Source organism: Dendropsophus ebraccatus, chromosome 5 (genome assembly GCF_027789765.1).
Source record: "Dendropsophus ebraccatus isolate aDenEbr1 chromosome 5, aDenEbr1.pat, whole genome shotgun sequence".
NCBI classification, from domain to species: Eukaryota; Metazoa; Chordata; class Amphibia; order Anura; family Hylidae; genus Dendropsophus; species Dendropsophus ebraccatus.
In genome coordinates this window covers 14,793,668-14,937,846 of record NC_091458.1, presented here as the reverse complement: position 1 = coordinate 14,937,846, position 144,179 = coordinate 14,793,668, and the positions used below count along the sequence as shown (strand labels likewise).

General features: G+C 43.7%; 1 protein-coding gene across 3 annotated transcripts; it reads right to left on the bottom strand.

The window, feature by feature from the left end:
- Positions 1 to 69,401: 69,401 nt before the first annotated feature.
- Positions 69,402 to 137,657, bottom strand: WNT11 (Wnt family member 11). 3 transcript variants are annotated; one of them, XM_069971950.1, is made up of 6 exons: positions 136,926 to 137,657; positions 109,887 to 110,076; positions 98,409 to 98,644; positions 84,030 to 84,307; positions 83,375 to 83,667; positions 69,402 to 70,609 (listed from the first exon to the last, which is right to left on the bottom strand). In XM_069971950.1, the coding sequence occupies exons 2-6, from the start codon at positions 109,961 to 109,963 to the stop codon at positions 70,435 to 70,437; spliced, it is 1,059 nt and encodes a 352-aa protein (XP_069828051.1). In that variant the 5' UTR covers positions 109,964 to 110,076; positions 136,926 to 137,657; the 3' UTR covers positions 69,402 to 70,434. The 3 variants fall into 3 exon arrangements, with proteins under 3 accessions (XP_069828051.1, XP_069828052.1, XP_069828053.1); XM_069971951.1 differs by lacking the exon at positions 136,926 to 137,657 and adding an exon at positions 132,749 to 132,836; XM_069971952.1 differs by lacking the exon at positions 136,926 to 137,657 and adding an exon at positions 114,453 to 114,475.
- Between the last annotated feature and the right edge of the window lie 6,522 nt (positions 137,658 to 144,179).

Sequence of the window (144,179 nt, the reverse complement as noted above, 5' to 3'; positions counted from 1 at the left end):
TGGCTTTATACCCCATATATAGTGGGGGCCCATTTGGTTTTGGCTATATCCCCCTTATATAGTGGGGGCCCATTTGGTCTTGGCTATATACCCCTTATATAGTGGGGGCTCATTTGGTCTTCGCTATTTACCCTTTATATAGTGGGGGCCCATTGGGTTTTGGCTTTATACCCCATATATAGTGGGGGCCCATTTGGTTTTGGCTATATACCCCTTATATAGTGTAGGCCCATTGGGTTTTGCCTATATACCACTTTGAATGTAGTTCTAAATCTGTACTGTTTATATCTTGACCTCTGTGCATCAAACTTCGCTGGAATCACCTGTTGTTTATGATCTGATATTCCCACGTCCATTGAATACCTGACACGGCTATGACTGGAACGTAGGCAGTTACGATGACACTGAAATGACTCGCGCTGACTCACACTTCACGTCGTATAAACAAAGGGTGATCCATAATACCAGCATTTGTTGCAGAATCGCTCCGTTCCAGAGACACACTTTCCAGTTGGAGCACATCGTGTTTCGGAAGCCTGAACTTGCTTGTTACTTCTTAGTCAGAATAATACATGAATCTGATTCTTATCTGCATTTCTTGGCAGTTTCCATTTCCTTTATCTTTTACGGATCTTGTCCCGACTTGAGTGTTGTAACTGAAATCTCGAAAATATGTACGAAAAAACAAGGATTTTTGGAACTGTTCATTAATAACCTTGATGCAACTTTATTACCTCCTGCCAAATGTAGATTTCCTTTTGCATTTAATAAAATGTCATTATACCATAGATACCAAGGGTCCTATTACACAGGCCAAATACGGCCCGATCATTTTAGTAAACGAGCGCTAGATTGGCGCTTGTTTACTGGACCTATTACACGGCCTGATAATTGGGCAGTAAGGGCTGCATGGACATCTTGCATTCATGCAGCCCTTGCCCAAACACCTGATACCTTACCTCTCCCCGCTCCCGGTCTTCTCTCCTGTGCTCCATAGCTTCCTGGTCCTGGCGGCCGAAACCTCTGAGCAGCCTATCAGCTGACAGGCGGCTAAGCCAATCACAGGATGGGACCGCCGTGGCCTGTGATTGGCTGAGTGGCCTGTTAGCTGACAAGACGCTCAGATGCTGCAGCCGCCGGGAACGGGAAGCCGTGGAGCAGGGAGAGGTAAGGTATCAGTTGTTTGGCCAATCGTCAGCCATCAGTCGCACATTGCTATTACACGTAGCGATGCACAGTTGGCGCCCAATGATTTTAGGTCCAAACCTAATACAACGATCAGCCAATGATCGTTGTCTCTATTACACGGAGCGATAATCGGCTGATTCAGCCCAATTCGGCCGATTATTGCTTTGTGTAATAGGGCTCTTACAGTACATTAGAAACTGTACTTATTGATATGGTCCTATGTTTCCCTCGAGCTTTAATCAGTTCCAGGGTACTCAGCTGGCCCCAGACACTAGTTGCCTCTAGATCATGGGTGTCCAACCTTTGGCCCTCCTGCTGTTGCAAAACCACAATTCCCATCATGCTTGCACAGCCTGCTGTCCAGATACGATGGGAATTATAGTTTTAGAACAGCTGGAAGGCCAAAGGTTGGACACCACTGCACCGGATGGTCCAGCAACTGATTCCTTCGATGATGTCAAAACCAAATGGGAACAGTTGGAGAAAGGTTTTTTTATAGGCAATGACATGAGAAGAAGAGACTTCTGGAAAGGGCACCATGGAGAGATGGGGTTTTTGGAAATAGTCAAGCAATCCAGTAGTCAGGAACAGGGCTCTGACAGTAAGCCAAGTGAACCCAGCGTGAGAGTAGTCAACCGTCATCTAGGTAACCATGCTCAGGCAGAGAGTCAGAATAATGGTGACACTACAGAACAAGCCAAACTAGTGTGACACACACTTAGGGCCCTATTCCACCGGACGATTATCGTTCAGATTATCGTTAAATCGTTCGAATCTAAACGATAATCGTTCGGTTGAAATGCAGTAACGATTAACGACCGAACGAGAAATCGTTGATCGCTTTATAAGACCTGGACCTATTTTTATCGTTGCTCGTTCGCAAAACGTTCGCAAATCGTTCGCATTGAATAAGACATCGTTCGGTCGTTCGCAATAGATACGAACGCAATAGCGAAGAAATACGGAAGAAGAAACGATCGCAATTACGATCATAAGTAACGATTATCGTTCCATGGAAATGAGTGAACGTTTTCAGGTCTTTCGCAATAGCGGTCGTTTGAGATCGTTAATCGTTAACGATTATGCTAACGATAATCGTCCGGTGGAATAGGGCCCTTACACCTGCCACTGAGACTTGGTTACATCTGTAGACCTTCATTCTGACAAAGTGGCCATATTTTCTTTGCAAGAGCTTCAAGGAATCCCTGCTGAGCTGCAACGAAGGTCGGAAGAAAGACCACATGGCTGACTGTGCGAACTCTCAAATGATTAATAGCAGCAACCCAACCACATATGGGAGAACAGACATAGGCTCACTGACCCTGGCCAAGAAAAACAGGGGAAGGTATTTCCACCTTTGCTTCTTCTTTATCCACATTGTTGCATCTTCTTCTCCCTTTCTTACAATAAAGTGCCCTGACCTTAGCACTGTCTTGAGACAACGCACCATCCTGTTATTTATGGTCAAGTCTTAATAATACCAATTTTTTTTCTTGGATTTCCTTGACCTGAAACAGGATAACGCTCAGTGGTGGTCTCATCGATTCTGTATGAATGGACAGGAGGTCATCCCTTACATCCAGAAGAAAGAAGGTTACCAGCTTTGAAGGTGGCCATAAATGTGAATGCTAAGTAGAAGTCAGTAGAAGACTAAAAAGAAGCTGCATAAGGGGACCTTCAACAAAGACGTACAGGGGTCAATTGTGAACTTAAAAAAAAAAACTAGAATGTTTTATTGAGGAAATTTCAAATTTGTGCCAAAATTCTGCAATGAAACTGTTCAATAAACATAATTGTATCAAATATCTTAGGGAACATTCATAACCTAATAACCTATTCCTAAAGATCTTTGAAGTAGACTTATCTGGAGCACTAAGGTATCGTGTGCACAGTGTCTATAGGGCTCCATATTATCTGCAGAGCCATTCCATACTATGGAGTTGTGTGTAACAGACCTTCACACAGCAACGTATTCTGTTGCTCTGTAATGCTGAATGAGATGGCACACATTACACATTGTAATGTATTTATGAACTGAATGGATCTGTATGTCTCCATATAATTTCCTAAATTAACATAATAGAAAAACTTAATTTTCAAAATTTTTGGCCAATTTAAAATCGACACTTCTGTTGAGGCTTTGAATAAGCACAATAGCACAATATTCAAGGAAAAACTAACAAAGGGTTTTTGACTTAGACTCTAATAATGCTACGGCAACCACAACGAGTTATATCGCTTTTTAAAATACACTGTAACATCTTTCAACCCAATATTTTTGGATTATTATTTCACACACTCTAAGACTTTCCGGCAAACCAGACAAATCTTGGCAGATACTGAGACCAGGGGCGCTTAAGAACTATTACAATTTGTGGTAACATGCTCTACTCTTCTCAAACCAAAGATGTGGTTGACTTAAGGCCGGCTGTGACTTTCACCCAAGGACCAAAGGTGGATCTTTGAGCTGGATCTAGTTTCTAGATAGACAAATTGAGAGATATGCTTGAACTGCACCTGCAATCTCTGCAAGTAGTGGTAATATGCTCTACTCTTCTCAAACCAAAGATGTGGTTGACTTATGGCCAGCTGTGACTTTCACCCAAGAACCAAAGGTGGATCTTTGAGCTGGATCTAGTTTCTGGATAGACAAACAGAGATCTCCTTGAGCTTCACCCGCAATCTCTGCAAGTAATGGTAATATGCTCTACTCTTCTCAAACCAAAGATGTGGTTGACTTATAATCAGCTGTGACTTCCACCCAAGGACTCTCCAGAAAGGTGGATCTTTGAGCTGGAGCTAGTTTCCTTTTAGACAAACTGAGGAGTGAAATCTAAGGCATCTCCTTAGACTTTACCCTCAGTCTCTGTAAACAGGCAAGGAGTTCCTGAGTTGGAATCCCAGGTCACGGAGCTTAAGGTTGACTTTGAATGGTGGCAGGTGAGCAGTGGCATATTCTCCAAACGGTGGAAGGTTTTCCAAACCGTGGCAGGTTTGCTGCTCAGAATGTAGGCTAAATGAATGTGAAGGTGAGGGTTTAGCCCAACTAAACTAGTTTAGATAGAGCGCACCTTTTCACAAGCTGTAGCTTCTGCTTCCAACCTGTGGTTCAATGATGTCAACAGAGTGTTCATGGCCCATGGTTGTAGGCAGAACATCATGACCACAGGCAGAACCCATTGCTGGTGTGAGGTGACCACTGTTTGATACAGAACACCTTTTTGACAAGCAAGGATTGCCAGCCAGAGCTTCCATTTTAAACCTGTGGTTCTGTGACATCATCAGAGCATTGGAGAATGGAAATAACCAAAGCCAAGGTGAGTAACAGTCCCAAATACACCTGGATCCAACCCCTGTCTATCATTCCATAAAAACCTGAATCACAACTCCCCATGCATCTCCTGTACTGTCCCTCCCGATAAGAATGCCTGAGTGAATCGCAATCGTGACTCATTTGTCTTCAACTTTATATTATTTATATAAGCATAAAAACTAAAAACAGTCATCGCAGTCTGAACATATGTCTCCATTAGACGATGGACGTAGGGGTTGAAGATGAGGGCTGCCAAGACTAAGCTTCTGCTTCTATCCTCGCTACTTCGCCAGGATCAGACCTTTCATGGACATTTTTTTTTTCAAAAAATTCACCATGAAGAAGAAATAAAGAATTACAAAAAAAAAAAAAAAAATGTCAGCACAAGTATTAATTTCCAACTTACTTATGATATTGGCAAGAAGATCATTTAAGGGAATTGCTCCACATCCTAAATGTCTCTGCTTTTGTGATCCTTGATCTTCGCCTTAATAACTCACCGATACATTTACTGTATAAATATGCTATTCCTAGTAGCGAGGCATAAAAACTCCACATCCTGAAGAGACTTAAATACATTTTCTCCATCAAACTCCGGCTTGTCTTGGACACGTTCCAGCCCCTTAATAATGGCTCAGATACAGACAGCGCTTATATTTATTTTTTATTGTCCCAATATACGTGTTCTCCTTCAGACCTCGGGAGATTTATGGCCGTTCTTTATGACTTTTTATGTTGATTAGCTGATGTAACTTTTTTATTATGCCTCTTGCTTTTCAGCTGTACGTTGTATTTGTCTGTGCAAACTTTGCAAACTTCCCATGATCAACATGACAGGTCTTGCCGGAATTCTTCTGGTTATTGTTCGACGCTTTTTCTTTGCATTATAATTCTTCATTTTTGACTTTGCTGTTCAGGCTGTAAAGGAGATCTGCCATCGGGGTATTCATTTACTTGTATATATACAGATATGGAGCCCTCAGGCATTAGAAGCCAAATGCCATAGGCTTTAGCATGCAAACTAATTCTTGGATAGATCTCCAAGAAGTCCTCCAAGTCATATCTAGCTCCTACTCTATACCAGACTATCCTGATTTCTGCAAATTTTAGGCACTGAATTCAAAAATTTTTAACCTCTTCCCAACACGGCTAAATTGAAATTTTTTATTACATTTTTTTATTCCTCCTAACATTATACGAGCCATAAAGTTGTTTTATTTCCCCATTTTTGGATCCATGTGACCGGCCATGTTCCTCTATAGAGATCTGAATCCATGTGACCGGGTCATGTTTCTCTATAATAGAGATCTGGATCCATCTGACCGGCTATATTTCTCCACAGAGCTCTAGATCCCACTGACCGGCTGTTTCTCGTATAGATCAGTATCCCTCTGACCGACCACAGAGATCCAGATCCATATGACCGGCCTTGTTTCTCTATATAGAGATCCGGATCCATCTGACCGGCCATATTTCTCTATATAGAAATCTGGAACCATCTGACCACCCATATTTCTCCATAGAGATCTGGATCCATCTGACCGCCCATGTTTCTCCATAGAGATCTGGATCCATCTGACCGACTATGTTTCTCTTCAGAGATCTGGATCCATCTGGCTGCCAGGTTTCTCCATAGAGATCTGGATCTATCTGACCGGCCATGTTTCTCTATATAGAGGGGTAGATCCATCTGACCGCCATGTTTCTCCATAGAGATCTGGATCCATCTGACCAGCTATGTTTCTCCACCATGTGACTTCCTGTCTGCCTCAGTCCTGTCTTCCACCTTCAGGGGGACAGGATGTGTGTGTGTTCTCCCTCCTCTTCCTGGCTGTGTTCTATTGTCAAGTTCTCAAGATTTCCATCCTAACCACAAGATCTGGGTGCCATTCTTCAGTCATTCCTCTCATCATCTTCTCTAATCATCAACAGCAAGTATTCATCTCAGTTTCATTCCGCCCAGCATCTTATCCTCAGTATCACTACTACTCCCATCATTCAGTACGCTATCACCAAAGCCTATTGCAGCATCACCCATTACTCTGCCTTATTCAAGATTGTCTTATACCCGGTTGCATCCGGAGAGACTGTTGCTATTAGTTACCACTGTTATAATAAATACACAACTACCGTTGTTTCTGAACCTTGGCATTGGTGTAATTATTGGTGCCCTGACTAAGGACAACGAAGAATTGCTCGGGCTCTGCTTGGTCAGGTTCCCGGTCTACAGCTGCTATCCCTCGTGCCCATACCGTGACATACCATCAGGCAAGTGGCTAACCGGGTTCCTACCTGGTACCACCATCTACCACTACTCTCAGCGGAGTGCCCAGCGCAGATCCATCTGACCAGCTATTTTTCTCCACAGAGATCTGGATCCATCTGACCGGCCATGTTTCTCTATATAGAGGGGTGAATCCATCTGACCGCCATGTTTCTCCATAGAGATCTGGATCCATCTGACCAGCTATGTTTCTCCATAGAGATGTGGATCCATCTGACTGCCATGTTTGTCCATAGAGATCTGGATCCATCTGACGGGCCATGTTTCTCCATAGAGATCTGGATCCATCTGACCAGCCATGTTTCTCCACAGAGATCTGGATCCATCTGACTGGCCATGTTTCTCTATATAGAGGGGTGAATCCATCTGACCGGCCATGTTTGTCCATAGAGATCTGGATCCATCTGACGGGCCATGTTTCTCCATAGAGATCTGGATCCATCTGACCAGCCATGTTTCTCCACAGAGATCTGGATCCATCTGACTGGCCATGTTTCTCTATATAGAGGGGTGGATCCATCTGACCGCCATGTTTCTCCATAGAGATCTGGATCCATCTGACCGGCCATGTTTCTCTACTGCTCATTGATTTTTGCTCTTTTACCCGATGGAGTCTCACCTTACTGGCCGTGAGTTGTGCACTCGGACATACTAGTCAGACACTAGCGTTGTATTTGGCTGCAGTTTCCTGTCTGTGATCCTCCTGTTCCTCAAAACAATTCCAGACACATGATGTACAAACACACACACAGAGATGACAAGGATACACAAATATACAAACACTCAAACACACTGATTTACTATACACTGACTTACTATGCAGGAAGCTCCAGGGTCCACTAGTCTCCATCTTCACTTCTTCCCTGCAGCTTGCATCCCTCCCCCTTCTCCTGGGCACCGACAGCACAGAGCAGCAGGAGGGGGGAGACCACTGCAGTGGGAGGAGGGATGGAGGGGGGCCCTGCTGCTTCTCTGTGCTGCTTTCTGCCTCTTCCTGCTGCCACATGTGTGGGTTTGTTTACTGTGTGGGCAGAGGGAGCTTCTGAGTGACAGACAGGAAGAGCCACTCAGGAGCTGATGTGGACGGGACCGTTCCATTGACATTGCAGGGGGAGAGAGGGCCGTGATTTTGCAGTAGTGGAGTGAAAGAAGGGGCCCTGCTGCTGTTCTTTCATCACTAGAGCAGAGTGGATGGCAGTAGAGGGCCCCTTGATCTCCTGATTATAGGGAGATGCGAAACAGGAGGCCCACCACCACCTCAGGGCCCTTCAAAGGGGGGGGGGGGCCCGGTGGCCCAGTCCCAGCATGCACTCAGATGCCAGTCCAGGCCAGTGGGCCCCCTTAGTGCACAGGCCCTGTAGCAGTGGCGTGGTTTGCCTTTATGGTAGCTACGCCACAGGCCTAAATAGTTGATTTGTAGCTGTCTGTCAGAACAGACGAGCCATTGTACAGATCTATAGAAAGACATTTACCAGCTTAGATGTTTGCTGGAGATTCAAAAGTTTTATGCAGTGTGTGTAAAAAAGAAAAGAATCTCAGTGAGGACTATGTGGTTGTGAAGAGGTCGGTGGACTCCAACATCCAGGGGTCGAGTTTGTTCTCAGTCCGTCGCTTTGTGTACTTTTACATCTGTCGGGGGGGGGGGGGGTCGGAGGTTTCGCCAGTTCTTCTAGCAGATGCTACGGATTCTACCTCGGTAGCTGTACCCTTGACTTTTTGAAGCTTTGCTATTTTTGGACATGTGTTCTCCGCAGCTCTGTTGGAAGCCAAGAGACATTGCTACCACGTGATCTACAGTAATCCTTCTCTACATTATATTGGTTTCAATTAGGAGAGGCACACATAGGGCTTCCATGGCGGAGGGCGGGCGGCTGAAGCCCCTTCCAGGTGGAAGCCGTCCAGGCTAAAGTCCTGGAGATACACCAGTAAGATTAGGCCACGGCTCATAATTTGGGTCTTAGATTTAATAACTTCGAGAGGGAAGCGGTTCTGTTTAGCACATTTCCTTCTTTCTGTCAATACATTAATTAGGCATTTTATATTCGCTGCAAACAGTTTGGAGCTTTAGACTTGGCAGAACTTCATAAATCTATGCCCAAAATCTGTAAGAAAATTGTGTGGATTTTTTATCCATTAATAGCATCCATCATTTTTATTAGGTCCTGGATGACAGTGCCAAGTGCATGTTAAGCTTAAATTGTCTTCCTGCACTTATTCTTTTCCTCCTCTGGAATATCATAAAGGTTGAGGGATAAATTGAGTCATGGCACTCCGAGATGACTGCCCGTCATGGTAAGAAATGCCTTGGCTCGGATTGAGCGGCCTCCTGCTCGGGCAGGGAGAAGGATGCAAAAAGTTCTGCAATAAAAAGTCATGAATTTGAAGGGAAGTCCTTTATCCGTCACAGTGGTCGGCCGTGTGGTGGGCTATCAGCAGAAAGCTGGGCTAAGCCAATGGGAGACTAAGTGGAACAGCCAGTAATCAAATATTGATAACGTATCCAATTTTTTTTTTTTTTTTTCCGTTTAGGGTATACAGTAGTGATTAGCGAATACTATTCAATCGAATAGCTATTCGATCAAATAGTACGCTATTCTAGCTATTTGAACGCATTCGAATATTCGAACGCCAACGCAGTTAAAATTCGATTCGGTGCTTTTTTCCAGCCAATAAACATGCAGGGGGAGAGGCAGACAATAGGAATAGGCAGGACTTTAAAAAAAAACCTCTAACTGTGATTGGCTGGCTAAACCATGGGACCTCCTGAGTATACGAATAGGGGATTTCAGATTTGTGTCACTTGCTTTTTGGAACTAGAGAGGGACAGACTATACACCAGGGAGAGCTTTTAGGTGAAGTTAGGTAGGGAGGGACCCCAAAAGCCTTTGTTATGGCTTAAAGTATAAAAACCATATATTTAGAAGCTGTTGTGAGACAGGCAGTGTGTTCAGACATCTACTGATTGCGGAATAATAGCTGATTTGCACAGTCTGCATCCTGTAAAGGAGTTTATCAGCTCTTTAATTTTATTATTTTAAAACCAATTCTATATCCGGTATATGGCTGTATACTGTGATTGCGGGATAATACCTGTTCTTTTGCTACTACTGATTTGCACAGTCTGCATCCTGTAAAGGAGTTTATCAGCTCTTTAATTTTATTATTTTAAAACCAATTCTATATCCGGTATATGGCTGTATACTGTGATTGCGGGATAATACCTGTTCTCTTGATTCTCTACTGATTTGTAGTTATAGTTAATTTTCGTTATTACGTATTTTACACTGCACCTGTTATGTACACAAGTATATACTGCTAGACCGAAATGTACGCTTCTACTTTATGTTCATAAATTGTTCCTGAATCTTCGGCGTATACTTGGGAAAATTGGGATGTTCGCTCATCACTAGGGTTAGATGCAGCCAGACATGCTTCCCCTGCTGTCCCATATGCATCCAAAGGTGTTGGCATCATTTCCTGAGGTGTCATTGGGCACTTGGTGACCTCCTAGTGGTCGAATATTGATTTCCAGGTCCCAAGTATTTTTCTCCCATTGACTATAATGGGATTCGACATTCGTACAAATATACGAATATTGGGAGCTATTTGAATCAAATTTCAAATTATCGAATATTTCACTACTCTCTCATCTCTAGTATACAGCTTCAGGCTATGTTCACAGAACGTATTTTTTCGTATTTCTATGGCCATGGTTGCCAATTGCAACAACGGCCGTAGTTTATAGGAAAAAATACATTGGCTTGCTGTCTATGGGGTCCCGGCCGGAGAGTATACACATAGTATATGCTCCCCGCCGGGACCCCTAGTGGCGCTACAAACAACTGACATGTCGGTTTTCATTGAATAGCGGCCGCAGAAAGCTTAGTCAGTTATATCTATGAAGTGATTTTTAGATACGTAGTTGCTTAGTACTACAATTCCAGAATACATTTCTTTCCGTCGGCTCTCCATCACAGCGCTCCCATCCGGCTACTCCCCACCCCCAGCGTTCCTACCAATTCCCTGCTCAAAGCTGTTACAGAACATCTCATTTCACTGCAGACTAATGCACAATCAGTGAGATTGCAGCTCCTGCTGCATTTATTCCTGGTCTGCTCCATTTTCTGTGGCATTATTCAGCACAAGGCAGTATGCTGTAAACTCTACGCACTTTCCCTAAATTTCAGAAAAGAGGTATGTATATATATGGCAGGCAGATGTAGGCTGGAGGGGCTGGCCAGAGGTGATGACATCACGGAGGGGGCGGGGCTTTAGCTTAGAGGCAATATTCAGCCTAGCTTCCAGTTCTGGTGAGTGTGCATGTGTTTACAAAGCAGAGAAGACAGAAAGCCGCTGCCAGATGCTTCAGGTGGAGCGTTTGTTGGAGAAATTGTTGCAAGTTAAATCCAGAAACCCATTCTTTCCCTCCCAAACATTTGCCATACAGCGCCAGCCTACATTACATAGTCAGCTGATCCAAAAATGTTTTCAATATACTTGGATGACTTGATTTTGCTCATACCAGCAAAAAATTAATGTCACCCTTCATAGCACAAACCTGTCGACTGGTTCTATGTCCATAAAGATACTGTTCAATATCAAAGACAACACAACAGGGAAGACAAGAGGTTACGGAATGGGAAATAAAACTGAGGGTTAGGCTAAAAATCTATAATATTTCCTCAACGTCAGCATTTAAGAGCTCTTGGAACAGGTTCAGACTGAGGAGAGACTTTGATCAGGTCTTAAAAACATCACATAGATAGAACCCATCAGGTTAATGGGCGGTAAATAACCCTCCTCATATAAGATGGTGATTTATTTCTGTGGTTTATGATGAAAGAAGGAAATGAAAATCAAAGTCCTCAGGCCCCAAAATTGGTCTCTTTCAAGATACAAACTTTTATTGTGTGAGGGTAGTTTATAAAAACTGCTGTCATTCACATTATATACATACTTCTCTATCTGAGACCTCAGCAATGATTCATATTCTGAACTATTTTCTTTTTTATTCTGACATGTCACAGGAATATTATTACTACACTATAATACTTCTTACTATATACAAGAATATAACTACTATAATACTGCCCCTATATACAAGAATATCACTACTATAATACAGCCCCTATATACAAGAATATAACTACTATAATACTGCCCCTATATACAAGAATATTACTACTATAATACTGCTCCTATATACAAGAATATAACATCTATAATACTGCTCCTATATACAGGAATATAACTACTATAATGGAAACAATGAGACAGAGAATCTCGCACTCACCGACTTCACAGTGAAGTCGGTGAGTGTGAGATTCTCTGTCTCATTGTTTCCATTGTTTATTTGGCTTTCTCGTCTCTGCACCGCGACTTGTGTGGATAGGATACATCTGGGATAGTGGCGTTCTCCCGTCCTCTGTATACACGTACCGAAGTGCGCTTTATCGGTTGGTGCCGGTCGACTTTTTCTCTACCCTACCTACATAACTACTATAATACTGCTCCTATATACAAGAATATAACTACTATAATACTGCTCCTATATACAAGAATATAACTACTATAATACTGCTCCTATATACAAGAATATAACATCTATAATACTGTTCCTATATACAAGAATATAACTACTATAATACTGCTCCCTATATACCGGAATATAACTACTATAATACTGCTCCTATATACAAGAATATAACTACTATAATACTGCCCCCTATATACAAGAATATAACTACTATAATACTGCCCCTATATACAAGAATATAACTACTATAATACTGCCTCCTATATACAGGAATATAACTACTATAATACTACTGCTATATACAAGAATATAACTACTATAATACTGCTCCTATATACAGGAATATAACTACTATAATACTGCTCCCTATATACAAGAATATAACTACTATAATACTGCTGCCTATATACAGGAATATAACTACTATAATGTAAACAGTGAAGACAGAGGTCCGGGCACTCACCGATCTTCAGGAATCTTTATTCAGGCACAGTATACATCAGGGAAGGGAGGACAGGTGAAAGTGCGGGCGTACGCTACCCCAGGACAGCTGTTTCCCGGTTAATTGCCGCTTCCTCAAGATAGGGTATTTATATCGGTAACAATATGCCGTAACTGTATATGCCAGATGTATAAGAAGGGAATTAGTATAATCCTGCCTCTATCTGTAAGAATATAGCTACTATAATACTGCTCCTATATACAGGAATATAACTACTATAATACTGCTCCTATATAAAGGAATATAACTACTATAATACTGCTCCTATATACAGGAATATAACTACTATAATACTGCTCCTATATACAGGAATATAACTACTATAATACTGCTCCTATATACAAGAATATAACTACTATAATACTGCTCCTATATGCAGGAATATAACTACTATAATACTGCTCCTATATACAGGAAAATAAGTACTATAATACTGCTCCTATATACAGCAATATAACTACTATAATACTGCTCCTATGTACAAGAATATTACTACTATAATACTGCTCCTATATACAAGAATATAACTACTATAATACTGCCTCCTATATACAGGAATATTACTACTATAATACTGCTCCTATATACAAGAATATAACTACTATAATACTGCTCCCTATATACCAGAATATAACTACTATATAATATGTATATTCTATGACTTTCTCCTGACATTTTCCAGTCTTTGTATCTCACTGTTAGGCGGTATTATTTTTTGCTCTCCTCCTCCACCTGTAACCTGCAGCAGTAGATAACCCGATTTCTCTCACATGTATAAGGTTAATAGAATTAAGATGTAGCATTACTGCGGTAAATATTTAAGGGGTCATAGTTGATCTGCTTCCACAAGGAGAACTCTGCAGCCATTAATCCTTGAGCGCTCCATCTTCTCCTGCTCTGTTGGCCGTCGGCCCCGGCAATGAGTAGACATCAGTTCCAGTGTCGGACGGCGATGCCAGCGTATGCTTTCAATTATCATCCATGGAGCAGTGCTATCTGCTATGATACGAGGTCTGAGCTGGTACATCCCCGAACTATTTACTTGTGGTGGATTGGAACGTCTTGAGCAGAGCCTTGAACGTCTTCCAGACACATCATGGTTCAATAGAAAAGTATAAATATATAGTCAAGTACTAAACACAAAGGCATGGCTGTTTAGAACGTTTGCTCATCTCAGCCTAGCCAATGTTAGCATGCCGCTCATTTTCCGATACCGCAGCTAGCTAATGTTTATGGGAAGCATTACCCCGACGATTTTTTGGACGAACTAATTCTTGGAAGGTTGAGAAGTGAACGAGGAGCTTGTGACATTTCCCCATCTCTCTGTATAGAACATGATAGCAGGTAGGAAAAGCGATGGCTGCTCGGTGAGACCGCAGTGCCGGATGCCAGGTCTATATAACACGGGGCCATTGGGCAACCATCAAGGTAGACCGCTCCCTCTTTTTGCCCAAGGCAGAGGTTAGTGATTCACCCTTGGACCCTGGTTTGCTGTATATTACATAATATTATAATACCGCTATATAGTGTTAAGGAATTAAAGGGGTAGTTAAAAAAAATTCTTTAAAATCAACTGGTGCCAGAAAGTGGCAGAAATTTGTAATTTATTTCCATAAAAAAAAAATCTTGTCTTCCAGTACTTATCAGCTGCTGTATGTCCTGCAGGACGTGGTGTATTCTCTCCAGCCTGACACAGTGCGCTCTGCTGCCACATCTGTCCATGTCAGGAACTGTCCAGAGCAGCAGTAAATCCCCATAGAAAACCTCTACTGCTCTGGACAGTTCTTGACATGGACACAGGTGGCAGCAGAGAGCACTGTGTCAGACTGGAGAGAATACATCACTTCCTGCAGGACATACAGCAGCTAATAGGTACTTCTTTTTTTAAAGAAGTGTTACAAATCTCTGGCACTTTCTGGCTTCAGTTGATCTTTTTTGTTTGTGAACAAACCCTTTAAGTCTACATATACAGCCAGCAGAATACAGAATTATTTGTAGAGGATCAATGATAAATTATAGACCATTGGAACAATAAACACTAGGACCACCACTAGTGGATAGAACCAGAGTCGTCAATTTATTCATATAACTTGAGAAGAAACAAAAACAGCAGCTTAATAATGGGGGAGGGGGGCAGTGGTAAGATCCCCACCTTTTTAACATTTATCACCTATCTTGTGCTCTAAATACTGGTATAAATACTGGTATAAATATAATAGTTTATAGGGACTGGGCTCACCCTTAAAGTGACACTGTCACTTCCATTTTGCATTCTGACATCTCTACACAGGTGTAAAGGGCAAATTTAGCAGTTTTCATACCTTATTTTATATCATACGTCATGGTGCTTGTTGAAGTAAAAAGTGATCTTTTATCAACTGCAGATTGTGCTAAGTGGGCGGGGCCTCGCGGCATTAGCGCCACTTAGCCCCACCCACGACGCCACCGTTGCCCCCCCCCCCCCTCGCCGGCCATTGGAACAGGCTGGCCGAAAGGTCTAGACCCCACCCCCTTTACGTTGGCCAACCAATGGGTGTCAAGGGGGCGGGACCTACGGTCCCGTTGTGGGCGGGGCTAAGTGGCGCTAAGTGTCGGGTCCTCCAGGAGATAAACAGACACAATCTTAGTAGCTAATATGTGTTCTGGCTAATAGATGAGGGTCCTGAATAGGGAAGCCCACAAATAACTCTGAATTTACCAAATCTAATGGGTTTTCTAAGCCAAACACCCCCTTAAAGAGCCCGAGTCCAGTATGAGCAGTCCTCCGAAGCTTCTCCGTTACTAATACATGTTCCAGTAATGGACGACCAGAAGGAAATTAGTCCTGACAGTCACAATGACTGCAACTCCATACATGCTCCAAGCTAAGGACTGGGCAGACCACAAGAAACGCCATATTCCCAGAATTTATGCAAATTTTGTGGCAATTGCCCTAATTTGATTGCAAATTAGACTTTTTAGGTTGAAGACTGCAAAATTACATGGATGTGAATCAGGAATGATTGATGGTCCGACCTACTGACCTTCCAACCAATGGGCAGGATGAAGGGGCCATGGTATTTATGTTGTAGCTCCTTAGAGTTTACCTCTCATTTCAAAAGAATTTTTAAAATTGCCTGGTTTTGTTATTTTAAAGGACAACTCCAGCCAAAACTATTTTTTAATATGTTATTACTTATGGAAAGTTAGGCAAATTTCAAATGTACATTAACTATGGAAAATGCACATATAGGGCTATTTCCCTTAATTTAGTAGATCAGAGAGACTTCAGATTCTCTAAAAAAAAAAGTGACGTCACGAACTGGGGTGTAATTCCAATGGAGTGTCCGGCAGGGGCGCGCTATATATAGAAGTCAATGAGTACCATTGACTTCTATATATAGTGCGCCTTTGCTGGACACTCCATTGGAATTACAATGGATGTGTATGTAAATGTAATATACAGTATGTTTTTGATTGAATACATTTATGGAATACTTTGGGGAGCAAGTGTCCTTGCTCCCCAAAGTATTCCATAAATGTAATCAATCAATCAATACATTTGGATATCCATCACAGTAAGCCCGCCGAACCGCTGCTTGCCGCTGCGGCCGCTCTGGGCTACACTGAACTACTACTCCCATCACCTGCTCATAGCATGAGCAGGTGATGGGAGGTGTAGTAGCTTGGTTATCGCTATGAGATCGCCACCGCCGCTGATGCGGCCAGGCGCCGCTCATCACTGTGCAGCCATCATCCCCCTCCTCTCCCCCTTCCTGCTTCTTCCTGGATCCGGCAACTTTACACTTTAATCTGATGGCTGACACCCCGCCCGGCCGCCGCTCTCCGATCACACATACCGGCTCCCGATGCTTCCTGGTGTCCCCGTCCGGCACGTGTGATCAGAGAGTGGCGGCCGGAAGGGGAGTGTAAAGTGTAAAGAAGCAAGAAGAGGGAGCGGAGCGGGATGATGGCTGCACAGTGATGAGTGGCGCCCGGTAGCATCAGCGGCGGTGGCGATCTCATAGCGATAACCAAGCTACTACACCTCCCATCACCTGCTCATGCTATGAGCAGGTGATGGGAGTAGCAGTTCAGTGTAGTCCAGAGTGGCGGCAGCGGCAGGCGGTGGCGGTTCGGCGGGCTTACTGTGATGGATATCCAAATGTACTGATTAATTACATTTATGGAATACTTTGGGAGCAAGGACACTTGCTCCCCAAAGTATTTCATAAATGTATTCAATCAAAAACACTGTATATTACATTACATACACACATTCATTGTAATTCCAATGGAGTGTGCATCAGGGGCGCACTATATATAGAAGTCAATGGTACTCATTGACTTCTATATATAGCGCGCCCCTGCTGGACACTCCATTGTAATTACACCCCCAGTTCGTGACGTCACTTTTTTTTAGAGAATCTGAAGTTTCCCTGATCTACTAAATTAAGAGAAATAGCCCTATATGTGTATTTCCCATAATTAATGTACATTACAAATTTGTCTAACTTTCCGTAAGTAATAACATATTAATAAATAGTTTTGGCCGGACTTCTCCTTTAACCCATCAGAGAGATGACAGGTGATATTACTGATGTGACTGCTGGTATTGAGCTCCTGAGCGCCCCCTCCATGATGCACAGTTATATTATATTCTCTGGGCTGTCTGTCAGTAGTACACACACAGGGATGTCTTTGCCCTACTTCTCTGGCCAATCACATGCCATGACATAGTGCTGGTGAAAGTGCATGGAACAGGCTGGCACTGTGGATGGAGAAGGGATTAGTAATACTCTGGGTTTTCAGGGTGCTATGTGAGTGAAAACTACACTAACCACTAAACTACTTAGCACTGTGGATGTACAGTGTATGAGAGGGAAGCAAAGCCCTCATGTACAGTACCTTTAAGGAACATCTTCAGTAGGCAGACTGGCTAAGCTTGCAGGTACACAGCCCAGGCTTTCTTAGATTCTCTCTATCTAATTCACAGAGCACATGCTAAGCCAAGCCCCACTTTCCCTGTTCTGTCTTGATTTAGCAGTTACTAGAGACAGATTTCTGCTAACAACAAGCAGTGAACTGCAGAGAAGCAGAGAAGTTAGACTTACACACATGTGGGGAATCACATGGAGGAAAGTTGTTGAAACAAAAATGACCATTCAAATGATTTTCTAGGCACACTAGTTCCCCATCTACTACAATTAGAACTGAGTTTTGTAATCAAGAATAGATAGTAATATCTCAGTTCCAGGGCCGGTGTCAGCACCCGGCGTACTTGGGCAAGTGCTGGGGCCCCAGCTCCTCTGGGGGCCCCCTCGGCACTCGCCCGTCATGTCACAATCCAGGTCCAGCGTTTTTCTGGCACCCGGCCCGTGCCACTGTGCCAGGCTGCCGTCAGCACACGCCGTCAGCACAAACCCCCCCGCCCCGAGAATGGTCCGACCTGCTCACCTCTCGCGATCAAGCCTGGCGTCCCTAGCAACAGCTAGCAACAGCCTGAGCTCGCCGTAACATTTGGCTACGCTCCGGCGTGACGTCACAGGCTTCATCCGGCCGCAGCGGCGCGTAGTTGTTCCGCCTCCCGCCTCCAGCTTGCAAACAGGACAGAGCTTCGGCAGAGACTGTGGTGAGTATTCTTGAGGGAAGGGGGGGGGGGGGAGAGGAGTAGAGGGTTTTTAGAAGGAGTAGGGGGGGGGGGGGTTGGGTTTTTGTTAAGGGGGTCAGGACAGAGCAGGGGACATTACTATGGGGAGCAGGGGTCATTACTATGGGGAGTAGGGGGCATTACTATGGGGGCACCGCAGGGGGCATTACTATGGGGGCACCGCAGGGGGCATTACTATGGGGAGCAGGGGGCATTACTATGGGGGCACGGCAGGGGGCATTACTATGGGGAGCAGGGGACATTACTATGGGGAGCAGGGGGCATTACTATGGGGGCACGGCAGGGGGCATTACTATGGGGAGCAGGGGGCATTACTATGGGGTCACGGCAGGGGGCATTACTATGGGGAGCAGGGGCATTACTATGGGGAGCAAGGGGCATTACTATGGGGGCAAGGGACATTACTATGGGGAGAAGGGGACATTACTATGGGGGCAGGGGACATTACTATGGGGGCAGGGGACATTACTAGGGGGACAGAGCAGAGGGCATTACTATGGGGGCAGGGGACATTACTATGGGGAGCAGGGGATATTTCTATGGGGGCAGAGCAGGGGGCATTTACTATGGGGACATAGGGCATTTTTACAATATGGAGGGCACAACATGGGGGCATTATTACTATATGGGGGCACGAGACCTACAAACCTCCTTACTTTACTGCACATGACACCAAGCAGCAGAATTACTACTGTATAGGAGCCAATGGGTGGGAAAAAGGGAAGGAAGTTGCTGGAAATGTGTGGAGCCTAAGATGTTTGTCTGACAAGTCCTAAAGAGAAGAATTGTAGCTTGAAGAAATCATCATGGTGGTCTGGGCAAGACGGAGAGGAAACGGAGAGCGATCGCCTCAGATCAAAGAAGTCACATGTGAGTTACTGGATTACGTTCTTTTTCGGTATTTTGTCAAACTTTATTTGGTAGGTGTGCCCCGAGGTGTGCTATACAACGGGGCCCGCTGAGGCTCTCTCGACCAAGGGCCCACAAAAACCTGGAGCCGGCCCTGCTCAGTTCCCAAACACCTGGGTGTTCGAACATTTTGGTATTCGAACCACATGTCCCCCTGAAGTTTTGTTCAGTGCTCAAACATTGTTCAGTATCCAAACAAAATCAGGGGAGATGACTTTCTGCAGTTATTGAGGTGTTCAGGCACCGAGGTTACAGAAGCGGACAGTCCCGTCATAATGAACCAGTGGGTGCGTTAGGGAGAGGAGCTTGGAGCTCCTGCACAGTAATGTCCTCCCTCTCCAGGTGGCTGGTATGCCTAGCTGCATAGAAAACATGCCGTCCGTCTGGAGAGGGAGGACGTCACTGTGCAGCGAGCTCAGGTCATCCCCAATACACAAACAGCATCCACAAAGTCCTTCCCCCTTCATACTACTGTCTTGTGCAGGAGGAGAATGAGAGCAGCCCTGGAGCTTCTGCACGGTGATGTCCTTCCTCTCCAGGTGGCCGGCAAGTCTCCTATGCAGCTGAGTGTGCCGGCCGCTTAGACTGTTGGTAGTATGAAGGGGGATGCTGTTTGAGTATTGGGGGTGACCCGAGCTCCATGCACAGTGACGTCCTCCCTCCCCTCGCCGCTGGCATGTCTTCTATGCAGCTGAGCATGCCGGCCACCTGGAGAGGGAGGACATTACTGTGCAAAAATCCCGGGGGCCCCTCCTTGGCTGCCACTCACCAGTTTAGAACGGGGATTCCCGTCATTATGCTTGGACAGCCGGAGCTTTGAATGTTTCCCATCCCTGGTATATATAGAAGATGGGTGTTCCATGGCAAACATAAAATTTAGGGCCCTGCCAGCTGCTGCCTGACACCAACGTACTTCGACACACCGGAAGGGGGGGGGGGGCTAGTGTCTCCATCCTATTTCTATTACTTTAGTAGATCCTCCTTATTCTTATTTGCTAATACAGTAGACCCCATGGAGACCACATTCCTGTGCAGGTTCTCACCACCCAATAACATGAAGACCACACCAGGAATCCAGATCTGGCCACATCTTGAAGTAACCCTTAGCGGCCACATGGTCTGTAAGACTTACGCCCTTTACTGTAAAGACATTCAGCTCTGCTACATCCGCATTCCCCGCGCTCTTTACCTATAAATCTATCTTTGATGAACCTACGGAAAGATAATTCTCTAATGTTCTAGACACAAATTGGTGGCCATTATGGTAAATGGGTGGGATGGAACAGATTATAGTAATCATCTTCACTTTGTCCGGATGAAATGTGATCCGCATACCACACCAGTGACAATAGCGCTCTCATGAGGTCACCTAGCCCCTGCAAGGCGTCACATGACTGCAATCATAGCATAGTACAAAATCCTAATAAATAACAGCCACGCTATCAAGATGGCATCCCCGCGGGACCACGCAACCTTCAACTTCTCGGCCTGCACTAAATATGGCCGGATGCCCAGATTGGAAATGACACAGTGAAAGTGATTATTCCAATGGTTTGCACTTTGCTGCCTGATGAAGGGGGGGGGGGTAAATAATTCTTTGCATATTGAGGGAATAAATCAAGCTGCCTCTTTTTCTCATTACAGAGTAATCTATTTTTTCCTGCTTCGCTATCGGACGCCCTTGCGGATGACTTCACCGCCGATAGGTTGTTTTGCTCACCGGGAACCATCCAGTTCTTCATTAATACCACATGCCTCTGGTCGGGCGGCGGAGATTGGAATCTCTCGCTGTGTATACCTGAGCTATTACATACTAACTACAGGGCTTTGAAGAAGGTCTTCTAAATATGGAAGGTTTAGATGATGGCCCACAGCCCAGATGTTGGTCTTCACAATCCCAGGCTCATACTCATGAACTCATATCCTATGATGAATTCTCTGTGCAGTTTCTTGTGTGTGTAAAAAGAGGAAACTAGTTACTCACATTTAAAGGAGTATTCTGACTATAGGAGATTGGGGGTACCTTAAATCCCATAGACTGCAATGGAGGGAGCCACACTGATTCATATCTAGCTCTCTGTTGTGTCTCTATTGGTTGGAAGACTCCATCTGCCTCCTCACTAGTTGGGGTTCCAGAGGTGCCACCAGAGTTCTTATTAAAGGGATTTTCAAGGCAAAATTAATCGATGGCCTTTCCACAAGACTAATCATCAATCACTGATTGTCATGTGGGGGGGCACCCAACCGATTGGCTGTTTTACTCCCACACTAAACGGTGAACAGGATGGGAAGCAGTAAGCGCGGTTCACTGTGTATTGGCCAGACCTGGTTACTGCAGTTCAGCTACCGTGGATAGGACATTAGTCTATTTTTCACCCCCTTTCAAAGGTTAGACAACTCCTTTAAGATAGAAGCCACCGGTTCCAGTACCCCAGTAAACAGCTCATCTTTCTTCCCCATCCCTACATTACTGCAATCACTCGGCCCATAGAAGACAGCTCTATAGAGTCGCTCCTTAATGAGAATTTAACCAATTGTTTTAGTTGTAAGCTTAGTAAGCTTAAATAGTCATTGTTTTTTGAAACAATGTCCAACTATGTGATTCCTAACATGTTTATAATGGCGTCATTTATCAGAAATGGCTTCTGATCCCTGAAAAACATCTCTAAATTCTTGACCACCCTGTGCCTGCAATCTGCTATCTATGCCCTGTTGTTAGGTGGAATCTGTCTCTAGTAACAGTTTGAGCAGGACAAAACACAGGAATTGAGGCTATGTGCAAGAAAGAGGAGAGTCTGAGAAATTCAGGGCTGAAGATGATCCACGCTGTTCCTGAAAGGTAAATTAAGCCTAAACTTCAATCTCTCACCAGCCTAAAGATCAAGGCAGCAGAGTAATCTACCCCTCTTTTTATTTTTAGCTTGTCATCTGCAGTATCATTTCAGTTCTTAGTGTAAACCTTTACTTGTTTTAATGGTACAATTTCTTTTATTTCTGCTCACATAGCACCTTGCAAAGCCAGTGTATTGGTAACCCCTTCACCCTACCATATGTCATCTACAATACCGTACAGTGAAAACCATCCCCCAGTGCTGGCAAAGAGCTCAGCTCTGGTCCTGCAGCCTAAAGACTAGAGAATGATAAATAGTCGTGCACCATGGAGGGGGCTCTTAGGAGTACAACCAATGCTTTGTTGCCATGTGCGTCATTCTCTATGGGCATTGCCTGGAGCAGTCATTCTCTATGGGGGTCGGACTTATCTCTGGTGAGTGCGCGCACGGCTTCCGACAGGGATTTCTCGGTGGCGGGACGGGGTCCAGGACCGGGACTTCGAGGAAGGGGTAAGTATAATGGGCTCCACCGGGCGGCTGGGCGGGCTTCACCACAGCAGCTGGGGTGACAGGTTCCCTTTAAGTGTTTGTCTTGTCTCATCTCAGTGTGCAGTTTGGCATAGGAAAAAAACGTTGATCATTTGTGACCGACCATCTAGGGTTGGATGGGCAAGTAGGTAGGGACAGTTGGGGGGCCTAGCACTAGGGCTCATGGTCATGTCTTCCCTACCTATTCACCCTGGTCGTATGTTCCTAACATATGCTTTCTTATCATAGGATGAAGCCAATTGTTATAATCTTCTTTACCTCCTTTCATTTTCCCTCTATGTTCACAAACTTGCACAGCAACCTAAAAATCCATCTAGTGTAAAACAGTCATGGAGGAGGGGAGAGGAGGGGGATACAGCTGCAGTTTCTCTCTTCTTCTATGCCTGCATGCTGTGAGAGGGGAGGAGGAGATTCAGTGGAGAAACATCTGATTGGTTTAGGGACTCAGGAGAGCTCTGCCCACTCAGCGGACATGGAGACAAAGGGGGAATATGCAGCTACAAAAGCCAACAGAGAATATAAGAAAGGTCTCAGGTGCCTGAGGATGTATGGGATTTTTTGTGTATAGATAGGTTCTTCCTGGCTATTATCTGGAGGCTCACTCCCACGTTAGAGTCTCATCAGGATCTGCACTTTTTGGGTTGGAACAGCTCTTTATTAATAAAGATATAGAATATGTAATTTATAGAGGCCGGGGGGAGCCGCCACCTGCCGGGAGGACAGTCATACAACACACATATTGGCTTTTCGGGATCTGCTTTTCCTCTGACCATATTACTCGGTGACCCTTGTAGGGATGACAGGTTCACTTATTTTCCACATTGTTGTTTTGTCTGACTCTGATTCCTGAGCATCTGTTGTTCTCATTCCCCGTTTCATTAAAAGCAGCAGAATAGGAGATGGATGGGCCGAGGACTGACGGAGATTTCTGTTTATGGTGTTTAATGAATCACCTGGTAGATTGCCTCCAAAATAATAGAAAATGGAGCCTGAAATCGGGAAGGGAGCCATGACTCTAGCAGACATCATCGTTCTTCATTGTTCTGCTCGGGACTAACCCCTCGCGGTAACATTTTAGACTATATGGGGTAAGAGTAACTTACAAATACTGGCCGCCAAAATGTTCTCCCCCAATTTACAAGGTGTAACTGTGGTGTTCTCTAGTACTAGGTGGTTGACTTTCTACTGTACAGCTCAACCAAAGGTGATATTGTCGTGACGCCAGTGCTAGTACAGCACACAGGTGTGATATTGGTAGCTGCTTTGTGTTGTGGCTGGCTGTGCTCCCCAAATGGTTGTTGACCTGCTGGGTTGTGATGGGTCCCATGAGCTCTTGTCACGGTAGTCCTGAGTGGCAATTGACCCACCCACAGAAAGGGGAAAAATAACCCAAGGTGTGCGGCTAGTGTGTATGGTTACTGGTGCGGAGGAAAGGATGACAGAGTCCCTCTGGATAGTACTAAACACTTTAGCAGAAAATAGATAAATCCTTACACAGGCTGTAGTGCTTGAACTCATTTGTGCTGAGGAGATGCTTGAGGAAATAGAGTAGAGTAGAGGTAGTTGTAACAGTGCTTGAAGAGTTGGAAGCAGAGTAGAGTAGCGTAGAGGAGAGGAGTTTGTCAAGGGAACCCAGCCCAATGTAGCAATTGAGAGAATACTAGAGAGTAAGAAGTTGCTTGTATAGATTATAGTCTGACCACCCTCTGCCCTACAGTGTCGTGTGACTCGTCCTCCTAGGGTGATACAAGCCCCGGTCATGGTTACCTGGGTGAAGCTAAGTTCCCGGGCTGTCCCAGTTACCTGCACTGCGAGAAAGGATACATAGACCTTCTGGTTGCTTTGTCCTATCCAGGCTAGTTCCTTTTGTGTATCAGGATACTGCCCTGCACTTCTTAGACTGATTCACGGCGTGGGCTAAGATGTTTACAGACTGTTCTCCCTTTGTAGTGTTTAGCACTGCATAGTAGATATAGTATAAGTACTGAAAGTACTAGGTGTCTCTAGTTGCATCTGACCACACGTGTCTTAGGGCCCTATTCCACCGGACGATTATCGTTCAGATTATCGTTAAATCGTTCGAATCTAAATGATAATCGTTCGGTTGAAATGCAGTAACGATTAACGACCGAACGAGAAATCGTTGATCGCTTTATAAGACCTGGACCTATTTTTATCGTTGCTCGTTCGCAAAACGTTCGCAAATCGTTCGCAATGAATAAGACATCGTTCGGTCGTTCGCAATAGATACGAACGCAATAGCGAAGAAATACGGAAGAAGAAACGATCGCAATTACGATCATAAGTAACGATTATCGTTCCATGGAAATGAGTGAACGTTTTCAGGTCTTTCGCAATAGCGGTCGTTTGAGATCGTTAATCGTTAACGATTATGCTAACGATAATCGTCCGGTGGAATAGGGCCCTAAGGCCATGACGGGGAAATAAGCCAAGCCAGTTCTCTCTCCAGAAGGAAATGGCCTGTAAGTCTCCATACATCTTTATAGTGCTCTCCCCATGATGGTCTCTCTGCAGCCAGCTGTCACCCTACTCTATACTGACGAGGGGCAACTACCATGAAACAGCTGTCTACAGATGGGTAACCTCTGCCTCTGGAGAGATTTCTTTCTTGGCTTACATTCCCAGTCATCTTTTAAGCCTTCTAGTTGGATTGGAACACATAAAGGGAAAGCTCAACCCAGACTGAACTGTCTTGTCCCCGATGAGGATCCTGGCAGAGCCAGGCCCTGGCTTGGCTACAGCAGGGATGTCTGTTCTGTGTGTCCTTCTCCCATGAGAATCTGGGTAAGAACTGACACTACACCTCCTCCAACCAAGTAACCTCCTACAGGGGCTAAGTAAGGTACACTGTGAGTGGTGGAAAGGAATGTGTGCAAGAGAAAGAAAAGAAGACAGAGGCTAGAAGTAAAATGCCATCTCCTAATAGACAGCAAAAGCACATGGTACACATAAAAGAGTAACACATTCTTAACTTCAGCTGTGCAATACATAAAAGCATACATACAAAGAATACTGACATCTAGTGTTGAAACACTTCAAAACTACATCACCACTTAACCTGCAGTAAGAAGCTTTTTGGAAAGGTGCAAAGGAGAGACAAAAAACGCCTGTGTTGGGACACCACATAACTGATTGGTCCATATATTTATGTCCTTGGGCCTGGGGTGTAAATGAAGGTTTTTGGCCCCAATGTGAAATCTGTAATGGGGCCCCCACCTCCCCATTGACATATATGAGGCCTCAGCTGCCTACCAGCCATGTACCATAGGGGAATCTGGTAGCTCAATTACAGTGAAGCTATCTGGCTACAATACCACAAATAACCTTTGGGCAGGTGTGACGCTGATTCGAACAGCAGCCATGTTTATCGTTTATCTAATCATAGAAAAATCCTTTAAGTGGCCAATTAATATTCTCCTTATTTCCTCCTTATAGTGATTTTGTTCTTTCTCCTCTTTTACCGTGAGTCTCGTTCCTTCCCTGGATAACACCTAATCGTATGGATCTGCTTACAGCCATGTAAAGAGCTGCACTGTAATGAGCTAACATTCTGGGACAGACACCAACAGGAGCCGCTATATATGACCAGACACACAATACATCAGGACACACAGCGCCCCACGGCTGCCGAGCAAGGTCCATTACAATTATAATCCCAATATATGACATAAACCATAGAAGACAAGGGAAAGAAATCGTCAGAGAGAGTTAAAATGATGTTGTGATACATTGTATATAGCTAGTCCTGCCCTGTATCCAGTCTAGACAATGCTCTGTGAGCTCTACAGCCTGGACTCCAGACTGATACATTGTACATAGCTAGTCCTGCTCTCAGCTGTATCCAGTGTAGACAATGCTCTGTGAGTTCTACAGCTTGGACTCCAGACTGATATATTGTACAGAACTAGTCCTGCTCTCAGCTGTATCCAGTGTAGGCAATGCTCTGTGAGCTCCAGACTGATACATTGTATATAGCTAGTCCTGCTCTCAGCTGTATCCAGTGTAGACAATGCTCTGTGAGCTCTACAGCCTGGACCCCAGATACATTGTAGCAGTAGCAGAAGTACTTCTGTACAGATGTTACTGTATCTCTTACTTTCCTCCTCCACGCTATATTATAATGTTATATCCACCTCTTTTATCCTGACACCACCTCCTGTTGGGGGGGGGGGGGATCCTCACATCTCGGCTTCTGACTTCACCCAAATTCAACAGGAGCAATAAGGCAAATCCGGGTTTTCCTCTGCTTTCTGTGATGTTGATCAGGAAATTAAATCACTGTGAAGAATGGCCGGAGCTTTATTTCTGCGGCCCCCTGTTATCTGATCTCGCTGTAAGTGCGGATCACAGACGGCATCTACAAATTTGCTGGGGCTGACAAGATACATAAGTCACGGAGAAGGAATAATAAGCAGACGCTGGGCCTAACAGTACGGGTCCATGGGAAAATGCTCCACGCGTTTCCAGCCATAGAAACAGATGAAACTAATAGCTGGAAGAAAAATTAAAAGATGGATTTCTATGCCATGCTTTTACTGTAAAGAACCCCGAAAGGAGCATAGGTCAAGCAGGAACCTCTGTGGCAGTGACGGGCAACCCTTTCGGGTGTTGTGTCACTTTGACAAAAAACAAACAAACACATAATTTCTCAATATTTATAGTTTAAATAACAAAAATATACACCCCCTGTCCCCATCCCTTCACCAGCATACACCCCCAGTCACCATCCCTTTACCAGCATACACCCCCAGTCCCCATCCCTTTACCAGCATACACCCCCAGTCACCATCCCTTTACCAGCATACACCCCCAGTCACCATCCCTTTACCAGCATACACCCCCAGTCACCATCCCTTTACCAGCATACACCCCCAGTCACAATCCCTTCACCAACATACACCCCCAGTTCCCATCCCTTCACCAGCATACACCCCCAGTCCCCATCCCTTTACCAGCATACACCCCCAGTCCCCATCCCTTTACCAGCATACACCCCCAGTCACCATCCCTTTACCAGCATACACCCCCAGTCACAATCCCTTCACCAACATACACCTCCAGCCCCATCCCTTTACCAGCATACACCCCCAGTCAACATCCCTTCACCAGCATACACCCCCAGTCCCCATCCCTTTACCAGCATACACCCCCAGTCACAATCCCTTCACCAACATACACCTCCAGCCCCATCCCTTTACCAGCATACACCCCCAGTCAACATCCCTTTACCAGCATACACCCCCAGTCCCCATCCCTTTACCAGCATACACCCCCAGTCACTATCCCTTTACCAGCATACACCCCCAGTCACCATCCCTTCACCAGCACACACAGCAGTCCCCTGTCCCATCCCTTCACCAACATACACCCCATGTTCCCATCCCTTCACCAACATACACCCCCAGTTCCCATCCCTTTACCAGTATATACCCCCAGCCCCATCCCTTTACCAGCATACACCCCCAGTCCCCATCCCTTTACCAGCATACACCCCCAGTCCCCATCCCTTTACCAGCATACACCCCCAGTCACTATCCCTTTACCAGCATACACCCCCAGTCACCATCCCTTTACCAGCATACACCCCCTGTTCCATCCCTTCACCAGCACACACAGCAGTCCCCTGTCCCATCCCTTCAACAGCATACACCCCATGTTCCCATCCCTTCACCAACATACACCCCCAGTCCCCATCCCTTAACCAGCATACACCCCCAGTCCCCATCCCTTCACCAGCATACACCCCCAGTCCCCAATTCTTCACCAGCATACACCCCCAGTCACCATCCCTTCACCAGCATACACCCCCAGTTCCCATCCCTTCACCAGCATACACCCCCAGTCCCCATCCCTTTACCAGCATACACCCCCAATCACCATCCCTTCACCAGCATACACCCCTGTGGTGTCCCACCACTGGTGCTTTCTAGAGCACCTGAGCAGGTCACTCTCTCAGGTTCACAAGTGGGAGATGCAGTACTGTGTTTTCTGCACTAGGTGCCACCACTGTTTGGTTTCACCTCTTCTCTTTCAGACACACACACAGCCCCACCACTCACAGGAGGGTTTAGTTTTAGCCCCTGTAGGAGGAGTTAGTTCCTGGTGGGAGGAAGTTTGAAGTTAGTTGTTGGAAGTCTAAACAGAAAGATTTGTGAGAGACTAACTCCTTATAAAGTTTTTAGACACTAAAGCAAGAATGCAGTGCAAAGCTCGCCTTAGGGGAGAGAAGCCACCTAGGAAAACCCTTGCCCATACCAGGAACCTCACTAAAAAGTGCAGGGCAGTATCATGAAGCGAGAGGAACTAACCCCAGTAGAACAAAGTTACCGTGCAAAGTCTATGACTGCGCAGCACAGGACAACTGGGAAACCTCGGAGGTCTGCTCAATCCAGATAACCAACGACTGGGGCTCGTATTACCCACCTAGGACAGGTATTTTGTAACTAGTGGGTGTAAGGCGGTTAAGAGCCACTATTGGCATCCGTGAGTTTCTTCTTACCTCTCTACCTATACACCTGTTCCGGCAGAGAACATTCACTACATTGGGCAGGGTTCCTCTGGCAACTCCTCTCCTCTCTTTCTCTCTACAAAGCACCTTCTATTTCCACAAGTGTCAGCACCAACGTTTAAGTGTCACTATTTGCACTACTGTATCACATGTACTGTTAACTTCAAGTTTTACTTCATTAAAGTATTATATTTTTTGATTAAACGCATGGGACTGTGAGTGGCGGTACCAACTACCTGGGTGGGTGTGCCACCACTCCAGGCTATCGTGGCAAGTGACCCTAAACATTCCCAGAGGTTACCAACCATTGGGGATAGCAAACCGGTCAAAGCAGGTTGCTGCATCACAACACCGTGGCCGCCCCATCACCCCCCTCCCCCAGTACCCATCCCTTCACCAGCATACACCTCCTGTTCCCATCCCTTCACCAGCATACACCCCCTGTCCCTATCCCTTCACCAGCATACACCCCCTGTCCCCATCCCTTCACCAGCATACAACCCCAGTCCCCATGTCCCTATCCCTTCACCAGCATACACCTTCAGTTCCCATTCCTTTACCAGCATACACCCCCTGTCCCTATCCCTTCACCAGCATACACCCCCAGTCCCCCTGTCCCCATTCCTTTACCAGCATACACACCCAGTCCCCCTATCCCTATCCCTTCACCAGCATACACCCCCAGTCCCCCTGTCCCTATCCCTTCACCAGCATACACACCCAGTCCCCCTGTCCCCATTCCTTTACCATCATACACCCCCAGTCCCCCTATCCCTATCCCTTCACCAGCATACACCCCCAGTCCCCCTGTCCCTATCTCTTCACCAGCATACACCCCCTGTCCCTATCCCTTCACCATCATACACCCCCAGTCCCCCTGTCCCCATCCCTTCACCAGCATACACCCCCAGTCCCCCTATCCCTTCACCAGCATACACCCCCAGTCCCCCTATCCCTTCACCAGCATACACCCCAGTCCCCCTGTCCCCATCCCTTCACCAGCATACACCCCCAGTCCCCCTATCCCTTCACCAGCATACACCCCCAGTCCCCCTGTCCCTATCCCTTCACCATCATACACCCCCAGTCCCCCTGTCCTCATCCCTTCACCATCATACACCCCCAGTCCCCCTATCCCTATCCCTTCACCAGCATACACCCCCAGTCCCCCTGTCCCCATTCCTTCACCATCATACACCCCCAGTCTCCCTGTCCCTATCCCTTCACCAGCATACACCCCCAGTCCCCCTGTCCCTATCCCTTCACCATCATACACCCCAGTCCCCCTGTCCCTATCCCTTCACCATCATACACCCCCAGTCCCCCTATCCCTATCCCTTCACCAGCATACACCCCCAGTCCCCCTGTCCCCATTCCTTCACCATCATACACCCCCAGTCTCCCTGTCCCTATCCCTTCACCAGCATACACCCCCAGTCCCCCTGTCCCTATCCCTTCACCATCATACACCCCCAGTCCCCCTGTCCCTATCCCTTCACCATCATACACCCCCAGTCCCCCTATCCCTATCCCTTCACCATCATACACCCCCAGTCCCCCTATCCCTATCCCTTCACCAGCATACACCCCCAGTCTCCCTGTCCCTATCCCTTCACCAGCATACACCCCCAGTCTCCCTGTCCCTATCCCTTCACCAGCATACACCCCCAGTCCCCCTGTCCCCATTCCTTCACCATCATACACCCCCAGTCTCCCTGTCCCTATCCCTTCACCATCATACACCCCCAGTCCCCCTGTCCCTATCCCTTCACCATCATACACCCCCAGTCCCCCTGTCCCTATCCCTTCACCATCATACACCCCCAGTCCCCCTGTCCCTATCCCTTCACCAGCATACACCCCCAGTCCCCCTATCCCTATCCCTTCACCAGCATACACCCCCAGTCCCCCTATCCCTATCCCTTCACCAGCATACACCCCCAGTCCCCCTGTCCCCATACCAACGCGTGTTAGTGCTGACACTGTGTTATAGGTTCTCCATCACGACTCTGTGGGAATACAAAGGGTTCAACAATGAGATCAAGGTGATGACCAGATTCCCCAGATCCCCATCGGATCATTTATCTGTGGGTTGTGCTAGGGGAAAAAGTCTCGTCCATGGAGGCCGCACCTTATCCAGTGTCCCTGGATAGTAAGTAGATTACACAGTAACCTCCTGCAGGGGAATCCGGTGATCAGCTGTGATCTATGGGAAAAACTGGCAGTAATGGCCCTATTGCACCAAACAATTATCGGCCATACCTGGCTATACATTATAGGTCATGTTAAAAGGCAACGATCAGCCGTCATGCTCTTTTCTATGGGCCACCTGGACGATCTAAGGATCCTCCCCTCCCGCTGCTCACCGCTCAATGTCTTTGCGTGTAATACCACAGGCGGCAAGGAACGAGGGAACGAGGACCCGACAGGTTGGCGCTCACTTGCCCCTCAGTATCGGGCTGTGTAATATGTGTCCTATGTGTTTGATTTCCCTAAAGCGCCACCACAGGGGAAAAGAAGCATTACACAGCGCCCACTAAAATCAATAGGCCGTCCATATAACACAGGACAGGGCGGGTCCCCCAGAGGTAGAGACGCTCTGTGTCACTGCTCTTCTCTCTGAGAGATGAGGATCTAGAGACCCCTCAATTCAACTGTTCGGTATTAAGAAAGCAATAGGGGGGATTTATAGCGCTGTCTTGTAGTAAGATTCTCTCTGTTGCCCATAGCAACCAATCACAGCTCAGCTTTCATTTTACCAGAGCAATATGAGAAATAAAAGCTGAGCTGTGATTGGTTGCTATGGGCAACACGGAGGGAATCTAGCTGTCCCTATGTTTTCACAGCAATGAACCGGAGCTCAAAGCGTCCGTGAGGAGCATCAGGGACTGGTTCGGCCTCTGTCCAGTTCAGGAGCCTCTGGTTGCCGTCTATAGGAGACGTGTGACCGGCCTCATCTACTGCTGTGTGTGTATGAGGGCATGGGTGTGAGAGCAACACTATTACAGTATAAGGCTCCGTTCACATGGAGTAAAATGGGTGTAAAAAAGGTGTCTATGGGTCTATGGGAGGCTCGCTCACCTCCTCTCTCCACACTGAAGAATAGACGTCAATTCTTCAGCGCGAGGGAGGAGGCGCGCGAGCATCCCATAGACTGTCATTATGACACGGAGGCTGGCGGGATTCCGCGGCAGAGAATTCCACCAGTTTTACTCCGTGTGAACGGAGCCTTATGGTATATGAGAGTGTGATACAATGGTAGCTGAGAGCAGGACTAGCTATGTACAATGTATCAGTCTGGAGATCACAGAGCATTGTCTACAACACTGGATACAGCTGAGAGCAGGACGAGCTATGTACAATGTATCAGTCTGGGGTCCGGGCTTTAGAGCTCACAGAGCATTGTCTACACTGGATACAGCTGAGAGCAGGACTAGCTATGTACAGTACAATGTTTCAGTCTGGAGTCCAGGCTGTAGAGCTCACAGAGCATTGTCTACACTGGATACAGCTGAGAGCAGGACTAGCTATGTACAATGTATCAGTCTGGGGTCCAGGCTTTAGAGCTCACAGAGCATTGTCTACACTGGATACAGCTGAGAGCAGGACTAGCTATGTACAGTACAATGTATCAGTCTGGAGTCCAGGCTGTAGAGCTCACAGAGCATTGTCTACACTGGATACAGCTGAGAGCAGGACTAGCTATGTACAATGTATCAGACTGGGGTCCAGGCTGTAGAGCTCACAGAGCATTGTCTACACTGGATACAGCGGAGAGCAGGACTAGCATACCTCCCAACTTTTGCAAAGAGCAAAGAGGGACATGTGCGCCGCGGTCCCCATAGGCACGCCCCCATATCAACCCTCCATAGCCATGCCCCCATAGCAACCCTCCATAGCCACTCCCCTACAGTCACCACATGCTGCTGACTGAATAGTGCCTGATATAGTATCCAATCCCCCATTATATCCCCCATTATAGTGCCCCACATAGTAGCCAATCCCCCCATATAGTGCCCCACATAGTATCCAATCCCCCAATAGTGCCCCACATAGAATCCAATCCCCCACATAGTATCCAATGCCCCCATATAGTGCCCCACATAGTATCCAATGCCCCATATAGTGCCTCACATAGTAGCCAATGCCCCCATATAGAGCCCCACATAGTAGCCTATGCCCCATATAGTGGCCCACATAGTAGCCAATGCCCCCATATAGTGCCCCACATAGTATCCAATGCCCCATATAGTGCCCCATATAGTAGCCAATGCCCCCATATAGAGCCCCACATAGTAGCCTATGCCCCATATAGTGCCCCACATAGTAGCCAATGCCCCCATATAGTGCCCCACATAGTAGCCAATCCCCATATAGTGCCCCACATAGTAGCCAATCCCCCCATATAGTGCCCCACATAGTAGCCAATCCCCCCATATAGTGCCCCACATAGTAGCCAATCCCCATATATTACCCCACATAGTAGCCAATGCCCCCATATAGTGCCCCACATAGTAGCCAATCCCCCATATAGTGCCCCACATAGTAGCCAATCCCCCATATAGTGCCCACATAGTAGCCAATCCCCATATAGTGCCCCACATAGTATCCAATCCCCTCATATAGTGCCCCACATAGTATCCAATCCCCCATATAGTGCCCCACATAGTAGCCAATGCCCCCATATAGTGCCCCACATATTATCCAATCCCCCATATAGTGCCCCACATAGTAGCCAATGCCCCCAAAGAGTGCCCCACATAGTAGCCAAACCCCCATAGAGTGCCCACATCGTAGCCAATCCCCATATAGTGCCCCACATAGTAGCCAATGCCCCCATATATGCCCCACATAGTAGCCAAACCCCCATAGAGTGCCCACATAGTAGCCAATGCCCCCATATATGCCCCACATAGTAGCCAATGCCCCCATATAGTGCCCCACATAGTAGCCAATCCCCATATAGTGCCCCACATAGTAGACAATCCCCATATAGTGCCCCACATAGTAGCCAATGCCCCCATATAGTGCCCCACATAGTAGCCAATCCCCCATATAGTGCCCACATAGTAGCCAATCCCCCATATAGTGCCCCACATACTAGCCAATGCCCATATAGAGGAGCTGCTGGGACCGGCGGACAGGTGAGTTACTGGTTTATTGTTTTTTTCGCTGGGGCCACATATAATGCGGGACACGGGGGGCCATTCCGGGACCGCAGGACAGCACCCCGAAAACGGGACTGTCCCGCGGAATGCGGGACGGTTGGGAGCTATGGGACTAGCTATGTAAAATGTATCAGTCTGCAGTCCAGGCTGTAGAGCTCACAGAGCATTGTCTACACTGGATACAGCTGAGAGCAGGACTAGCTATGTACAATGTATCAGTCTGGGGTCCAGGCTGTAGAGCTCACAGAGCATTGTCTACACTGGATACAGCTGAGAGCAGGACTAGCTATGTACAATGTATCAGTCTGGAGCTCACAGAGCATTGTCTACACTGGCTACAGCTGAGAGCAGGACTAGCTATGTACAATGTATCAGTATGGAGTCCAGGCTGTAGAGCTCACAGAGCATTGTCTACACTGGATATAACTGTATCACTTCTTCAGTTGAGAGCGTGAGGGCTAGTTGCCCTGTGAACAGGAGACATCAGTACAGGGCTATAAGTTCAGGCACTGGTGGAGGTTGTGGGCAGGCAGCATAGAGGTGTTGTCAGACACTGGGATACTGGTCAGGGAGGGACCAAGAAGGAAACAGGCAGAATTCATACAATGGAGTCAGAACCACATACAAGACATCTTCACTGCAAACCAAAAAACCCTTGCTCAGACAGGTAGGAGCCAGTATGGCTGTCTGGTTTAGGTGATATATAAAGCTGGTTGGCCAGGGACTGGTTTTGGGCATCGGGTTAGTTGGGACTACTGGGAAGCACCACAAGCCGCCGGCATTACTACCTGTTTCGGCCTCATCTGATGGCCCATTCCTTCCTTATCCACCATCACACGTTCTTTTCCCTTAGTGTCTACATCCTATCAACATGACCAAGGAGTAAAAACAACATAACCCAACCCCTATGGATATACAAATGGCACTAGGACCCCTTTGATGTAAAGAGTTAATGCCCCGTCCAGGATCCGTCATGGGAGGAGACACATTGATGGGTTATTATTACTTGTAGCTGAAATATTTCCCCTGGTAAATGGATGTTTGGAGAGAGGCACGCTAGAAATGTCTCGAGGAGCCTCCATTTATCAAAGTAAATGTCTCGTCTGGTATCCATCACCGTGCGGAGGAGCGAAACATAATACAACTTATTTTTAAAACTCCAAAAATTGCTAATGAGTCCAGATCCCCCCAAAAATTGGCAAATGTTTGTCAATTCTGTTTCAAATTTCAAATTGGGATAACCAAAAAAATCCCGGAATCTGGATTCTTCTAATAACGAGGGGGGAGATTGAATGTCAGAGACGCTTTGGCCGAATCTACAGTCGGATAATTCTATTGTTGTGTTTGCAATTACGTCTGCGAGAAGAAATAGAAGTTTTATTGGGAGACATCCCGCACTTGGCGGCGGGCTGAGGAGGAGATTTGTGCAGCAGAGTAAATTAAGGGAAAACATGGCTATTTTATCGCAAAAACAGCGCCACACCTGTCCACAGGTTGCTTGTGGAATTGCAGCTCATTTAATAGAGCTGAACAGCAATACCAGGCACAACCCAGGGGCAGGTGTTACCTCAAGAAAAAAAGCCATGTCTCCATATAAAGATTCTTACGTTTTTGTTTTTTTTTTGTCTACAGCTTCTATGCAGGCTTCTGTGTCTCCATGGTTACAGACTACAAACAAACTCTGTGCAGTCTGATCCTGCACTCTCTCTCTGCCATCTGAGCAGGCAAATGAAAGAGAAATAGATGACAGCAGGTTCAGACTACATAGCGTTTGCTTGTAGTCTGTAACCATGGTGACACATACATCTGCATAGTAGGTATTTTCATACATAAATATATATATATATATATATATATGTTATATATTATATATATGTATAATCAAAACTAAAATATTTTTAGAATTATTCCTATTTTTCTTACTTCCCCTTTGTGTTATTTTTTTTTTTTTTAGCTCAGTTTGGTTGCATGTTTCTTTGTTGTCGGTTTTCTTCTTGGCTATGCTTAGGGCCCTATTCCACAGTAACGATAATCGGCTGGTTCGGCCCCATTTGGCCCGATTCGGCCGATTATCGTTTGGTGAAATAAAGAGAACGATCAGCCGATGATCGTGTCATCGGTGATCGTTCATTTAGGGCCAGACCTAAAATCATTGTTCCCCCACCACGCATCGCTACGGTTGAATAGCGGTGCGTGGCGGGCGACCGACGATTTGACAAGCAGCAGCATCATCATACATTACCTGTCCAGGCTTCTTCTCCACGCTGTTTTCATCCCCGGGTCCCGTGCGCTCTGTCTTCAGAATGGCCGGTCAGCTGACGGAGCGCTCAGCCAATCACAGGCCGGGACCGCCGCGGCCTGTGATTGGCTGAGTGTGGCCAATGAATGTCTCTTCTTACAGTGATATATTGGTGAGTTGTTATTACTGTTTTTTGTATTATGTTTTGTTTGCTCTTGTTCAGACCTCAGTGTAGTCCTCTGCCCATAAAGTATAGCCAAGACTGATCTCACCACTGCATGTTTCTTACCAGTCTGAACTCTTATTCCAGTGGTGATTTCCACCACATCCTTCTGGTTTCTTATGCCAGCTTTAGCCGGGCTGCAGATGGTTTAGACTGAGTTGGGATGGACACTTGCCTTCACCCCTCATCTCTATTCCCCTAGTCTGTGTTACGTGTGGTCTGGATGTCAGAGGGCTGGTCCAATCACACTCTGGAATGGGACTCGTACCGTGGAACTGGCATGTTATATTAAGTCCACTTGTACTCTAGCACTTTGCTTGCAATAGTCTTTTGTAGCTGGAGCTGCTATTCATATTGGAATGGATTGCTTGGTATTCTGATCTCGTTGCCTGTCCCTCTGACCTCCGTTTTTATCTGCTGTTTTGGTACTTTCCTTCTATCTCCGGTTTGACCTTTACCTTCCTGACTATTCTTTATTGTGCCTTGCTTTGTATTTAACTCAACCTGCATAGGAATCATCGCCCAGTGGTTGCCAAATGCCTAAGGTCGGGCTGGCAAGTAGGCAGGGACAGTCTTGGGGGACCTAGTGCTAGGTCTCACACTGTCTGTCTGTCCCTGGCCCCTATTTCCCTTATTTAATGATTACCTTATCACTTCCTTATTCTAACACTTGTTCTTGCTGTAAGTCCTGGGGGCATCTGAGCCACAGGACCAAAGCAAAGCAACTGCTATAGGTAAAAACCAGCTTTTCCATCTAGTAACCAGTCGCACAAAGTTATTAAAACAAGCCTTGCCTAAAGTCTTACGTCAAGCTCTAAGAAAACTCGCCACAATATCCATGGCCGCCAACATATCACCAAAATTTGCCTATTTATGTAACAATAGCTTATTTTTTTGGTCTCATAAGTTTGCTTTACCACAAGAAACACTGAATCGCCAGACTGGACAGAACAAGATGACCCAAAGAATTTTTTATTTCAGGGCAAAACATTTTTGAAAGAAGAGATTTTGGGGCGGTTTGTGGTTTTTGAAGGTCGTCCCGATACAACATCTCCATCCCAGATAATGCAATTGTAAAAAGTATCCAGAGATAATAGCAAATGTGCCTTTAATTACCTGCAAATCCTCGTTTTTATAGACTCTTCGAAACAGGAATTGTGGGCTTTTACACCAGGACATGTGGGTTTAATAAAAACTGAGCATGGCTGGGCGTCCGCTCCTCCAATATATCCTTACGTGTGATAGATCTTTTCAGAATGTCATCTTTTTTTTATTCAATTTATAATTTTTTTTTTCTTGAAATGGAAAATAATTGGCGGGGATTAAACAGGACCATATGCGGTGAGCATTACCCAGGACACAGGAAACAATTATGTGACAGATTTAAAACCATTCTCCGTACATTGAGAGAATCGCTTCCCAGTTCTCTCGGCACATATATAATAAAAAACAAAAACTATCCAAGGCCTGAGCTCATTATCCGGGCCAATACTTGGCATGGCCTCGGAATTCAGCTATGCCATGATATCGAGCACTGACAGATACCGTCATGTACCAGACCATGGAATCCATCCTCTCCCTACATCATTACGTGGATCCCGTCCATCTCTGTCTTAATGGCTCTCAGTCTTCTCCGCGTCTCGATTAACAATATACACGTTGTTATTGTAAGAAGCTGAACCGGAACGATAAATCCTCGAAGAGTTGGGCTAATGTGAATCGTGACTGTTTGGTGGACGTATTGTGGGAATCTATAACTAGATTACCAACTTGGCCGCCAATGAAGAGAAAACGATGAGTGGGAAGGAGGAGAACGGTCTTAAGGCTTCAACGAGGGGATTGATAGGAAACAAAAAGGTTAGTGAAGCCGATAAGTTTGGCACAAGCTAAGAGTGTAAAGACAGTCATAAGCATAAGATAGTTGTTGGCCAAAGACTTCACCTACAGCGTACACATGAATACTCATGTCCTTGGACTGGAGAGAGGAGGGATACGCTACTAATGGACACCCAGGTTGTAGCTTACTTCCTTGAGGACAAAGGGATCAGGAAAGTAAAATTCAATGTGCTTGATACTTTAATCCTTTTAAATCGTCTGTTGGAAGAGAGTCGAGAGGTCCCCAAACATATAAGATTGGTCGCTGGTCTTGATGAAAACACCTATAGCATGGTTTGCAGTGTGTGTGTGGGGGGGGGGGGGGGGGGGGTAACCGCAATGCAGAGCTGAATCACATCTCCAAAGACAATCCAGGACAATCCATGAGGGAGTAAAACAACACTTACTGCTTCTCAAGGTCCCAACCACCCAACTGGCATCTCATCCCAGCCACCGCTCTCATAGCTGATAACAGTGGGGTCGGGAACCTAGGCAACGAGATGACAACAGTACTGGGACACAATGGGGACAAACTTTAAATGAAAGCAAGTTTGCAAATTAAGTGCCATCTAAATCCATTTCCATTATGGACTATCCATAGGCCCAAAACTAGTGTTGAGCGGAGTTGCCAAGCCTTTCAGGTTTGACAACATTCTCTGAATCCGAAGACTCAGCATTTGGCTCCCAGTGTCTGGATAACTGGGATTTAGGAGAAAAAAGAGTGGAGTATGGTGATGGGGACAAGGAATTAGTAAGTAGCCAAGCTGGGTAATAGGAATGATTAGGGAGCCATGCTGGTGACCAGGAATGAGTAGTAGGGAGTAGGGTCTCCCAACTTTTCTTGGACCAGACGTGGCTCCATATAAAGGTGATAGTAAGAGAGTGATGTTTGGGAATAGTCCTACCCATATAGATGTCAATCTATTCCATAGATCTGGCATTGTACTCCTGAAGCAGACTGATCAGGATGAACACAACCTGACTGGGCTTTAAGAGTGAATATACATGGTGAGAGTGAGGAACACGGTGTCTGTCACCAAAGTCCATGAAGCGTCTATAGCTGGTGAGTGACCCTATTGTTGCACTGCTCTGTGGATACATGTATACAGTCTATTATCCATAACAAGGTAAGATGATACGTCCTGGAGAATAATATCCAGCTCCTACTCACTAACATCATAGATCCCTCTCTCAACACATCCCACCTTATACACAGTAACCACCTTATCGCTGGCACAACGTCAATCCCGCCTTCCCGAACTTGTATCCATCCCAAATCCCACTGCCAGACACCATTACCTCACTCATTGCTCTTCATCTGCCAAACCGCTATACAAATCCCTACACCGACTCCAGCATCTCCTACTGAGGTTCCCACTCCTGTCTACATGATCTCGCCACTAGCAGAATAGTGAGTGCAGCTCTGGAGTATAATACAGGATGGAACTCAGGATCAGTACAGGATCAGTAATGTAATGTATGTACACAGTGACCCCACCAGCAGAATAGTGAGTGCTGCTCTGGAGTATAATACAGGATGTAACTGAGGATCACTACAGGATCAGTAATGTAATATATGTACACAGTGACCCCACCAGCAGAATAGTGAGTGCAGCTCTGGAGTATAATACAGGATGTAATGTAGAGTAGTGCTTATAAATGTATATACTCTTAAGCATTACATCATATTACACTGGTGGGGGGGGGGGGCTCCATTTTTAGGTGATCTTGTGCTTCTCTTAGTCTGGAGCCAGAGCACATTCTTATGTCCGGACCTTTATCTATAGGAGAATTCATCTTCCGCTCACCAGGTTCCTGTCCGGTTAATGTTTAGTGGTTGTTCTAATTGTTTTATTCCCTCTTCGGGGTGTCATGACCTGAGCCCGGCGGTTTTGTATGATCTATTATACACATTACACACTTAGTCTAAATCAGATATCTGAGTCACCCTAACATCCTCCGCACCTCACCCCTATGGGCCGATGATAGGAGTAGCTGCACATGAGACCACAGGGTTGTGGTATAGGAATAAAACTGGCAGGACTGTGATGTCAGGCTGTAGGGTGATGTCATGTGTTTCATGCTTTATTGTGATGTCAAGAAGCATTATGAGGATAGGTTGTCCTGTAATGTTAGGTTTTTCAGTCATGTCAGGCTGCATTAAAGGGGTTATCCAGCATTAGAAAAACATAGCCACTTTCTTTTAGAGACAACACTTTTGTCCAGTGTTCAGGTGTGGTTTGCAATTAAAGGGGTACTCCGGTGAAAATCTTTTTCTTTCAAATAAACTGGTTTCAGAAATGATATAGATTTGTAATTTACTTCTATTTAAAAATAACCAGTCTTCAAGTACTTACCAGCTGCTGTATGTCCTGCAGGAAGTGGTGTATTCTCACCAGTCTGGCACAGTGCTCTCTGCTGCCACCTCTGTCCATGTCAGGAACTGTCTAGAGCAGCGGCAAATCCCCATAGAAAACCTCTCCTGCTCTGGACAGTTCCTGACATGGACAGAGGTGGTAGCAGAGAGCACTGTGTCAGACTGGAGATAATACACCACTTCCTGCAGGGCATACAGCAGCAGCTAAGTACTGGAAGACTGGAGATTTTTAAATAGAAGTAAATTACAAATGTGTATAACTTTCTTAAACCAGTTGATTTGAAAGGAAAAGATTTTTGCCGAAATACCCCTGTAAACTCCATTAACCTCAACGAAGCTAAGTTGCACATACTTGTCTGCCACATGCTTGTGGGGCCGGTCTGTCTGAGGTTTACTCTCCTCTCCTAGGCCTATCAGGGCCTTAGCCAAGTCTCCTCATTCCTAACAGCCTATCATCTATTGTGTTGCCTCAGCGTGGTGTCCCACCACTGGGTTCTATGACACCTTAGTAAGTCACTCAAGTGGGATATGTAGTATTGTGTTTTCCCCACTAAGTGTCACTACTGTTTCTACTTAACCTATTGAACAGCTGAAGGAGTGGAAGGTTTAACTGTTTGTACCACATGTTGTGTGCTGACCAGTCACAGGTGCTAGATCTCCTCTGTCCTATCTCTTATCCTCTCTCTCTCTCTCTCTCTCTCTCTCTCTCATACACTCACTCACTCCCACCACTCACAGGAGGCTTTAGTTCAGCCCCTGTAGGAGGACTTAGTTCCTGGTGGGAGGAAGTGAGGAGTTAGTGGTTGGAGGTCCAAGCGGACGGATGTGTAAGACCCTACACAGTTACACAGTTTTTTTACTAAACCCTAGGAAAACTATGCAGTGCTAAGCTCTACTAAGTGGAGAGAAGCCAAATAGGAAACACCTTGCCCATGCCAGGAACCATTCTAAAATATGCAGGGCAGTTACCTGAAGCAAGAGGAACTGACCCCAGTAGGACAAAGCTACAGTAAAAAGGTCTACGTATTCTACTGCGCAGTGCAAGACAACTGGGAAACCTCGGAAGTCTGCTACACCCAGATTACCAACGACTGGGGCACGTATTATCCACCTAGGACAGGAATCCTGCAACCAGGGGGCATAAGGGGGTTCAGAGCCAGTATAGGCATCCGTGAGTATCTTCTTATGTCTTCTATTTCTATACCTGTTCTGGCAGAGCACATTTACTACATTGGGCAGGGCTCATCTGGCAACTCTCCTCTTCTCTTTATCTACAAAGTACTGACTACTATGAGCACTGGTCCTACCCAGGCCCGCTTCTGCCATGAGGCGGAATGAGTATTCCGCCTCAGGCGGCAGATTTTGCGCCCCTGCAGGGGGCGGCAAGATTTTCCCCGCCGCTGTCATTTTAGCTAAGTTTAACTTAGCTAAAATGACAGCCACAGCACAGGCTCACCAGACCTCGCGAGTCGCGCTGCTCACGGTCACCACCGGCGTCTCCTCGTCGTACCGGCCATTCCGACGTCACCCGTCACGTGACCCGGCTTCCTTCTTCTGATTGGTTAAGTGCCTGCGCCATGGACGTCCGCCGCGGCGCTACTCAGCTGAGGTCACGAGACGTGTCCAGGAAGAAGAAGTGCAGTTCGGGTCTTCGTCTGCGGAGGAGAGGTTGCCGTGCGACTTGGTAAGTTCCTGGGGTGGGAAGGGGTTTGGATGGGTGGCGGGCGGCTTGCAGAGGTGCGGAGGTGCGGGGGTGGGTGCGGGGGATCTGTTAGTTTTTTCCGGGTTGGCAGTCTATTGTCATTATGAGGAGGTCTCTGCATTGAGGTGGTCAGGGCCTCTGCAGAGACCTCCTAATAATGACAATAGACTTAATGCTGCCAGGGCCTTTGTTTGCTGCTTTTTCACTTCTTTTTTTTTTTTTTTTTTTTTAACAGGTACAGACTGGACTACTTCGAAAGAAGATTTTTTACATTTTTTATTTAATAAAAGGGTCAACGAGGTGTCTCTGGGGAGTTTTATTTCAATAAAGAGCTTTTTGAAATTGTTTTATTTATTTTTTTTTACTTATTTTTGGCTTGGTAGTGGAAGCCATCTAATAGATGGCGTCCATTACTAAGCCAGGCTTAGCGTTAGCCAGTAAAAGGGCTAACACTAACTCCCCACGCTTATTACCCCGGTACCCACCACCACCAGGGGTACCGGGAAGAGCCAGATACCGTCAGGCCTGGAGCACCAGAAAATGGCGCTCCTGGACTGGGCGGCAGCAGGCTGGTGTTATTAGGTTGGCAGTGGCCAAAATAAATGGCCCCTGCCACCCTGATAGCGTCCGGCTGCTGTTGCTTGGTTTTGTATCTGGCTGGTTATGGAAAATGAGGGGGACCCCACGCATTTTTTTTTCGATTTATTTATTTATTTATTTATTTAATAAAACATTCATGGGCCCCCTTATTTTCTATAACCAGTCAGATACAGAACCAAGCAACAGTAGCCTGACACTATCATGGTGACAATGGCCAAAAGAAATGGCCCCTGCCACACTGATAGCGTCAGGTTGCTGCTGCTTGATTTTGTATCTGGCTGGTTATGGAAAATGAGGGGGACCCTATGTATTTTTATTTACTTATTTGATAAACTAATGCATGCTTTCGCCCCTTCAGTTTCCATAACCAGTCAGATACAGAACCAGCCAACAGCATCCTGACACTATCAGGGTAGCAGTGTCCAAACATAAATGGCCCCTGCCTACCTGATAGTGTCAGGCTGCAGCAGCTTGGTTGGTTATGGAAAATGAGGGGGACCCCACACATTTTATTTATTTAATAAACTAATGGATAGGGTCTCCCCTATTTTCCATAACCAGACAGATACAAAACCAAGCAGCAGCAGCCTGACACTATCAGAGGCAAGCGCCATTTATTTTAGTTATTGCCAGCCTAATAACGCCAGCCTGTTGCTGCCTAGTCCTGGATCATCATTTTCTGGCGTTCCAGGCCAGACAGTATCTGGTTCTTCCAAGTACCCCTGGTGACAGTAGGTACTAAAGGTAATAAGCATGGGGGTTAGTGTCAGCGCTTATAATAGCCAACACAAAGCCCTAGCTTACTAATGGATGCCATCTATTAGGCGGCTTCCACTACTAAGCCAAGCATAAGTAAGAAGAAAAACAATTTAGCAAAGCTCTTTATTGAAATAAAATACCCCCAAGAACCCTTGTTGACCCTTTTTCATTAAAAGTAAGAATCTTCTATCTGAAGTAGTGCAGAATGAAAGTATTAAAAAATGTAAACAAAATAAAATGATACTTACCTGCCCTTGGTCCACCTTTATCAGTCCCTAAGGGTCCATTTACACAGAAAGATTATCTGACAGATTATCTGCCAAAGATTTGAAGCCAAAGCCAGGAATGGATTTGAAAAGAGGAAAAAAATCGCAAGCTTTCCTTTATTACCTGTTCCCTGTTTATAGTCTGTTTCTGGCTTTGGCTTCAAATCTTTGTCAGATAATCTTTCTGTGTAAATGGACCCTAAGGGGTCATTTACACAGAAAGACTATCTGCCAAAGATTTGAAGCCAAAGCCAGAAACAGACTATAAGTAGAAGTCAGGTCATATAGGAAAACCTGAAATTTCTCCTCTTTTTAAATCCATTCCTGGCTTTGGCTTCAAATCTTTGGCAGATAATCTGTCAGATAATCTTTCTGTGTAAATGGACAAATGTGACGATTTGCAACACCAGTAGATTTTGCCAGACAATCCAGGCTGTGTGTCAAAATCTGGTGCCACCTTTTGCTCTTTGCTTGAGGCATTCAGCAGAAGTACAGCAAACCTCATAGAGCTGTGCCCTGTAGCCAGCGCAACGAATTTGCACTTGGTGAATATAACCATGTACCACATGGTTATATTCACTGCTGTGGTGTGGTTATGCATTTGGTATATTTACTGCTGATATATATATATATATATATACACAGTGGTACCTTGGTTTAAGAGTAACTTGGTTTTAAGAGTGTTTTGGTGTAAGAGCTCCGCTTATTACGTCATATCTACGGTCAACAATGACACAAGAAAGACTTGTTGTTCTTGGGGGTGGGGGGGGTGGGGGGGGCGCCATTTAAATTTTCGCCTCAGGCAGCAGAAAAGCTAGAATCGGCCCTGGTCCTACCTCACTGTCAGCACCTACGTTCTATGTCAAGATTTGCACTGTTTTTATCACGTTCGCTCTGAGTTATTCTTCAGAAAAGTATTATATTTTTTACTACAACGCACGGGACTCTGGTCTACACTTTTAGCATCTGCACCTACACATCATCGTATACTTGGGTTATCTCCCCTTTCTGTGAGTGACGGTACCAACAACCTGGGTGGGTCTGCTGCCACTCCAGGCTACTGTGACAAGTGCCCAAGTGGACCAAAACCCCCCCTGGAGGTTACTAACCATAGGAGCAGCCGGCGGCTCATCACATCATTCCACCAATGGGAAACATTCCCTGTGGTATATAAGGGTGGTTAGTATAAGACTGTGTATGTTCTCTCCAGAAACTACACTGGACTGTTCCTGCATTAGAAAGTCTACTTCCAGGGGTGTGGCCACTGGCCAGAGCTCACCACCCCACCACTGCTTAAGCTGCAGCTGTTCCTGTCTGCCCTATCATACATTGCTGGGTCACCAGAGATGCCTGAATCTGCCTGAGGGAACCAACCTGTCCACACTGAGAAGGTCATTTTCCTCTAGTCTTCAGTCAAGTCCTGTGCTCCACAGAAGTACTTTGTAGTCTGGCCGGGGGTTGGAGAAGCTGCGAATTCCTTGCCGAAGTGCCCCCCAGCTTTCGCAGAGTTCTGTTCCCGTTAACGCCAGCTTCTATGAGCCAAGTGCTCCTGGATATGCTCCTCTCCGTGTCTTATAATAGGAAGGTTGGATCTTTATCATGAGTACTGGTTGTCTCTTGATCTTCTAAAGAACCTTCAATTTAGCCTATGTTGTCAAGACTCTCTACAGTTACAGTTCTATTACTGTTCTGCAGTTATCCCTGAACTCCTAGTGAGTGTCTTGCACCAACTCCTGGTAAAAAGCGATAATAGGAATATTTTCCAAAGTGTTTGCTGGGGATATTGGAAGCTAGCTATCGCTCAGGCCCTGCGAAAAGTGCCGCAGCTGTACCACAACACTTGCTATCCTGCTTATACCATCTTGCAGACTCCTCAGTCACCATATCAGGGGCTTTTCTGTGATGTCATACTTTACTTTGAGGAGCTATCCTGTGATGTCAGTGTGGTGAACCCCCGGAGATGTTGTGTCGGAGGAGCGGCCAGTCACTTGCTAGGTGGTCAGGTGTGACTTCACTCCGGTGGCGGTTGGCCGATATACAGCCAGACCTTGGATTGTAGTTTCATGACGTCAGTGCCTGGTGGGCACACAGGTGTGATGGCATGCCTGCTTTTATTTTACACGGCCAGTTGTACCCTTTTCCCCTGTGGTCAGTGTCCTGCCAGGTTTCTACCGGATCCCTTGGGGTAATATCACGGATGGCCAGAGCGGTATAATGACCCTCCCGGATGATAGGAACTGCCACCCACAGAAAAGGGTGTCCCAAGGTTGCGGTGTGTGCTGTGTCAGTGGTTTTGCGAGTAATCACAGTAGCCTTTTGAGTATGGTTAAAGTGACACTGTCACCTCCATTTTGCATTCTGACATCTCTACACAGGTGTAAAGGGTAAATTTAGCAGTTTTCATACTTTATTTCAGATCATATGTCATGGTGCTTGTTCAAGTAAAAAGTCATCTTTTATCAACTGCAGATTGTGTTAAGTGGGCGTGGCCTCGCAGCAATAGCGCCACTTAGCCAAGCCCACAACGCCACAGTTGGCCCCACCCCCTCTTCGGCCATTGGAACAGGCTGGCCGAAAGGTCTAGGCCCCACCCCCTTTTCGTCGGCACCAACCAATGGGCGTCAAGGCGGGCCAACGGTGCCATTGAGGGCGGGGCTAAGTGGCGCTAATGCCGTGAGGTCACGCCCACTTAATACAATCTGCAGTTGATAAAAAATTACTTTTTACTTGAACAAGCACCATGACGTATGATATAAAATAAGGTATGAAAAACGCTAAATTTACCCTTTACACCTGTGTAGAGATGTCAGAATGCACAAAAAGGTGACAGTGTCACTTTAAGCCTGTTTACTAGTTGTAAATGTGCAGCAGTTAATACAGAGTCATAGATATGAGGTTTCTCTGGATAAAGCACTTGAAACACACTTGACAAAAGTTCCCAATGAATGCTTGACAATATAACGACCAGATCTGTAGAATAAGTGCAGTGCTTGGAGAGTTGGTTGGTTGAGTTGTGCTGAGTGATACAAGAAGCAGAGTAGCAGAGAGGAGGATGCCGTGAGAGTCTCAACCCATGTAGTACTGTGCTCTGCCGAGATGTTGGATGAGGTAGAAGAATACTTTAGAAGAAGGAGAAGAAGAAGAACACCTGTGCCCGTGTATTGACCTTGAGTTTTAGTCTTTACACCACCTTATGCCCACTAGACTCGGCTTAACCTTCCTAATAGGTGACACAGACCCCAGACCTTGTTACCTGGGATAAGCGGAATGCTGAGGGTTCCCTACTGACACCCACACTGCAATACAGAGTTCCTAGGCTTACTGCAACTTTGCTCTGTCCGAATCAGATCCTCACTCTTTGGCTCTTTTGTGGATACTGTCCTGCTCTGTTACTCTCCTTGTCCTTGGCGTGGGTTGAGGTTGTCTCTGGCTTGTCCTCTCCTAAGAGGAGTTTAATACTGCATAGTGCTGTGTAGTGTTACTAGTGTAGAAGTTGTTAGCAGTGTGCTGTCTTGCGTCCCTCCCATACGGGGTTCTGACTAAGACTGCTTTGAGGTACGGGGACCTTGCAGAGGGCCAGGGCCCAGATAGGAACACCGTGGAGAGCTATCTGGCTTGTGTCACACAATGTCCAGAACAAAAGACCTTGCTCCTCCTCTACTTTCTGAAACGTTTATTTAAAGGGTTAGTGCAGCGATTTTCTTTTTCTGCTTAATTAACACACATTACAAAGTTATATAACGTAATGTGTGTTAATAAGCTGTTTGGCCCCGTGGCCCCGTTTTTCTTTTCCAGAGGCGGAGGGGCGCCAGAGTACTCCTTTAAATACAATTTTTGCCATAGTACCCCCTTAATGGACAGAGAAATAAATTTATACAGCCTGTGACCCCGTAGCACATATAATCCCACAGACAAATAAATAATTCCCGCTGCTCTAGAAAAAGCACAACCCTGTGCGATGCCCTGGCCCCTAGGGGCCACTTCCGCAGTGCTGGTGTTATGAGCGGGCAATGACCGGGGCAGCTGCAGGGGTATACTTGTCACGGTATAGGCCTGAGGGCGGCACAGCTGTAGGGCCGGTCTGTGGAATCTGCGGGTGATGATGGGCATGCGATTCTTCGCTGCACTTAGTCAGGGCACCAGTTAGTGGACACCAATGCCAGGGTTCAGTAACAGCGGTTTTATTATAGATGAGGTAACTAGTAGCAACAGTTCTGTCCGGTTGCAACCGGGTATATAGCAGGCTTTGACAAATAAGGCAGGAGTGGTGCTGCATAGGCTGTGAGAATACGTGCCGGATGATGGGAGTAGGAGTATGAGAGAAATAGCGGTGCTGGGTGGATTAGCTTGAGAATAATACTTGCTGTGAATCCTTGCAGCGATGAGGAGAGATAACGGAATGACACCCAGATGAGAGAGAAGACTCCGGTCACTTGAGCAGGCAGAAACAGCCGAAGACTGGTATATAGCAGCAGACTTAGTCACTCTTCTGTGGGAGAGGATAGAACCACACAACCTCCTTGCTTGGAAGCAGGGGCTGAACTCTCTTGTCAGCAGGAAGTGGGAGGTCACATGGTTGCTCCTGGCCAGAGCTAGTCGGCCATTGGAGGAACCATGGTTACAGGTCACGTGATCAACAGCCTTGCATACCACTGTACACTGTAATACACAGGAACACATGAGAATACACATGAAAATGCACAATACCAGAGAATACTAGGGGAAAACCAGCAGCAGTTGCAGTGCAAACACTTACCAGAACAGGCATTGACACAGCAATAGAAATGGGCATAATAGGAGTAGTAGTCTGCATGTTCTGGGACACTGCATACCTCCCTAGCAAGTTTGAGCCGACCTCGGCGAATCTAGAAGGCAGCAAACATGAATAGACTGGACAATCAAACAACAGGAATGAATTATGAGAGTGAGTGTGATGAGGTGTGTGTTTCCCACGCCCAAGGCACAGGTGAGAAGAGAGAGAGAATGAGAAACCCTAGTGGCAGGACTTCACCTAGGGGTGCCTAACGTACTCTGGCGACCAGGTAGCTAGTGCGTGAACCATCTGACATGTAAGCCAGGACAAGTTAACTGCTGGCGGGGGACCCTCAATATTCCAGCCAGTTAGACAGTAGGTTTTCTGTTAAATGTGTTACCCTACTGGAAAAGAGAACTGTGAAGACCTGTGTACTACCTTGGCGTGTCTGAGTAGTGTCTTGGATACCTGGAAGAGAAAAGAACAAAATAATAAAAGCAAACATACATGGGGAGCTCCCTTTCATACCACTCAATCACACACACAAGCACTCTACAGGCCAAACACACGAAAAGGTATCCAAGGTGCGATATGTATGGACAAGTGTGAAGGTTAGGTATGACTATGTGTGATAACTACTGTGTTGGGACAAGACAGAGGCGAACAAATACTGGAAACAAAAGGAAGGGAAACACAAAAGACAACAAATACTGCGAGGTCTTGAGGAAAACTGGCTCACATAAATCTGAATGAAAATCTGAGAAAAATCTGAATGAAAATCTGAGAAAAATCTGCATACGAACTGGCTCAACTAAATCTTTCCAGCTATAGATATGATAATAATACACAATACTGAGACTGGATGAGAAAATACACTCCTACATAAACTGGACTTTCTCTGAGGTATATATATACTGACTTCTCTTACTCAGAGGAGGAGCTATCTGACTTTGACACTGGAAAATATACTGTTTTACAAAAGAGGCGCTCTACTCTGAGGCAATCTATGTAACCTTGTGCTTACTCAGAGGAGGAAATACAAAGACTTTGATAACACTGAAATGCAATGGTAGAAAAAAGTGCAACAATGAAATAAGTGCAATAATACCCTGTGTGGAACACACAATCACAGGAAAGTGCATTAGGAAGGAATGGGTTAAGTGTCTCTGTTAGGTAGAGTCTCTTTTAGGCAATTAGAACATCGTCCATGTAAAAGGCTCTGGGACAGGCACTAGAGAACCTTTTGTTACTGTAAGTGTCCATCAGCTCATGGCTGGTTAGTACAGGGAACTTGGTCAGGAGGACCAGGCACGAACCTTGAACGTTGCATGAACTGGAACAAAACAGTCATATAAACAGTTAGACAACAAAACAGTTTAAGGGCTCTGGTCTCTGTAGCGAAGTGGAGGAATTCCTCTGGTAGAGCGCTCAGACCGTCTCAGCGGAGGATCCTCTTCAACAGTGATTGGTGCAGGTACCGGTGGAAGATCACCCCCAGTGTCTGGTTGTAGAGATGGAGTCGTTGGAGGCACAATTGGAAGTGGAGAAACCGCTGGAACGGGTACAGGGAATGCTGGATAGCCTACGGCCATGAGGAACGGTTCAACTTGGAACATTTCTTCCAGAGAGAGAGGTTTAGCTGGAGCTGCTGGGGGAGCCGGAGGCGTGGATGCAGGTACCGGACACGGTGCTGTAAGGCCCTGTAGGTCCTCCTTAGTGCAACGTTTTATCCTATTCCGATGCACCGTCTGTGGGGCTAGCCCAGGCTTTTTGACTTCATACACATCAGTCTCTGGGTAAGGGATAGAGGAGATGACATAGGGCTCAGGCTCCCAAAGGCTTTCAAGTTTGTGAGAGCGATGATATTTCTTTAGCCAAACTTTATCCCCCACTTGTAGTGGTGTGGCATTCGCCCTTAGGTTGTAGGCATCCTCTTGGCGCTGCTGAGCCTCCCCCATCCTCCGGTCAACAATTTCCCGGGCATCCTGGATTCTCCTCTGATGTTCCCGAACCCAGTCAGTTTCAGGTAGGGGGTTGAAGGGGTCAGGAGCTTGGACTCCAAGAGCACGGTCCTGAGGAAGTTGGCCTTGGCGGCCGAACATCAGGTAGAACGGGGAGTAGCCAGTGGAACAATGAGTGGTATTGTTATAGATCTCCACTAGTTCATCCAACAAGTGGGGCCACTCTACTCTCTTGGTCACTGAAGCCGTTCGGAGCATGTTGATAAAGACCTGGTTAACTTTTTCACACAGACCATTCCCTTGAGGGTGATAGGCCGTGGTGCGGAGCTTCTTACATTCATGGTAGGCACACAGCTCCTGGAAAAGTTGCGACTCGAAGGCCGGACCCCGGTCCGTCAGCAGAGACTCTGGGCACCCATAGTGCTTTACGTACTCCTTGTAAAAAGTAAGAGCAGTGGTCTTGGCGGTCAAGTCCCTGACAGGTACCACGACTACCCACTTGGAGTAGTGGTCAACCATGGTGAGGGCGTAGGTATACCCGCATCTTGTAGGGGCTAGCTTCACATGGTCCAGGGCGACTAGCTGATTCGGCCGGTGGGAGGTGATTGGATGCAAAGGGGCCCTGACTTCTCTTCCCCCAGCTTTGGAGATATTACAGGCAGGGCACTCGGCACACCAGTTCTCGATGTCAGCCCTCATCCCGATCCAGTAGAACCGCTGTCGGATAGTGGCCTCCGTCTTGTGTACCCCGAAATGACCGGACCGGTCATGGTAGGCATCTAGCACCATCTTAGCGTCTCGTCGGGGAATGAGGATCTGGTGACACCTCTCCCCGGAGACCGGGTCAAGAGAGTTCCGCAGGATCAGTCCCTTCTGTAGGAAGAGCCTCTTTCTTTGCCTCCAGAGTCGCCTTAGCTCGACATCAGGATAGGGCCTCTTTATCCGCATGGGGACCCGACCAGTAGAGAGGTAGTCATAGATCTCCCCCAGGACGCGGGACTCTTCCTGGATGGTCTGCCACCTGGCCAAGTCTTGCGGGGCCCTAGGTGGAGGCGAAGGCGTTTCAGGCCTAGCTGCATCAATAGCACTCTGGGTAGCGAACCTTTGGTAGAAGGGAGGCATTTCTACATCTTCCCAATCGCTGTCCTCTGGGGCCTCTTCGCCCTTGGGTAGTCGGGACAGGAGGTCTGCATTGACGTTAGCCTTGCCACTGCGGTACTTAATTTCAAACTGGAAATTGGCCAGTCGAGAAGCCCACCGCTGTTCCAGGGCGCCCAGCCGAGCAGTGTTGAGATGCGCCAACGGGTTGTTATCCGTATAGATGGTAACAGGGGTGGCAGCCAGGTAGTCCTTGAACTTTTCGGTGACGGCCCACACTAGGGCTAGTAACTCCAACTTGAAGGAGCTATAATTGTTGTCGTTCTTTTCCGCGCCCCGAAGACTCCGGCTGGCATAAGCTACAACTCTCTCTTGGCCATCTTGAACCTGGGACAGCACAGCTCCCAGGCCTTGGAAGCTGGCGTCCGTGTAGAGCCGGAAAGGAAGGTTATAGTCTGGGTAGGCCAGGATAGGAGGCGTAGTCAACAGGCGTTTCAGGGTTTGAAAGGCAACCTCCTGCCGTTCGGACCACTCGACGGGGAGCCGTCGGTTGTAGCTTTCTCGAGGGCAACCCCGGAGTAACTCATTGAGGGGCTCGGCCACTTGGGCAAAGTGGGGAATGAAGCGGCGGTAATAGCCGGCAAATCCCAGAAAACTTCTCACCTCCTTGACGGTCTTAGGGGTATCCCAGTGTTCCACAGCCGAGATCTTCTCTGGATCGGGTTGTATCCCCTCAGCACTCACAACATGCCCCAGATAGTTCACTTGGGGTTTGAGAAGGTGGCACTTGGAAGGCTTGATTTTCAGGCCGTGATCGATTAGGACCTGGAACACTTCAGCCAGATGATGGACGTGATCTTCGTAGGTACGTGAATAGACAATCACATCATCTAGGTAGAGCAGGACACTCTGAAAGTTGAGATGGCCGAGACACCTTTCCATCAACCGCTGGAAGGTAGCGGGGGCGTTGCACAGACCGAAGGGCATGCTGGTGAATTCGAATAGTCCCATGGGGGTGGTGAAGGCCGTCTTCTCACGGTCTTCGGGTGCCATGGGCACCTGCCAGTACCCACTGGTGAGGTCCAAGGTGGAGAAGTAGGCGGCTGACCCCAAAGCAGCAATAGACTCTTCGATCCGGGGCAAAGGATAGGCATCCTTGTGGGTGATTGTGTTTATCTTCCGGATGTTACCGTCTTTCTTCCTCACGAGGACAATAGGGGCAGCCCACGGACTCTGACTTTCTTGGATAACGTTAGAGTCTTTCATCTCCTTGAGCAGTTTCTTGACCTGCTGATAGCTGGCAGGGGGAATTGGCCGATGTTTCTCTTTGATAGGCAAATGGTCCCCTGTGTTGATCCGATGCTGGACCAGGTTGGTCTTCCCGAAATCGAGGGAGTGTTTGCTGAAGGCCTCGTGATACCTTTTGGCCACCTTGAGGATGCCGTGGAGGTATTCAAGTGGGGTATTGGCATCGCCAATATGGAGTTCATCCCACCAAGGGGCGAGAGCCCTGTTTGAGTCCCTTTGAGTGCCACGGATGGAACTCTGATAGGCGATGGTCTCCTCACAGATGATGTCCTCAGGATCGAGTTGGTATAACATGGCCACGGTGGTGAACTTGGGTAGGTCAGCTGAGGAGTCTCCAAGGTTCACCAGACGGACAGGGACCTGACCATTGGAGACGGTCACCAGGCTTCTAGCGGCCCTGACAAGAGGTTGCCCCTCAATTTCAATAGCATCCAGAAGGGCCACATAATCAGCATTGTTGAGGCCTGGACGGACCCTGCACCAGATGAGGAACTCACTGTTAGCTGGGATGGTGATCGGACGAGCATCTCTAGTGCGGACACGGCAGATTTCTCCTCGAGGATTGGCAAATTTCCGCTGAGCGGCGAGCACCTTTATGGTCTTCTGAACGGCTTGCCTGTACTGAGGAGACATAGCACAAGACATAGAGGCATTCAAGGCATCCAACACTTCAGTGAATACATGACGGATAATATTCATGCCTAATACCACGGTCCCACTATCTCCCTGAGCCTCAGTAACAATGATACCCTGACGCGCTAGCTCCCGCCTCCCTATGCAGACAGTGGGTTCCCAGTAACCTAGTTGCACAATAGGACGACCATTACTAGCAATAAGTTTCAGACGGTATTTCTCAACTGGACCTAGGGTTCTCAGATCCCAATGTTCTTCAAACACATGCCTCGGGATAGTGGTAACCTGGGAACCTGTATCTACCAGAGCCTCCAGGGGGACTCCGTCCACCCAGAGAGTCACATGCGGGCATTGTGAGAGGAACCTTGAGAACCACTGTGCTTCCTGCGGGCCTGGATCTCGACCTCCTGGGTGTTGGCCCTCGGACCCAGGGGTAGCCCGTTTAACTGATAGCACTGAGAGCGGTAGTGTCCATGTCGCCTACAGTGGCGGCAATAGGGGCGCTCAGGGGATCTAAGTCTCGGTGGAGGAGGCCGATCGGGAACTGAATACTCAGGGCAGGGGTCCTGTGGTGGTGGAGGTGTTGGATAGGCCCCTTGTAGCCCCCTTAGGGCTTGGCAGAGAGAGTCAACCACTTGCGTAAGGAGAGCAGGGATCGCTGGTGAATTAGCCGGGATAGACTGTTGGGCAGCTTGTATAGCGGAAACTGGTGGAACCATAGTGGGCACTGGAGGTGGGGGTATAGGTCCCACCGGATCCGGGCAATCTGAACCTGGAGTACAGCCGGCACAGGGATTGTCAATGCCAACCACCCTCAGAGCCAGAGTCTTGAAGTCCAGGAAAGGCATTGTAGGGTTTTGGGCAGCTAGCATACGCAGTTGGCTCTGGATGAGTCTAGAGTCCACCCCCTCTATGAAGCGGTCAGTGATCATACTCTCCACAGCCGAGGGGTCTATGGTATCAACCTGTCTCAGGGCCCGGTAGGCAGATTGGAGTGCTAGTGCATAGTCTCTGAGGGTCTCACCTGGCCTTTGTCGTCGGTCATAAAACTTAAGGCGGACCTCCGTGGGTGACTGTACCTCAAATTCTTTACTCAGCCGGGTCAGGATCTGTTGTACATTAGCTTTCTCCGTAGCTGGCCATGACCGCACCTCCTCGGCAGCGGGACCCTCAAGTTGTCCTAGCAGCAACTGCACCTGCTGAGTGGGAGAGAGTGAGACAAGTTCAAGGGTGCGGGAAATTTTTTCCTTGAAATCAGCCAACGTGTGGGGTTCTCCTTTATAACTGGGAAGATTGTTGGGCCCAATGAAGAATGGGACCGCTGCGGTAGCCATAGCAACGGGAGCCGCGGGAAGCCTTCTTCGGGCCGTCGGCGAACTGCCGGACTCGTCAGAGTCACTGTGATGGCCGGTGGACATGACGAGGGGTTCTGGTGTAAGGCGCCTGGAAGAAAGTAGGGGCGAGGAGAGCTTGCGGGAACAGCAGGCACCGATAGGCAGGGTGTCCGGGACCGGAGAGGAATAGGGCGGAAGTCAGCATCAACACTTCCGGCGGTCCGGGCACAATCTCCTTCCCTCCTGCAACAGAGGCTTGGATACTGCAGGGCCGGTGCGGAGCGCGCGCTAGCGCGCGAAGACAGTGCGTCACCGGCTGACTTGACCCCTTAGCAGGCCGCAGCGCGGCAATAGCAAAGTCTCTGGGGGGATTAGCAGTACAGTTCTGGGGACACTGACAGTTGGCACAACACAGTCTGTATCCTGTTCGTGACGCCAAAAATGCGATGCCCTGGCCCCTAGGGGCCACTTCCGCAGTGCTGGTGTTATGAGCGGGCAATGACCGGGGCAGCTGCAGGGGTATACTTGTCACGGTATAGGCCTGAGGGCGGCACAGCTGTAGGGCCGGTCTGTGGAATCTGCGGGTGATGATGGGCATGCGATTCTTCGCTGCACTTAGTCAGGGCACCAGTTAGTGGACACCAATGCCAGGGTTCAGTAACAGCGGTTTTATTATAGATGAGGTAACTAGTAGCAACAGTTCTGTCCGGTTGCAACCGGGTATATAGCAGGCTTTGACAAATAAGGCAGGAGTGGTGCTGCATAGGCTGTGAGAATACGTGCCGGATGATGGGAGTAGGAGTATGAGAGGAATAGCGTTGCTGGGTGGATTAGCTTGAGAATAATACTTGCTGTGAATCCTTGCAGCGATGAGGAGAGATAACGGAATGACACCCAGATGAGAGAAAAGAATCCGGTCACTTGAGCAGGCAGATACAGCCGAAGACTGGTATATAGCAGCAGACTTAGTCACTCTTCTGTGGGAGAGGATAGAACCACACAACCTCCTTGCTTGGAAGCAGGGGCTGAACTCTCTTGTCAGCAGGAAGTGGGAGGTCACATGGTTGCTCCTGGCCAGAGCTAGTCGGCCATTGGAGGAACCATGGTTACAGGTCACGTGATCAACAGCCTTGCATACCACTGTACACTGTAATACACAGGAACACATGAGAATACACATGAAAATGCACAATACCAGAGAATACTAGGGGAAAACCAGCAGCAGTTGCAGTGCAAACACTTACCAGAACAGGCATTGACACAGCAATAGAAATGGGCATAATAGGAGTAGTAGTCTGCATGTTCTGGGACACTGCACCTGATCTCGGTAAATCTCCAGGAGGAGCCGATAACTCGCTAAGTGTTCTATAAATCTTAATTCCATTCTCGGCCATTGTAGTAACAGTGAGAATCCCGGTCCGTCTGGGGCCTGTGCACATCTCGTGCCCCTCTCTCTCCGGCTCGCTGGACTCTCTCATGATAAAACTCCCTCTAACTTTACAACGACGTCTGGAAAATCTGAGAGGAGCAGCAGCAGCCGCCGCCAGGACGAGGAGGTTCCAGCACTCTAAGCTCTGCTTCCGGCCCCGATCCCGAGGAAAACTGTGATTGATTCCATTCAAAGCTGATTCGCAATATGTAAGGAATAAAGCAACCCAAGGCTGATACCTGAGCTGAGCGTGCCTAAGCTGCCAGCAGTTTTCTCGTGAAGACAGAAGTTTTCCAGTCCAAATCTGTAGGAGGTGTGCGACCTCTGGGGCCACGAGATGCCAGAGGGCTCATCAAGGCTTAGTTCTAGACTGCAAATATTACATGGCTGAATTTACGCACTGCGAGTTACAGAAAGAGAGGGCGGTACATGACACCGGGATTGTGTAGTTGGTGTTCCTTGGTCTCCCCAGGCTCTGTACTAAGCAAAAGCTTTGTGAAAACTCTGGAGCGGAAATGGAGTGTAGGATGCCCCTGTTCTCGTGGTTGGTGGGGGTCCCACCACCCGGAACCCTACAGATCAGATGATCTGGAGACAAGAGTGGTGTCATCTCTGGAAGAAAGTGGCCATGTTTTTCTAACATTGGATAATCCCTTTAACACCTGGTCACCAACAGTAGAACAACAGACTTGATGGTTGCAGTTCTCAGATGAGGTGCCACACCTTTATGGTTGCATTCACACTAGTTGGTTTTATTACTGGAATGTTTACAAAGTCAGCAATTCAAGATTTCGGTTTGTGCTTGAGGTTCCTTGTGCTTTAAGGTCTTTGTTACTTCACACAGATCCACATCCATCTCACAATTCTAAACCTCATTCTAATGATTTCCTCTCTCTTTTAGACCCGGGGTTCTGACCTCAGTGTCACTGTCCAGTATGATAGGTTCCACTATCTAGGCCACACTTCAAGGCCAAGTAGGCCACAACCCATGCTCCATTACGTAGGCCACACTTCAAGCCCAATTAAGCCATAACCCAGACTCCACTTTCTAGGCCACACTTCAAGCACAAGTAGGCCATAACCCGGACCCCAGTATTTAGGCTACACATCAAGCTCAAGTAGGCCACAACCCAGGCTCCCTATGAAGGCCACCCTTTAAACCTAAGCAGCCATGGTTACTTTACAGGCCTGCTGGACAACAAGACTTCGACTATCTAACTGTCCGCAAAGACAAGAATCTCCTGGTCATGTTTTTCTAACATTGAATAACCCCTTTGACACTTGGTCACCAACAGTCTTGTAGTTCTCAGATGAAGCACCAGATTAATGATTGCCTTCACACTAGTTCGTTTTATTTCTGGAAAGTTTACAAAAAGTCAACAATTCAAGATTTAGATTTCTGCTTGAGGTTTCTGTTCTCTTTGCAGGAGCCCTGTTCTAAGGCCTGTGTTACTTCACACAGATCTACATCCATCTCACAATTCCAAGCATCAGTCTAATGATTTCCTCTCTCTTTTAGACCCTGGGTTCTGACCTCAGTGTCACTGTCCAGTATGATAGATCGCTTTACTGGTGCCAAAAGGCCAAGCTAAGAGGCCTGCTTCCAAATCCCTTCTTAGCATAGTTGTCTTACTCCACACTGTTTCTTCGGTCTGATCGAAGTAGGCCACAACCAAGGCTCCACTACCTAGGCCACACTTAAAGCCCAAGTAGACCACAACCCATGTTCCACTACCTATGAAACACTTCACAACCAAGGCTCCACTACCTAGGCCACACTTAAAGCCCAAGTAGACCACAACCCATGTTCCACTACCTATGAAACACTTCACAACCAAGGCTCCACTACTTAGGCCACACTTCAAGCCCAAGTAGGCCACAACCTAGTCTCCACTACGTAGGCCACCCTTCAAGCCCAAGAAAGCCATAACCCAGAATCCACTATCTAGGACACACTTAAAGCCCAAGTAGGCCACAACCCAGGCCCCCTATCTAGGCCACCCTTTAAGGGTATGTCCACACTAAAAATAAAAGTGGTGGAATTCCGCGGCAGAACCCCTACTATGGAATCCTGCCTGCCTCAGTGTGTCAATAGGATGCCTGACACACCTCTGCTCTTCACGACTCTCCGCTCAAAGAATTGAGATGTCATTTCTTTCAGCAGACAGCAAAGGTGCGTGCGGCATCCCATCGACACACTGAGGCAGGCAGGATTCCGCGGTGAGGGCTCTGCCACAGAATTCTGCCACTTTTACTCAGTGAGAACATACCCTAAAGACCCTATTACACAAAACGATTATCGGCCACTTTTGGCTGTTACGGCCAATAATTGTCTGGTGCAATAGAAGACAACGATCAGCCGACATGAACGATGCCGGCCGATCGTTGGGTTTAAACATTTTGAAAGACAAAAAACTTAGATAGCAGTGATATGCTAGCGACGTGGAATAGAAGTGGTGGCAGCAGACCGCTGCTATCTTCTATGGGCTGCCTGGACGATCTAGTGATCGCTGTTACCAGCTTGCTGCCAAAGCGTGTCATAGCGCCGGCAGCGACCAGGAAACGAAGAGCAAGTGAGCGCTGACAACGCCTGTTTACTCATCTCCATCGCCCTGTGTAAGAGGGGCTTAAAACTAACTATCTATGATCACTTTACAGGCTTGCAGGACATCCAGACTTCACTGTAGCTATCTAACACTCCGCAAGGACAGGAATCTCCCCAGACCACAGACAACACCTATGTAAACCACTCCGAACAACTATTCCAACAACTGGGTGCTTGTGTGACACCTACCAAAACTTGAGTGGCTTCCAACCATGTCTTCTCTTAGTCACCATCTTTGTGTAGCCTTCCTATTAATAGTCCCAGCCTTCTTGGATTAGTACTGTGGGGGAGTTTTTATTTTTTGCTCCACTTTTACTGCAGTCAGGATGTAATTTTCATCTCTCGGAGAAACAGTGGAAAAAAGTCTTTGTTGAGTGGATATTTTCCTTCCATGGGAAGAAAGGCTTGTGTCTCTTTCAGCCTCACCAACTATATGACTTCCCCGGGGACTGATAAACAGCGCTCTCCAGAATGCTTCATAGTATAAGCCAGCTCTGCCGGGACCATTTATACACTCTGATATTTATGAGAAATTTCTGCAGACTTTACAACACATGAAGTAATGTAGAGTATCGGATCCGTGGGGCCAGGTATACAGAGGGGAAACACAATATGATCCATTAAAGGACACAAGCGGACCGTGGAACAATTATATTATAATAATAGACAATGAGACTAGAAGAGCTTCCCTCCAAAGTGAAGAAAACTCTCTACTTTTTTATAGTACTCTACGTAATATAACATGCATGGTAAGTAGGGATGATCGAACATCTGGAAATCTTAGGCTTTACCGAACTCGAACCTTCTTCATTTGATTCCCGATGCCTTCTCGTTCCGTGGAGAAGGTGGAGCAAGCCCGGGTACTACCTGGAAAACAGGGATACAGCCTAGGTAATAGGCTGTATTCCTGTTTTCCAGGCGGTACTCGGGTTTGCTCCACCTTCCTCACGGAACCGGAAAGCATCCGGAATCAAATGAAGAAGGTTCGAGTTCGGTCAAGTTCGATTAAACCTAAGATTTCCCGATGTTCGATCACCTCAAATGGTAAGTCCTTATGGCAGGTTGGTTGGTTAGTAATTTTTGTTTCTGGTAAGGCTGAGGGGCAACCAACCAACATGGCTATCATAGAAGCGGCAATAGGTTTGTTCAGATCATCCTATGCCCAACAATTACTACTGATTAGAATGACTGAAGTATTACGTTGGTGGGTGGAAGGAAGTTGGGTTGGCCACCAGGGTAAGGTACCACACTTACCAATGCTGGTTCCATCAAGTCCTACTGCATCTCCTGTTGCGGTTTCCTCTGGTCCCCAATGTTAGCGTCATCTGACCTTTTCTTAGACAAGCTGTAGAAACAGGACCTTCCTATCCAGCCAATCACTGGCTGAGACACTGGCAGAGTCAAAAGGTCTTGTTCCTACATCTCGTCTGGGAAGCAGGCTGAAAAGACGGGCATCCCTGAACCAGAAAGAGCCACAATGGAATGGGACCTACTGAAAACCAGGGTAGGTACATATAACTGAAAGAAAAAGTGGCATACCAGAATACCCCTTTAAGCCCTATCCCCTACCAGAAAATCCTGTTCCCAGGAACACCCACTCAGGACCTCATTTTGGTCTATTTAGAGGGATAATCCCATGAAAACAGGATTGATGAGAAGTATAGTCTCCATGCCTGCCCATTCACGGCTGCATAACTGCTGTAGACAGGGGTTTGATGGTCTACCGGCTACCGGTCCCCTTCCTTCAGGACTCTCTTAGTTATAATCTGGGAAATGAACACATGGTGAATGGTTGAATTCAAAACAAAGCTTCCTAATCATGAAATGTTTTAGGATTGTCTTATTTTTTTTTGTTTTTACTTTCATTCAGCTTCTGATATAACTTTTTTAACATTCTCAAGTGTTATATTTGTTAACAGAAGATTAGACTAGACAGTCAAAGAATGCACTAGATTTATCATAACGGCTCAAAATCTGGTGCATCCTTACACCGTCCAGTCTAAAGTGAATATTTTAGCTTCCTTTTATGGCAAAATCATATGGCAAAAGGGGCTCCTTTTTTGTGCAACTAAACTAGGCCCCATTCTGGTGAGGCCACACCCTCTTCTGGCAAACCACACCCCATTGTCACAAAAGCACCTAAAAAGTATCTCAAATTGATTGAAATTGTGTTTGGTGAAAATTGCTTTTTTTTTGTGTAGGTGGCTTTGATTACCTTTCCCAACATGTTTCTCACCTTGCCTTTTAAATGTTTAAAAAAAAACATAAAAAAAATAAATTAAAAGGGATATTTTGATGAAAAATATGTTTTTCAAATCAACTGGTACTGATAAGTACTGGAATACTGGAAATAACTAGAAATAATTTACCAATCTGTTTAACTTTTTGACACCAGTTAATTTAAAAGAAAACATTTGGTGGTGTACCCCTTTAATTTTACTATTTTTCTGAATTAAATATCATGCTGTTTGCATTTATTGGATTATGGTGTTAATTAATATTAATCATTTTAAATAAAACAACTAAAATATATATATAAAAATAAATGGCCTCAGCTCCAAATTTTTTTTCTAAATTAAATTCTATGGAATTCCTGTGGTGAAAACACATGGGAGAATTTGTGTGACCCCCCCCCCCCCCACACACACATAATATTATTAATTAATTAACACTGTAATCTAATAACTACAAACAGCATAAAATTTAATTCTGAGAAACTCATAAAAATTATAAAAATTAAACAGATATTTTTTTTTTTAAACATTCAAACAGTAAAAAGAATCCTAATCCTAAACAACCCCACAGATGACGCTATTGGCTCATGTTCTTCTTCTAAAGATGGATAAAAGGCAAATAGAATCCCAAAACTAAAAATTCATCAAACTTTTTTCTCTATTTTTTTTTTTTCGCTCTTGAAGAAAACAGACAGATCCCCCCAGTCTACGCCGGCCTTCACAGAGGTCCTTTTATTTCCCGGCACAACCCGTCCATGGAATACATTTAATTTTGACTACCACACTGTTGGTTTTAATTTAAAAGATTTGATGAAATTCTTGAACAATTTTTTTGAAGACGTGGAAAAAAAATTAGGTTCTAATATTTCTTCTGACGTCCGGCCCTCTCGGGGGAAAACACGTCTGCCCTTTCGCTGAGTACAAGTGGTTAATACAAGCCTATTGACATGTGTTTCTTATCTTATACGCGCTAAAGCGTACAGGACTTTTTTTTTTTCTTTCTGGAATTCTAATGTTCACACGTATTTTCTACGACAGACGCGGACAAGGTTGTGTAAACTTTTGAAGAAAATCAAGGTTATATAAATGTGTGAATTCGCCTTCAGAACTTCTTCTGGTGGGAATACACGGAGGCGACGCATTGCGCTCGGGAATCTGGTTTCATCCATGTTTTTGTTCTAAACTAATAAAAACGTAAAATATGTGATTTAATATGTTGTTTATTTAAAGGGATTTTTAGGATCCTTACATTTTTTTTTTTTTTGCACTTTTTCATAATTTTGAAGAAATGTGCTAAAAATTTCTTGTTGTCTTTGGAGATTGATGTTGGCGGGAGCTAGACCATCCATCGTGACATCCCACCGATATATTGACTGATATGGTCACATGACATAGACACCATGCGATCAGCCTGTGATGGATAGCTGGCACCATGCGGCAATAGCCGAGATAATTCTAGTTTCAGTTATTTACCTTCCATGCTGCAGTTTATACTATTTTATGTCACACTTTATAGGTGCCATCTACCATGCATTAAAGGGGTACTCCAGCGGGGGGGGGGGGGGGGGGGCTATTTTGGGATCTGGCCAGGGAGGAGGTGGCTGAGAGAAAAGACGTCCACTCACCTCCCCGGATCCAGCGGCGAGTCCCGTATCGCGGCGCTCCAGTTCCCGGCCGCTTCCTGGTGTCAGACGCGGGCTCGAGACGTGACGTCTTAAGACTTGAAACGGATCCCGCCTCTGTCACTGACTGGTTGAGCGGACTTGGGACGCCACGTCTTGAGCCCGCGTCAGACACCAGGAAGTGGCCGGTAACCGGGGACCAGAGCACCGCGATACGGGACTCGCCGCTGGATCCGGGGAGGTGAGTGGACGTCTTTTCTCTCAGCCACCTCCTCCCCGGCCAGATCACAAAATAGCCCCCCGCTGGAGTTCCCCTTTAAAGTTGATCTATCAAAGTGAGAAGGGGAAGCAGGAGTCACAGGCTTTCTCTATGAGTGGTGGGGGGAGCAGGACTCACAGGCTTTCTCTATGAGTGGGGGGGGGGAGCAGGACTCACAGGCTTTCTCTATGAGTGGTGGAGGATACAGGACTCACAGGCTTTCTCTATGAGTGGTGAAGGGGAGCAGGACTCACAGGCTTTCTCTATGAGTGGTGGCGGAGCAGGACTCACAGGCTTTCTCTATGAGTGGTGGGGGGGAGCAGGACTCACAGGCTTTCTCTATGAGTGGTGGCGGAGCAGGACTCACAGGCTTTCTCTATGAGTGGTGGGGAAGCAGGACTCACAGGCTTTCTCTATGAGTGGTGGGGGGGGCAGGACTCACAGGCTTTCTCTATGAGTGGTGGGGGATACAGGACTCACAGGCTTTCTCTATGAGTGGTGGGGGAGCAGGACTCACAGGCTTTCTCTATGAGTGGGTGGGGAAAGCAGGACTCACAGGCTTTCTCTGAGTGGTGGAGGACACAGGACTCACAGGCTTTCTCTTTGAGTGGTGGGGGGAGCAGGACTCACAGGCTTTCTCTATGAGTGGTGGGGGGAGCAGGTTTCAGACTTTCTCTATGAGTGGTGGGGGAAGCAGGACTCACAGGCTTTCTCTATGAGTGGTGGAGGATACAGGACTCACAGGCTTTCTCTATGAGTGGTGGGGGGAGCAGGACTCACAGGCTTTCTCTTTGAGTGGTGGGGGATACAGGACTCACAGGCTTTCTCTATGAGTGGTGTGGGATACAGGACTGACAGGCTTTCTCTTTGAGTGGTGGGGGATACAGGACTCACAGGCTTTCTCTATGAGTGGTGGCGGAGCAGGACTCACAGGCTTTCTCTATGAGTGGTGGGGGAAGCAGGACTCACAGGCTTTCTCCATGAGTGGTGGGGAGGGGGGGGGGGGGGGCTCAGTGTAAAATCTTTTTAAATTACAACACTAGATAAAATACTGGGAAGCCAGTGCCTTGTTCTCTACATGTCGCTGTCTAATGCCGGATGCCGGTGACTAATTGACCTTATGCAAAAAAACAATGATTCATGGTAGTAAAACCTCCCTCCACCCAAACACTCAGCTCTGCTACCTCTGCGTCAGCTCTGCTACCTCTGCGTCAGCTCTGCTACCTCTGCGTCAGCTCTGCTACCTCTGCGTCAGCTCTGCTACCTCTGCGTCAGCTAGCTACCTCTGCGTCAGCTCTGCTACCTCTGCGTCAGCTAGCTACCTCTGCGTCAGCTCTGCTACCTCTGGCTCTGCTACCTCTGCGTCAGCTCTGCTACCTCTGTGTCAGCTCTGCTACCTCTGCGTCAGCTCTGCTCCCTCTGTGTCAGCTCTGCTACCTCTGCGTCAGCTCTGCTACCCCTGCGTCCTCAGTTTACCTGCGAAGCCATCATGAGATCCATAATTCTTCCATTATTCCACTTGTACATGAATTTGCTGAGATTTTTTTTTTCTTTGTAAATTCGACCATCTGTTTCTATTTGTTGTGCAATTCAAAATGGCGAAAGGAGAATGAAGCCCTATGGGGGCATGGTGACGGCATAGAGGGGGGTCCCCACTTGAGACCACTCCCTCTATGAATGGTGAATGCTGTACAGCATGGGTCTCCAAACTGCGGCCCTCCAGCTGTTGCGAAACTACAACTCCCATCATGCCTGGACAGCTAAAGCTTTTGATTTGGCTGTCCATGCATGATGGGAAATGTAGTTTCCCCATTCAGTCAGTGCATTACATTAGATGGAAGAGGGAGAAGAGCTCGGCTAAGAGCTTCAATCTCCATCTCACTGCAGAAGACTTATAGGCTTATAATGGAGATCGATTACTGCAGCGAGCCAAGGATTTAGTCACTTAGCTGAGTTGTTCCCCCAGCTCTGATCTCAACCAATGTTTTTAGGACATGTCAAAGTTTTTTGAAGTAATAATGCCCCTTTAAGAAAGGCTGGGCACTGAAATCATTGGAGAAGATAGTCACCTAATTTCAGAAAAGTTGTGGAAGGACCCCATGTAAACACATGCATGCTCGGCTGAAATACGGCTGATATTTATGCATCGGAATAGCTGTAAGCCGTACAAGAGTTTGGTATACAACTAATTAAGGGGCGCTCTGGCGATTTTTTTATTTTTATTTTTTAAATCAACTGGTGTCAGAAAGTTATACAGATTTAAATTACTTCTAATATAAAAAATCTTCTGTCTTCCAGTACTTATAAGCTGCTGTATGTCCTGCAGGAAGTGGTGTATTCTTTCCAATCTGACACAGTGCTCTCTGCTACCACCTCTGTCCATGTCAGGAACTGTCCAGAGCAGGAGAGGCTTTCTCTGGGGATTTGCTGCTGCTCTGGACAGTTCCTGACATGGAAGCAGAGAGCACTGTTTCAGCCTGGAAAAAATACACCACTTCCTGCAGGACATACAGCAGCTGATAAATACTGAAAGACTGGGGATTTTTAATTATTAGTCATTTACAAATCTATATAACTCGTCTGTACCAGCTGATTTGGAAAAATAAATTATTTAAAGTTATTGAAGTTTTCACCGGAGTTTCCCTTTAAAGCTACGTTCACACACTCTGGAAATGAGGGCTGTTTTAATTTGGGCGGACGTCGTTTATCAGCTGTTGTTTTAAAATAATGAGCATTATTTGCCTCTTAAATGACGTCCAGCCAATAAAAACGGCCATCATTTTACCAGTGTGAACATAGCCTAAATGTCCATAGGCAGCTGTATAGGCTTCATAGCTCCACTCCAGAAGGGAAACAACTGTCTCTAGCGCCACCTTTAGGTACCTGCCTTTTAATGTCAATGTCCTAAAAAAGTTCTCAGCCCGGGATATTAGCCAGAGCAGGCCCCTATAGCTGTATACAGGGCTGCTTTGGCTCAATGGAAATCTTACAGTAACTGGTCTGTAATGGGATCAGGCACTGGTCCATATGTAGAATCATCATGGAAAATTATCTACAGGTAAAGAGGCTCCTTCACTCCAGATGACATGTCTGGTTTCCTTCCTTGTAGTATATAACCATATATAACGTATCTCTATGTATTTCCTGCAGGGCTTCTGCTGGTGGACAAGAGCCAATCTGATAAAGCAGATCTGCAGTATATAGAACGGATAAAGAGCACGGCAGCAGCCTCCGACCCCAACTAACTACTGTATACAGGATATTTTTATATATTTGTTGTTTTTATTACATTTTGTACAGATTTTGTGTAGAAATCCTTCATATTATGGAGTTATTCTCTCATAGAAGCTCCTTATACCGTTATACACCTGGTATACAGTATAGCATGGCACACGTATTCTTCTTCATCTGATATCAGAGGTATATAAGGTAAGGTACATTTATACATTCCTATTAGTGCCATACTATAGGTCTAGATATAACTAGATATAACTATATATATATATATATATATATATATATATATATATATATAATTTATATATTATATAATCATATAGAAATTTATACGGTGGTGGAAGTCAGATTTGTAGACTAAGGAGACAACTTCCATACTGAAATGTGTAAGAATTGCTCAAGTGTTGAACCCTCCAGCTTTTGCAAACCTACAATTCCCATCATGCCTGGAAGCAAAAATTTAGGTTATTCGAACATGATGGGAATTGTAGTTTTGCAACAGCTGGAGGGCCTCGCTTTGCACTAGGTATCACACAGTGTATCATTTTTTTCCGGAATGCTCCTATAAGAGATGTGTGAATTTTACTTAAAGGGGTTGTCCGGCGAAAAAAAATTATTCACAGAATAACACACATTACAAAGTTATACAACTTTGTAATGTATGTTATGTCTGTGAATGGCCCCCTTCCCCGTGTCCCACCACCCCCACCCGTGTACCCGGAAGTGTGGTGCGCTATACATTACCTGTCGCGTGCCGACCACGGTCTCCGATCCTCAGCAGTGACGTCTTCTTCGGGAGCTTGGCGGATCTTCCCGAGTGCCGGCCGCCCTCTGCAGCGTCATCCGAAGCTCAGCCGCGATTGGCTGAGCATAACTGTGCTCAGCCAATCGCGGCTGAGCAGCTGATGACGTGGCCGCGTCATCAGCCGCTCAGCCGCGATTGGCTGAGCACAGTTATGCTCAGCCAATCGCGGCTGAGCTTCGGATGACGCTGCAGAGGGTGGCCGGCACTCGGGAAGATCCGCCAAGCTCCCGAAGAAGACGTCACTGCTGAGGATCGGAGACCGTGGACGACACGACATGCGGTGAGTATAATGCACCACACTTCCGGGTCTAGCGTGGGTGGGGGGAAACACGGGGAAGGGGGCCATTCACAGACATAACATACATTACAAAGTTGTATAACTTTGTAATGTGTGTTATTCTGTGAATAATTTTTTTTCGCCGGACAACCCCTTTAAATGATTATATAAAAGGGGTACTCCAGCGAAAATCTTCTTCAAATCAACTGGTTTCAGAAAGTTATGTAGATTTGTAATTTACTTCTATTTAAAAATCTCCAGTCTCCCAGTACTTATCAGCTGCTGTATGTCCTGCAGGAAGTGGTGTATTCTTTCCAGTCTGACACACTGCTCTCTGCTGCCACCTCTGTCCATGTCAGGAACTTTCCAGAGCTGGAGAGGTTTTCTATGGGGATTTGCTGCTGCTCTGGACAGTTCCTGACATGGGGTTAAAGTCGGAGGTCGTCTTATACGTCGGGTATGGTTGCCCCATACGGTGGGGGGGGGGCTCAAAAATGGCCGCATAAAAAAACAAACAAACATTTAACTCACCATTGCCGACCTCCGCGCGCCTTCAGTACCGTTCCCAGTGCAGGCAGTGTGACGTACACTACCTGCTCCGGAGATCGCTGAACCTCTCCCCGGCAGCCGCGCGTCTTAAATGTTTTTGGTTTTTTTTTTTTTATTTAGCTGCAGTTAACCCCTGCCTGACTGCAGCAGGGGTCAACATTTAAGGCGAACCCCTGACAATCTGCTTAAAAGTCAGGGGTCGTCTTATACGCCCCATCACCTTATACACCAGAAAATACGGTACTTGTAGGACTTGTCAAGTTAAATATTTTTCAAATATATTCATTTACCAAACCCGCCTTCTTCTCTTGATATGCTGCTCTTTCCTTACTAACCACCACTCTGCTCTAAAAGCAGGCGTCTGGCTGTTGTATATATAGCTATAATGTACATACTTATAAATTATACAGTATATATATATATATATATATATATACTCTGTCTTTCAATAGATCTCCATTATAGCTACATATACACCAGGCAGGCATGTGCTTTTAGAGCAGAGTGGTGGTTGGTAACCTAGACAAAGAGCTGTCTATAAGGTGAGGAAAAGAGCAGCAAGCATATCAGGAGAAGGAGACAGATTTGGATACATTTGTAGAAATATAAAACTTGACAATCCCTATACCTATATTAGCTGAGATGGGAATTACCCTTTAAGACGACCACCAAATCCAACTCCCAACCTCCCAAACCTTAAACTACAGGAAAACCTGCAAATTTCTGTTATTTTTTTTTTTTTAAAGTGATATAAAAATAGAATTCTAGAAACCATTTTGTTATATTTTTACCTTTAATTTCATACAAACTTTGAAGCGGTTTCCTTACATTTATAATAATATATATAAAAAGGTAGAATAGAGGAAGCAAATGCTATATTTATAAATATCTCTCTCTGTAGCTTCTGCATACAAAACAAAACAATTTGTACATCCACCGACAGTGGCCGGACACCGCCGTCTGGGCGCTGACCCGCTGAGATGCTTGGAACGGAATTCTGCAGAATGTAAACAATACGTAAAGATGGCGCTCTGTCACCGCGGAGAATGTCAGATTCTAAATTCAGATACAAATTTCCAAAAATGTTCCTGATAAATTCTACTGTCTGCAAAATTATATTATACAGTCCGTAGAAAATGGGAATCTCTCTCCAAATTGGGATTGGGTTAAACAAATCCTCGAAGGTGTTGTCCGACCCCTTGAAGTGATTGGTTGCAGTGGTTACAAGCAGGAAGTAGAGACCGTATGGGAATAGTTGTGATTTCTGTTACTTTGTTTTTTTATTTTTTTTTTAAAGGGCCGGACTCCCCCTTTAATATACTCTACATAGTACTTCCAACCTGAAATAAGTTTCGTTGCACTCAGTTTTTTGTTTTTCCAGCTAGAGCCCCATTGAATGATACAGGTTACAGGGCCTCACTGTCCAGTCCAGCAATTCTTCTTCACAGGTTATGTATAAAAAATAATCCCTTATTCTCCCCCAATAGGTCACCGGCGTACCGTGGTAAACCACCACTGCAACGACGTAACCGAGTCGTGACTATTTACAATATGGCAGACACCAGGAGGTGGTCGGTCGCCCCGTAATGGCCACCCAAGTCTTTGTTTTTGTTGTTTTTAGTTTTGACATTTCAAAAACATTCACGTCGGTCCTGATATTTTTCCTTTGCTTCTTGTATATTATCCTATCTCATTTGGCACAACAAGAAAGAACGTCCGGCGGCGGGCTAGTGCTTTGGTTTCCATGTTACTTTTTCCTGTTTTCGGTGAGGTGGTCTTGAACGGATACAAAAATTCTTGACTATAACTCTTTTTTGTTTTTTTGTTTTTTCATTTGCAAACGTATCTCTCCACAGTCCTCTCGCACTTTTTGCAGGTTACATAGCAACACCAATGGTATTTGCAGTGACAGCGCTCCACCACGGTGTCCATGTAAGGGTTGTAGCCTCGGCCGCAGCACATTAAATCACAACTGTCGCTTCCGAAGGAGGTTTTATTGCATTGTCTGAAAGAGAACAATGAGACAATGGAGGGTTAATCGCTTTCTCCCGAGCACATGGGGCATTCAGCGGACGAGTTAATGTCAAACATAACCTGGCAGCAGATGCATCAAACCCATCGTGCAACAACAACACCAAAAAAAAGACAAAAACAACCACATCACTCCCCCAATAATCCATTCTGTATGGGCCTGAATGCGGCTGACACCAGGTTTAAACGTCCTTAAATGCCACGGCCCTATGGAATGTGACCAGGAAAGTCGAACCATGGGAAATTGAGCAGCACTTAATGGCACCAGATGTAAAGGAGCGGCCAGTTATTTTTCCTTTTTTTTTTTTTTGTTTGCTATTAAAAAATGTTGTTTAATTTTATGTTATTTTTTTGTATTTCATGTGGGCATCCGCAGCCGGATACTTTATGTTTATGGAGATTTTATGTGCATGAGATCATGAACCTCAAACAATTAAAACCAAATTGATTTGTATATGACGTGTAGTCCACGGCTCAGGTCACACGGCGACCCCCGCTACTAACCATCTGCTCTGTATACTACAGGTGGCTGCTCACAGGGGCTGGGATTTTTTTCGATAATGAACTAAAGATGAGAAAAAGTATAACGAAATAAAACATTATTGTAAAAAACGTTATAATTTATTGGTAAGAATTTTTATAAAAATTTTCATACTCTGCGTATTTGTATTTTACTTCCTGTCTTCAAGTACTTATCAGCTGCTGTATGTCCTGCAGGAAGTGGTGTATTCTTTGACGCAGTGCTCTCTGCTGCCATCTCTGTCCATGTCAGGAACTGTCCAGAGGAGGAGAGGTTTTCTATGGGGATTAGGTACTGCTCTGGACAGTTCCTGACATAGACAGAGGTGGCAGCAGAGAGCACAATGTATGTTTGTGACCCTCGCAGGGGGTTAGCAGAGGATTCCATTGTGAAGAACATTAAAGGAGAAGACAAAGGCAAGAATGGGGCCTGACAGAGCGGCGGTACACCACACAGCATCTGGGAAATTGATCTGTGCAGCAAAACAATCAAACTTGAAACCAAAAAATGAAGGAAGGTAGGATGAAGTCACAGGGAGGGTGAGAGAAGACAATGGGAAGATAAGAGGAGAAACAAAGAAAAGACAAAATACACATAGAAAATCAATAACAGTCCAGATAGTGACAGAATATTCTGCTATTGGAGGCCCAGCAGTATGAAAGACCCCCAGGCAGCACTACAGGGCGACTTATACTAGATGTGATATGAAGGGGGGGTTGGGGGGGGGGTGTATAAAAAAAGTAGTAACTGGTGATGGCAAATCTTTCTCAGTTTATGTACATTCACTAGTAGTGAGGGTAAGCAGTGAAGCACAGAGCACGGACACTGACCTTGAGGTTACTCAACCTACACGAGCAGGGACTCTGGACTCCGGGCCACTCAGTCTACAGGAGCAGGGACTCTGGACTCCGGGCCACTCAGTCTACAGGAGCAGGGACTCTGGACTCCGGGCCACTCAGTCTACAGGAGCAGGGACTCTGGACTTGGGGCCACTCAGTCTACAGGAGCAGGGACTCTGGACTTGGGGCCACTCAGTCTACAGGAGCAGGGACTCCGGGCCACTCAGTCTACAGGAGCAGGGACTCTGGGCCACTCAGTCTACAGGAGCAGGGACTCTGGGCCACTCAGTCTACAGGAGCAGGGCCTCCGGGCCACTCAGTCTACAGGAGCAGGGACTCCGGGCCACTCAGCCTACAGGAGCAGGGACTCCGGGCCACTCAGTCTACAGGAGCAGGGACTCTGGGCCACTCAGTCTACAGGAGCAGGGACTCTGGGCCACTCAGTCTACAGGAGCAGGGACTTTGGGCCACTCAGTCTACACGAGCAGGGACTCTGGACTCCGGGCCACTCAGTCTACAGGAGCAGAGACTCTGGACTCTGGGCCACTCAGTCTACAGGAGCAGGGACTCCGGGCCACTCAGTCTACAGGAGCAGAGACTCTGGACTCCGGGCCACTCAGTCTACAGGAGCAGGGACTCCGGGCCACTCAGTCTACAGGAGCAGAGACTCTGGACTCCGGGCCACTCAGTCTACAGGAGCAGAGACTCCGGGCCACTCAGTCTACAGGAGCAGGGACTCCGGGCCACTCAGTCTACACGAGCAGGGACTCTGGGCCACTCAGTCTACAGGAGAAGGGACTCTGGACTCCGGGCCACTCAGTCTACAGGAGCAGGGACTCTGTACTCCGGGCCACTCAGTCTACAGGAGCAGGGACTCTGGACTCGGGGCCACTCAGTCTACAGGAGCAGGGACTCTGGGCCACTCAGTCTACAGGAGCAGGGGCTCTGGGCCACTCGGTTTACAGGAGCAGGGACTCTGGGCCACTCGGTCTACAGGAGCAGGGACTCCGGGCCACTCATTGTACAAGAGCAGGGACTCTGGACTCCGGGCCACTCAGTCTACAGGAGCAGGGTCTCCGGGATACTCAGTATACAACAGCAGGGACTCTGGACTATGGGCCACTCAGTCTACAGGAGCAGGGACTCTGGACTATGGGCCACTCAGTGTACAAGAGCAGGGACTCTGGACTTCGGGCCACTCAGTCCACATGAGTCTACATAATATTAGTCTACATAAGTTTGTTATCTCTAGTGGAAACTTAAGGGGCATGCCGACTACCCCATGTATTTTTTCCATTCCCTTTCTCTTTTCTCGCTATTACAAACACATACACAGCCGAACTAAGTATGTATTTATATAGGATAGAGAGGAAGAAAAGCTGTCAGCTGTATGGCCACCATAAGGCACAAAATTGTGGTCAATAACCTCCTTCCCCTATAAAAAAAAACTGGATGGAGTAAGGAAGCGAGCCAAGCCCAAGAGGAAGGCTTACCATTGACTGAAGATGTCTGACTATGGCACATGATGAATTGCAGGGATATTTCAGGGTTATACTCGGGCCATGACCCATTAAAGAGACCAATATTATAAACTAGTCATAGTTTAGTATGTTACCGTTATAGCAATGAGGCTTCCAGACTAAACCTTTGATGAATTGCATGGAAACACTACAATCTAATGTCTTATACATGGCACAGGGCCTGAGGGGGCGGAGCGTCTCACTGTGATTTGAAGGACTCATTGTAAGCCCCGCCCCTGCTTAAGGAATAACCCACAATACCAGTAATTTATAAAATCCTAAATCTTTCTAAATTTTAGGAAAACCATATAAATATGTGCAAGGATTGAGAGTCACTTGGAGGCTGACAAGCACAAGATGTATGTTCTCTGGTAACGTTAATCATATTGTGCAGAGTCGCTCATGCGTCTCCCGTGAAATGTAGCGGGGGTCATAAAAATAAATGGCTGTCAAATCAAAGCCCACGGAGGATGAAACGCAGAGCAAGAACTACAAGAGATTTACAGTTCATGTATATTACACCGCTCCAATGTGTCAGACGGAGCCCAGATATCAGGGTGTGGACGCCCAGATCAATGATAAAGCGTCTAATACCAGGAGGATACATGAGAAGCTGGAACGTATGGGAAGCGGACTCAGCCCGGCCCTGCACACATCCAATAACACAACTTTATTAACTTCCTGCAGGAAAATACAGAAACCCCTGCTGGGAGCCCAACGGTGACCCCGTAATAGTTACCCCTGAATCACCTCTACTACTACACAAGGGCTCATTTATTAGGGAATTATTAGGATTTTCCATAGGGGGCAGTATTATAGTAGTTATATTCCTGTATATAGGAGCAGTATTATAGTAGTTATATCCCTGTATATAGGAGCAGTATTATAGTAGTTATATCCCTGTATATAGGGAGCAGTATTATAGTAGTTATATTCCTGTATATAGGAGCAGTATTATAGTAGTTATATCCCTGTATATAGGGAGCAGTATTATAGTAGTTATATTCCTGTATATAGGAGCAGTATTATAGTAGTTATATTCTTGTACATAGGAGCAGTATTATAGTAGTTATATTCTTGTATATAGGAGCAGTATTATAGTAGTTATATTCCTGTATATAGGAGCAGTATTATAGTAGTTATATTCCTGTATATAGGAGCAGTATTATAGTAGTTATATTCCTGTATATAGGAGCAGTATTATAGTAGTTATATTCCTGTATATAGGGGCAGTATTATAGTAGTTATATTCCTGTATATAGGAGCAGTATTATAGTAGTTATATTCCTGTATATAGGAGCAGTATTATAGCAGTTATATTCTTGTATATAGGAGCAGTATTATAGTAGTTATATTCCTGTATATAGGAGCAGTATTATGTAGTTATATTCCTGTATATAGGAGCAGTATTATAGTAGTTATATTCCTGTATATAGGAGCAGTATTATAGTAGTTATATTCCTGTATATAGGAGCAGTATTATAGCAGTTATATTCTTGTATATAGGAGCAGTATTATAGTAGTTATATTCCTGTATATAGGAGCAGTATTATGTAGTTATATTCCTGTATATAGGGGCAGTGTTATAGTAGTTAAATTGTTGTATATAGGAGCAGTATTATAGCAGTTATATTCTTGTATAAAGAAGCATTATTATAGTAGTTATATTCTTGTATATAGGGGGCAGTATTATAGTAGTTATATTCTTGTATATAGGGAGCAGTTTTATAGTAGTTATATTCCTGTATATAGGAGCAGTATTATAGTAGTTATATTCTTGTATATTGGAGCAGCATTATAGTAGTTATAGTCCTGTATATAGGAGCAGTATTATAGTAGTTATGGTTCAGGGAAGAAACAGAGTGCTGCACCTCACACCTATGGCTGATACTAGTACCTCTCGGCTGCATAAAAAACATCAGAATTCTGTATGTGAATTGATCAAGCCATACTGCCCCATGTACCTCGTGCCGGTATCTGATACACATGGGTCCCTACACTAAGTCCACACCGTGCCAGTCAGTGGCCACCAACCCCGCAGGCGTGCACAGCCAGGGAACGGGGGCCATGGGACGGCCCTGCGACCCCCATGCCACAGGACCAGACCCAAAAACACCACACCAGAACCCGGCCAGCACCGCCGGCGGAGAAGGTCGCCCCCAAGCAGCACAAGTCTGGATAAGGAATTACACTCACCATAGCTGCAGCAAAGTTAGCAGTGGAGTTAGCGTAGGGACCCGTGTGGACCAGAGGACCTGCACGGTGGTACACGGGGCAATATGGCTTGATCAATTCATATACAGACACTCTGGTGTTGATTTTTAATATAGGCCTAGCGGCATTAGTATCAGCCATAGTTGGGATGTGCAGCCGTTCCATTCTCTCCAGTTCGTATTATAGTAGTTATATTCTTGTATATAGAAGCAGTATTATAGTAGTTATATCCCTGTATATAGGAGCAGTATTATAGTAGTTATATTCTTGTATATATGAGCAGCATTATAGTAGTTATATTCTTGTATATAGGAGGCAGTATTATAGTAGTTATATTCCTGTATATAGGAGCAGTATTATAGCAGTTATATTCTTGTATATTGGAGCAGCATTATAGTAGTTATATTCTTGTATATAGGGGCAGAATTATAGTAGTTATATTCCTGTATATAGGAACAGTATTACAGCAGTTATATTCCTGTATATAGGAGCAGTATTATAGTAGTTATATTCTTGTATATAGGAGCAGTTTTATAGTAGTTATATTCCTGTATATAGGAGCAGTATTATAGTAGTTATATTCCTGTATATAGGAGCATTATTATAGTAGTTATATTCCTGTATATAGGAGCAGTATTATAGTAGTTAAATTGTTGTATATAGGAGCAGTATTTTAGTACTTATATTCTTGTATAAAGAAACAGTATTATAGTAGTTATATTCTTGTATATAGGAGCATTATTATAGTAGTTATATTCTTGTATATAGAAGCAGTATTATAGCAGTTATATTCTTGTATATAGGAGCAGTATTATAGTAGTTATATTCCTGTATATAGGAAGCAGTATTATAGTAGTTATATTCTTGTATATAGGAGCAGTATTATAGTAGTTATATTCCTGTATATAGGAGCAGTATTACAGCAGTTATATTCCTGTATATAGGAGCAGTATTATAGTAGTTATATTCTTGTATATACTGTAGGGGGCAGTATTATAGCAGTTGTATTCTTGTATATAGGAGCATTATTATAGTAGTTATATTCTTGTATATAGAAGCAGTATTATAGCAGTTATATTCTTGTATATAGGAGCAGTATTATAGTAGTTATATTCCTGTACATAGGGAGCAGTATTATAGTAGTTATATTTTTGTATATAGTGGGCAGTATTATAGTAGTTATATTCTTGTATATAGGAGTAGTATTATAGTAGTTATATTCCTGTATATAGGGAGCAGTATTATAGTAGTTATAATCTTGTATATAGGAGCAGTGTTATAGTAGTTATTTTCTTGCACATAGGAGGCAGTATTCCCAATCCCATTATTCTCCTGGAGGAATTACCCAGACAGAGGTATGTGGTGGCTTATAGGTGAGACCTATATCTATCAGACATTCATGGAATATCACATGTCCAAGGTAGGGGTGTCCCTTTAACTGGATCAGAATTAAGCACTTCAAAGTCCGAGGCGCCCTATATAACCTATTAGATTTAATGCTGCTTTTACTCTTTCCAGCTAAAAAAAATTACATTTAATGGCTTGTGGCAAAAGGGTAAATTAGGATACGATTGTTATAATTTTTACATCTTCCCGTGTTTATTTTTGAAGTCACAATGATTTATAGGAGCGTATTAATGCACTTAGACTTGGAAATGGGTCTCAGGCCAAATGCATTCATGTCCGGCCAGCTCTTCCAATCATAAACTGAACGGGGTGCCATCTGGCAGTACTAACCCGCACCATAAAAATAAGTGTAATTGTAGAAATTAAGGCTGATGACTTTATGCGCTAATCCATTGCCCTCTTACAGAACCCTCCATGATGCCTGACGGTATACAGTATTCCAGTAGGAAAATCAGGCTGCCAAGTAAGTGCTAAAAAAACTCTTTCTAAAGTTGGACAAATGGTGGCCGTCCGAGGAACTCAATGGGCTTCACCAGTCTCTTGGAAAGACCAAAAAGTTCTCAGTAGTAACACTGGGGGAGGTGGCGCCTTCCTGCTGCCTGGCTTGTATTACTGCTGCTCTGCCCATAGGGTGCACATGAGCTCTCTTCCTGACTCTTAAAGGGCCAGCGCCAACCTCACCTTCCCCAGCAAATCCTTGTTAACCAATTGGTAGTTCAGGCCCAATCAACAATGTTTTAGCTTTCTAGTGCTCTGTGAGGGTGTTATTTTGTATGCTGCTCCATTACTGTCTTTGATTCCAGCCAGTTTCCTGACCCCATCTCTGCCTAATTTCTGTACCTTGCTAGATACTCGTCTGACCTTTGTCTGTCCCTGACTTTGGAAGCTATGCTCACCCTGACCAGTCCTTTACCAACTATGAACATATTCTGCCCAGACCTTGGCCTCTACCTAGACTTCTCCCTGCCTGACTCTCCAGTGCTTCTAATCCGTGTATATAAAGCTATTGGCCTATAAAGTTTTATTGGCCTATAAAGCTACAGCTAATTTGTTCAATCTATATAGTAAAGCAGGCAAACAAAACAGGATGTATCAGACTTCTATGTCTGCTCTCGAGGCCAGTGTTGTAAAAAAGCCGTCATTAACCCTCCCTTTAATGATAATGAGATGACACAGCTCAATCTGTCCAGGTCTATACAGTAAAGCTTAAAAATGGACAAACAAAACAGTAAGTATCAGACTTCTGTGTCTGCTCTCGTGTGCAGTTTTGTAACAAGTGTCATTAACCCATCTACCATTTAATGGTATTTGAGATGACTCTGCTCAGTCTATCCCAGTGTATACAGTAAAGCTGAGAAATGGACAAACAAAACAGGAAGTATGTTTGCTGTGTCTGTGTTAGTGGCCCAATTGAGAACAGAGCTGTCATTACAAGAGTTACCCAGGCTTCTTCCAGAAAAAGGACCTTTCCTGTCCTCAGTTTGGTTGTGGATTTTGCAGCTCGTTTAATTGAAGCAAATAAAGCTAAATTGTAACACCACACACAACCCAAGGACAGGGGTGGTGCTGTTTAAGCAAGAAAGTAGCTGTGCTTTTTCTAATCCTGGATAACCCCTTTAACTCACCCACCTAATAATGAGATGGCTCTGCTCATCAGTCTATACAGTAAAGCAGAGAAGTGACCAAACAAAACAGGAATGAACAGTTTTCTGTGTCTGCTGTGGTATACTGTTTGAGAACACAGCTGTCATAAACTCCTCCATATTCTTATAATAATGAGATGGCTCTGCTCATTCTGCATTAGTCTATATGGTTCAGTAGATAAGTGACCAAACAAAACAGGAATGAACAGTCTTCTGTGTCTGCTGTGGTATACTGTTGAAGAACACAGCTGTTATTAACTCCTCCATATTCTTATAATAATAATAATAATAATAATAATAATAATAATAATAATGAGATGGCTCTGCTCATTTTGCATCAGTCTATAAAGTAAATCAGAACACAGCTCTTATTAACCCCACAAACATAATAATAATAATAATAATAATAATAATAATAATAATAATAATAAAATGCTTCTTTTTATTCTGTCCCAGTCTATACAGTAAAGCTGAGAAATGAGCCAAAAAAAATCAAGTAGTATCAGTCTTAAAGGAGAAGTCCAGCGAAAATTTTTATTACAGTATTGTATTGCCCCCTTAAAGTTACACAAATTACCAATATACACTTATTACAGGAAATGCTTATAAAGTGCTTTTTTCCCTGCACTTACTACTGCATCAAGGCTTCACTTCCTGGATAACATGGTCATGTCACTTCCTGGATAACATGGTGATGTCACAACCCGACTCCCAGAGCTGTGCGGGCTGTGGCTGCTGGAGAGGATGATGGCAGGGGGACACTGAGGGACACAGGGCACTGGAGGGACACTGAGCATCCCCTTACCATCATCCTCTCCAGCAGCCACAGCCCGCACAGCTCTGGGAGTCGGGTCGTGACATCACCATGTAATCCAGGAAGTGACATCACCATGTTATCCAGGAAGTGACATCACCATGTTATCCAGGGAGTGACAACACCATTTTATCCAGGGAGTGACAACACCATTTTATCCAGGAAGTTACATAACCATTTTATCCAGGAAGTGACATCACCATGTTATCCAGGAAGTGACATCACCATGTTATCCAGGAAGTGACATCACCATGTTATCCAGGAAGTGACATCACCATGTTATCCAGGAAGTGACATCACCATGTTATCCAGGAAGTGACATCACCATGTTATCCAGGAAGTAACATCACCATGTTATCCAGGAAGTAAAGCCTTGATGCATTAGTAAGTGCAGGGAAAAAAGCACTTTATAAGAATTTCCCGTAATAAGTGTATACTGGTGATTTGTATAACTTTTGGGCGGCAATACAATACTCTAATAAAAATTTTCACCAGACTTCTCCTTTAAGTGTCTACTCTAGCGACCTGTGTGGAAGCTGCAACATTTCAGGATTCACTTTATGTAAATAAACATTTTAAAAATATATAAAATCAAACATTTTTAATAAAAATTTAATTTATATAAAAAATAATTTCCTTCCTGCAAAGGTCAGTTCCCGTAGCAACTTAAGGGGAAGAAAATCAATTATCAGCAATAGTTTATGGCATAATAATTATATTGAGGCAAAACAATTTTTAGGGTAATGAGTCTTTGTAAAGTAAAAAGCAAGCAGATGTCCGCCCGGAAAACCTGGATTCTATTACACGTGTATATATATTATGGAAGCATCCCCCCCCCCCCCCTCCCCCAGCATGGAGGACCCCGCAGACCCCGGTGAGACGTCTCCCATCAGGACGCAGTTTGTATTTACAAATATTTTGCTGACATCATGACCCGGGGAGGAGGTGGGATAATGGGTTTTCCAGGACTAGGTAAGAGCTCATTAGCGGTAACTTATAGGGTGCGTTCCTACAAGACGACTCAAACACTGAGGAAGAACAAGGTCGCCTTTCTGTGATCACTTATTGACCGTCATAAATCCAGGGGCTCGCTTTATGCTTTCTGATCCTCGGAGGATTCGACTCCAGATCAATTTTCAGTACAAGAAAGAAATCGAGGACAGAACTAAACGTTCTCATAAACTTTGGCTTTGTGAAAGCAGAAACAATAGTGGCAAGGCCAAGATTTCACGGAGAAACTGTTTGAAAGCATGTTCACCTTAAAGGGTTTGTGGCTGTCGCGTTGTAGAGAGCGGGATTCCTCCGCGAGATATGATGACATTGCGGATTATAAGGGAGTCAGGAACACTGACATGTTCATAGAGACCCCACCAGCAGAATAGTGAGTGCAGCTCTGGGGTATAATACAGGATGTAACTAAGGATCAGTAATGTAATGTATGTACACAGTGACCCCACCAGCAGAATAGTGAGCGCAGCTCTGGGGTATAATACAGGATGTAACTCAGGATCAGTACAGGATCAGTAATGTAATGTATGTACACAGTGACCCCACCAGCAGAATAGTGATTGCAGCTCTGGAGTATAATACATGATGTAACTCAGGATCAGTACAGGATCAGTAATGTAATGTATATACACAGTGACCCCACCAGCGGAATAGTGAGTGCAACTCTGTATTATAATACAGGATGTAACTCAGGATCAGTAATGTAATGTATGTACACAGTGACCCCACCAGCAGAATAGTGAGTGCAGCTCTGCAGTATGATACAGGATGTATCCTGCTCTCCCGCCCGGCCAATCAGTGTGTTGACCACCCGCAGCCACAGATTGGCTGGGCAGGAGAGCAGGACAGTGGGACCCCGTGCAGCAAGGACAGGTAATGTATATACAGACACAGCGGGGAGGAAGCCGAAGGGGTAAAGGTGCCGGCAGAATTGTAGAGTATGTAGTGACAGGGTACTGCCAGGACCTGACAGACTTGCAGCGAGATTTACACTGCGAGTCTGTACGTGTTAACTGACCCTAAAGGGGTGCTAAGGCAAAAATAAAAACTCATAAATAGAATTGTAATTTAATTCTAATTAAAAATCACCAGTCTTCCAGTACTTATCAGCTGCTGTATGTCCTGTATGAAGTGGTGTATTCTCTCCAGTCTGACACAGTGCTCTCTGCTGCCACCTCTGTCCATGTCAGGAACTGTCCAGAGCGGCAGCAAATCCCCACAGAAAACCTCTCCTGCTCAACAGACTGGAAATAATACCACTTCCTGCAGGACGTACAGCAGCTGATAAGTACTGGAGGACTTGAGAATTGTAAATAGATGTAAATTACAAATCTATATAATGTTCTGAAACCAGTTAATCTGAAAGGAAAAGATTTTCACTTGAGTACCCCTTTAAGTAATTGTATATACCGACTATTTTAAATATTTTGGGTTTGTTTGTTTGTTTGTTTGTTTATTTATTCATTTATTATTGAATTTTAAACTTTTAAACATTGAAAAAAGTTTGTGCTTGTCCCATTCGTTGCCTTGAGATGACTATACATGTATAGCTGAAAAGTAGTTTATAGAAAACTTTCCGCTATGTTCAATATATTATCTTATGAAGTGGCCCAGTAAGGTCAAGTTTGCTATAAAGTATCCTTGGCCTATCAGGTCCTCCACTGCCCCCTTATAGGATGGTCAGTCATTAGCAGTGCAGCTCATACCACAGAATGGCCGCCCTATCAATGTGGCAATGCTACAAACTATACCTGAGGGTTCATATTAAAAATCATAGGGGTTGGTATGGAATAAGCGGTTAGTATGTTAGGGTGGTATTGGCATTGCATGACATTTTACAAAAAAAAAATTCTGATTGAAGGGGTGCTTTTTTTCTAATTAACTGGTGTCAGAAAGTTATATAGATTTGTAAATTACTTGTATTAAAAAAATCTCCAGTCTTCCAGTACTTGTCAGCTGCTGTATGTCCTGCAGGAAGTGGTGTATTCTGTCCAGTCTGACACAGTGCTCTCTGCTGCCACCTCTGTCCATGTCAGGAACTGTCCAGAGCAGGAGAGGTTTTCTATGGGGATTTACTACTGCTCTGGACAGTTCCTGACATGGACAGAGGTGGCAGCAGAGAACACTGTGTCAGGCTGGATGGAATACACCACTTCCTGCAGGACATACAGCAGCTGATAAGTACTGGAATACTGGAGATTTTTTTTTTAGAGAGAATTAATTTACAAATCTGTATCATTTTCCAATACAAGTTAATCTGAATTATATTTCTCCATAGTACCCCTTTTAACGTATTTAAAGGCATTGTTTATTTAGAATTAACCTCTGCCTGAGAGGAGCAGCCCCGACACCCCCAGCAATCACTTGATTTTTCCTGGGAAATCGTTGGCTAGCCAGACATTCTGTCTCTGCAGCGGCCACTGCAGGAGAGATGTAGTATTACATGAGTGGCTGTCTATGTAATACAGAGATAGCTCCAGCCTGATAGAACTTCCATAAGCATGGCTCTTGTTTAAACTGATAGATAAGGGTCTCTAAAAGGGAGCCCCATATATCATGTCCATAAGACCACCCTAAAGAAGCTCTACGAGTGCATGGGGCAAGGAACCATCCATGGTTGGGACCGACTGCCCAAGGGTATTGTTGGCCTGCATATTTAGAGGTATAGATGCCACAATACGAATGTACACATTGCCATAATAAAAAAAACGGACACTAACTAGTAGTAGAGGAAGAATCAAAAAACTCTTGCTTCTTTTTGATGCGTGACTCACCGGTCTTGCGTTCCATGTGATCCTAACTTCTCGTTCTTTAGACAATAATCCGGGGAGCTTTGTAGATATATAAGCTCCGTTTCCCGTACCGGCCGAATATCCAGGTCCTTTGGCACCAGCTGTTTCCGTGTCCCCATCGGCCGATGTACGACCTTTGTTGCTGACAGATACTTGGTTTTCAGGTCCAAGGCGATCTCTCGAAGTTCCAGTAAACCTTTCCAGCAGGTCTTAATGGAGCAGGACCCCGAAACTCCATGGCATTTACATTTTAGCTCTAATGAGGTTTTCAGCACCTGAAGACACAAGTATACCAACAATTACATTACTAGCGTATACGGGTGGATACATAGGTTCCACCATGATGGTACTATAGATGCAGAAAATTCACATGCTACCACCCCAACTAAAGTATCCCTAACTAAAAATTGTCCTTCTAGTTTCGATTAGAGATGAGGACATGCTCGAGTCTGATCGTTCGGCATTTAAATAACGTTGGCTGAGGAAGATGGATGACGCCCTAGTCTAGGCCGTATTCATGTGTTCCAGGCAGTAACCAAATGCCGCACGATCGGACTCGAGAATGCTTGAGTCACGCTCATCTCTCGTTACAATAACCAAGTTGATTGTATATGTGCATTTTGGGGTATCCGCTTACCTGCCTCCCCACTTCGCTATTGTGGAGGTGCATTAGTTTATTGGCTTGAGATCCTGACTTCTTCATCTTCATCGGGGCATCGGAGAACTTGGAGCCCATCATAAGACCATAGTTGACATTGTCAGCGCATCCACCCCAACGAGAACCTTGGTCCAGTGTCTCCCCAGGTATAGGACCACAAGAACAGCCCGGTAGGTCCCCAACAGTGCAGGCCCTGGCAATCGTGTGGCTTATGGTGGCGGCAGACAGAGCGTACACAAAGGCCGACTCTCTTGTCCCTGAAAAACAAAAAACATACCTCACTTATACTTTCATATAATGATATATGACTAAAGTTGGCCACCTCCACCAGATATTCTGCCGACATGACTGATAAGCTTAGATGTAACGGACTTCTTGGATATTACAACATTTAACAAAAACTAAATGAGAATCTCCCAGGTGGGGTTTTCCCTGGGGCGCCATTTGACAAGTCCCTGCGCATTGTACGGCAAATCATGGGTCATGCCAACATACGTAGGTGTAATACGTAACCATATTAGTCTGCCATATTACAGCTCCCCAAAACCCTATAAACCTGAGGTTATTCTGAGCTGTAATATAAAATTAAAGTGACACTGTCCCCCCCTTTTTGAGCATTCTGACATCTCTACACAGGTGTGAAGGGTAAATTTAGCGTTTTTCATACCTTATTTCATATCATACGTCATGGTGTTTGTTTAAGTAAAGTGTCCTTTTATCAACTGCAGATTGTATTAAGTGGGTGTGGCCTTGCAGCATTAGCACCACTTAGCCCCGCCCACAACAGCACAGTTTGCCCCCTTGACACCCATTGGTTGGCCGACGTAAAGGGGATGGGGTCTAGACCTTTCGGCCAGCCTGTTCCAATGGCCGGCGAGGGGGTGGGGCCAACTGTGGCATTGTGGGCGGGGCTAAGTGGCTCTAATGCCGCGAGGCCCCACCCACTTAACACAATCTGCAGTTGATAAAAGATGACTTTTTACTTGAACAAGCACCATGCGGTTCCAGCGGCGGGTCCTGTATCGCGGCGCTCTGGTCCCTGGCCGCTTCCTAGTGTCTGACGCGGGCTCGAGACGTGACGTCTCAAGCCCGCTGAGCCAGTCAGTGACAGAGGCGGGATCTGAGCGGACTTGAAACGGATCCCGCCTCTGTCGCTGACTGGCTGAGCGGGCTTGAGACGTCACGTCTCGACCCCGCATCAGACACCCGGAAGCGGCCGGGGACCGGAGCGCCATGATATGGGACTCGCCGCTGGAACTGGGGAGGTGAGTGGACGTTGTTTCCCTCAGCCACCTCCTCCCCGGCCAGACCCCAAAATAACCCCCCGCCGGAGTACCCCTTTAAGTGTTTAGACTACTATATAGGCAACTTGAAGAGGTTTTCTGAGCCAAAAAGACACAGGACAGGTCATCAGTCGCCGATCAGAAGAGTATCAACATCCAGCACCCCTGCCAATTGAACGGGGGGGGCTTGAATGAGAGATGAAAAGCGTTGAGCAAACCCGTCAAAATGTTCAGGTTCCGCAACATTATCTGGAACCGAACGCTCAGCGTAGAATGCCCCGTGGCCGCAGAACTTGGATGCAGGCCTTGGGAGTCCTGGAAAAAAAATAAATAAAGCCATGGGCTGTATCGATGTCTTCCTGGCCGCCCTAGGGCGTCATCCATATTCTGCAGCTGCAGGGTGTTCGGGTTCGGATAACATCGCCAAACCTTAACATCTTGACAGGTTTAGCCAAGACTAGAGATGAGCTGCAGTTACGCATCGCCACTCAAGATAAATGAAGTCGCCGAAAGTTCGGGTAACAAGAACCAAAATGACCATCATTTAAATCCTGCTGCCTGAAGAAGGTGAATGGAGCCCGAGGACTGCCTGGAAAACATGGATATACCCAATGGCTGTAAAGGGTCAAAGTCAACTACTATGATACCCAAAGACCGTCACTCTTTACCCGGGTTAGAAAACCTTAGAATTTCTGGACTAATTATTGCCAAATTTTGTAAGAAAAACTAAACATATATATAAGAATAAAGAAAAAAACATTGATAAATCGACCCAAGCTCAAGAAAATTTAGGACTCGCACAAGCAAGAATTGTGTTTTCCCATCCGCTCCACTACAAGGAGAATCGAAGAAACAATATTTCTTCAGTCCTGTAGTAACTTAAACACTTCATAACCCAACACCAACTTAATCACGCTTAATGGACGCCAAAAATGCGGAAGAGAACATTAGGCTTGTTTTTTCTTTATTGGTCATTTTCATGGTCTGCGTTTACAAGTAACTCTCAGATTATTACGGTTGCTCGCGAGGTGGTGAATAGTCCTCCAGCCGGCCGAGGAAAGTTGCCATTTCCTGGCCGTGTTTAGCTTCTGTAAACCACATAATGAAAAAGAATAACACAATCCTGGTAGTCAGAAGGTCGACCCGCTAATACTAATGAAGAGCAGCTTTCTCACACCGAAAGGAGTTCCCCCATCCCTTGAAGGTTCTCCTTGGTCCGTGACTCTCGGAGGGTAAGGTTACTGAGGAGAGGGGAAGGGTTTTTTGTGAATTTCCTGAGGACTGATGAGGATAGAAAGAAGGAAAAAAAAAATCCATTCACTGGGTTTTCCATCTCTTACTACAGAGCAGACCACAAAATCAATTAAACAATAATGGAAACCAGAAAACTCAACACTAAAATAAATTGATTTAAGAAAATAAAAAAACAGAATGAAATAAATGAATTGTATGGAATTAGCTTTTCTTCCATTCAAAAAAAGAGTTTGGAACATTTTTAGAATTTTTGGGAAATTGTCAAATTTTCAAGCAATAGGTTGCCTTCTAACTGATGATGCTGTGCAGCGTGCCACAAATTTCTCAATGAAAAGCAAGAAAATTTCTGAAGAAGGGGTACAGTGACGAAGAAAAACTTTTATGTTTCAAATCAACGGATTTCAGATAGTTATATAGATTTGTAATTTACATCTATTGAAAAATCTCCAGTCTTCCAGTACTTATCAGCTGCTGTATGTCCTACAGGAAGTGGTGTATTCTTTCCAGGCTGACACAGTGCTCTCTGCTGCCACCTCTGTCCATGTCAGGAACTGTCCAGAGCTGCAGCAAATCCCCATAGAAATCCTCTACTGCTCTGGACAGTTCCTGACATGGACAGAGGTGGCAGCAGAGAGCACTGTGTCAGACTGGAAAGAATACACCACTTCCTGCAGGACATACAGCAGCGGATAAGTACGGGAAGACTTGACATTTTTCAATAGAAGTAAATTACAAATCTATAAAACTTTCTGAAACCAGTTGATCTGAAAGAATTTTTACCCCTTTAATACATTAGGTTTCACAGAACTTTTCATAGAACTTTTCCCTACAAGTTTAGTCAATAGTATGAATTAGTCATATATAACATGTGATGTGTAACTGTCACTTTAAAAAAAATAAAAAACTTCAAAAGTTTTATAGATCCCCACCGGTCACTAGATATAGCCCGGAGCAGTGTGCGGCTCAACGCTCTTATCAGAAGAGATGAGTTCTGTATAAAGGAGCCCGTCTCCTACATTAAACTGATGAGAGCAGTGAGCCAGGGAGCGAAGCGCACAGTCGCGAGCTTCTCCTGGCTATATTTTGCAATGGGTAGAAGTCTAAGCAACAAGCAGCAACTCTGGAGAGGAGTGGAGTAGAATACGTTATACTCTGGGACATACGGATCCCTTATGGCCCCAAGGCAGTCAGGCTGTAGGCCAGGAGTGACTCCAGATGTTGCAAAACTACAGCTCCCAGCATGCTCTGATCTCCAAAATACAGAGAGCTGGAGTGAGACTTTGTAGTGAGGAGGATGGGCGCAGGAACACACTGCTAATCCTGTCATATATTAACTGGGAGACTATAAAGAGTGATGCAGATTATACCCAGCAGGACACTGGAGGAATCCTCTGAATCCTTTGTCAGTGTGCCATCTCTCTCATCTACACGACCCATTGCCCTCCACCCCCTCCCGCTGGGACGCTCATATGACCGGTGTCCAGGAGTATTACAATTTGGCCGCTCATCTAAGAACTTCACCGAGCCTGATCCACCTGAAGAATGTCCCTCTAATCCCTACAACACACGCTAAAGCCATATGTCCCAATACATACTGGTAACATAGGAATATAGTATGTAAGGGTAAGAAGAGACATCAGTCCATCCAGAGCAGACTCCAGTGTCTATTCACATGATATACAGATAGATAGATAGATAGATAGATAGATAGATAGATAGATAATAGATAGATAGATAGATAGATAGATAGATAGATAGGAGATAGATAGATAGATAGATAGATAGATAGATAGATAGATAGATAGGAGATAGAGAGATAGATAGATAGATAGATAGATAGATAGATAGATAGATAGATAGGAGATAGATAGATAGATAGATAGATAGATAGATAGATAGATAATATATAGATAGATAGATAGGAGATAGATAGATAGATAGATAGATAGATAGATAGGAGATAGATAGATAGATAGATAGATAGATAGATAGATAGATAGGAGATAGATAGATAGATAGATAGATAATATATAGATAGATAGATAGGAGATAGATAGATAGATAGGAGATAGATAGGAGATAGATAGATAGATAGATAGATAGATAGATAGATAGATAATATATAGATAGATAGATAGATGATAGATAGATAGATAGATAGATAGGAGATAGATAAATAGATTGATAGATAGATAGATAGATAGATAGATAGATAGATAGATAGGAGATAGAGAGATAGATAGATAGATAGATAGATAGATAGATAGGAGATAGATAGATAGATAGATAGATAGATAGATAGATAGATAGATAGGAGATAGATAGGAGATAGATAGATAGATAGATAGATAGATAGATAGATAGATAATATATAGATAGATAGATAGGAGATAGATAGATAGATAGATAGATAGATAGATAGATAGGAGATAGATAGATAGATAGATAGATAGATAGATAGATAGATAGATAGATAGGAGATAGATAGGAGATAGATAGATAGATAGATAGATAGATAGATAGATAGATAGATAATATATAGATAGATAGATAGGAGATAGATAGATAGATAGATAGATAGATAGATAGATAGATAGATAGATAGATAGGAGATAGATAGGAGATAGATAGATAATATATAGATAGATAGATGATAGATAGATAGATAGATAGATAGATAGATAGAAGATAGATAAATAGATTGATAGATAGATAGATAGATAGATAGATAGATAGATAGATAGATAGATGATAGATAGATAGATAGATAGATAGGAGATAGATAGATAGATAGATAGATAGATAGATAGATAGATAGGAGATAGATAGATAGATAGATAGATAGATAGATAGATAGATAATATATAGATAGATAGATGATAGATAGATAGATAGATAGATAGATAGGTAGATAGATAGATAGGAGATAGATAGATAGATAGATAGATAGATAGATAGAAGATAGATAGATAGATAGATAGATAGATAGATAGGAGATAGATAGATAGATAGGAGATAGATAGATAGATAGATAGATAGATAGATAGATAGATAGATAATATATAGATAGATAGATGATAGATAGATAGATAGATAGATAGATAGATAGGTAGATAGATAGATAGGAGATAGATAGATAGATAGATAGATAGATAGATAGATAGATAGAAGATAGATAGATAGATAGATAGATAGATAGGAGATAGATAGGAGATAGATAGATAGATAGATAGATAGATAGATAGATAGATAGATAGATAGATAGATAGATGATATATAGGAGATAGATAGATAGATAGATAGAGCTACACCAGATCACTAAAAAGCAACAATCTGCAGGCCTAGATTACTGTGTTGGGATTTCCAGGGCCATCTTTAAACTCAACTACATGGAAGTGATGAAACGTAATCCATATAAACATAGTCATGTAACACATTCTAATTTAATAAAGAAATTCTTTAGTAATAATAACAGTATAGCTGCTACCATAATACCCACACATTGAAGTTGTAACTTATTATATAACTGCTCCTTATATACAAAAATATAACTACTATAATACTGCCCCCTATATACAGGAATATAACTACTATAATACTGCCCCCTATATACAAGAATATAACTACTATAATACTGCCCCCTATATACAGGAATATAACTACTATATTACTGCTCCCTATATACAAAAATATAACTACTATAATACTGCCCCCTATATACAGGAATATAACTACTATAATACTGCCCCCTATATACAGGAATATAACTACTATAATACTGCCCCTATATACAGGAATATAACTACTATAATACTGCTCCTATATACAGGAATATAACTACTATAATACTGCCCCCTATATACAGGAATATAACTACTATAATACTGCCCCTATATACAAGAATATAACTACTATAATACTGCTCCTATATACAGGAATATAACTACTATAATACTGCCCCCTATATACAGGAATATAACTACTATAATACTGCCCCCATATACAGGAATATAACTACTATAATACTGCTCCTATATACAGGAATATAACTACTATAATACTGCCCCCTATATACAGGAATATAACTACTATAATACTGCCCCTATATACAAGAATATAACTACTATAATACTGCCCCTATATACAAGAATATAACTACTATAATACTGCCCCCTATATACAAGAATATAACTACTATAATACTGCCCCTATATACAGGAATATAACTACTATAATACTGCTCCTATATACAAGAATATAACTACTATAATATACTACACCTGAACTACTATAATACTGCTCCTATATACAAGAATATAACTACTATAATGCGGTTCAGGGAAGAAACAGAGCGCTGCACCTCACACCTATGGCTGATACTAGTGCCGCTAGGCTAAATAAAAAACACATCAGAATTTTGTGTATGAATTGATCAAGCCATACTGCCCCATGTACCTCGTGCCGGTATCTGATACACATGGGTCCCTACACTAAGTCCACACCGTGCCAGTCAGTGGCCACCAACCCCGCAGGCGTGCACAGTCAGGGAACGGGGGCCATGGGACGGCCCTGCGACCCCCATGCCACAGGACCAGACCCAAAAACACCACACCAGAACCCGGCCAGCACCGCCGGCGGAGAAGGTCGCCCCCAAGCAGAACAAGTCTGGATAAGGAATTACACTCACCATAGCTGCAGCAAACAGAATGGGAAAATGTTTTTGGGTCTGGTCCTGTGGCATGGGGGTCGCAGGGCCGTCCCATGGCCCCCGTTCCCTGACTGTGCACGCCTGCGGGGTTGGTGGCCACTGACTGGCACGGTGTGGACTTAGTGTAGGGACCCATGTGTATCAGATACCGGCACGAGGTACATGGGGCAGTATGGCTTGATCAATTCATACACAAAATTCTGATGTGTTTTTTATTTAGCCTAGCGGCACTAGTATCAGCCATAGGTGTGAGGTGCAGCACTCTGTTTCTTCCCTGAACTGCATAACTACTATAATACTGCTCCTATATACAGGAATATAACTACTATAATCAGCACAAGCCATCTACATCTACCTGCTTGTGTATATAACTACTATAATACTGCCCCCTATATACAGGAATATAACTACTATAATACTGCTCCTATATACAGGAATATAACTACTATAATACTGCCCCCTATATACAGAAATATAACTACTATAATACTGCTCCTATATACAGGAATATAACTACTATAATACTGCTCCTATATACAGGAATATAACTACTATAATACTGCCCCCTATATACAAGAATATAACTACTATAATACTGCTCCCTATATACAGGAATATAACTACTATAATACTGCTCCTATATACAGGAATATAACTACTATAATACTGCTCCCTATATACAAGAATATAACTACTATAATACTGCCCCCTATATACAGGAATATAACTACTATAATACTGCTCCTATATACAGGAATATAACTACTATAATACTGCTCCTATATACAGGAATATAACTACTATAATACTGCCCCCTATATACAAGAATATAACTACTATAATACTGCTCCTATATACAGGAATATAACTACTATAATACTGCTCCTATATACAAGAATATAACTACTATAATACTGCTCCTATACACAGGAATATAACTACTATAATACTGCTCCCTATATATAAGAATATAACTACTATAATACTGCTCCTATATACAGGAATATAACTACTATAATACTGCCTTTGCTTTTTATTAATATCTTCTATAATTCAATCTCTTCAGGTTCATGAAAAACAAATCAGCACAATAGATTTTTTATCCCAATGGGGAAAAAGAACTAAAAGCATTTTCGCCCCCTCTCCCCCAAAAAAATGAAAACAAAAAAAAAAAAAAAAAATAGGAAAAAATTGCAGTGACTGCTCTATACCTCCGGGTACAGAAGTGCAACGTTTCGGCCAATCCGGCCTTTGTCAAGCATACACAAAGGCCGGATTGGCCGAAACGTTGCACTTCTGTACCCTGATGTGTGAATAAACACACCTTATTTTGCATCGGATGCTGTGGGACCCTTTTCTTCTACAGTTTAGTGCTCACACCAAGGATTGTGAGCCGTCCTGCGTGCATCCTACTCTTCTATTTGCGATCAACTTTTGGAGTAACTCCGAGGTGCTGTTGGAACCTTCTGTTATTTTGCTCTATACCTCCATCACATTGGGGGAGATTTATCAAAGGGTGTAAAATTTAGACTGTGCAAACTGCCCACAGCAACCAATCACAGCTCAGCTTTCCTTTCAGCACTGCCTAAAGCTGAGCTGTGATTGGTTGCTGTGGGCAGTTTGCACCAGTCTAAATTTTACACCCTTTGATAAATCTCCCCCATTATGTCTTTCCTCTTTTATTTGACCTCCCCCCCCCCCCCCCCATGTTCTTCCTTTCACCACCCGGTCAGTTCTCCACACCCTCTTGTAGTCAAAATGCCATTAAAAAGAGAGCGTTGGCTTGTGTGCGCTCTATACACAAGGTCGAGAGTTCACGCCAAGGTCTGTGACGCTCCATGTACCCAAACAACCACCGGTGACATGATCCTCTCATAATCTTCATTCTAATCCCTTTTGGGGTCATTGTGCCGTGATTTCATTTAGATAGTCCTGTAGCTGTTGAAAACAAAAATCCAAAAATATGTGTGATCCCTCCATAGGATCTACACAGTTTTGGTGTCATAGGATATCATAAAACAGACAAAAGCGGCTATTTTATTACTTGAGAGGTGACTTGTAGTGTATTTCTTTTTAAGGCCAGTTTCACATGTAAGTTTAAAATGTGCTTTTTTCTTCTATTTAAAAATCTCCAGTCTTCCAGTACTTATCAGCTGCTGTATGTCCTGCAGGAAGTGGTGTATTCTTTCCAGTCTGACACAGTGCTCTCTGCTGCCACCTCTGTCCATGTCAGGAACCGTCCAGAGCAGGAGAGGTTTTCTATGGGGATTTGCTGCTTCTCTGAACAGTTCCTGACATGGACAGAGGTGGCAGCAGAGAGCACTGTGTCAGACTGGAAAGAATACTTTCTGCAGAGCATACAGCAGCTGATAAGTATGAGAAGACTGGAGATTTTTAAATAGAAGTAAATGGAAATTCTGTATCACTTTTTGATTTGAAAAAGAAAAACAAATTGGCTGGAGTACCCCTTTAAATACAGATACTAAAATGCCTCCATGATACGCCTGTGTCAAACTGCCCTTAAGCTGGATTCACCCTTGCTGTTTTTTAGAAGAAATGCCAAAAACCCTGCCATAATCACTAAAAAACACAACATGGTGTTTTTTTATGTCGTTTTTTCACACTTTAGTGGCAGCTTGTAAAAAAAAATTCCGGCATGTTCCATGTATTGCTTTTTTCCCCCCAGGAATAGTTCAGTTTTTATTCCCATAGGTGGGAAAAACACACCGGATAAAACTCCATGGGGGAGATTTATCAAACATGGTGTAAAGTGAAACTGGCTCAGTTGCCCCTAGCAACCAATCAGATTCCACCTTTCATTCCTCACAGATTCTTTGGAAAATGAAAGGTGGAATCTGATTGGTTGCTAGGGGCAACTGAGCCAGTTTCACTTTACACCATGATTGATAAATCTCCCCCTTGTCTCTATGCATGTTGGCGTGTTTACTCAATAGAAATCTTGGAATCACATGATAAAACACATGAGTTGTATTAAAGAAACGACAGGAGATAGAACGGCAAATTAAAAACCTATAGTAATACACACTAAAAACAGAAAAAACACCAAAAAGCACTAAAAAAAAACCATTTTTTTTCAGACCATCATACAAAATTAGTGTCTGAGGCGACATTCGCGCGTTCAGTAGATTTTCTCGACCGTATTTTATATCTGCATCCCGCAAAAAAAAAATTACTTCGTAGTGCATCTGTAATCTATATATTTTTTTTGCAGATTCGCCAAAAATGGGAGTTAAATTAAGGTGATCTGTATCCATTGCGGACGTTATAGACGTTTCTTCCGTACAAATTACGGATCTGCAAAAATTATGGACACGAAAAAAAATCACAGACGCTGCCATAGACTTCTATGGGACAATCCGTGCCGCAAGTACAGCCCGCACTAGAGCTTGTCAGTAAATTTTGGGGCGGTAATTTAGGCGAATTGCGGATCCAAAAAACTACGGACGGTGTGAACAGCCTAACTGGAATCAATGGGACCTAAATGTGTCTGTAATTTCGGCTCTGCAGCCTTAGTGGACGTGTGAATGCAGCCTGACCGGGTGTACAGGTGTATTTGTCCTGATCATGTTACGGCCGCAGATCCTGGCACGACTACAGGTCTAATGAACCAAAACAAGGTCACCGGAGCCGAGGTCAGGCCGAGATTAGCCCAACCGCAGGCCGCTCCTGGCACAGGACAAAAGGGATTAGAGGCCCTGGACTTATACTTAGTAACCGGCCGTGTATCACACACCAGGCTGTTGGTTTGGGCCATTAGACCAGCGGCCGGGACGGGATTTCTGGCCAGAATCGCCCCCGTATCACTCTCCAGGTCTATTTATAATCAATGTTCACACGTCCAGAGTAAGAGGTGAAGAAATATACTCCACGTGGGCAGAAAAGTCACATCGCGGAGGGTTCTTATTGTTATATCAGTTTTCCCATGTCTTATTTATTAGATATTATTTCCTTCCCTTCCTGTAATCTTCTTTTTACACACTTCTTTATTCCATCCCAGGTGTTTGTATATAGTTATATATTTATTTCTAGTTTTTATAGCTGTATATTTATCATATAGTTTAATTGTTATCTTATTAAAACAATAACATTCTCCACTTTGCTAATCAATGATATCTTATTACCAGCTGCAGTTACTTCCCTACACACTATCATTCACATTTTTTATATAGTATAATATATATATATATATATATATATATATATATATATATAATTTTAATATATATTTTATAATACTTATATTATATTAGGGATCTGCCACTAGGTATATTCCACCTTAAAGCATAAACTAGTGACAGAAATGTTGAACAGATTGGTGTATTACAACATTCTGTTCAGCTGTTTTCCTAATATGTAGGAGAATAGGCTTCTTGCCACACCCCTTCCCCCGCCCTCCAGCTACTGATTGACAGCTGGCTGCCTATACACAGCATAGACAAATGCCAATCAACAGCTGGTGGGCGGAGTTTTCTGCTTCTCATGAATATCCAGGACTACTGAGCTCATGCACATAATGGAGAGGACTACTTATTATCCATGTTATTCAGGAGGAGATCTCTGGATCAGCTGCACAGAACAATGTAAGTGATACATCATCCTGTTTAGCTCTGTCACTAGTTTATGCTACCCTGAGAAGTATCCCTTTAAGTATACATTTTATATAGCTTCAGTGTTATCACATTAAATAGAATAACATTCTTTGGCTTCTTTCAATTTTATATATTTTTTTGTATTTATTCTATTGATATCTTGTTAGAATATTAACATTTGTTTTCAATTCTATTTTTACAGCTGTTAATTATATAATACGCCTGTATTTCAGCACTTAAAAAAAAAAATTAAAAAACATTGTGGGAACATATCATTTTCTATTTTATTATTTATTATTTATGTTTCATCCAATAAAAAAAATCCTTAAAATTTTCTTTTTAAGAAAACTTTTTGAAAACTGTGTTTTTTGTTATTATGTGGACATTCATGCAATTTGCCATTCTGATTGCTAATATTTCCATTACATTTCTGCAATTTAACCAGTATTTCTGTTAACGGTTTCACTCTAGTAAATATATTTTTTACATTTCAATGCAATGTGACCAGTATTCTGTTGGCTGTTTTTTTATTCAATGAATCTTTATTTACATTTATAGTTGTTTTTAGTTATAGATTTTTTGTGTTTCTACTGCTTTGTTGGGGGGGGGGGGGGGGTGAATGTTTGTTACTATGTGGGCAATTAGAAATATTGGATTAAAACTTTTTTTTTTTTTTTTGGAAACTGCTTTACAAATGCTCTAATAATGTGAAACTTGGTCCCACTCGGACTCTGTCCCTTTGTCTCCTCTGCCGTGTTCCTAGACAATTGCCGCTCATGACTGATGGGATCATTTGCTTGTTGTCAAAACAGAGATGTCTACACGGCCTTCCTCTAATGTGATGACGCGGCTTCTATGTTCCCATTCACAATTCACTTGGCTTGTTTGCTGATCGTGGTGTGGGGCCCGTGTCCCCTGGGGATATCATTGATTGGAAGCAACAAAGGCCAATGGCTCACGATTCCCAGTATAATGGAGCTTTAGGAAAAGTGCCAACTGAGTGTGGGGGCATCACTGAGCCGCCTGTGGCCTCTCTGTGGTTGGTGTGCTGCTATTCCCATCCCCTGACCATGGAAAGTGAGGAGCACAATACGCATACAGCATAATTCCCACTCTTCACCCCATGAAGTGGGTGAATATATACCTACTAGTGACCTGGACTCCCCCACTGGTGCTACAATGGTGACGAGGAAGCCACCAGTAGAGAAGACACCAATAGATAGGAGTGTAAAATTCTGCATCAGGGCCTATATTGGGGCACCTATCCTTAGGACCCCCACCGATCGATAGAAAGGGAGACCATATCCTACACACCTTTCTTAGTGGTCATGGCCATACCTCTTTCCATAAACGTCTATTTGGGGTAGGGAAACATTTGAGCCACTGTGGGATACTGTGAGATACATTTGAGATACTGTGGGGTCCCTAACAAGAGGCATGAGAGCCCCCTTATCTACAGGGTATTTGGGTATTGCCCCAATGACCACTTTCTACCACTTACAAAAAGATGGCCTACACCTTGAATACCTTGTTCAGCCAAGAGCTATTCTTCTCTCTCTTGATTTAGCCAAGCGTGCATGTCTTCTCAATGGTGGGAATAAGGCAGTGCCAGACCCCCGGCAGTTGAGAGTCGTAACACCACCCTACACCCTATAAGATGGTTGGACAATTCTCTCCAGCCTCAGGTCCAGCGTTATACTTGTCGGAGAAGCCCAGACTGAAGACCACTTCAGTAGACAGTCCACCAAGGTGGCAATGTTCTCCTTCTATGTACTTACAAGAACTCAACATAAAAGTGTAAGTTGAGCCTTTTGTCAATCAAAACCTTAATTTCCCTTCCCTACAGAAGAATTTGCTGACTGCGGACCATCACCAGAGCCTGCTGAGTGCGGGAGGTGGTGACTATACTCACTTTTACAGAAAAATAAAGGTCTGGTTACACGCGGCTGGTTGGCTCGATGTTATCCATCTGCCCTGGCTTCTGAGATGGGGCTAGGACTTCCTGCTGTGAGAGGGGGTGAGGGAGCTGCTTCCGTCAGCATATGAGCCTAGAGCTGGTGATAGGAGATAGTGGTGACTGTAGTAGTTCCCATAATGTGGGAGCCTGTCGTATGGTGGTCATCTGGGCAGTCCCTTCTCCTCAGGCCTACCAGCCATGATTAAAGGGATTATCCAGCGCTACAAAAACATGGCCACTTTCCCCCTACTGTTGTCTTCAGTTTGGGTGGGGTTTTGAAACTCAGTTCCATTGAAGTAAATGGAGCTTAATTGCAAACTGCACCTGAACTGGAGACAACAGTAGGGGGAAAAGTGGCCATGTTTTTGTAGCGCTGGATAACCCCTTTAATAGAAGCCTCCCTATACCCAAACAGGACGGGATTTACCAATTAAGGTTGTTGGTGTTAGGATAAACCACTGGGGACCCTCCTGATGACTCGTGGTTCAGGCAGCATGAAATTACTGACAGGGTCCCTTTAAGGCATGGGATATCACATGATCTTACCTCTTTCGAGATCCTGATTGAAGTTTGGTGCCAGCTCTATGGATGAACAGTTCCACCTCATGTCTGAGAAGGCTTTGATGCAAGTTTTCTTCACCTCTTTGGCGGCCTGGATGATGGTCTGCATCAGCTCCAGGTTACTGCGGCAGAGCTGCATCTGGGAGGAGACCAGGCCGTCCAGCTGCTTACAGTGCTGGGTCTGATTCAGGGCCAGGGACGACGAGGTCTTGGATAATGCTCTGCGGGAGAAGAAAATAGGATATGCCAGTTACTACCTCAATGGACTCAATTTACTCTATGAGGTTCTGCAGCAGCTAAGGTATTACCATTCATACTATTTAGGCAGTTTATACTAATGGCCGATTGCCAATGTAAACGAGTGCCAATCAACTAGGTTGGCGCTCGCTCACTGAGCCTATTATACACGGCTCGACTATTGTGGAGCAAGGGCTGTATATACTTTTATTGTTAGTGATGTACGTGCAGAATAAAGGTTATACATACAGTACCTCTACACGCTCCGCGGTATCTACCTGGCTCCTGCCCGCCCCCCAGTATATGCCTGGCACCTGTCTGTGCCCCCCCACACCCCGAGTATCTACCTGGCTCCTGTCCCCTCCCCGGAATCTACCTGGTTCCAGTACACTCCCCGGTATCTGCCTGGCTCCTGTCCGCTCCCCGAAATCTATCTGACTCTTGCCCGCTCCCCTGTATCTGCCTGTCTCCTGTATGTACCTGGCTCCTGTCCGCCCCCAGTATCTGCCTGGCTCCTGTCCGCCCCCCAGTATCTGCCCGGCTCCTGTCCGCCCCCCATTATCTGCCTGGCTCCTGTCCACCCCCCAGTATCTGCCTGGCTCCTGTCCGCCCCCAGTATCTGCCCGGCTCCTGTCCGCCCCCCAGTATCTGCCCGGCTCCTGTCCGCCCCCCAGTATCTGCCCGGCTCCTGTCCGCCCCCCAGTATCTGCCCGGCTCCTGTCCGCCCCCACACACCGAAAGATTATCACTTACAGTCAAACGATATAACGATATTTTGCACAATAATCTTTCTGAGTAATAGGGCCCTTAAAGGGGTTATCCAGCGCTACAAAACCATGTCCACTTTCTTTCAGAGACAGCATGGCTCATGTCTCCAGGTCAGGTGTGGTTTGCAATTAAGCTCCATTCACTTCAATGGAACTGAGTTACAAAACCTGCACCCAAACTGGAGACAAGAGGGGTGCTGTCTCTGGAAGAAAGTGGCCATGTTTTTGTAGCGCTGGATAACCCCTTTAAGGCCATTTTGAGGGGAAGCAAGCACCGAGTCAGTGGCTCTCTGCCTGTGAGCGGGAAGCTGGTAATCGTCCGAGTACGGACAATATTGGTGTAACAGGGCCCTTGGTGTTCACTGTAGTTTTATCCATGAACCAGGAGGCACAGGATGAACAGTGTACAGACCCCTCCCGGACAACAGAGCAACTGAGACTAGTGCAAGCCTCCGGCAATAGCCCACCTTATAGCCCACCTCACCAGGCGGGCTCACACAACAGGCCGCTCATGTCCGTCTCCTACACCTGTTCTATAGGAATCCTCAGGGTCTTATCCCTTGATGTGGATTAGAGGAGGTGATAACAGGCCGGGCCCAGGCTGGAGGATGGATGTGGGTGATACACTGTTTGGATACACCGGGCCTCACCTATCCATTCACACGTCAAGGTGCCGGGTATCGGATGTCATTGCTCTTTCATGAGAACAAAGGCGTAGCTTTCCCATGGATCCTTCATCAGGTCATCACCGCGCACCTATCTCTCAAACCTCTTAGGGCGTTGGGTTTCAGGAGCCGCAGTGTTTTGTAAGAAGATACGAGAGACGTCGCTCATTCCGAGACGGAACATTTGCCGTCCTGTAGAGAAGATGGATGGAGGCCGAACACTTCACAATGAAGAGGCCGCTCTGGTTACTACGGATACTGCACCATTATATCTGAGCCCGTACAGGGGAGACATCCCATAATATGTATGATATTGTGTTTATTCTACCAGGATCAGGACGGACCTCATTTGCTACCTGTCCCTAGAAGGAGACAATAGAACGAAATGCTGATGTCCCTGGGCAGCCATCATCCTGCTCCTTGTATCATGACTGCTGCCATCCTCAGCACAGGCGGACTCTCCCCTTATAGATTGGGCAGAGCACTCCCAAATAGCCCTGCCTGATCATAGAGAGAACTGTGTGGGTGTATAGTTACAGCTGCACAGTCATCTCTATCTCCTCCCTGCACTCATCTTTATAAACATCGAAAGAGCTGTGTGGCTATACAGTTACAGATGCACAGTCATCTCTATCTACTCCCTGCACTCATCTTTATAATCATAGAGAGAGCTGTGTGGCTATACAGTTACAGATGCACAGTCCTCTCTCTTTCTTCTCTGCACTCATCTTTATAATCATAGAGAGAACCATGTGGCTATACAATTACAGATGCACAGTCATCTCTATCTCCTCCCTGAACTCATCCTTATAATTATATAGACAACTGTGTGGTCATACAGTTACAGCTGCACAGTCCTCTCTCTCCCTTCTCTGCACTCATCTCCATGATCTTAGAAAGAATTGTATGGTCATAGAGCCACAGATGCACAGTCCTCTCTATCCCCTCCCTGCACTCATCTCTAAGATCATAGAGAGAACTGTGTGTCCATATAGTTACAGCTGCACAGTCCTCTCTATCCCCTCCCTGCACTCATCTCTTAGATCATAGAGAGCACCGTGTGGCCATATAGTTACAACTGCACAGTCCTCTCTATCCCCTCCCTGCCAAGTATATAGTATTGACCCTTCAATTGCCCTCTATTATGCTTCGTTTACACAGAGCGATAATTCGCCCAATGGATCGTTTAACAATTTTGAAGCCACAATTTGGTTTTTATACCGATCAGTGTTTAGACGAATAAATCGTTAGAAAAATCATAAGAAAAATCGTTATTGCGATCGTTTTTAAGATCGCTTAAGCCCATCTCACACATAGAGTGAATCTTTGAAAGACTGTTTACACGAAGCGGTCTGCGAATTTTTAGCGAACGATGATTTGAGAACATGTTGAAAGATCAAAATGAATAATTTCTCATTCGTCGCTTGATCGTTCGCTGTGTTTACACGAGCCGATTATCACTCAAATGCGATCGTTATTGCGAAAATTTAAACGAAAATCGTTCTGTGTAAATGCAGCATAAGAGATACTCTTAGCAACTCTGGACCAAAAGAGATACCGATCCATCCAAGATGGTTTTCTTTCGACTGCTGGTGGGTGGCAGCACATCCTCATTCATTTACATAAGTCATGGTGCCACGTGAACACCACAGCATGCCACTGGTTTTTGGTCATGTGACCAGGTTCGCTGTGTGTATGATTCCAGTTTAGTAGAATTGTCCTCCTCCATCTACATATTCTAAAACATGGAGATTACACCAATATGTTTTACATCTGGGGAATAAGCTACACCGACCACAGAAATCTTGTTTTTGTTAGATTTGCGGTCCAGAAAGGGTTAACACATGGGACCTAATGGACAGGATATTGATAGACAGATCTCGCTTTACTGCGATCCCCACGCGGGAACCTTTCCAGTTCATGAAACTCAATCTCAAGAATCAATTTCCAGCCAATATCCAACAGGTGTGAGTGCGGGAAGGCCGCTTATACCTCACATAGCACTTTCACCAAAACTCTCATCTGTCCGCCTCACACCCTACTCACAAACAAGGCCCTTTAACCCCTCGTAGGCTGGGTGTAGCAGAGCCGAGTTAGTCAATTCTTGCAAGTCATGATCATGTAACTTTAATCTTTTACACAGTGCTCTCTGCTGCCACCTCTGTCCATGTCAGGAACTGTCCAGAGCAGGAGAGGTTTTCTATGGGGATTTGCTGTTGCTCTGGTCAGTTCCTGACATGGACAGAGGGGGCAGCAGAGAGCACTGTGTCAGACTGGGAAGAATACACCACTTCATGCAGGACATACAGCAGCTGATAAGTATGGGAAGACTGGGGATTTTTAAATAGAAGTAAATTACAAATCTGTTTAACTTTCTGACACCAGTTGATTTGAAAGAAAAAAATCAGGGGAAAATACAGATTTACAGAAATGCTTTTGTTTTTCCACGTATTCGCCATGTGATTATAGATAACGTTGTTTTCACAGGTGAAATATTTCAAAAATGTATTTTTAGTGAGGAAACCACATTATTCTTCCAACCGAGATATAAACATGAAAAAAACACATGTAAAGTATGAATCCAGGCTTAGGCCATGCTCACACACAGTATTTCAGTCAGTATATTATTTAACCAAAACCAGGAGTGGATCAAAAAACACAGACAAACTAAGGGGGAGATTTATCAAACATGGTGTAAAGTAGAATTGTCTTAGTTGCCCCTAGCAACCAATCAGATTCCACCTTTCATTCCTCACAGACTCTTTGGAAAATGAAAGGTGGAATCTGATTGGTTGCTAGGGGCAACTGAGCCAGTTTCACTTTACACCATGTTTGATAAATCTCCCACTATGTTCTCATGTTCCAAATGATGGCCGCAAATAATGTTCATGATCACTGGGGAGGGAAGGTTCGGGATGGGTCATATATACAGTATTCCCGGCCGTCTATCTCTGCACTCTGTAATGCCGGGAGGGATAATCACAGGGAGGTCACCAGCAACTTGAACTCAGATTAACCCTCCTAGCATTACAGAGTGCAGAGACAGCCTGCCAGGGACTTGTTTACATCATGAATAAACGCAAAGATGGAACTGTAATCCAACTTTAAGTTGCAAAATTATTTTTATATATAGGTCTTGTACTCAAAAAAAGATACAAATAAAGTCTTTCACATAATAAACAAAGAAAGAAAGTCACCACAGTGTAACGGACGGATAGACGCTGGATGGTATTCGCACCATGCTCCGGTGCACAGCAAGTCTCAGTCCTTACGAGGCTCTCACCCTCTGGGAGATGATGACGCAGAGACGTACGCTACGTTTCGAGGGAGGGGCCCTCTTTCTCAAGCGCTCAGCGCTTGAGAAAGAGGGCCCCTCCCTCGAAACGTAGCGTACGTCTCTGCGTCATCATCTCCCAGAGGGTGAGAGCCTCGTAAGGACTGAGACTTGCTGTGCACCGGAGCATGGTGCGAATACCATCCAGCGTCTATCCGTCCGTTACACTGTGGTGACTTTCTTTCTTTGTTTATTATGTGAAAGACTTTATTTGTATCTTTTTTTGAGTACAAGACCTATATATAAAAATAATTTTGCAACTTAAAGTTGGATTACAGTTCCATTTTTGCGTTTATTCATGATATGGACACCGAGTTAGCGGCTTGGTTTTTGATTGGGACATAGTCACACAGTGTATAAGCACCAGTATTACCTTTTTATTATGTTACAGTTTTTAGGGACTTGTTTACATCAACTTTCTCAGAAGGGAGGAAGGGGGAGACAGAGAGAGAAGCTCACACACAGATTTTTGTGTCTTTAGCAGAAAGCAGCAGCTTAGAACTGGAGGAAGGAGACTTAATAGATAATAACAAGTATGGAAGGAATTGTTAGTCTTTAGGAGGGGGGATGATTCAACATGTATTTTCGCTGAGTTGGTGTTAGTTATGTTTAGTGTTAATAGGGTTACGATGAATAAGACCAGGGTTAATAAGGTCAGGGTGAGTAAGTTAAGTTTAGGTTAGGGCTTAATCCGCCGAATCGGCCTCATTTGGTCGATTATCGCTCGGTGGAATAGAGAAAACGTTCAGCCGATGATCGTGTCATCAGCTAATCGTTTATTTAGGCCCAAACCTAAAATCATCGGTCACCGACCGCGCTTCGCTGCGTTAAATAGCGATGCGCGGCGGGCAACCGACGATTCAAGCAGCATACATTAACTAGCAGGGCTTCTCCTCCGCTCCGTCGTCATCCCGGTCCCGCGGCGCAGCAGCAGCTTCAGTGCCGCCTGATTGAGCTGTCAGACCGCTCAGCCAATCACTGGCCGAGACCGCCACGGCCAGTGATTGGCTGAGCTGTCTGACAGCTCAGTCAGGCCCCTCCGGAGTTGATGCTGCGCCGCGGGACCGGGATGAAGATGGAGCGGAGGAGAAGCCCTGCTAGGTAATGTATGCTGCAAGGGCTGGAAGAACATCGGTAAAGATGTCCCTGCAGCCCTCGCTAAACGATCATTGGGCCGTGGAATAGACCCAGTTAACCTTTACATTATTGATTGGCCCGTGGAATAGGGCCCTTAAGGCCCTATTCCACGGATCGTTTAGAGGAGCAATATCGTTCGTATTCGGCCGATATCGGCCGCTACGAACGATATTCGTCCCGTGGAATAGAGTGCAACGATCAGCCGACATCGTTCATGTCGGCTGATCGTTGCAGTCGCTTGTTTTTCAACATGTTGAAAAACAAGCGACTGATATAGCAGCGATCTGCTGCCGTCGCTCCGTTGAATAGGAGCATCGGCAGCAGGCGCTGCTATATCCTATGGGCTGCCTGGGCGATCAGCGATCCCCCGGGCAGCCCCCCCAGCAGCTCCCCGCCGCCCCTCCCGCACTCACCCGCTCGCTAACGCCGCGTCGAATAGCGGCGGCAGCGAGCGGGGAACGAGGAGCAAACGAGCGCTAATAGCGCTCGTTTGCTCCTCCAAACGACTTGTGGAATAGGGCCCTTAGGCTTAGTAAAGTGAAGGTTGATAAGGTTTGGGTTAGTAAGTTTACAGATAGTAGGGTTAGGGATGGTAAGGTTGGGGATAATAGGGTTAGAGTTAATAGGGTTATGGTCCCTAACCTTAACCTCTAACCTTTCTGATTGTTAAAGATACCTATCTCTACAGCTGCCGCTGGATCAGCGGTGAATTTCTCTTGTAATCCACATGTCCGGTATCCATGAAATTGACTCACGCGGTGACGGAATTGCGTACAACCTTCACTGGATCAGGATAGAGGTTGTGTGGATTTCCATCGAATCGTGATTCACTGTCATGGAAACCGGAACATCAAGATTCCCAGAGAAATATACCGCTGATCCCGCTGTGGCTTAGTGACAGGTGCCCTTTAAAATTAAAGCTGCCTTGTTGATCAATTCACCTGAAACTAATTTCTAAACATTTTGGATTTACAGAAATCCATAATTTTGGGGGGAGAAATTGGAAAACTAAAAAAAAATTTACTCAATTCTGTTTCAGGTTAGAGCTGTATATCCGAGGACAGCTAATCCTGCAAGTACACAATTAAAGGGGTTGTTTACAAAAAAAAATCTTTTAAATCAACTAGTGCCAGAAAGTGCCAAAGATTTGTAATTTACTTCTATAACTGTATGTCTTGCAGGAAGTGGTGTATTCTTTCCAGTCTGACACAGTGCTCTCTGCTGCCACCTCTGTCCATGTCAGGAACTGTCCAGAACAGCAGCAAATCCCCATAGAAATCCTCTCCTGCTCTGGACAGTTCCTGACATGAACAGAGGTGGCAGCAGAGAGCACTGCGTCAGACTGGAAATATATCACTTCCTGCAAGACATACAGCACCTGATAAGTACTGCAAGACTGGAGATTTTTTTTAATAGAAGTAAATAACAAATCTATGTAACTTCTTGAAACCAGTTGATTTGAAAGAAACAATAGAGTACCCCTTTAACACTATATATACAGGAACTGCCTTGCAAGCAATTGTCCCAATACAAACTGACCCATCCAGCTCTGCTACATCTCTCCGGTGCAGAAGCATAATCGTCGCCCGTTTCAAGGAGCGCCATTTGGCTGTCAAGTTAATTCATTGCCGGCAGGTCTTACAAGCGATAGGACGGAAAATATCATTAGCGCCTTTCACAAACTGTGTGCGCCGGCTTATAGGAGCCACAGGCGAGAACAACAGCGAATTCCTCGACTAGAGAAAAACGTGTAAAGACCACGATCATCCGTCCTTCTGAGGGTCCTATTACACAGGCTGATTGGGGCCCAATAATAACTGTAAACTAGATCGGCGCTCGTTTACTGGGCCTATTACACGGCCCGATAATCGTTTAACAAGGGTTGCATGGACATCGTTACTGATGTCCTTGCAGCCCTTGCTTAAACTGTATACATTACCTATCCAGGCTGCAGGGCTTGTCTTGCGGTCTTCTCCCCAGGTCCCGCACGCTCCAGCTTCAGAGCAGCCTGTCTCAGATGACAGGCCGCTCAGCCAATCACTGGCCGCGGCGGTTCTGGCCTGTGATTGGCTGAGCAGCCTGTCAGCTGAGACAGGCCGCTCTGAAGCTGGAGCACGCGGGACCTGGGGAGAAGCAGAGCGCAAGAGAAGCCCTGCAGCATGGATAGGTAATGTATGCACTTTGCATATCGTCAGCCGCCAGCTGCGCACCGCTATTACACAAAGCGATGTGCGGTCAGCGCTGACAATTATAAATCCAAACCTATTTTACACGGAGCATTTACACGGAGCGACAATCGGTTGGATAGGGCCAATTATCGTTCCGTGTAATAGTACCCTGACACAACTGCATAAAATGGAAGTAAAGCTGGATTTTATTTGTCTATTACTTTTCCTACCAGATAGTTTGCGATAATTAGGTGCATGAGTGACGCCCGATTGTTTGCCGGCAATGTTTTCAAAATGATAACATTTGTCTGTACGGCCGTGTGACAATGCAGCGGCTGGCCGGCTTTGTGCGAAGCTGATCGCCCGTATCGTTCCGTTTAATGCTTATTCACAGCTGAATTCCTCCCTCAGAATGAAGCTTCTTTTGTGTCTATTCAGAGTGAATGAGAAGCTCACAATTAACCTCATCCGACCAACAATACCAGTACCCCATCCACCCTCCCCGAGGGGACAAAGAAAACTTTTGCAGATCCACAAGAATTCAAAAAGATCTTTACTACAACATTAGGAGGGATGTGGGATCAGTAACATATTTGCCTGATTAAAGGACACGTAAATATGAAATATTTAAAAAAAAAAAATAAAAAATAAAAAAAAAAAACATTTCCAGCAGGGAATAAAAAGTTTTTAGATTTGCCTAATTAGCTCATCCGTAAATACTAGGCCACCTGGATCCAAAGGAAATTTTTTACAAAATTTCCAGGAATTTTTTCGGAAAAATTTTCAGCAAGGAGACACTCCATATTGCGTTCAGGCAGGGTGACCACATGCCCCTCGCATCTGGGAAAAGAAGACCTCCCGAAGACAACGGAGGAGCAGGTGTAGTTTGTGTTGGGAAGCCCACCAGGAGAATCAGAAAAATATTGTAAAACTTGCGCTCTGAGAAGGAGGATGGGGGCAGATCTGGTGGGGTCCTTTGTTACCCAGAAATATTATCTTGTCCCATGGTAACGTAACATGGGAGAAAAATGTTGCGAGAAGTGGTTTAAAGGGGCACTTTGGTGAAAAAAAAATTTCTAGTTAAAAATCTAGTCTTCCAGTACTTATCAGCTGCTGTATGTCCTACAGGAAGTGGTGTATTCTTTCCAGTCTGACACAGTGCTCTCTGCTGCCACCTCTGTCCATGTCAGGAACTGTCCAGAACAGCAGCAAATCCCCATAGAAAACCTCTCCTGCTCTGGACAGTTCCTGACATGGACAAAGGTGGCAGCAGAGAGCACTGTGTCAGACTGGAGAGAATACACCACTTCCTGCAGGACATACAGCAGCTGATAAGTACTTGAAGACTGGAGATTTTTAAGTAGAAGTAAATTACAAATCTAACTTTTTGACAGCAGTTCATCTGAAAAGAAAAAAAATTGCAAGAGTAGCCCTTTAAGTGGGTGTGACACCACTCTAAATACTCTAACCATCACACAGTGCAGAAAAAAACAACATATGCTGCCAAAGTAATACCCCCATATAGAGCATAAATAATACCGCCACCTTTATACAGAAATAATACCACACTCAAATAACGATAGGAGATAGGCAGACTCCTAACTCACTGTAATCTAGTTGGGAAGGCACTTCTCTATGTGTATAGGCAATACTATGCGGCTAGCACTAACAGTCTGTATGTGGTAGGAACTATTAGTAGGGACTAGTATATGAACTCTCCTAGTTTCAGTAAGTTAATATTCTGCATGAGCAAACTCACATTGAGCCTATGTGTAGATGCAATATGACCCGACAGCTTATCTCCAAAAGAACAAAGGGATTAGGTGGTTAAAATCTCCCATGCCTGATCCTTCTCTCCACCATCCTCTGTTATCAGGTCCAAATATTCCAAGTAAAGAGATAAAAACAATATTCCCTCAATCCAGATAAATGTGATCCGGCTTGTATTCTCCCCCCTATATATCAGACAGTCATGGTCAACACATATCTCATGGTCATATTAAGTGGTCACTGTCGTTTCAAACAACTTCCCTTTATATGATACTAAATTCATTTTTCTTACACCAGTAAAAAAACTGCTCTAAAGTCGTGGCCACTAGGTGTCTCACTTCCCTGCAATCTGTCATCCACTGCCTGTTGTCAGGGAAAATTGTCTCTAGTAACAGCTAGATCAGGACAAAAAACGGAAAGTGGGGGTAGGGCTTACTATGTGCTCTGTGGAGGAGAGACAGATAAGGCTTGGGCTGGGTACCTGCAAGGTAGAGTATTCAAAAGGTCTGCCAACTGAAGATGTTCCACGCTGTTCCTGAAAGGTAAGTCTAGGCTTCCTTCTCATTTTTTACCACCAGAAAGCCCAGGACAGCTGTCTCTTGGTTAAATACCAATGTACCTACTGCTGTATGTCTACAGTGCTGCAGTATAAGTTTTTACTCTCACCACTGGGGTTAAAATTAAACTGAGACTACCTGTGGTGATAAGAGGAGGATGCTGTAAAATGATCTGTACAGCATTGCAGCATCATGTGACACTAGCAGATAGAGGAGCCAATAGCAGCTCCCTGTGAAATGACCTCCTCAAAGGGGACAGAGTCTGTCTATTGTCATCTATGTCCATGAGTCTTGCTGTAAAGCATATCACTAAGTGCTGTTAAAAACAGCTCAGGCAAGATGGCCGCCCTCATAATGTACAAAAATGTGAAATTAAATTTTTTTTTTAGTTAGAAAATAGAAACAGATAAGAATAAAAGAGCAAGTTTTAGTATCTGACTCTAAACGGTAAAAGAAAATTTAGGTGACACATCCCCTTTAGGCAAGGAAAGAACTAAAGTGCCCCCAAGTCACCAAGCTGGAGGGGTAAGTTTCATCACCAGACAAGGTTGGGGGCTAAAGGTCATATCAATTTACTGAAAACCAATATGGCCATGATGTAGATGAAGAAGAGGGCCTGAGCCTTTGTGTGCGCTAATAGATGGAGGTAGAGGAGATAGTTCGCAAACTTCTGATTACAATCTAGAATGCAGTACCCTACTTGACCTAAAGGTGGCAGTATTATGTGTAATGTTTTTATTTTTTTTATTTTTATTCACAAAAATGAATATGTCAGAGAGCAGATAATAACAGAAGGAGCAGTATTGCAGCGTATGGGGAGATACTCACAGCCATTTGATGCTCTGGCAAAACCTTGTGTGAAGAATGAATGTTAATACAGTCCCAATAAAGAAGTGAATCTTCATTTTCAAGAGCCACAAATAGTCCAAAGCGGGAAAAAAGAGAAACTCCAAGGCTGGCGATATCCAGAAAGGTCACTGAGGAATCGCTGTTATACTGTGGGCATCAAGGGAGGAACCTATGGAAGAGACATGATGTTTAGAATAGACCATACAATATCACATAAAGCTCATATGTAATATATATATATATATATATATATATATATATATATATATATATATATAAAATCATTTTGATTATATCAGATCCCTTTAATAACAATGCACCAGCAGGCTTTAAGCAGGGGCGTGGCTGTGGGTGGACCTGAAGATCCCAGAACCTCATGGGTGGGCTGTGCTGCTATATATTACCAAACATGGCAGATGGGAGGGGCATCACATCCATGTAACACATTAATAGGACCGGATATCATCCACTGTACTCTGGTGCCTGTCTGACTATACATGATCCTGCCCATTGGAAACAGTCCAACAACTTCTAGGACTTATAAATACATGTGACACATGGATATATAACTATGTTGAAACAACACTAGGAAAATAGGAAAAAGTTAAAGTAAAAAATAAAAAATAGCTGCCAAGTATGTGCCTGTAATCATACCGAGTCATCTACATGTCAGGGGTAATGTATCAGCCCGAAAATCTCGGCACAGTATAACAGAGATTCTGACAGCTCTGGGGCCCCTACTTTACCGGGTCAGAGGAGGCTCCAGCCCACGGATCTACACCGACATCTCCTCCTGACAGGATTCCACACATCCCCAGAATACATTACATGGCCTTATAAATTCCATAAACATCTAACATATTGACACTGTATTCTGTATTCTACTCCAGAGCCGCACTCACTATTCTGCTGGTGGGATCACTGTGTACATACATTACATTACTGATCCTGAGTTACATCCTGTATTATACCCCAGAGCTGCACTCACTATTCTGCTGGTGGGGTCACTGTGTACATACATTACATTACTGATCCTGAGTTACATCCTGTATTATACCCCAGAGCTGCACTCACTATTCTGCTGGTGGGGTCACTGTGTACATACATTACATTACTGATCCTGAGTTACATCCTGTATTATACCCCAGAGCTGCACTCACTATTCTGCTGGTGGGGTCACTGTGTACATACATTACATTACTGATCCTGAGTTACATCCTGTATTATACCCCAGAGCTGCACTCACTATTCTGCTGGTGGGGTCACTGTGTACATACATTACATTACTGATCCTGAGTTACATCCTGTATTATACCCCAGAGCTGCACTCACTATTCTGCTGGTGGGGTCACTGTGTACATACATTACATTACTGATCCTGAGTTACATCCTGTATTATACCCCAGAGCTGCACTCACTATTCTGCTGGTGGGGTGATTGTATATACATTACATTACTGATCCTGAGTTACATCCTGTATTATACCCCAGAGCTGCACTCACTATTCTGCTGGTGGGGTCACTGTGTACATACATTACATTACTGATCCTGAGTTAAATCCTAAATTATACTCCAGAGCTGCGCTCACTATTCTGCTGTTAGAGTCTATGTGCACAGTCCCCTAGTTACATAGAATAATACTATAATCTGTATACAGGCAGTAACCCCCCTGTAACCCTCTCAGTGTATAAGGACATGGTACGGCTCGGATTACTCCACTGATTGGGCCCCCTGTACATATGGTTGGGGTCACATAGCTGTATAGTTGTGCTGTATATAGGAAGCAATACTCAGTGTAATCCCCGGACCCTGATCCCACCACACTGTGACTGTCAGTGCAGGGCATAGAGCGCTTCCTCCCCCGGCCTCCGCACTATGCCGGGCCCCCTCATCTCCACACATGCTGACACGTGTCTGATACAGTATATAGAAAGGGATCAGGTGACGGTAATTTCTCGTCTCTTTTCGCCTCATTTACTCTCTTTCCCCGGCACACAGACACACAGGGCCGGCCAGTCCTCCGCCGCGTCTGAACTCCATTAGCCTAATGGGATCACATTCTTTTTGGGGATTTTTAAAGGGATTCAATAACATTAGATTTGTTTTCTACGTTCCACCCATACGTACACAGTTACATATAAGGATGGAAACCTTAGTGGGAAGTCACTCTGCCCCCTATGAATTGTGGCAGTCCCTATGGGGAGAAATAGAGGTTCTATATAAGAGACAGCGCATCATTTCCCTGACACAGAGCTCCAAATCCCCAGCACAGACATAGATCCATGAGATATGCTGGGATCAGTGCAGGGAGCTCAGCAGCTGCATGCATACTGTGCTGATACTCAGAGCAATGGATGCGGTGTATGCGGTGAGCTCCTGAGCTCCCTCTAGTGGAGGAAAGACAGTGATCATTTACTGCTCTACTAGTAATGGGAATTCAGAGCTCTGTATCATCTGTACATTGTACATAGAAAGTGATCACTCAACACAGGATATTTAGATAAATAGATAGAAAGATAGATAGGAGATAGGAGATAGATAGATAGATAGATAGATAGATAGATAGATAGATAGGAGATATATAGATAGTAGATAGATAGATAGATAGATAGATAGATAGATAGATAGGAGATAGATAGATAGATAATAGATAGATAGATAGATAGGAGATAGATAGATAGGAGATGGATAGATAGAAGATAGATAGATAGGAGATAGATAGATAGATAGGAGATAGATAGATAGATAGATAGATAGATAGATAGGAGATATATAGATAGATAGATAGATAGATAGATAGATAGATAGATAGATAGATAGATAGATAGGAGATAGATAGATAGATAGATAGATAGATAGATAGATAGATGGGAGATAGATAGATAATAGATAGATAGATAGATAGATAGATAGATAGGACATAGATAGATAGATAGATAGGAGATAGATAGATAGGACATAGATAGATAGATAGATAGATAGATAGATAGATAGATAGATAGATAGATAGGAGATAGATAGATAGATAGATGATAGATAGGACATAGATAGATAGATAGATAGATAGATAGATAGATAGATAGAAGATAGATAGGACATAGATAGATAGATAGATAGATAGATAGGAGATAGATAGATAGAAGATAGATAGATAGATAGATAGATAGATAGATAGATAGGAGATAGATAGATAGATAGATAGATAGATAGAAGATAGATAGATAGAAGATAGATAGATAGATAGATAGATAGATAGGAGATAGGAGATAGATAGATAGATAGATAGATAGATAGATAGATAGATAGATAGATAGGAGATAGATAGATAGACAGTTAGATAGATAGGAGATAGATAGATAGACAGTTAGATAGATAGGAGATAGATAGATAGATAGATAGATAGATAGATAGGAGATAGATAGATAGATAGATAGATAGATAGATAGATAGATAGATAGGAGATAGATAGATAGATAGATAGGAGATAGATAGATAGATAGATAGATAGATAGATAGATAGATAGGAGATAGATATATAGATAGATAGATGATAGATAGGAGATAGATAGATAGATAGATAGATAGATAGATGATAGATAGATAGGAGATAGATAGATAGATAGATAGATAGATAGATAGATAGATAGATAGATAGGAGATAGATAGATAGATAGATAGGAGATAGATAGATAGATAGATAGATAGATAGATAGATGATAGATAGATAGGAGATAGATAGATAGATAGATAGATAGATAGATAGATAGGAGATAGATAATAGATAGATAGATAGATAGATAGATAGATAGATAGATAGATAGATAGGAGATAGATAGGAGATAGATAGATAGGAGATAGATAGATAGATAGATAGGAGATAGATAGATAGATAGATAGGAGATAGATAGATAGATAGATAGATAGATAGATAGATAGATAGATAGATAGATAGGAGATAGATAGATAGATAGATAGATAGATAGATAGATAGATAGATAGGAGATAGATAGATAGATAGATAGATAGATAGATAGATAGATAGGAGATAGATAGATAGATAGATAGATAGATAGATAGATAGATAGGAGATAGATAGGAGATAGATAGATAGATAGATAGATAGATAGATAGATAGATAGATAGATAGATAGGAGATAGATAGGAGATAGATAGATAGATAGATAGATAGATAGATAGATAGATAGATAGGAGATAGATAGGAGATAGATAGATAGATAGATAGATAGATAGATAGATAGAAGATTGATGGAATAATTTAGAAGCAGATAAAGAAAGTTTTAAATATCTTCATATAATACAACAATTCGGGCTCCTATGTTTGGGGTGGACTTGGGGGGCACATACTATAGAGAATAAGAGGATTTGGGGTCTTATTTCTTGGGAGGCCCATACGTTACATAATATGGGGATTTGGGGGTCTTATATTTCTGGGGGGCTCATACTATATAGAGTTTTTCCTGCTGGACCTCGCACCTTCCTGTCCCTTTAATTGATTGGATGTCTGACATTTCTTGGATGTCTCACCGCGCTCGTCATTTATCTTCGGACGTTCTTGGCAATCTGTCCGGTTATTTTTAGATGTTTTCCCAAAGTCTTGAAACAACTTGCAAACCGATCGGCAGGAAGTTCTCTTCTTCTCTACTCCGGTATTGTGAAGACAGAATTTTTAAAATTCTATTGTGTAACGTCCTTGTGAGGGTGAAAATGAGACGTCTGCTGGGGCGGGAATTCACCTGTATTAACCCCTAAATGTACTTTGTTATATACAGGGATCTGCCATGGGCTAGGAGATCCCCGGCGGTCAGGTGATTGAGGGACAATGCATCCTCTTCACTGTTTTACACGGACACATTGCAGGATGAGGCGGTGGAGAAGCAGCGTAGACTTATTTAAGTAAATGGTTTTAAAGGGGTTTTTCTTTCAAATCAACTGGTGCCAGAAAGTGTCAGATATTTGTAATTTACTTCTATTAAAAAAATCTCAAGTCTTCAAGTACTTATCAGCTGCTGTATGTCCTGCAGGAAGTGGTGTATTCTCTCCAGTCTGAAACACTGTTCTCTGCTGCCACCTCTGTCCATGTCAGGAACTGTCCAGAGCAGGAGAGGTTTTCAATGGGGATTTGCTGCTTCTCTGGACAGCTCCTGACATGGACAGAGGTGTTAGCAGAGAGAGAAAGAATACACCACTTACTGCAGGACATACAGTAGCTGAAAAGTACTGGAGGACTGAAGATTAAATTTTTTTTTTTAGAAGTAAATTTCAAATCTCTGGCACTAATTGTTTTGAAAGAAATCTTTTTTTTGGTGAACAATCCCTTTAAACTGCAGTAGCATATATGGCCACAATCTATGTGCGGCGCTGTTATGAAACAGACACTCTGAAGTCTCCTGATCAGCAGGCATTAAGGCTTGGATTCCGAGCAGTCATCAATAGATGGCTGATTATAAAGCTCTGAGATACCCTTTTATTACATAGCTATAGGGTGGGAAATTATTTAAAGGGGAAGTTCACGCTACCAAGATCCATAGTGCAGCCATCAGTCATATGGTTCTAAGATACATTGGAAGAATAAGTGATAAGAAACATCTGTATTATACACAGTGTCCTTCCCATCATGCACCAGCTTGGAGCTGTAGTGTTATGAACTCTGGGGAGGAGCTTTCTCCTGTGTTCTCTGTTGCCCCCTGCTGGGTAATGAACTGTACTGCAAAGAGGTAAATAGTAACCAGGCACCTGCTGAACCATTGTGATCACAGGGTGGACGCTATATAATTATATCAGCGTGAACTGTACAGATATAGATATACAATATCCAGTTTTACCTTATCTAACACGAAAGGCTTAGATACATAGACGCAGCAGCACACTATCACACATGATAAGCTTAGGAACATTGAGGCAGAAGACAGTATGGCGCACAATACTTAGGGTCCTATTCCACCGGACGATTATTGTTCAGATTATCGTTAAATTGTTCGAATCTAAACGATAGTCGTTCGTTTGAATAGCAGTTACCGACTAACGACCGCAATCATTGATTGTTTAATAAGACCTGGACCTATTTTTATTGTTGCTCGTTCGCAAATCGTTCGCATTGAATAAGAAGTCGTTCGCAGTAGTGACAAACCGATAGCGACGACAAGACGACCGCAAGAATGATCATAAGTAACGATTCTCTTTCCATGTAAATAGGCAAACATTTTCAGGTCTTTCGCAATAGCGGTCGTTTGGATCGTTTATCGTTAACGATTATGCGTACGATAATCGTCCGGTGGAATAGGGCCCTTAGATACTCTACCCCAGATTATGGTATATGTTAGTATATGTATCTAGTATAGTATATGTATCTAACATTATCAGCTTAGATACAAAGACAGCATAGCTTTACACAGAAGAGGTTTATATAAACAGGCTCTGCAAATGGACAGTAATACCGCTATAAAACGCCTGATAGTACGATCCAGAGTGCTCACATAATACTGCCACAAGGTGAACACATATAACACAATGAATATATAACAGTACCATAAATAATACCCCCATACATTATCTATATAATACTGCCTCACTATGAACACATAATACTGCCACAGGATGCACACATATAACATAGTGAATACAAAACAGTACCATAAATAATGCCCCCATACATTATCTATATAATACTGCCACAGGGTGCACACATATAACACAGGGAATACATAAAAGTACCATAAATAATGCCCCCATACATTATCTATATAATACTGCCTCACAATGAACACATAATACTGCCACAGGGTGCACACATATAACACAGGGAATACATAAAAGTACCATAAAAAATACCCCCATACATTATCTATATAATAATGCCTCACAATGAACACACAATACTGCCATAACGTGCACACAGTGAATACATAACAGTACCATATTGTTCCTAAATATACCACTATACGTGATCCATATAATGTTGCCTTACAATGAATACATAACACTGCTATACAGTGCATACAAATAACACAACGAATACATACAGTACCATACTGTTCCTACAGAATACCCTCATACATTATCTATATAATACTGCCATAATGTGCACATACATTGCAGGGTGGATACATAACAGTACCATATTGTTCCTAAATATACCACTATACGTGATCCATATAATGTTGCCTTACAATGAATACATAACACTGCTATACAGTGCATACATATTACCCAGGGAAAACATACAAGGACCATACTGTTCCTAAATAATACCGCTATGCATAATCTGTATAAGGGTATAAACCCACACACAGTATACGCAGCAAGAACGCAGCAAATACGCAGCAGATGTGATGGTGAAGATTTGATGCTGTGTTCAGTTATTTAGATCTAATCTGCTGCGTATTTGCTGCGTATCGCAGTAGTAAATACGCTGCATATACGGTGTGTGGGTTTGTACCCTTAAGGTGCTTTACAATGCACATATAATACCGCCATACAATGTGTACATAACATAAATCATATTGTTCCTAAATAATACAACCATACATGCTCTATATAATACTGCCTTACCATAAACACATAATACTGCCATATTACATGGAGAATACATAACAATACTATATTATTCCTAAATAATGATCTACAGTATATAATACTGCCTTAGAATGAGCACTGCCATACAGTGCATATATAACAATGCTATATTGATCCTAAATAATAAAACCATAATACACGATAAGAACACGTAATACCGCCAATCAGTGCGCACATATTACATAGTGATTATATAACAGTACCATATAGTTCTGTTCTTAAATATACACCATACATTATCTATATAATAGTGCCTTACAATGAACACATACTACCGCCATACAATGTATACATATTACCTAGTGACTATATACCACTATATATCAACCATATATTACTGCCTAAAAATACACACATAATACTGCTACACAGTGTAAGCATATCACAGAGTTTCTATAATAACTGTCTCATGTTGTTTCTAAATAATACCGCCATATGTTACCTATATAAAACAGCCATATCATCCCTAAACACCATCATATACTGTGTTAATATTAGTGCCATTGAAGACTGACATAATAGTGATGTACAGTGACTATATTACAGCGCCATATGGTGCCTGAATAGTACCACCGCCACCATGCTGATAACATTTGGAGACAATGTGCCAGGAAGAAGAGACTGGACCGGTGAGGGTCAAGTGCGAGAGCTGTCACCTCTCTATCCACTTCTTTAGGGGGGCCCATTAGGAGACCCCCAATCCTTGACTGTGACCCTCCACATGTCTCCGTGACCCTCCGGCTCTTTGAAGTCTCCGGGTTGTTTGTTCAGCTCTTGTAGCTATGGGTGTTAATAAACTTTCCCATCGCGAAGCCTCCAGCAGATTTTACATCTCCTACTGTGCCTTTAAGAAAAGATTTAAGGTGGATCCCAACAAATTACCTACATCCATTACAAAGAAGCATCAGATGTCCTGTGCCTCCATCCGCCCCACCCTACACCCCCCGGCAAATAACACAGTAGGATGTGAAGCCCTTTGATACTACGCCACTTCATCTAAAGGGCGGCTCTTTGTTGTTTTAGAAACTGGGAGCCCCTCCCCCCTTAAATTGTCAGTCAGATACAACCTGGCTGCTGGAGTGTCCTCACCACTGAGATTCACTATTGTGTCCTGGATTAGCGGTTACCTACACCGACACATTGTAACAGACTTAGCCGCATTGTCTATTGGAGTCTTAAGGTAGACGGACGCCCTTCTCCTGTTTCATCAGATGTTCAGGCTGCCGCTGTGTTTCCTCTATGCTTTACACTGCAGCTCTGCTTCATCTGCTGCTGTGTCTGTACACGAGCAGCCGAGCCCCATTACAGCAAGAGCAGAACCATTATAATCTACAGGCTCATTATAAACACTTGACCCCCGAAATGTAGACAGAGAGGGAGGAGCCTCAGTAAGCAAGGGAGGGGCCTCAGTAAGCAGGGGAGGAGTCTCAGTAAGCATGTAAGGGGCCTCAGTGAGCAAGGGAGGGGCCTCAGTGAGTGAGGAAGGGCCCTCAGTAAGCAGGGGAGGAGTCTCAGTAAGCATGTGAGGGGCCTCAGTGAGCAAGGGAGGGGCCTCAGTAAGTGTGTGAGGGGCCTCATTGAGCAAGGGAGGGCCTAAGTAATTGAGGAAGGGGCCTCAGTAAGCGGGGAGGGGTCTCAGTAAGAAAGTGAGGGGCCTCAGTAAGCAGGGGAGGGGTCTCAGTAAGCAAGTGAGGGGCCTCAGTAAGCAGGGGAGGGGTCTCAGTAAGCAGGGGAGGGGTCTCAGTAAGCAAGAGAGGGGTCTCAGTAAGCAAGGGAGGGGCCTCAGTAAGCAGGGGAGGGGTCTCAGTAAGCAAGTGAGGGGCCTCAGTAAGCAGGGGAGGGGTCTCAGTAAGCAAGTGAGGGGCCTCAGTAAGCAGGGGAGGGGTCTCAGTAAGCAAGAGAGGGGTCTCAGTAAGCAAGGGAGGGGCCTCAGTAAGCAGGGGAGGGGTCTCAGTAAGCAAGTGAGGGGCCTCAGTAAGCAGGGGGGGGGTCTCAGTAAGCAGGGGAGGGGTCTCAGTAAGCAAGTGAGGGGCCTCAGTAAGCAGGGGAGGGGTCTCAGTAAGCAAGAGAGGGGTCTCAGTAAGCAAGGGAGGGGCCTCAGTAAGCAGGGGAGGGGTCTCAGTAAGCAAGGGAGGGGTCTCAGTAAGCAAGGGAGGGGATCCGAGGACAATTTTTTATATGACTCCTTCAAACACTATGTAAACGTCTACACTGGACAGGTTAAAATCTTACAAGAGAACTATGGAAAGTTCTCTGTATGTATGGACAATGCGTCATGCTAATGTGCTGATAGGTCAGTGTTATCCTGGGAAAATTGGGCCACTGAGCAGCCAATCAGGACCCAGTTTTCATTATTGTCTAGATCACCAGTGATGCTGAGACTAAGCCAATCACTACCCTAGGCCACCAGGAATACACACATTAACTATATCACTGCCCTAGACCACTAGGAATACAGGCATTAACTATATCAGTGCCCTAGACCACCAGGAATACAGGCATTAACTATATCACTGCCCTAGACCACCAGGAATACAGACATTAACTATATCAGTGCCCTAGACCACCAGGAATACAGATAATAACTATATCACTGTCCTAGGCCACCAGGAATACAGGCATTAACTATATTACTACCCTAGGCCACCAGGAATACAGACATTAACTATTATATTACTCTAGGCCACCAGAAATACAGACATTTACTACTTCACTGCTCTAGACCACCAGGGATACAGACATTAACCATTTAAAGTGTCACTGTCGCGATAACTTTCAAAATCTAAATCAACAGTATATGTGATATGAAGTTTGCTATTTACATTCATTATTTATTTTTTAGTTATCATGGAAAACACAGCACTTTCCAGTCAGAAAACAGGAAGTCCTCTGTATCCCAGGCCATCGGAGCGCTCACAGAGAGAAGGCAGTCGTGTACCTGATGGACACATTGAGCCGTGACTCTCTGTACTGGCCGGAATTACTGTATTTAGTCTGTTTTTTTCAACCAGCACAAGTCAGAAAATCTGATTCCAGGAGACTGGACCTGGATAGAGTAAGTATAACTGTTATATAGCAGCCTTCAGGAGACTGGACCTGGATACAGTAAGTATAGCTGTTATATAGCAGCCTTCAGGAGACTGGACCTGGATACAGTAAGTATAGCTGTTATATAGCAGCCTTCAGGAGACTGGACCTGGATACAGTAAGTATAACTGTTATATAGTAGCCTTCAGGAGACTGGACCTGGATACAGTAAGTATAGCTGTTATATAGCTGCCTTCAGGAGACTGGACCTGGATACAGTAAGTATAACTGTTATATAGCAGCTTTCAGGAGACTGGACCTGAATACAGTAAGTATAACTGTTATATAGCTGCCTTCAGGAGACTGGACTTGGATATAACAAGTATAGCTGTTATACATAAAAACCAAAAGAAAAAACTACTAAAATATGGTATAAAAAAAAAATAGATAACAGTAGAAAAAGGGGGAACCTATATACACACATATATACTGGGCACTGGGTTGGTACTACATACAATACATAAATATAACTCACAGTGAGTACACAGAAAGAAATATCATCCATATATAGTAAATATTACCCATACGTGTCCTTAGTATACGAGTCCACCTCACCATGCACCCGACGCGCGTTTCGCGTGTTGCTTTATCGAGGGTGATAGCTGTTATATAGCTGCCTCCAGGAGACTGGACCTGGATACAGTAAGTATAACTGTTATATAGCTGCCTTCAGGAGACTGGACCTGGATACAGTAAGTATAGCTGTTATATAGCTGCCTTCAGGAGACTGGTCCTGGATACAGTAAGTATAACTGTTATATAGCTGCCTTCAGGAGACTGGTCCTGGATACAGTAAGTATAACTGTTATATAGCTGCCTTCAGGAGACTGGACCTGGATACAGTAAGTATAACTGTTATATAGCTGCCTTCAGGAGACTGGACCTGGATACAGTAAGTATAACTGTTATATAGCAGCCTTCAGGAGACTGAACCTGGATACAGTAAGTATAGCTGTTATATAGCTGCCTTCAGGAGACTGGACCTGGATACAGTAAGTATAACTGTTATATAGCAGCCTTCAGGAGACTGAACCTGGATACAGGTAAGAATAGCTGTTATATAGTAGCCTTCAGGAGACTCGACCTGGATACAGGTAAGAATAGCTGTTATATAGCTGCCTTCAGGAGACTGGACCTGGATACAGGTAAGAATAGCTGTTATATAGCTGCCTTCAGGAGACTGGGCCTGGATACAGTAAGTATAACTGTTATATAGCAGCTTTCAGGAGATTGGACCTGGATACTGTAAGTATAGCTGTTATATAGCAGCCTTCAGGAGACTGAACCTGGATACAGGTAAGAATAGTTGTTATATAGTAGCCTTCAGGAGACTGGACCTGGATACAGGTAAGAATAGCTGTTGTATAGCTGCCTTCAAGAGACTGGACCTGTATTTCTGGTAAGTTCAGCTTTGTTTTACAGCATGATAACAACAACAAAATAATAATGAATGTATATTGCAAACTTGCTTCATTTCTCATCTAATGTTGATTTAGATTTTAAAAGTCATAACAACAGGGACACTTTAAGTGCCGTAGACCATTATGAATACACATATTAACCACTTCCCTGCAGTAGTCCACCAGAGATAGAGACATTAACCATTTAAGTGCCCTAGACCATTAGGGATACAGAAATTAACCACTTCTCTACCCTAGTCCACCAGGGATACAGACATTAACCATTTAGGTGCCCTGGACCACCATGAATACAGCCATTAATGATTTCACTGCCCTAGACCACCAGGGACACAGATATTAACCCTTTATCTGCCCTAGACCACCAGGGACACAGATATTAACCCTTTTTCTGCATTGGACCACCAGGGACACAGATATTAACCCTTTCTTTGCCTTAGATCGAGAGAGATTCTGACATTAAAGGGAATATCCATCGAAAATCTTTTTCTTTCAAATCAACTTGTGTCAGAAAGTTATATAGATTTGTAATTTACTTCTATTAAAAAATCTCAAGTCTTCCCATACTTATTAGCTGCTATATGTCCTGCAGGAAGTATTGTTTTATTTTCAGTCTGACACAGTGCTCTCTGTTAACATCTCTGGCCGAGACAGGAACAGCCCAGAGCAGGAGAGGTTTTCTATGGGGATTCGTAGAAAAGCAAGACAGAGTTCCTGTCTCGGCCAGAGATGTCAGCAGAGAGCACTGTGTCAGACTGAAAATAAAACATTTCCTGCAGGACATACAACAGCTGATAAGTATAGGAAGACTGGAGAAATCTATATAACTTTCTGATATCAGTTGATTTTTGCTGGAGCACCCCTTTAACCCTTTCTCAGCATCTCAGCATCTTTATTGCCCTAGTGTTATAGCTACGAGACCTCTTTCCACCCTAGACCACAAGGCATATTGGCATTGGCCCCTTCTTTACTTTAGGCTACCAGGGAAGTCAGCATTAACCACGTAGTTCCCATAGACGACTAGGGATGTTATTACCCTGTCACTCTCCTAGACCCTGGGATGTTATCATTAACCCTTTCATTACCCTAGCTCACCAGGTATAGAGACATAAAGCCCTCCACCATCTCAGACCACCGGGGTTCTCTGTGTATATGCTCCTATGACAACACTTCCAGCTCCTGTACTAGTGTAGTGTTATCCTTGAGCGACTGGGGCACTGAGCAGCCCGCTCCAGTGATGGATGTGTATATCTAGGTAATTGTCCGTGTTACATGTATGTAATCTTGTAAGGCGTCTTAAACTAATCCTATCATGAATCCACATGGTGTGACGGTAAAGTATAAAGAATACCCCAACACAAAAATTTACACCTGCGCTGAGGCTTCCTAATCTGTTGTCTGGGACTATTTCTATTGCTTATAATACCTACATACACATATCTCCAGGCAGCACATCTTGGGACATCTTCAGCATACATCTGTAGTGTTCGTCCTAGGGATGGATGGTGTCCTGTATGGTACCCTGCCCCATATTGTCTTCTATCATACAATGTATAATAAACAATGCAATATAGGATTATATAGTGCCCAAATAATAGCTCCATAGGTCGGTTAAATAACACTGCCATACAGATGCCTAAAAACCAATGCTATACTGTGCTAATACTGATATTGACTGCAGAATCACTATACTGTATAGGGGTCCCACAAGTAATCCTGTTATATAGTACTTAAGGCCCTATTACACGAAAGGATTATTGTCCGTATTCGGCCGTTACGGCCAATAATCATCTTGTGTAATAGAAGACAAAGATCAGCCGACATGATCGATGTCGGCTGATCGTTGCTGTTGTTTGTCTTTCAACATGTTGAAAGACAAACGACCAGGATAGCAGCGATCTGCTGCCGTCGCTCCATGGAATAGGAGTGGCAGCAGCAGACCGCCGCTATCCTCTTTGGGCTGCCCGGGCGATCTAGCGATCACTTGGACAGCCCATCAAACCCCCCACCCCCACCCCACCCCCGGCTCTCATCCGTGTATAATAGCGGCAGCGAGCAGGAAACGGGGAGCAAATGATCCTTGACAGCGCTCGTTTGCTCCTCAACATCGCCCAGTGTAATAGGGGCTTTACTTAGCACCACCATACAGTGAACACACACACTGACCATATAATAGCACCATATAGATGACAAAATAATACTGCCCCACCATTAACAAATAATATCACCCATTAAATGGCTAAATAATACCACAAGAAAGTGAACTAAAAATACTGCAATATAGCGACCAAATAATACTGTAATAGTTACCAAATAGTACCAACACACAGTGACCGAATAATACCAACACACAGTGACCATATATTACTACAGTACAGTGACCAAACAATACCAACTAGACAGTGACCAACTAATACATCCATACAGTGAGGAAATAATACTGACACACAGTGACCAAATATTACTAATAATCACTAAAAATGCAGAGAACAAATAATACCACCCATACAGTAACCAAATAATACAGTGACCACATATAACTACAATACAGTGCCCAAATAATACCGCCACACAGTGACCACATAATACTATAATACAGTGACCAAATAATACCAACTAGACAGTGACCAACTAATACATCCATATAGTGAGGAAATAATACTGACACAAAGTGACCAAATATTACTACAATACAGTAACCACATAATACTATAATACAGTGACCAAATATTACTACAATACAGTGATCAAATAATACTGCCACACAGTGACCACATAATACTATAACACAGTGGCCAAATAATACCAACTAGACAGTGACCAATTAATACATCCATACAGTGAGGAAATAATACTGACACACAGTGACCAAATATTACTATAATACAGAGAACAAATAATACCACCTGTATAGTGACCAAATGATACTGCCACACAGTGACCACATAATACCAACACACAGTGACCAACTAATATTATAATACAGTGACCAAATATTACTACAACACAGTGACCAAATAATACCAGCACAGCGTGACAAATAATACCAACACACAGTGACCAAATAATACCAACACACAATGACCAAATAATACCAACACACAGTGACCAAATAATACCAACACACAGTGACCAAATAATACCAACACACAGTGACCATATATTAATACAGTACAGTGATCAAATAATACAACACACAGTGACCAAATAATACCACTACACAGTAACCGCATAATACAGTGACCAAGTAATACTGCAATAGTGACCGAATAATAATACTTCCACAGAGTGACCACATAATACTACAATACATTGATCAAATAATAGGTTCATACAGTGACCAAATAATACCGCCACCCAGTGACCAAATAATAGCACCTATAGGTTATGTTTCTACATCATAATAATATTGACAGAAGGAGTCCATCTTGTTAAATAGATGGCTGCTAACAATGATCAAGATCATTACTAGGGACCAACTATGTTACAAGAGGGCCGCCTTCCCCAATAGTTTCCTGAAGTGGGAACATACAGTGACCAAATAATACTGCAATACAGTGGCAAATAATACTGCAATACAGTGACCAAATAATACGACTACACAGTGACCACATAATACTGCAATACAGTGACCAAACAATGCCACCACATAATACTGCAATACAGTGACCAAATAATACTGCAATACAGTGACCAAATAATACAACTACACATTGACCACATAATACTGCAATACAGTGACCAAATATTACTGCAATACAGTGACCAAATAATACGACTACACAGTGACCACATATTACCACATAGTGACCACCACACAGTGACCAAATAATACTGCAATACAGTGACCACATAATACCACTACAGTGACCAAATAATGCCACCATACAGTGACCAAATAATACTGCAATACCGTGACCAAAGAATACCACTACAGTGACCAAATAATACTGCAATTCAGTGACCAAATAATACCGTTAAAGTAACCAAATAATACTGCAATACAGTGACCAAATAATACGACTACACAGTGACCACATAATACTGCAATACAGTGACCAAACAATGCCACCACACAGTGACCACATAATACTGCAATACAGTGACCAAATAATACTGCAATACAGTGACCAAATAGTACGACTACACAGTGACCACATAATACTGCAATACAGTGACCAAATATTACTGCAATACAGTGCCCAAATAATACGACTACACAGTGACCACATATTACCACATAGTGACCACCACACAGTGACCAATTAATACTGAAATACAGTGACCACATAATACCACTACAGTGACCAAATAATGCCACCACAGTGACCAAATAATACTGCAATACCGTGACCAAATAATACCACTACAGTGACCAAATAATACTGCAATTCAGTGACCAAATAATACCACTAAAGTGACCAAATAATACTGCAATACAGTAACCAAATAATACCACTAAAGTGACCAAATAATACTGCAATACAGTGACCAAATAATACCACTACACAGTGACCACATAATACTGCAATACAGTGACCAAACAATGCCACCACACAGTGACCACATAATACTGCAATACAGTGACCAAATAATACTGCAATACAGTGACCAAATAATACAACTACACATTGACCACATAATACTGCAATACAGTGACCAAATATTACTGCAATACAGTGCCCAAATAATACGACTACACAGTGACCACATATTACCACATAGTGACCACCACACAGTGACCAATTAATACTGAAATACAGTGACCACATAATACCACTACAGTGACCAAATAATGCCACCACAGTGACCAAATAATACTGCAATACCGTGACCAAATAATACCACTACAGTGACCAAATAATACTGCAATTCAGTGACCAAATAATACCACTAAAGTGACCAAATAATACTGCAATACAGTGACCAAATAATACCACTACACAGTGACCACATAATACTGCAATACAGTGACCAAACAATGCCACCACACAGTGACCACATAATACTGCAATACAGTGACCAAATAATACTGCAATACAGTGACCAAATAATACAACTACACATTGACCACATAATACTGCAATACAGTGACCAAATATTACTGCAATACAGTGACCAAATAATACGACTACACAGTGACCACATATTACCACATAGTGACCACCACACAGTGACCAAATAATACTGCAATACAGTGACCACATAATACCACTACAGTGACCAAATAATGCCACCATACAGTGACCAAATAATACTGCAATACCGTGACCAAAGAATACCACTACAGTGACCAAATAATACTGCAATACAGTGACCAAACAATGCCACCACACAGTGACCACATAATACTGCAATACAGTGACCAAATAATACTGCAATACAGTGACCAAATAGTACGACTACACAGTGAACACATAATACTGCAATACAGTGACCAAATATTACTGCAATACAGTGCCCAAATAATACGACTACACAGTGACCACATATTACCACATAGTGACCACCACACAGTGACCAATTAATACTGAAATACAGTGACCACATAATACCACTACAGTGACCAAATAATGCCACCACAGTGACCAAATAATACTGCAATACCGTGACCAAATAATACTGCAATTCAGTGACCAAATAATACCACTAAAGTGACCAAATAATACTGCAATACAGTAACCAAATAATACCACTAAAGTGACCAAATAATACTGCAATACAGTGACCAAATAATACCACTACACAGTGACCACATAATACTACTACAGTGACCAAATAATACAGCCATACAGTGGCCAAATAATACCACTAAAATGACCTAATAATACTGCAATACAGTGACCACATGTTACCACCACCCAGTGACCACATAATAATTCAATACAGTAACCAAATAATAATGCAATACAGTAACCAAATAATACTGCAATACAGTGACCACATAATACTGCAATACAGTGACCAAATAATACCACTACACAGTGACCAAATACTACCACCCATACAGTGACCAAATACTACCACCCATACAGTGACCAAATACTACCACCACACATAATAGTTATATTTTATATGTAATGTCCACATAATGTCACTATATACTGCTTTGTTCTTGTATAGATGGCGGCGATACAGCCAGGGCTACAGAGCCGCAATCATAATTCTGTAATAATATTTGTTGTTTCCCCTTCGCTGCGGGTTGCTGTTGCAGCTACAATACGGGGCTGGCTCCGCCCACATAAAAGACATGTGCAATGTAAATAGATAGAATGGAGAATGTTTATTATTCACGCGCACAGTCACCGCTCCTATGGGACCGGGCAGAGCAAGACAGCTGTGAATATGGATCTAGATTCCTTTCCAGCCAGATGTTACAGAGATGAGTTTGTCAGATGCCAGAGATACAGCAGAAGATGCCAGAGAGCTGTGTTGGACAGATACAGCAGAGCTCACTGAGTCGCTATGATCTTACAGAGCTGAGTTTGTCAGATGCTGCAGCGCCCATCCACTCAGGAGTAGATAGTAGAGCTGAGTATGTCAGATGGTCCATGTAGCAGAGCTCAGTATATCTAAGGCAGCAGCACGCACCCATATGATCACAATTAGGAACGCTGAGGTTTTTCCCTTGTGATTGACACGAAGTGAAGCTGAGTTTGTCAGAGGCAGCAGAGAGCAATTAGTTGGAAGCCACATTGCTTTATAGATGCAGTAGTAGTTATTTGGTTGGAGTTAGCAGAGTTGTGTTTGTCCCTGGTAACAGAGCTGAGCCTGACAATGCAAGAAAGCCAAGCAATTGTCACACAGTAGTCAGAGGCAGCAGAGCTGGGTTTGTCAGATACCAATGGACCGAGTTTGCCAGAGGAAGCCAAATGTGTCGCATAACAGAGCTGAGCGTCGGATCATTTGGTCGGCATTGCCAGAGCTAAGTCTATGTGATGTAGCAGAGCTGAGTTTGTCAATGTGATTTAGAAGTAGCTCTCTAATACTGATGTCTGTAGATTTACATATGGCCACAGATAAACCTATCCTACACTGCAGAGAGCACGATGAGCCGGCACTAATACACAATACACTCTGCTACACCCGCACTAATACACAATACACTCTGCTACACCCATACACAATACACTCTGCTACACCCGTACTGATACACAATACACTCTGCTACACCCGCATTAATACACAATACACTCTGCTACACCCGCACTAATACACAATACACTCTGCTACACCCATACACAATACACTCTGCTACACCCGTACTGATACACAATACACTCTGCTACACCCGCATTAATACACAATACACTCTGCTACACCCGCACTAATACACAATACACTCTGCTACACCCATACACAATACACTCTGCTACACCCGCACTAATACACAATACACTCTGCTACACCCATACTCAATACACTGTGCTACACCTGGGCCGCACTGATACACAATACACTCTGCTACACCCATACACCAAACACAAACTACACAACACTGCAGGGAAATGAATACTTACTGGATTTATCGCTTGTTACAAGTATTTCTCAGCTACATCTGTACACAGCTACACTCACAGCCCCATAACATATCACTGCAGTACATACCTGACAGATAGATAGATAGATAGATAGATAGATAGATAGATAGATAGATAGATAGATAGGAGATGGATAGATAGATAGGAGATAGATAGATAGATAGATAGATAGATAGATAGATAGATAGATAGATAGGAGATAGATAGATAGGAGATAGATAGATAGATAGATAGATAGATAGATAGATAGATAGATAGATAGAAACATAGGAGATAGATAGATAGATAGATAGATAGATAGATAGATAGGAGATAGATAGATAATAGATATGTGGTGTCCCACTAGGGGTGTTACTACTGTTCACACCCTTTGTAAAACTCTATACTTTTTGTGGTCCAATTGCAGCCAAAGTATTACTAAAAGATGACCACTAGATGTTTCTATATCGTATATTGAAGTATAGAAGCTGCACGGCTGAAGTATCTCAAGGGTTATTGTATTTGTGTGTACCAGATTCTGTGAACCAGTAGGATCTTTACTTTCTTCTGTCCTATCACCTCTTCCCTTTCTTCTCTCCTGTTGCACTCTTTCCACCCAACCACAGCGCACTTCACACGCTGGTTAGGAAGTTAGTCCCTTGGGTGAAGGAGTCGTTTTAGTTGAGCTTCAGAAAGGATAGCTCAGATAGCTCTCCACAGTGGTTCTACCCGAGTCCTGGCCCTCTGCCAGGTCCCCCCTAACTAGTCGTAGTCAGTACCCCGCATGGGTAGGACGCAGGACAGTCACCTCTTACAAACTTCTTTCTTGAAGCACCCACACACTGAGTGATGCAGTGCTAAACCCTTTATGAGAGGACTATCCAACAGATCACTTCAACCCACACCGAGGACTAGGAGTAACCAAAGTGGAAAACAGTATCCAATAAAGAGCCAAAGAGCTAGGAACTGATCCGGGTGGAGCAAAGTTATTGTAAGGTCTATGAACTCCATCTAGCAGTGGGAGTGTCAGCAGGAAACCCTCAGCACTCTGCTCATCCCAGGTAACAGGGTCTGGGACCTGTGTCACCCATTAGTACGGTTCAGACAAAGCTAGTGGGCATAAGGTAGTGTGAAGACTATAGGAAAAGGTCAATACACAGGCACAGGTTGTTTCTTCTTCTTCTTCTTCTTCTTCTACAAGTATTCTTCTCTACACTCCAACATCCTGGCAGAGCACATTACTAATTGGGTTGAGACTCTCACGGCAGCCTCCTTTCTACTACGCTACCTCAGTACAAGGTTATCAACTCTACTACATCCTACGCAGCACTTATCACACAGATCTGGTGGTTCTATGTTCGAGTATTTATTGGAACTGTATCCAGTGTATATCAAGATCCGTTGTATTACCTGCTGCACATTTACAAGTAGTAACCAAGTCAATGTTATCACCTGAGTCTGTGATTATTCTCTACCACCTGCACAGCATATACACCGCAACCTTCGGACATTTCCCCTACCTGCGGATGGCGGGTCCTACCACTATTCGGGAGGGTTACTACACCGCTCTTACCACCTGTGACTTCACTATCCCAAGGAACCCAGCAGAAACCCGACAGGACACCGACCACAGGGGAGAAGGGTACAACCGATCTTACACTATAAAAGCAGGCGTGCCATCACACCTGTGTGCCCACCAGGCACTGGCGTCATGTGAGAAAACCCAAAGGTCCATCTAACAAGTGACCGGCCGTCCCAACACTACAACATCCTCTGGGGGCTCACCACATAGATAGATAGATAGATAGATAGATAGATAGATAGATAGATAGGAGATAGATAGATAGATAGATAGATAGATAGATAGATAGATAGGAGATAGATAGATAGATAGATAGATAGATAGATAGATAGATAGATAGATAGGAGATAGATAGATAGATAGATAGATAGATAGATAGATAGGAGATAGATAGATAGATAGGAGATAGATAGGAGATAGATAGATAGATAGATAGGAGATAGATAGATAGATAGATAGATAGAAGATAGATAGATAGATAGATAGATAGATAGATAGATAGATAGATAGATAGGAGATAGATAGATAGATAGATAGATAGATAGATAGATAGATAGATAGGAGATAGATAGATAGATAGATAGATAGGAGATAGATAGGAGATAGATAGATAGATAGATAGATAGATAGATAGATAGGAGATAGATAGATAGATAGATAGATAGATAGATAGATAGATAGGAGATAGATAGATAGATAGGAGATAGATAGATAGATAGATAGATAGATAGATAGATAGGAGATAGATAGATAGATAGATAGATAGATAGATAGGAGATAGATGGATAGGAGATAGATAGATAGATAGATAGATAGATAGATAGATAGATAGATAGATAGATAGGAGATGGATAGATAGGAGATAGATAGATAGATAGACAGATAGATAGATAGATAGATAGATAGTAGATAGGAGATAGATAGATAGATAGATAGATAGATAGATAGATAGATAGATAGTAGATAGGAGATAGATAGATAGATAGATAGATAGATAGATAGATAGATAGATAGATTTAATATTCAATCTACAGGTTTACCTATGTTAGTTGAGATGGGAATACCCCTAAATACAGCGGCTTAGTACACAGTATTGCACATGATAGGCTTACATACAATATCAGCCAAAAAAACCTTGAGTCCAGCGTTCCGTCATCCAGTGTAAATGGCTTTATTCCTCACACCACGTTTAGTGCACACAATGCGGTATGCCCCCAACAAGAAGCCTACGCGTTTCAGCCGCGTTACACGGCCTTAGTCATGGCAATATTTTCCCGTCACAAGTGCTGGGGCACGTTACCTGCTCACATACTGTGGTTCAGCAGCACAATATTACATGTGACAGGCTTAGATACAAGGCTCAGCAGGTATCACACATCATAGGCCAGGATTGACTGCTTTAGCACACAGCATAACACATAAAAGGCTTAAATAAGTATCACATAATTAGCTTAGATACATGGACCAGGATATACACACATAATAATCTTAGATACACTGGCTGAGTAGACAGTATCACACACTATAAGCTTAGATAGCAGTATTCAGCAGATAGTGTCATACATTATAGATACACAAGCTCAGCAGACAGTATCACACATGATAGGCTTAGATACGCCACTTCAAAAGACAAAATGACACCTAATAGACTTAGATATTCAGGCTCAGCAGACAGTATCACACATGATAGGCTTAGATACATTGCTCAGCACCCATAGTTATCAGGCCTTGTGCAGCGAAGCAGTCGCCCATAGCAACCAATCAGATTACAGCTTTTATTTTTAAACAGGCCTCTGAAAAATGAAAGCTTGAATGTGATTGGTTGCTATGGACGACTGCTCCTCTTACATTGAGATCTTGTCTGCCCATACATATCATATAATGGTGGGCACAGTGATGGCCCTGGCACCGCCACCTCTCACCCCATTCACAGACTTTCATCATAGAGCAAAATTACAGAGCGGTGACGGCGGGGGCGGCGGAAAGCTTCACATGTCTCATGAAAATAGACCTGACACCCCGGGTAATCCCCCCCTGCCCCCAGGGGACGGACCCTCCTTCATACCGAAGCCTCAATGTCACCGCCACACTGCCTACCCTATAACGTCCAGCATCGCAGGGCGCAAATTATTGTGCATATCCCTTTAAATATACAACAACAAGATCAAATGTATATCTAACTGAGAAAGCTTAGATACATCAGTTCAGCAGACAGTATCACACATCACAGGCTTAGATGCAGCAACTCATCAAGCAGTATCACCTATCATAGACACAACAATGAAGAAGGCAGTACCACACAGTATTGGACATCATAGAAGTCTCAGCAGACAGTATCACACATCAGAGGCTTAGATACACAGCTCAGGTTCACATGTGATAGGTTTAGATACAACAGCTCAGTAAACAATGTCACAAGTGATAGATACAGCAGTATCACACATCAGAGGCTTAGATACAGCAGCTCAGCAGACAGGTTCGCAAGCACATGTTACAGGCTGAGATGTAACAGTTTGGCATACAGTATCACACATGATGGGTTTAGATACACAGCTCAGCGGATATGTTCACATGTAATAGGCTTAGATGTAACAGCTCGGAATACAGAATCATACATGATGGGCTTAGATACAGCAGCTAAGCATACAGTATTGCATATAATTAGCTTAGAAAAAGAAGCTCAACACACAGTATCACACGACAGGCTTAGATACAGCAGTTAAACAGGCAGTATCAAACATGATAGGCTTAGATACAGTAGCTCAGCAGGCAGTATCACACATGTTAGGCTTAGATACACTGGCACAGCAGACTGTGATGCAAGACTAAACAACTCAGTATTACACATCAGAGACAGGGGCTTTGCAAAGCATCGCACACGCTAGACTTAGATACACAAACTCCTCTATATTGTATCTGATGATAGATTTGGATACAGTGGTTTTTCAAAACTATCACATATGACAGTATTATATGTACAGCTGAACAGCACAGTATCACACATGATAAGCTTAGATACAGTTGCTGGGTGGTACACTTCTCTGTGATTCTATAGAAGGCTGAGGCCAGAGAAGGTCCACCTGGTCCATGTAGAGGCAGCCATGGCGGCTCATGTGATGGGGCAGCTCTGCACCTATAGAAGAGGCCCTGGGGCTGCACACTGCCCCCTTCCTGCTATACACAGGGGCAGCACCTGGGGCCCCTATAGCCCATATACACATACAGTGATACATGGAGATCAGGCTGCACAGTCCTCAGTAATCATTACCTCCCCCATTGTCCTCACTGATTGTTCTGCCCCATTATCTCCATTCTCTTCCCTGTTCTTCTCCCCCCCCCCCCCCCCCCCCATCCTGAGGAGGATCCATCACTTTCACTCCCTGCCCAGGGTTACACCATTATTCATGCACCCTATACTGTCTCCTAACTCACTAACTCTACACTCTATCTTCTATCTATCTATCTATCTATCTATCTATCTCCTATCTATCTATCTATCTATCTATCTATCTATCTCCTATCTATCTATCTATCTATCTATCTATCTATCTCCTATCTATCTCCTATCTATCTCCTATCTATCTATCTATCTATCTCCTATCTATCTATCTATCTATCTATCTATCTTCTATCTATCTCCTATCTATCTATCTATCTATCTATCTATCTATCTATCTATCTATCTATCTCCTATCTATCTATCTATCTATCTATCTATCTATCTTCTATCTATCTCCTATCTATCTATCTATCTATCTATCTATCTATCTATCTATCTCCTATCTATCTATCTATCTATCTATCTATCTCCTATCTATCTATCTCCTATCTATCTATCTATCTATCTATCTATCTATCTCCTATCTATCTCCTATCTATCTATCTATCTATCTATCTATCTCCTATCTCCTATCTATCTATCTCCTATCTATCTATCTATCTATCTATCTATCTATCTATCTATCTATCTATCTCCTATCTATCTATCTATCTATCTATCTATCTATCTCCTATCTATCTATCTCCTATCTATCTATTTATCTATCTTCTATCTATCTAACTATCTATCTATCTATTATCTATCTCCTATCTATCTCCTATCTATCTATCTATCTATCTATCTATCTATCTATCTATCTATCTCCTATCTATCTATCTCCTATCTATCTATCTATCTATCTATCTATCTATCTATCTCCTATCTATCTATCTATCTATCTATCTATCTCCTATCTATCTATCTATCCATCTCCTATCTATCTATCTATCTATCTATCTATCTATCTATCTCCTATCTATCTATCTATCTATCTATCTATCTATCTATCTATCTATCTATCTTTTATATCAAATCTGTCTTCTAGTTACCTATCTAATATATATAATCTACCTGTATCCTCTATGTATCTTTGAAATTCCTTTTTTTCACATGGATGTTTTTGAAAAGAGATATAAATAGACTGAGATATGTTTGATGTGAAAAGAGGATGGATTAATGGTAAATAAATAGACAGGACAAATAGAAATTAGACATAGATGGATAGGAGCTAGATGATAGATTTACAGCTAGATAATAGATGATAGATAGATAGATAGATAGATAGATAGATAGATAGATAGATAGATAGATAGATAATAGATAGGAGATAGATAGATAGATAGATAGATAGGAGATAGATAGATAGGAGATAGATAGATAGATAGATAGATGGATAGATAGAAGATAGATAGATAGGAGATAGATAGATAGATAGGAGATAGATAGATAGATAGATAGATAGATGATCAATAGATTAATAGATAATAGATAGGAGAAAGAAAAGTAAAAACATGCATGTACAAAGTTAATAAGAGGTATAGGTAAAGCACTGAGCTTCTCTCTATGCCCCATCACTCTCTATCACTCCATCACTCTACTCTCTATGTCCCATCAATCTGCTCTCTATACCACCATCACTTTCTATCACCCCATCACTTTGCTCTCTTTATCCCATCTCTCTGCTCTCTAAATCCAATCACTCTCTATTTACCATCACTCTCCTCTCTATACCCCCATCACTCTCCTCTTTATACCCCCATCACTCTCTATACCCCATCACTCTCCTCTTTATACCCCCATCACTCTCTATACCCCATCACTCTCCTCTCTATACCCCATCTCTCTATACCCCATCACTCTCCTCTTTATACCCCCATCACTCTCCTCTCTATACCCCCATCACTCTCCTCTCTATACCCCCATCACTCTCTATACCCCCATCACTCTCTATACCCCATCACTCTCCTCTCTATACCCCATCACTCTCCTCTCTATAACCCATCACTCTCCTCTCTATAACCCATCACTCTCTATCACCCCACCACTCTCCCCTCTCTATACCCCCATCACTCTCGATAACCCATCACTCTCTATACCCCATCACTCTCTATACCCCCATCACTCTCTATAACCCATCACTCTCTATACCCCATCACTCTCTATACCCCCATCACTCTCCATACCCCATCACTCTCTATACCCCCATCACTCTCTATAACCCATCACTCTCTATACCCCCATCACTCTCCATACCCCCATCACTCTCTATTCCCCCATCACTCTCTATACCCCCATCACTCTCTATAACCCATCACTCTCTATTCCCCCATCACTCTCTATTCCCCCATCACTCTCTATTCCCCCATCACTCTCTATAACCCATCACTCTCTATCCCCCTCAGGAGTATTCTCCTTTCACATCGATCTCAAAAAAACTTTCACAAACTTCTCCCCAAGTGGAGCAGAGAAAAGCGGAGCTGCAGCAGCAGCAGAACTCACCATGATGTCTGCAGCCAAGACAGCTCGGTCCTGTCCAGTGGAGGTAGAGACTAGTCCTGGGGAGCTGTGTCAGTACGGATCCTCCAGCCTCAGCACAGCCTCCTGTAAGTGCCAGCAAGTAATAGTCACACAGTCATGGAGAGAGAGGAGAGAGTAGATCCAGAGAGGAGCAGAAGAGAGCAGCCTGCAGCACACACAGGCAGCTCTGTACTGGTGCAGCACGATAGCTCCCAGCTCTGTACTGGTGCAGCACACACAGGCAGCTCTGTACTGGTGAAGCACGATAGCTCCCAGTTCTGTACTGGTGAAGCAGAATAGGTCCCAACTGTGTAGTGGTGTAGTAGAATGGGTCCCAGCACTGTATTGGTGAAGCAGGATAGGTCCCAGTACTGGTGGAGCACGACTAGTCCCAGCTCTGTACTGGTGGAGCAGGACTAGTCCCAGCACTGTATTGGTGAAGCAGGATAGGTCCCAGTACTGGTGGAGGAGGATAGCTCCCAGCTCTGTACTGGTGGAGGAGGATAGCTCCCAGCTCTGTACTGGTGGAGGAGGATAGCTCCCAGCTCTGTACTGGTGGAGGAGGATAGCTCCCAGCTCTGTACTGGTGGAGGAGGATAGGTCCCAGTAGTGGTGGAGCAGGACTAGTCCCAGCACTGCTGCTCTCTAGGAGGACACTGCTGCTCTCTAGGAGGACACTGCTGCCAGCTACAGGCCAGTCTGCTGCTGCTCAGGGCTGGGGACCTGCTTATATGCTCTGTCATTGGCTTTGATCACACAGTGATGTCAGGCCGCATTACCATAACAAAGGGCGCCGGATTTGCAGCTACAAATGACTGTTTGATGTATTCAGTGAATGTGCAGATTCCTCAGCACCTCCTGCATCTGCAGCAATGGAGAAAGGGGATGCAATGTGCTGCAGCTCAGCTGGCTGCTGGAGGAGGAGGAGGAGGAGGGACTGCTGGGGAGGAGAGGAGGCAGCACTCACATGATGGGGGGTCATTATTACTATCAGGGGCTTCTCTATCCATCTATGGGGATTTGGAGGAGAAACCAGGGCCAGCTAATAGTAAGAGGAGGGGATGCAACAAGTATCCAGGCTGCAGCACTGATGGTAACAGAGAGGAGGAGGAGGAGGAGGAGGAGGAGGGATATATTGTAAAATAGAAAACACTTCATAGTTCACATAATAATCCTAAAATGTTCATATTTAGATATCAGATGTGTGTCAAGAATTTAGAGAACAAAGATAGATAGGAGATAGATAATTGATAGATAGATAGATAGATAGATAGATAGATAGGAGATAGATAGATAGATAGATAGATAGATAGATAGGAGATAGATAGATAGATAGATAGATAGATAGATAGGAGATAGATAGATAGATAGATAGGTGATAGATAGATAGATAGATAGATAGATAGATAGATAGATAGATAGATAGGAGATAGATAATTGATAGATAGATAGATAGATAGATAGATAGATAGATAGATAGGAGATAGATAGATAGATAGATAGATAGATAGATAGGAGATAGATAGATAGATAGGTAGATAGGAGATAGATAGATAGATAGATAGATAGATAGATAGATAGATAGATAGGAGATAGATAGGAGATAGATAGATAGGTAGATAGGAGATAGATAATTGATAGATAGATAGATAGATAGATAGATAGATAGATAGATAGATAGGAGATAGATAGATAGATAGATAGATAGATAGATAGATAGATAGGAGATAGATAGATAGATAGATAGATAGATAGATAGATAGGAGATAGATAGATAGGAGATAGATAGATAGATAGATAGATAGATAGATAGATAGGAGATAGATAGATAGATAGGAGATAGATAGATAGATAGATAGATAGATAGATAGATAGATAGATAGGAGATAGATAGATAGATAGATAGGAGATAGATAGATAGATAGATAGATAGATAGATAGATAGATAGATAGGAGATAGATAGATAGATAGATAGATAGGAGATAGATAGATAGGAGATAGATAGATAGATAGGAGATAGATAGATAGGAGATAGATAGAAGATAGATAGATAGATAGATAGGAGATAGATAGATAGATAGATAGATAGATAGATAGATAGATGATAAATAAATAGATAGATAGATAGATAGATAGATAGATAGATAGAAGATAGATGGATTGGAGATAGATAGATAGATAGATAGATAGATAATAGATAGATAGATAGATAATAGATAGATAGGAGATAGATAGATAGATAGATAGATAGATAGACAGATAGATAGGAAGGAGATAGATAGATAGATAGATAGATAGGAGATAGATAGATAGATAGATAGATAGATAGATAGGAGATAGATAGATAGATAGATAGATAGATAAATAGATAGGAGATAGGAGATAGATAGATAGATAGGAGATAGATAGATAGATAGATAGATAGATAGGAGATAGATAGATAAATAGATAGATAGGATATAGATAGATAGATAGATAGATAGGAGATAGATAGATAGATAGATAGATAGATAGATAGGAGATAGATAGATAGATAGATAGATAGATAGGAGATGGATAGACAAGACTTTTTTTATATTTTTATCACTTTTTTATTAATATATACATTTCTTTCAAACAATTTTTTATTTATCATTAATCATATTCCAAATGTATTATTACTTATATATTTCTGTAATAATAATGTTTCAGTACAATAAATTAGGAATTGAAAAAAGGTTTTATCTTATTTTTTGCATCCAGTTTTCAGTAGATTTTTTGTATATTTTATCTGTCCGTAATTGCTGCAATTTAACTGACTTCTAATCAATGCATTGCTATAAATGGGATGACGGACGCCCAATGCGCACAGTATATTAAATATCGGACGTTATCTGCGCAGACTTCAAAATAATGATCATGACGATTATTCACGGACGTCTTTTGCAAACAACAGATGTTATTTTTAGTTCTTCACACACTGTTTTTATTTTTTTACCATCTTTACTATTAAATTCAATGGACTTTTCAATTAAAGACAAAGAGCAATCAGTCCACCTGACCTGGAATAGCGCACGCACGGATGGCCAAACTGCAATATGACGGGTGTTATTAAAAAAAAAAAAAAACAGACAGTAAAAAATGTCATGTGAACATAGCCTAACTGGAATCTCTACCTAAATGGAATCTATGGGCTATGTTCACACAATGTAAAAATAAGGGCAAAAAAACGGCTGTATTTGGATAAGGGTTATCTTCATACAACGTCAAAAATAGAGAAAAGGCATCCGATTTTGATAATTAAAATAACGTCTGTTTTTGCCACGATTTAACTGACTACAATGCAATGCATTAAAGTCAATGGAAAGACGGACGTCCAATGCACACAATGTATTGAATAACAGACGTTTTTACCGGGGACGTCAAAATAATGATCATGATCATTGTTTTCAAACAGCGGACGTTTTTTATTAGTTGTTCACACAGTTTTTCTTTTCTCACCGTTCTTTCTTTGTTTTTACTATTAAATTTAATGGACTTTTTAATTAAGCCGCATCCAACGGCCAATTAGTAACCAAACTAGAATAATGTACAAACACCAGTCATTGCACTAAGGGAAGGCTAGACAGCTAAATAACGTCCGTTAATTTAGAGTCAAAATGGCGGACGTCATTTTAAACAGAGCTGAAAAAACGTTGTGTGAACATAGGCAAATAAAGCCAGAAATAACCACGATGTTCTTTATTTCTGTCGGCATTTATCCAAAAACGGATGTATTTTGCCCTTATTTTTATGTTGTGTGAACCTAGCCTAAGGCTAGTTTCACACTATTTAAAAACAACGTCCATGTTTCATAACAATGGCCGTTGTTATGAGATACGGCCATTGTTCTTACATAGTGTGAAGCCAGCCTTAGGGTTAGAGTCACACATGGTAGTTTAGATCCCGTCAGTTCTCACACCCATTCATCTTTATTAGGATGTTTCTGTGGCAGGTGTACGGATATTTCATCCACATCAATGGCAACAAGTCAACCACACATCAATAAACCTTTAGACTATGTTCACACAATGTTTTCAAGGTGAAAAAAACGTCCGTATTTTGATAATGACGGCCATAAATAATGATCATGATCTGAGCTTCCTTATGAGCTGCAGATTTGTGGCCGCTGAATTCTCTTTCAGATTCCCATCCATAACCCCGCTCACGTATGGGACTGATCAGTCGCCGAAATAAACAACTCGAAGAAATAGTCCATGAATTGTAACCATCGTGTCGGCCGTTTTCAACGTCCTATGGAGAAGCCAATGGGAAGACATAAATGCCATGAAAAATGCAACCAATGAAGGCAGCAGCCCCCATCAGTCTCCTTCCTATTGTCTCTCCGGCTGATTATTCTCCAGAGGGATTTGTTAGGATGAAGACGCAATGTCCACTATACAGATCAGTGGTGTGTGAACAGACCCTAAAGGCTACAGTCACACAGGCGGTATATAATGCAAAGGTCTGAGCCAGAGGATACAAGAGAAGCCTATCAGTCTTTCCTATATACTGTACTTCTCTTCCTTTTGTAGCCGCTCCTGACTGCGACTAAGAAAAACTGCACCAAAACCAACATAAAATATCTTATCAGACCATTATAAAGGCTTCCAGAAAACTCTCACTTGTGGATAAGTCTTCATCTTCTTCATCTTCCCATTATAGTTACATTATTATTGGTAACTTTTAAATGTTTATTATATAACTGTATTATTATTTCTTCATTGTTTATTATTATTTTATTGTTTTATTATTATTATTATTATTACTATTATTTCTTCATTTTTTATGATGATGATTATTATTATTTAATTGTTATATTATTATTATTATTATTATTATTATGTTGATGATGATGATGGTGATTATTATTATTATTACTATTATTATGCTTATTATCATTATGTTTTTTATTATTATTATTATTTTTATTATTATTTTAAATTTAATTTGTAAAGATCTGGGGAACTTATTGGTGCTATATGAATAAACATTATTTTTTGATTGATTTAATAAAAAAAAAACACATTTTATTTATTATTATATTATATAATATTATATTACTATATTATATAACTTATATTTATCATTTTTTTACTTTTTTATTTTAATTATTATGTTCTTTTTTTTTTTTTATTAAATAATAATTTTCATGTCTACCATCATTACTATATTTTATTTTTTACTCATATTCTTACAAACAACTTTTTTTTATCACTACGATATTATTAGTTTATATTGTATGTATTTTTACTATGTTTATTTCTGTAACTATTATTCTAATTACTACTTTCATTAATGTTATTGTCATATTGCGTATATCTTATTTTCTTCCAGGGTCTTTTATTTATTTATGTATTTATCTTTCTTATTCTTTGTTTAAATAAGCTGCGATGAAGCAAATAAAGATAAAAAAAAAAGCAATAAAAAAAAAATAAAATAAATTAAATAAATAAAAAACATATAAAACCAATACAAGATATATAAATTACTACAACTACGTATAAGCATAGCCTCATATAGACAATTTTGGACACTCTATGTACAGGGGTGATACAGTCTCTTATGATAAAATATGTGGGAGCCTTCACCGTCCATATATATATATATATATATATATATATATATATATATATATACACACACACACACACACACACAGTTTATACGCCCTTCCACTTGCAATGTATATAGCCTGCATTGTTTTCACTGTGGCAAACCACAAGCCCTGCCAATCTCTACAATGGTCTATATGGATTCTTTGCTCTTATGACAAGCCTGAACTGCTAGAGTACAGGACGGGAAGTGTTATCATGGGAGCGCCATAGTATTATAAATAGATCCCTTAATGGTGCACTGTCCCTTTAACATTTATGTTAAATACATGTTGACGCATATGTAAGTTCTTAAAGGGCCCACACATCAATAATGTTGTAACTATTTTTAGTGGTCCATGAGTCATAAGGAGATAAAGTGATTTGTCCAAGGTCATCAGTGGCTGACACTTAAGTGCCGCTCTATTATAAAGGGATCAGCATAAGTACATGATCCACTAAAAGGCATCACTGGCTGTCATGAAGGGGGGGGGGGGGTGCGAGTACAACAATCCGGGGCTGGTACTAATAGATAACTCAGTCTTTTCTGAATGCAACCATTAGGGTTGTCACCCAGCTTTCCTCTTCTTTCTCCTTCTGCATCTTCTTTATAGGTGACAGTTTACACTACAGCACTTGCATTTTACTCATGAATCAGGAAGATGAGGATGATCAGGGTTAGGTTATGTTCACACAACGTCAAAAAGAGAGAAAAGGCGGACGATTTTGATATTTTAAAAAAAAAAACGTCCATTTTTCGCCACAATTTAACTGACTGCAATGGCAATGCATTGAAGTCAATGGGAAGACGGATGTCCAATGCACACAATGCATTGAATAACGGACGTTTTTACCGCGGACGGCAAAATAATGAACATGATCCTTATTTTCGGACGTCTTTTGCAAACAGCGGACGTTTTTATTAGTTGTTCCCACGCAGTTTTTCCTCCGTTCTTTCTCTATTTTTACTATTAAATTCAATGGACTTTTCAATTAAAACACACGTAAAGGCCAATTAGTAACTAAACTAGAATAATGTACCAACACCAGTCAGACAGCTAAATAAAGTCCGTTATTTAAGACTCAAAATGACTGACGTCATTTTAAATGGAGCAGAAAAAACGTGGTGTGAACATAGCCTTATGGTTATAGTTCCCTGATGGTTGTTGCAAAAAATTGATAATAAAGGAACAAAGCAATAGCTTGTATAAATTAAAGGGGTTGTTCACCAAAAACAAAGTTCTTACAAATCAACTGCAAAAAATCTCCAGTCTTTCGGTACTTATCAGCTGCTGTATGTCCTGCAGGAAGTGTGTTTTCTTTCCAGTCTAAGGCTATGTGCACACTGAGGAAAAGGCGAGAAATTAGGTGAGGGATTGAAGAGGACTTTCAGCTTTAAATTCCTACCGTAAAATATGTACAGAGCAAAATCCCGTTGTCTTCAATGGGTTTTCTGCTCTGTTGTTCACACTGCAGAATTAATAGCAGAATTTTCTGCTGTAGATCTGCTAGAGGAATCCTATAGAAGTCAATGGGGGGCTTAAATTGAAAACTTTCTGCTTCAATTCCTCGAGAATTGCTCAGTGTGCACATACCCTGACACAGTGCTCTCTGCTGCCACCT

What these genes read in the sequence shown, in the direction of transcription:
- WNT11 (XM_069971950.1), bottom strand. Translation starts at nt 109,963, where the DNA reads ATGAAGATTCACTTCTTTATTGGGACTGTATTAACATTCATTCTTCAC. An exon ending in ATAGCGAAGTGGGGAGGCAG is followed by an intron (nt 83,668 to 84,029) that starts GTAAGCGGATAC and finishes TTGTGTCTTCAG; the next exon opens with GTGCTGAAAACCTCATTAGA. An exon ending in TCACATGGAACGCAAGACCG is followed by an intron (nt 70,610 to 83,374) that starts GTGAGTCACGCA and finishes GTTCTCTTTCAG; the next exon opens with ACAATGCAATAAAACCTCCT.